This window comes from Aptenodytes patagonicus, unplaced genomic scaffold (genome assembly GCF_965638725.1).
Source record: "Aptenodytes patagonicus unplaced genomic scaffold, bAptPat1.pri.cur scaffold_43, whole genome shotgun sequence".
NCBI lineage: Eukaryota > Metazoa > Chordata > Aves > Sphenisciformes > Spheniscidae > Aptenodytes > Aptenodytes patagonicus.
Window position 1 is genome coordinate 885,809 of NW_027472001.1, and position 142,520 is coordinate 1,028,328.

The window sequence follows — 142,520 nt, forward strand, 5'->3', positions numbered from 1 at the left end:
GTTGGTTAACCTTTGCAAAAGCAGAAACAATAGTCTGGGGAAGTACCAACAGGAGTATTGTGGTTACCCAAGGCTGTTCAAGATACTGAAGAGCTATTGTAACAAGAGAGAAAACATCTACTCCACAGGAGAAAAAGGGGAAGGTGCCATTCTGTGTTTCTTCCACCGACTGGCTCTCGGAGGAGAAAAAGGACAAAGTGTAAGTAAGTGTTAATGGTCTCCATCAGATGGTTCCCAAAATACAGGGAAGGCATCAGTGCAGGGCCCACATACCAAATTAGGCTCAAGGCCACTGCTTTTATCGTCATTCTCCCAGGTAAAACACCGCCAAGTGCTACACAGCACAGCAAAGAAGGGAGCATGGCACGGATCAGATAACCGATGTCGGGAACAGGTAAGTCAACATCACGACCAGCAACTGTTAAACAGATGTAATCATTATAGGTTCCCTGCAATAGGCTCTGGTCAAATCTTTTGTTACTCCAGACCCTTTGAGCCCCACGTTGGCTTTAACTGCGGTAGGCAGCTGAGCACCACATAGCTGCTCAATCGCTTGCCAACCCGCAGTGGGATGGGGAGAGAATCGGAAGGGTAAAAGTGCAAAAACTTGTGACTTGAGATGAGGACAGTTTAATTAAAAGGGGGGGGGGGGGGGAGGGGCGGGGGGCGGGAAACAACAAAGAAAAACAAAACCAAGAAAAGTACGTGACGCAAAAAACCCCAGTTGCTCACCACCAACCAACTGATGCCCAGCCAGTTCCTGAGAAACAGCAGCCCCCCGCAAATATCCCCTCCCCACCCACCCCACCCCACCCCACCCCACCCCGATTTTATTGCTGAGCACAACATCATATGGTGTGGAATACCCCTTTGGTCAGCTGGGGTCAGCGGTCCCAGCTGTGTCCCCTCCCAACTTCTTGTGCACCCCCAGCCTGCCCGCTGGCGGGGCACTGGGAGAAGCAGAAAAGGCCTTGCTGCCGTCTAAGAACTGTTCAGCAGTAACTAACACGTCCCTGTGTTATTCACTGTTGTAATAACAAATCCAAAACATAGCACCGTACAAGCTGCCGTGAAGAACTTTAACTCTATCCCAGCTCAAACCAGCACACAGAGGCACCGTTACAATTAAAGACACACACACATTCAATTGCAGATACAGGCATAAACCCTATAGAATGACAGATACAGTTAGAGCCACAGACACCGTAACATGCACAACTGCAGGCACATGAACAGCCACACCAGTTATTACACGTACAGTTGCAGACACAATTACAGATAAGGATACAATTATATGTACAACTGCAGAGCCAAGTACAGTCACAGGCACAAGCACACATTCCATTACACCTACAACTACAGCTACCGCTTGTGACACCGTTACCAGTAGAGGTGCCGTTAAACAAACAGGTACTGCTCCACATGCAGTGTGTGAAGGTACACATACAGATACCAGTACGGACGCAGATACAGGTACAATTAGACATGCAGGTACCCATATAGATACCGTTACAGACACCGATACCAACAGAGGCAGAGACACCGATACTGATACCATGAGAGATACCACTGCCGATTCCATTGCAGATGCAGATGCCATTGGAGACGCCACGGCAGACACAGACGCCACTGCAGATGCAGTGTTGCAGAAACACGTAATATTTCAGATGCAACTGCAAATGGAGATGCCCTTGGAGAGACAGATGCCACTCCAGATACCCTTGCATACGCCGCTGCAGATGTTCACAAAACTGGAGGTGCAGAGAGCGTTGCAGATTCCCTTGCAGACAGAGGTAGCATTGCTGATGCCGATACCATTTCAGAGGAAGGTATCTCTGGGGATGCCGTTGCAGATGCAGATAACATTTAGGATGCCAATGCAGATGAAGATAACATTGCAGATGCTACTGCAGATGCAGTTAGCATGGCAGATGCAGCTACCAATGCAAATACCACAGCAGATGGAGACGCCAGTGCTCATGCAGATACGACTGCGCGTACAGAGACAATAGCGAATGCCAAAAAAGATGCAGAGATGGCTGGAGATGCAGATACCAGTACAGATGCAGATACAGGTACTCTCAGACATACAGGTACTCGTATAGATACCGTTACAGACACCGATACCAACAGAGGCAGAGACACCGATACCGAGACCTTTCATTGCATCTGAAATTGTATCTGCATCTGCCATCGTACCTTCAATGGCACCTGCATCTCCTATGGCATCTGCCACGGCATCTGCAGTAGCATCTGCATCTGAAATGGCATGTGCATGCCGTTCCTGACAATGATGAAGATGCAGACACCAAACCAATGCAATTGCAGATACAGACGCCATTTCAGACGCTGCAGCTGCAGATTCTGCTGCAGCTGCAGCTACCATTGGAGAAATCACTGCAGACGCCATTGCTGAGGCAAAGTCAGGTGCAGAGACCTTTGCAGATGCAGATATCTTTGCAGCTGCAGGCAGCGTTGCAGATGCAGAGGCCATTGCAGATTTCATTGACAATGCCATTGCAGATACACCCACGGACAGAATACCATTTGAAAGACACCCATTCAATTGCAGATACAATGCCAGGTGCAATGGCAGACGCAATGGCAGGTACAGACACAATACACCCACCATAAGAGAGACCAGTACAGTCACAGACAGAATTACACCTACAATTACAGACACAAGACGAGCCACAGACACGAGTACACGTTCCATTACACCTATAAATACAGACACTGATCTCATTCCTGATAGGGGTACCATTACAGAGGGAGGAGCCGTTACACACCCAGGTAGTGCTGCACATGCCATTGAAGACACAGGGAGTACTGGCACCAGCGCTGCTATCTGCAATGGCATCAGCATCTGCAACAGCATTGGCAATGTTATCCACAATGGTACCTGCCTCCGCAGTGATGGCTGCATTGGAGACCTGCAGCCAACAGTAGAGTTGCACACATAGCTTTCCAGACGCAGAAACCTTTGCAGATGGCATCGCAGGTTCAAATACCACTGCAGGCACCATTTCAGATGCCCGTACCACTCCTGATACCTTTGCAGATGCCATTGGCAAAGCAAGTCACACTGCAGCTGCAGGTACCACTGCAGTTGAAGAAACTGTTGCAGATGCCACTGCAGATACTGATCCCGTTACAGACATCGATAACATTACACATACCGATACAGAGACCAAGGCCTTTACAGATGCCATCACCGATACCGTGACAGATCCTGGTACCAGGACAGAGACAGCGATACCATTACAGACAGTCACACCCATACCGAGACCGTGACTGGTAGAGTGGTACCGTTAGAGAGAGCCTTGCTGAGGCTATTTCAGCCAGCGAGGGAATTTGGCTTGCCCTTGCTCATCCCCATGGGACAGCTCAGACTCCAGCCCAGCAACTTGGTTTGGTTAAAACAGATTTTGCCAAACTTAGGCAAGCGGTCACGGCTCATGGACTTGCTTTGGGTTTGGACTCCAGTGTCTGGTATTCGGAAGGCTTGCAAACATTTCTGAAGTTGTGCCATGCCCCTTCAGAGTCTGACCGTCTTGTTAGTGTAATTATCCCCGCCAAGTCACCTGTAACCAGCAGCCAGAGCTTGATGGGGTTAGTTAGCAGCTCAAGCAGAGTGAAGGGACAGAGCTCTCACATCGATTAACAGCAGTCAAGATCAAACTGGAATGTAATAATATTGCCTTCTTCCTGGGAGTCAGGCCCGTGCAAGGCGGGTCAGCATGTCCTACACCATTACTTCAAGGCTGGAAGCTGCAAGCCAGATCATTAATTTCCCTCCTCGCTTTGCGGAAAAGATCAACATTTTGGGGCTTGCAGCTGGGATTGGCTCACAGAGCACACAGCTTACAAAATTAAAGGAAGCAAATGGGCAGTATTTTGGACACTTCTCTGATGCCAGTAATAGCACAGTAGGATGCAGTAAGCATCAGTGAAGGCTGCTCATGTTTGGCTGCTGTGCTCACCTGTACTTTTGCATCAGGAGAAAGCAGCACAAGCGTCAGTATGTCAAGGAGCAAAGAGCTGGTGTTTCCATGAGTGTCCAAGCAGTTGGGTGGTGTAAAAGCCAGTTCTTCGCTGGCCGAGGAGGGAGGCAAGGATGCTTAGCATAGAATTACCAAGGGAATTTACTCTTTAATATTTTAGCGATGTGCATAGCAGTGCCCCAGCCTAATGCATGGGGGACCCCAATACGGAAGAAAGCAGGGTTTACAGATGTTACAGTACAGTTGTGTAGACCAATCCAATTACTTACGTGAAGGGGTGGGCTAATCAATTACTATTGCTCACATAATTGGTATGTACTTGTCCCGTGCAGGACCAGCACATGCTTGTCCCGTGCAGGTGGTGCAGACTTATGGTCAGTGGTGTGTTAATCTTCGTTGCTCTAAACCGATGTCCCACGCGGGCAGGGGGGGGTTCTCCTGGATTTGGGTCGGTTGCAGTTCTGGCTGTGGTTTCCTCCCCCTTCTTGGTGATCCTTCACATTTGCGCACAATTTCATAGAATCGTAGAATAGTTAGGGTTGGAAGGGACCTCTAAAGGTCATCTAGTCCAACCCCCCTGCCGCGGGCAGGGACATCTTCAACTAGATCAGGTTGCTCAGAGCCCCGTCCAACCTGACCTGGAATGTATTATTTATTCTAAAAAAGCATCATCTTCTGACGTACAGTACCCCTGTTGGTCCTGGTAACAGGGACGCCGGAAGGGGTGAGGCTGAGGTGAGTCCAGAGAAATCCAGGTGTCCAGTGAAGAGGCATCGTCAGTGAGAGAGCAGCTGGGACAAGTGGGCAGAGGCGAGGCGTCTGCGCTCACGTTCCTGTACAGCTGGGCGAGCTCTGCTGCAAAGGTCCACGGGGATGGGCTGGAGCTGTTGTTGAAAATCTCATTTTCTTGGGCAATCTCACCCTTTCTTGTTCCTTCTCCTGACTCTGCTTTGCCTTTATCATTAGCTCGATCGTCACTTTTCCAGGCAGAGTCAGTATCGGCTTGTCCCAGTGCTTCTTCATCTCTCTGGGTCCTTCTGGACAAAGGGGTTTCAGAAAAGACTACTCGTTGATAGCAATTAGGAGGCCAGTTAAAAAATGGTACAGCAGAAATCTCAGCAGAGTACTGCCAGCAGCTGCCTTGGCACTCCAGGATACTCTAACTGCAAATACTTCATTGCCAACTGCAGCAATAACTCACTCTGGGGAAAAGCCAACTCACGGGTCTCTCTTCCTCCGCCGTGAAATGACTATGCAAGACACCACTGTCCCAGGCAGCAGCACACCCAAGGCTGCTGCAGTCCCCGGGATATAGTACTTGCGCAGCTCTTCGTGATCAGCAGCCTCAGCCTTTTTCCCAGCATCCGCCCCTGGAGGAGGAGAAGAGGCAATGCCACACGTTACTGTGCTCTGCGCTACAGATAATCTCACAGGGTACTACTTCACATGCCCCGGAGAGTTTATTTGTCAGTGGTTGGTGCCTCTGGCTCTGGTGTCTTAGCACCTTAGAAGGATTGTTTAAACTTCTCGGGGAGAAGAGCCCGCATGCCAGTGAGCAGCTGCACCAGCGCTACCCCTGGCTGTTCCTCCGGGCTGCAGGCCAGGGCTGCGTGCTGGGGAGCTGCGGTTCATCCAAGGAGAGCACTGCAGGGACAGAGCAGAAATGCTCCTGTTCTCCCAAGCGGAAATCTCCCAAGCACTCCCCTCCAGGACGTCTCTGAGGCCGAAAGATGGGATCCAGCCCACGGGCTATTGCCTGGCTCCTGCGGTGCCGCTTGCTCGTCACCCCCAGCCCCGATGCACACGTTGGGGGAAGGCTGGCCCCGGGACAGCACGGCACAGGGCTGGGCTGTAGCCCTCAGATGGCCTCATTCCCAAAAGGGCAAAGTTCCCAGATTCCTAGGAACTGGGTGTGGTGGGAGGTGAGCAATCGCTAACCGCATCCAGAGAGGTCTACGACTGTCTCTCTGGCACGCTGCTGGCAATAACCTCCACACGCCAGAGACAACAGTCGTCCTCAGAGAGCAGCTCCTGGCTTCGCTGACAACACCTTCTCTGCACTAACACTTCCAGCTTTGGCTGCTGGCATGATGTGCAAGAGCGGGCTCCGGGGGAAGAGCCTGCAGGCACACAGCGATTCTGACTGGTGATACCGGGTGACCACGGGACAGCAATTACCTGGCGTGCCGGTTTCTTGCATTGCCTCTCTTTCTTCATCTGAGACTGGCACTGTGTGACTGCTTCCCTTCCGAAAGGCCTCCTTCTGCACGGTCTCACGGTCCGTCTCTTTAGAAAGAAAGCGGGACAGTTTAAGGAGAAGGAACCGTTCCTCAGCAGGAACACGATACCTTCAGGGGGCGATACTCTCCAAAGACAATAATAAAGCTTAAAAACAAAGCCTGGGTGCATCTAGTCCAAACAATGTGTCATTCATCGTGAAAAAATTAAGCACGTGACGCTTTCCACTTTACCAGTACAGACAGCAAAACCTGACCTGCTGGGAAACCAGGAAATTGCATGGGACCTTCCTGTTCACGTTACATGTAGTGCATTTTTGGCAAACTGCAAAATGATGCTAAATTACATCCTTCAAAGAGGATGGGAAAAAGCCGCAGCCAGTTCAGCTGGGGAAAGAGCCCTTCTGAGAAGCACATCCCACCCTGCCAACTCCATCACACAAGAAGGATTACAGACAGACACGGTGGACTGAACCCCAAGCTCTTGCAACCATCTTCCGGGCACTTTCACAAGCGGCAGTGAAGAGCCCACTGTCCCCAAAACAAGAAGAAAACCACAGCCAAGTTTTCTGAAATGTAATTAGAAACGGGGAGCTAAACCACCCAAGACTGAGTTAACCAAACGAACCACCCAAGGCCAGCCTCAAGCTGGGTGTCCAGCTCCGGCCCGCCCCTGAGCCCGAGGTGTCACCGAGAGTCCACAGACATCAAGGACAGCAACGAGGCCGGACCAGGCTGTGAAGCCTGGGCTGCTCTGATCCCAGCCGGGGTATCAATCCCGCCTGCAGCGCAGGCAAAGCCTGCCGGTCCCAGCCACTGAAATCTGCCTGCGCAGGCTCTCCACTGCCCAAGGGCCCTCTCCCCTCCAGCGACTGGCAGCGTGCTGGCCCTCTCATGCCTCGTGAGCAATTAGCTCCTCCGCAAGTCCCTCACGCACTCCGGGAGCACCACCAAGAGTCATACTCGTGCCACCACAGCTATCAGTCTGCAGGCTGAAAGTCCATCACAAACAGAAATGCCTGCAGAATCAGCATCTGCACCCGATTTCCAACATTAGGAAAGGGCAGCCAAGATTTCTGGGGATGTCATTCCTGCCTTCAACTTGCCCAGCTGCAAGCCGGGCTGTGCACGAGCTGAACACAAACGCAGCACACGCCGGTTCCGGACATCTGGAGACCAGCGTCTGCACAAAGCAGCTCTGACCAGTAATGCTACCACTGGGGCAGCAGCTGCCCCTGGCACTCAGCTTGAACCACAACTGGTAGCAGACGCTGTGCTGGACCATCTCTGGGGCTCACCAGCCCACTCCAGTTGTGAAATCGAGTGGCACTGCAGCCAGGCTCTGACTCATCCCTTCCTGCTGCGTAGGCTACAGCACGTCCACAAACGCATCTGAAACTTCAGCTTCCAAAGTCGTACGGTTAACAGCGTGAAACATACCAACCAGGGGCTGCTTTCTCCAAGTCTTTCAGGATTTCCTTTGGAACTTGAGATATCTTTTGGGAATACTTCCCTATAGGAGCTTTATACTTTCCTCTTCGAGGACATCAACAGAAAGTATGAGGGCAAATGTCACATGAACAAAATATTGAAAAGGAGTGCTTGTTCTGTGAAGTCAATAAAGACTGACTACTCGCTCTTGGGCTGCCAGCTGGGATCCAGCCCGGGATCCAGCCAAGGAGCTGGAAAAGCCCTCCCTGTGGCCACATCTGCAACCAAACACCCATGAGAAGTTAACATCACATGTTCTGATCTACACCGTCATGACTGAATAGCGGAACATAGACGGGGGTCACGTAATGACATGGCACACACATGCAGGCGTGTGACATTCTCACACCTGCAGAGGCGCCTGCCTGACATTTGGGCTTTGAGCTGGCAGCTCTCAAAGGAAGTAGAAAGCCACGACGTGCCACTCAGGAGCATCTTGCAAACATTTACCAGGTGCCTGCCGTGGCCACTAACCAGGCACGGAGCTGTCGGGAGAAAGGACTCCCTGGAGCTCGCACCAGCTCTAAGCTCAACCCCAACATGCCTGCTGGCTTCGCAGTCAGCACTGGAAGCAGCACAGGGGCGGAGCAGCTGGCAAAGACAGCTTCACAAGGCAGAGCCCCCTGGGGCACATCACTGAGCCTGACCCTTTCCCTCTCTGCTCTTCTGCGTGCCCGAGCATCAGCCAAGAAAGTAGTAAGTTAAATTTCACGTGAACAGAAAATTAAAACGTAAGTGCTCATTCGTTCAAGGGACTTACCTGTGGGATCGCCCTGAGGCTCACGGACAGGCTCAAGTTGAGAAGTCAAGTAGCCGTTGTCTACAGGGCCAGCTCTAATCAAGCAGAGATGGAAGACGTTTCCATTGCGTGTTGTGATCTACCTCTTCCTTAGTGACCTGCTGTGACTGGAAGCGGGGCAGGCAACAACACGGGACCCAGATGCAGGCTGAGATTTCCAAAGCTCAGAGGGGCCTTGTGACCTCTTGGCTGGGACCTGGCAGCTTTCAAACTACTGTCTCCAGGCCACGTGCAACACCCCTCAAGGACCAGACGGACAAACACAGGGCCTCTCAGGGCCTTCTTACCAGGAGACCTCTCACCCACACAACAGGAAGCCCACACTACAGCGGGAGCATGGAGCACCAGAGGAAAAAATGATCATTCACCACTCTTGTAGAGAAGAGCCTGCTGGCCACTGGAAGGCTGAACTATCACAACAAAAGATTAACAAATAAGAAACCAAGTATTAACAAATACAAAAGGCCAGTAACAAATGAAGACTGAATACTTACCTCCGGGATACCACCCGGGCTCAGGAACAGGATTCCACTGAGTGGCTTGATCAACAAGGACTGCAGGAACCAAACACACGTAATCAAACACAGGTGAGGAGAGTTTCCACTGCATGTTCTGATCTGCTTCTTCCTGAGTCACCTGCAGTGACTGGAAGGGGGTGAGGTAATGACATGGCACACATACCAAGGTGTTGGTTCCCACAGCTAAAAAGGAACATGGGTGACCTTTTCTCTGAGACCTAGCAGGTCTTCAGGCAAAGAAATATTCATGACTCATCTGGGCAACGCCCGCAAGGCACAAAAAGCTCTTGGAAGGCCTTAAGAGGATCTTAGGTAAAATTGCACATGAATAACCTATTGAAACATAAGTGTTTATTCCCTCAAGCAGACAGACATTGATAACTTACCTCTGGGACGCCCCCAAGGATCGCCTCCCCATAAGCAGGATCCAGCTGAGAAGCTCGATAAGCACTGCCAATGCCATCATCTGGAATCAAGCACAGATCAGAGAAGCTTCCATGCACACAGAGGAAGCCCACGCTAAAGAACTGGAGGAAAAAGCAATTGTCTACGCTTCTCGTGGACAAGAGCCCGTGAAAGGCTGCACCAGTGCTACCCCTGCGTGTTCCTGTGGGCCAGGGACCTGCAGTTCGTCCAAGGGGAGCAGGGCTGCAGGACTAGAGCAGAAACGCTCCTGTTTTCCCGAGCAGACATCATCTGAGCACGCCGCTCCGGGACGTCCCCGAGGCTGAAAGCCACAGGGACTCAGTGCCCAGGTCTCTCACCCCGCACCACTGCTCCCGGCCCCCTCGCCTGCCCGGAAAACACCCCCAAAGTGGCCGCAGACCCTCCACACCTCCCCGCGGGGTGTCTGCCCCCCCTGCCCGCACCATGGTGCCTGCCTGGCTTGCCTGGCCCAGCCCGGCTCAGCTGCTCTCCCGGACCCAGCCCTAGCCCTGGCCCCACTGCCACCCCGCTGAGGTGCGGTGGGTGCCACGCCGCACTGCTTGGGGCTGGGTGCTGTCCCCCTGCCCGCCTACCTGCTCCCTGTGCTCGTCTCAGAGCAGCCTGGGTGTCCTGGGCTTGCAGGGCCACCAGGAGGAGGAAGAGGAGGAGGCGGGTGAGGACCACGGCCCCCCAACTCTCACACCGTGCTGCTGCTGCTGCGGCCACGGGCTCTGAGACCTCACGGCCCCGTTGGGCCACGCCTTACGCCAGGCCTCCCCAGCGAACACCCGTTGCCAGCAAATTACTGAATCTGCACACTCCTGCATTTCCTTGTTCCATACGAGCGTGGAAGGAGCAGAAGTGGAAGAGGGTCGGCCTATTTTGGGAGGCAGCACTGCGTATGAGAGTGCACAGGAACTCAGGTCTTACTTCCCAGAAGTCAATCCATACCAAAAGCTCCGTAGGAAGATTGCATAAAAAAGCCAATTGCAAGGGCCTCTACTTGCTACTGTTTTTCTCAGACAGCACTCTAGGAAGAAACTAGCTTTTCCTGCTAGTTTTGCTACAGCTTCGTTACCTTGAAAGATGAAACTTCTTACTTCTGCTACTCCCAAACAGCCTCGCAGCCCAGCAAAACCATACTGCAGGGAGGAAACCTTCACCATGCAAAGATGGGCACGCCACGGGAATACGTTACTCTCAAAGAACAGACTCTTTCAACCACTCTTCCTCTTGCTTACCAAAGTTCTGACACTGTTAGAAAACAACAACAACAACAACAAAGCGGGGTTCTCATTCACATTTTATTGAGCCCGTTATATCAGCCATTCAACGGTAGGTCCAACTCCAGCCCGAAGCCCAGAATAAGAAATGCCATCTTGAAGTTTCTGGAAGAAGGAAGGGCTTTGAAGCGGCAAGACCAGAGAACATTCATGAAGGCACTGTCGTGCAGGTACGCATCCCTGATCACAGACCAACTGCACTGTTACCTGAGTAAGTGATGCGCTCAGCTAACTTGCAGCCAGTGACGTCTGGAAAAGTAGCGCACGGTCTCTTGTTCATTAGCGCCGAGCACGTTGGCTCAGGCCAACGTTGAGCTGCCCAGCAAGACCGACGGGAAGCACAACGGCACATGTGAATGCAAAGCCATCATGGAATCGGTGCTTGTGCCTTTGGCTCGCCACTACATGGCAATGGGCGATGCTGCCAGAGCCTTTTACTACCTTCTGGAGTGCGCGGCTGCCTACCTGCATGTCTCCAACAGCTACATGGTGAGTTGCCCTGCTTGCCAGGACCCACTGTGCACGGAGTCCTCTCAGTCGCCTGGCTCTGGGCAGGACAACTTCCCCGTTGCAAGAGGGCATGCCTTCGCGGGGCCTTGGAAGGGAAATGCTGGGTCAGACCCTGACTTCTTCCTCCGGTTTGCCTCTTCTGCGGCAAGAGACACAGGGCACTGTGCCCTTAGCACGAGGAGCATTAGCAGGGAGGCGGTCTGAAGGATCACTGGTGCCTGTGCTCTGAGTCAGGGTGACTGTGTTTGAGCGGGCATCACCAGGGAGAGAAGCAGGCTCTCTTAAGACAGATGCCAGAGGCAACGGGGGAGGACAAGGCTGGCCATGGGCTCTGCACCCACGCTCACCTGCTCTCTGTGTGCTTGCGCAAAGGCCCTCATGAAGCTGAACGAAGCGGAGGTCCTGAGGAGCTCGGTAGAGAAGAAAGTGAATGTGATAGCCCGCTTTGAAGAGGCCACCTTCTTCAGCCTCAAAGGGGAGGTAAAGAGACGGGGAGGTCTGGAGGGACCGCCTGGGGGACGCAGCTGGGTGCCTTCCCCAGTTGCAGTGGATATCCCTGGCATCTCCAGCCACTGGCAGATTCCTGCAGTCTCTTGGGCAACTACTCCATATCGGGATGATTCCCTTTTCCTGTGCAGGTCTGCTGTCATATGGGACGCCTGAAGCTGGCAAAGAAAATGATCAGGAAGGCGCTGAGCCTGCTCAAAAGGCAGTTTCCCCGGACCTCCGTTGGAGCCTTTGTCAAGCCGCAGCTGGAAAAGTTTCAGTGTGCCGCTTATGTTGCCAGAAGAGCATCCTCCCTTCCGCAGGAGGCCCGGTAAGAAGCAGAACTGAGAACCCGGGAAGGAAGAGCCATTTCCTACCTGGTCCCAGGCATCTGGGCCCAGACCTGCCTAGACTTGAGGCCACACCTAACCTGACACATAGGCCTTAGCAGGACCGAGGCGTTAAGGACCGATGTGCGGGTAAAACAGGCAACGACAGAGCCCCACGCTCCCTCCCCTCCCTGCGCAGTCATGGGAACAAAGCACGCCTTTTGGTAAAAAGCAGCTTGCAGCCGGGGATGTGGCTGCTGACACGTGTTGGCTGCGGCAGGGGGTTGGTGGTGACTGGGAAGAGAGCGCTGTAAAGAGGGAGTAGAGGCTGAAGAGGGGCAGGGGTCTGGAGGCAGGACCGGGACATGGGGAAGGAGCAGTAGGTGGAGGTGAGGTGTGAGAATCAGGAAGCTCAGGGGCCGATACCCCTTTTCCTGCTGGTTCCCGGCTTTGCTTGCCCCCCCCCCCCCCGGCGCTGTAGTGCCAACGTGCCCTCTCGAGCGGTCAGCTTCCCCCGGCAGCACTTCTTTGCCCCCTTCCGCTCTGGCAGCCCTCTCTCCATCAGCTCCCTTTCCTCCGAGGAGGTGTAACTGGCTTGTCCGCCGCCCTGCTTTCCCCCGGCCCTGTCCGATTTAGCACTGTACAGCTAGAGCCTCTGGGCCCAGCAGTTTCTCTTGTGTGGCAGGAGGAAGAGGCTAGCCTGGCTGCTGCGGCAGAGCTGCTGCCTTTCCTTACTGGAGCACCTCTTCAGCCTGGAGGGCACTTCCAGCGGACGGACGTTCTCCCGCCTGGCAGCGCGCATGAAGGCCAACACGGACAGGGCGGCAGACTCCTATCGGGCAGCAGACTCCCGCCACAGATAGACTTAAACCAGAAGGGTGGAGCTGAAGTCAGCTAATTACACATCTCCTCCATGATGACCTTTGTTGTTGGGCCTTTCTTTCTGAGGCGCGGAAAGAGACGCTGTCTTTCGTTGCTGTGGAGGGCTACTGTTGCTCCAGCAGTGATGGCCTTTGTTGTTGGGCCTTTCTTTCTGAGGCACGGAAAGAGACACTGTCTTTCGTTGCTGTGGAGGGCTACTGTTGCTCCAGCAGTGATGGCTACAGCTCTCTTGCAGGTCCCGGTGCGGACTCATGATTGAAGACGCTTCTGATTTTAGGTCACGTTAAAACCAGAAGCCCTCTCTGTTGCTCTTGTTCCTCACCACCCACGTACGGTCAGCCAGCGACTGCTGCTCCCTATCTTTCCCCAGCTAAAGGGGAGGAGAAACCTGTATAAAAAGGCAGGGGGTGACAGGAAAAGCCCCAGACGCCGAGGGGACTTGGGACAGCTATCGCCAAAGGTTTTGCCTTGTCTGAACCCGTCGGGGGACTGGAAACAACACGCCCTTCTGCCTAGCATTGCCCCCAAGTCAGCGTCTGCAGCAAAACTCTACAATTACGGTGTATAAGCAGCGCCGCAGACACTGGGGAACAATGTGGGGACACAGCACGCAGGCAGGTCATACATCCGCTCCTCCCTCCCGGCCAGCTGGCAGCACTCCTTCTAGTGGCAGAATTCCTCGGGCTCGTCCCCTCTGGCTGCCTACCAAGGGCTTGGGCAGGAGAAGGGTTTGCATCCGGAGGTTACCTTCCGCGCTTCGCACTGAGGCACCTGTAGGTTTGTGGCAGACCTCAAAATTGCGGGCATAGCTGCCGCTGTGCTCACTGAGATGGGCAGGAGCTCACTGGCGAATTGCAGCTCGGTTCGGGAACGGCAGGATGGCAGGGGCTTCATTCAAGGAGCTTCCAGTTGCCTGCAGGAGCTCTGCATATGCAGATTTTCCTCTGGCACCCTCCTTAGCACACAAGTTCCACGGCCACCACAGAAACATCGGGCATGCTGAGCTTACAGCTGTGCCACGCCTTCTGGCCCAGAAGCTTCCATTTCGTCACACAGGTGTTAAGCAGGACTGGGGTCCCTCTGGCTGCAGGTAACGGCCTCCCTGCTGCCAGCTGGGACCGTCAGTATGTGTGGCATCTACTACAGTGGCCAGTTATGCCTTCAGCTAGGAAGGCTGTGGCTGTGCCGCAAACAACTGCCTTCCTCCTTACGTTTCTGTCTTACAGAGTATGGAAATAGATGTCCAGCTGGCTGTTTGAACGGTGCAGGTTTTCACCGGCACTGGTGTGCACTGCTGGCCTCAGACTAGCTCCTTGCAAACTCCACCATCTTTTCCGTCCTTTCACAATGGTATATATATTGCAAACGGACACCTGCAAACGCCTGAGAGTAACATAAAGGCTTGGTGGAAAAGTAAAATAAAATGAAATAAAATAATCATATCTATTTGTCCATAGCCGCTTCTTCTTCTTCCTCCCTCTTTTTCCTCTCACCCATTCTTTCTTCTTTAATTTCTGCTCGGCTTCTGTTTCCAGCTACGCTGTGCCTGGTCTCTCTCTGAAGCCCACCCTTGCAAACCACCCACCTCAGAGCAGTTCTCAAATTTTTCCCATTGATCTTTGCCTGTCTCAGTAGCTGGAAGCAAAACAAACTCCAAAGCTTCTGTTAAACTCTGGGTGCGTGGCCGCATGGATGTGAAGAGACTGAAAGTTGGTACTGAGTCAAGCCAGAGCCGGGAGGAGCGTTCAGTCGAGATTTTTGCAGTGGGCTTGCAGAGGACGCAGACCCAGGTAGACGCGCTTCTGGATAGGCTCCCCCTTGACATCCAAGCCCTCGCACATGGGAAGCGAATCTTTGTAGGCCAGCTGTTATTCTTGTACGGTTTCGATCTAGCGGAGGCAGTGGGGCTTCCTGCCTTTGTGCTGGTGGTGGGTCCACCCCTCGCTGGTGCTGGGCAAAACAAAATCTGGAGGGGAGCAAGAGGTGGCGATGTTGTAATGGGCTCAGACTGGCAGCAGGCAGCTGTCTCTTCTCGAAATGAGCGGCTTAGCTTAACTGCAGTAACGGGCCGGCTGGATTATTGTGGTGATTCCACCTCATTTTGTTGTATCTTTGGGGGGGGAACAGTCCCCCAGGCTGAGCCCATGGCGTTGCCCCGTGCTCCAGGCCCTGTTCCAGGCCGTGAGGGCTCCCTGTGGCCGCAGCAATGGGACACTGTGGCCACGCCCCCCAGGGCGCAGCCCCGCCCTCAACCACCACCCATGGGGCATGCCCTGCTGCACACCTGTCTGTCACCTCGGGAGGGCGGGGCCCTGTGGGGGCTGCCCACAGGGGAGGGGGAGAGAGAGAGAGAGAGACTGCTCCGCCCTGCCCCACCCTGCTCAGTTTTGGCCAGCTGGGGCTCCAGCTTGGAGCCGACTGGAACTGGCTCTGTCCGACACGGGGGCAGCTCCTGGTGTCTTCTCATAGAAGCCAGCCCTGCACCCCCACCCTGCCCCCACCCGCTACCAAAACCTTGCTACGTAAACCCAAGACGCCAGGTTGCTGCAGATCACCTCCGCCTCAGCTACTTCCCTCAGATACTGGAGTCGTCCTCAGCAGTGCTCCACTTGACTCGGTAATTTGCATGACCTTCTTTGAAGGAATACCTTTCCTCTAGGCCAGAGTTTAAAAAACCTTTTTAACTACAGAAAATTATCCAGTATGAATATGAGGACTTAACTTTGACCAAAATGTGTTTCTTCCATTAGAACACGGTAATTGCTGACCAATTTGGCTGCTGCTTTTCCTGCATCTCGAGGTAGATCCCTTCGCTGGTACTTCTCCAGGAGCAGCTGACGCTGTGGTTTCATGACAGCCTTTCGCTGGCCGCTGTTCAGCGAACACTGCTGCTGCACGGACCTTCTCCGTGTGCCACTGGCTTGCTCCAGTGCGTGCTGCGCTGCTGGATGGGGCTGGGGAGCTGGAACTTTTAACTGGGGTTAAAACGCACCTGGCCCAAGCAGCGGTGTAGTTTTGGTAGCCAGCGTTACCCCTAGCCTGTGTGTTGCCTCCTGCAGCTCACGGCACTGCTGCAGAAATGCATGCGCTGGCAGGACGGGAGGAGAGGCAGGAGCAGGCAGACGGGGCTGCTTGTGCTCCTGGGAACTGCGAGTGCCCCGCGGAGAGGCAGGGAGCTGGTGCAGGGAGCCGGTCCATCTGGGAGGAGAGTGGGGAGGGTGGGAGCACGCAGGCGAGGGTGGGAGGAGGGTGGGGTGGGGGCAGTCTGGAGTGGGGACCCTGCATGCACCAGGGAAGCCGCATGGGGAATCCTCTCTGCCGAAACAGCACCGACGGGGGTCCCTGGCTCCTGTCAGCGGCAAACAAACCAGCAGGAATCGTGGTCCATTTGTTGCTGGGTGCGAAAGCAGGGAGGGAGCTCGGGAAGCATTTGTGTCAGAGACACACAAATTACATTTTCTGCAAATCTTTTTCAATTTTTCAGCGATCTGTGAGACTGAGAGGAAAGACGGTGGGTAGGAGGGGACGTGCTTAGTGACCTATCAAAAGAAGATAAAGAAAATACCTAAGTAAGGGTCAGCATAACTATTCTGAGTTTTGGGTGTTTAAATGTTGACCTGAACTTTTTGCGGCAACATCAGGCCTGTGTCTTGTAGGTAAAGCCTGAATGCAACCTTTTGCATCAGCCTTTACAGTGCCCAGTAACTGTTTTATTCCTGCACGAGCGCTGTGAACAGGACTTGCCGCTTACGTTGAAATGGTCATCTCTGTAGGTGGATGCTGCACGTGTTCATAGAGACGCTGGACAGACCAGAAGCTGTAATGCCAGTATAGAAGGGCAGCTTGGCACGAGGACCATGCTGTAGCTCTCACAACCAAGGAGATTTGTGTTTGTTATTGTCGTGCTAGAGGAATTTCCCAGGTTTGGCGTTTTGTGTGAAACTACAGGGATCCTCCAGTTTTTCAGGTCTGGTGAAATGATCGTACGTATCCAGGTGGCTGCCCGAGTGTGCAAATTTCAGTCCACGCTTACTAAATTGCTCGCCGACAATTAGCAAGCTGAGGGGGAGTGATGCAGCTCAGGCGGTGTTGGCTCTGTGCAAGAGTGTACAGCACCTGCAGAACCTGCACGTCCAAGCCTTAGGTGTAAACCCTGAGTAAGGGCAGAGGAGGGCAAAAAGGGTCTTCAGAGGCTGTAGTCATGATCAGTTTTCTTCCCAGGGGCTCTGGCACTTTACAGGCAGAAAATGGTCCCTGAATCTCCTCCTCCTGAAAGGTCTCTTATGCTCTGTACCTCCTGCTTTATTTTTGGATCTTTCTTACAAAAAAATTGGGGTTTTTTTGCTTTTATGTGTTCTTTTCCCCCTCATTTCATATCCCAGAGAATATGAAATGCCTCTGTTTTGGAGAAAAGCAAGCAGGTCCCTCTGGATGGCATCCCTTCCCTCAAGCGTATCAACAGCAGCACTCAGCTTTGGTGTCACCTGCAACCTGTCTGAGGGTGCACTCGATCCTACTATCCACGCCATCGATATTAAACCGTATTGGTCCCAGTATGGACCCTTGAAGGACACTGCTCCTTGCTGGTTTCCACTTGGGCACTGAGCCACTGACTGCTTTTCTTTTGTTAACCCTTTCCCTACCCATGAGGAGCTGGGGAGGCTGTTGGTAATGGGGTGGAACACAGGGAGCACCCACATTCCCTCCTGGGAGACCCCCAAACAGAAGGCCAGAACCGGCAACCGCAGAGAGACCTTAGCAGCCAACAGACAGAACGGACCGTGGTGCTGCCAGCGCTGCGGCTCCCACCGCACGGCCCCTAGGCCCTGCCAGCGCCCTGGCTGCTTCGGCCTTTTGTCCGTCCCGAAACCTTCTACCCCTAAGGCAGGGACTGACCCTGACCCCTGCAGCCTGGGGACTCTCTTGGGGGAAGGAGCGGAGGTGACCGCCGGCAATCGCTCCCGGCTCTTTTTCAGGCTAAGCCAAGCTATGCCAGCTGCGTGGGCAGGAGCAGCCCTTCCCTGCAGCCTGGGCACCCCAGGCACCCCAGCAGGTATGGCACCCCCAGCAGATATGGCCATCTCTCCCATTTCACCTCCTATAAGCGAGTCTCCTCCCTGATCTGCAACCCCATCCCGCCGGCACAGCAGCTTACCCCGTGGGGAGCACCCCGGCCACAAGCTCCCCACATGCCTGGTGCAGAGCCGGGGGACATCAGCGATCGGGGCCGACTCAGCGGGTGCCCCTGGAAGGTCACCCCAGCCCAGCATAGCTGCCACTCACCTGCGCAGGGCAACAGAGGGCTCCCTGTGGCTGCTTCTTCGATCCCTGGGTCTTCCGCATCCAGTGTATGAGCACCAACCAGCCTCCACTGGCCACCTCGGCCACGGCGCCGCTTCTCTGCCGGGTGCTGCCCTGTGGGGCAACAGGGGCTGCAGGGACCCCTCCCCCCCCGGCCTGGGCAGCCCCTGGGACCCCCCCAGGGCCAACCGCGACACCTCGCACCCTACAACCATCGGGGAGAGCGGTGGCCCCAGCCCCACCCTGGTGCTGCTGCTGTGCTTCTCTGGCTACCAGCACATGGAGACGCAGTTTGCACAGCTCAGCATCTCTGACACAGCCAACCCCGTGGGGGCACCCCCAGGCAGCAACATCCCCCTGGGCAGCGACATCCTCCTCAGCCACTGTGCTGCCCCCCACATCCAAGCCGTCGGGGACTGAGCAAGTGACATTGCCCTGCCTGAGGAGATGCTACTGGATTGTTCCTTGGTCAGCCAGGATGGTCCCAGCAGTGTCCACATGCCTGGGGACCCTGGTCGCACCGGCGGAGCCATCCCCCACTGGAACGTCGGCTCACTCTCACTGCCCACGGAGCTGCTCAGCCCCGACTACAGCATCCTCAAGACCACCAACGCAGTCCTGAGCCTGGAGCAGTTCACCACCATCAGGATGGGGCCCCAGGAGCTGTGGTGGGATGCAGGGATGTACCTGCCACCACTTCAGCCTGGCGTCTCCCAGCCTGGCATGTCAGAAAGCAGGGGGGAGAAGCAGAAGAGCACCTGGCCAAACCCACCCAGCAAGCACAGGGCTCTTGGCAGCCAGCACTGGCATGGGAGGGTGGGATTAGACCCACAGCAGGGATGAGATGGATATGGGGGTGTGGGTTGGAGGGAGGGTGTGTGAGTGTGTGTGTGGGGGGGGTGGTGTAGCGGGGGGGGAGGGTGTTATAATAGCTTTCATCACATATTTGCTCTTATTTTTTTCCATTAAAAGCCATTTCTCCAGAACCACTCCGTGCCTGGGGGGTGGGAGTGCAGGGGGCGCTGGGAAATGGCACCAAGAAGTGCAAAAGCACTGCTGAGCCACAGATCAGAGCTGGTGAGTCCTGAAGGGCACTGAGTCACCCACAGGACTGAGTTACTGCCATCGGGGCAGGCAATGGTGAGGGGTGACAGCCCTGTCCCCTCCCCCAGGGGAAGGAGCCCTTAGGCAGGGGAGCCAGGACAGATGGTCCCTGCAGGACTCACAGACACAGCCCCACACAGAAAGCAGCACTGAGCCCCTGGGACAAGGACAGACCTGGGGGGCCAGAAGCAGGACAGACACACACGCGACAACAAGGGCTGCAATGCCTTCATCTTGAACACGACCAGCATCCCCTCCCGTGGGAACAGGGCTCGGTGCAAAGTCCTTAAAAGCCTCAAGAAAATCATGCCCTTCCTCGAGTCCCACTGTGCTCAGCTCTGGAGCCCAGCTTTGCCTCACTGCCACAGCGAAATAACCCCAAATCACCCCAATAATGCTGAGGGAGGGAGCTGCAGGCCAGGCAGGGACCCTCCTCCCCTTGTCTGGCTGCACCTTGGGCAGCCGCAAGACCAGGAAGGGCAGAAAAAATAAAATTAAAAAAAAACACTGCACTGGCCAGAAAGTGCCTGGAAACTTCATCTCTCTTTAATGAGCATTCCCCATCCGAGCTCCGCAACCTGGGGCCAACGGCGCCTTTGGGAAGCGGCCTTACTTTTCCGTGTCTGGCTTGTAGAAGGTGCAGGGTGAGGTCCCCGTCGGTGGAGTCCCCCAGCGCCGGGGGTCGGGCAGCTGAGCGCCTTCCTTAGGGCAGTCCCAGTTACACCACTGGGGCGGTGGGAGATAGTCTGGACCCCGGGCAGTTGCAGTCCCATTTGTGTCAGCATGGCGCAGCTCACGGTGCTACTGCAGCTCAGCATCTCGCCTCGCATGCTGACCCACCCTGAACATCATCCTGGACCCAAAACTCATGTCCCCTGGTACAGCTGCACCGCCACTGCCTGCAGTTCTTGGGATTATTCTGCTCAAGAGAAGGAGGAAAACAAAAGAAAAGAAAAATCCCAGAACCCAAACTTCAGGACTGACCAAAAATTAGAGCATATTACTAAGGGTATTGTCCAAATGCCTCTTAAACACTGACAGGCTTGGGGCATCGATCACCTCTCCAGGAAGCCTGTTCCATTGCTTGACCACCCTATCAGTAAAGAAATGCTTCCTCATGTCAAGTCTGAACCTCCCCTGATGCAGCTTTGACCCATTCCCAGGCGTCCTGCCCCTGGATCCCAGGGAGAAGAGGTCAGCACCTCCCTCTCCACGTCCCCTCCTCAGGAAGCTGTAGAGAGCAATGAGGTCGCCCCTCAGCCTCCTTTTCTCCGAACTAGACAAAACCAGAGTCCTCAGCCGCTCCTCAGAGGACATGCCTTCCAGCCCTTCACCAGCTTTGTTGCCCTCCTCTGGACGCATTCGAGGACCTGAATGTCCTTCTTAAATGGTGGGGCACAATTACTACAGCTATAGCTAATTGTTTCAGCATGTGCTATGTCAGCATTCATTTGCCTTGCACGGCCCTTTGCAGAGAGGAAAGCATGGTCTTCAAATGCACTGGCTACCAGTTCATCTTCAAGCGTAACTCAAAGCATAGGTCTGAGCTCATAAATCCCATGTTGTTTGAAATCCTTGCTACTTAAAGACTGAGGGCTCTCACGGCAAGGGAATTCGTCTCCAGCCTCGCTCTGCCTGCTGATCTATCAGGTCCACCTTTGCACACATGCAAGGGCCTGTCTCGTCACACTCAGCTGGCATCAAAACGTTGAGATTCTTTAACTGAATAGACATAGTCTGGCAGCTCTCTGCACTCATTGCACCAGTTTTGCAAACTAACTACCATGTGTGTGCTAGAAGGTTGTTTTCCATCGTTTCTTTTTGTCGTGGTTTAACCCCAGTTGGCAACCAAGCACCACACAGCCGCTCACTCCCCCTTCCCCCCCCCCCAGTGGGATGGGGGAGAGAATCGGAAGAGCAAAAGTAAGAAAACTTGTGGGTTGAGATAAGAACAGTTTAATAATTGAAATAAAATAAAATAAAATAGAATAACAATAATAATAAATTGTAATGAAAAGGAAAACAACAAAAGACAGAGAGGAACAAAACCCAGGGAAAAAAAAAAAATCAAGTGATGCAACTGCTCACTGCCCGCCGACTGACACCCACCCCATCCCTGAGCAGCGATCGCTGCCCACCGGCCAAGCCCCCCCCAGTCCAGCCCCATACTGAGCATGACATCACATGGTATGGAATATCCCTTTGGCCAGTTTGGGTCAGCTGTCCTGGCTGTGCTGCAGCTCTCCCAGCTTCTTGTGCACCTCCTCGCTGGCAGGGCTTGTGGAGCTGAAAAGTCCTTGACTTAGTATAAGCACTGCTTAACAACAACTAAAACATCGGTGTGTTATCACATTATTCTCATGCTAAATCCAAAACCCAGCACTGTACCAGCTACTAGGAAGAAAATTAACTCTATCCCAGCCAAAACCAGGACAGTATCCACCCCTTATTCTATACCGTCTACATCATGCCCAGGTCCCCACACTTTCCAATACATTCCAATTAATCACCACCGCTTTTCCTGTCTTTTAATATATACACACTGATATCATTCCCTTGGTCTACGGGCCATCCCTCTAAAAGGTCTGTTGGGTTCGTTTAGTCTATGACTTTGGGTTCCATCTGTCATAACAGTCCTTCAGGGCAGGAGAGATGGTGTTGGATTGTTGCATCTTGACGTCAGTTCTGGTTCCTTCACCGCTGCACTTTGCTCGGTTTCATCAAAGTTCATTCTTCATTAAGCTGCATGATTCATACTGTAATACCATTGATATAGCATATAACAACTATAGTAGTAATGACATACCATATTACATAGCAATTAACATCATACAGCACAAATCATTGGCTATTCTCACCCAAAATCATGTGTACCCAAAATTGAAAACGTCCAGAGACTGCTCCCACACGAAAGGTGCCAGGACTGAAAGCTGTTGCTGGATGACTTCCATTTCGGAGCTGGTCTCTGGCAACGCTGAGAGGGAAGGTCGGCACCCTGAGGCGGCTGGCAAGCTCAGAGCCCCAGTGCTTGTGGGGCTGTGGAAGGGCTGCCAAGGGAAGGTGAGGGCCAGCAACAGCTTTCAGTCCTGGCACCTTTCATGTGGGAGCAGTTGCTGGACATTTTCAATTTCAGCTCTGTAAGTACAGAGGATAGAAACTGGGTTATATCAGGTTACATCACGAAGTATGAAATAACAGTGTCCCCTTGTGTACTAACCCTTGTTTTAGGTCAGCTTTTCATGCTTGGCCATAGTACTTTGCACAGACACTCTTAACTGTAGAACCATAGAAGAGCCCAGGTTGGAAGGGAGTTGGAAAGATCACCTGGTCCAAGCCCAGATGAAATGATCTGGCACCCTGTCCAGTAGCATCTTGAAAACCTCCAATGACGGGGACTCTACCGCATCCCTGGGGAGGGTGTTCCAGTGATTGGAATGATTGTTGTCATGGTAAAGTACTTCTTTCTTATCTTGAGATGAAACCTTTCCCGGTGCAACTTGTACCCATTCCCCCTTGTCTTCTCCATGCACTCCTCGTGAAGAGATGGGTATCTGTAACCTTGAAATAGTGCGAATTTTGGTATGGAAGCTCCTTAAGGACTTGCATGGTCAGGTCTTGTGTGGTTGATTCTTGTGTTTGTATTGTCGTTTGGGAAAATTCACGTTTCTGATGCTCGATCTGTTGGGATTGAGTTTATAGGGGCTGGTGGTTGTGTTCTGCCCTCTGCAGGCACCTTCAACCTTGCTGCAGGAACTTCTTTTTCTTTTCTTTTTTAAACCGAATATGCCTAAATTGGCCTCGCTACTGTGTACAGAAAGGAACATTTCTCATGTGTGAGTGTTTCAAATAAGGAAAGGTACACTGTATTCAAAGTACTGTTGCGCAAAAACTAGATATTACTGAGGGGGGAAGAAACACATTGTCTTGATTGCTGTTTGCCTGTGTTAGTTGGTGACTGCTCTCGTGCCAGAAGAAGAGAGCTGTGTTAACAGAAAAGCTTCTTTCACGTCCTGTCCGATAATGAGCAGTAACTTTTAGGGAGTAACTGCGGGTTGTTTTTTTGAATGGTTCATGTATGTACAAGACATGAATAATGTGCCACGTGTTTCAAAAACTTGATGACTGCCTATGACGATGTTCTTGTATGTCACTTGTGTTTCCCCTCCAGTGCCCAGAGAGGCAGCCCCTGATGATACCTGTGAATTAAAACTCACTGCAAAGCGAAATGCATTCAGTGTTTGGGGGTGTGCTCAGCCCTGTAGAACTGCAGACATTAGAATACAAGGTAAGGGGGTTGTCTTTAAATATTAGACTAGTAGACCCGAGAGCACGACTGCTCTGTCTTTTCCCGTGTTGGTCGTTTGGGAAGTCTGGGACAAAATTGAAAGGCAGACTCCTGTAGTTAAGGATCTCTTGAGGTGTTCTGGTTTTGCTTTGGGCATCACTTCTGTCACGTTGCCTGGGCCATGAGTATAAATGTGAATAGAGAGGCAAAGGAGGCCATGACCTAAATTTCCAGTTAAGGGTCCCATCAAATATGCTTCTGTTTCCGTTTCTAGGAATAGCTAGAAGGACAGAACAGTGTGCACCTCTTCTGAAAATGGGTAACACTCGATGGTTGTATTCAGTTGATGCTTAATTGCTTCCTGTGTAGGAAAACTGTACACCAGTTTAATCTTTTGTGTTTATGCAGAGCCTTGGTACTGTGACATTCAGAGAATGTCGTTTAAATGCAATTAATCTGTTTTACATGATAGCACGTTTTAATCCTGTTGCTAGAGTTAGCTGGAGTGAATTTGAGTTAGTTGCCTACTTTGAGTAGGAATGGTCATTGCAGAGAAGTATTCTCTCTGTTGAGAGTGTTTTGAGGAGCAGCTACTAAATTGTTGCAACTTTGAGCTCCTGAATCTGTGCTTTATTAGTAGTTCTGGCAGCTCTGAAAATCCAGCATACTTCCTTGCTTGGTCAGGGGAGAGTTGAAAGAGAACTGAGATAGCTGTGTGTTTACACGAGAAAAGTATGTTCTTGAATGTGAAAAACTAAAAACAGGAATGTAAAACTAATGACAGGAATGCAAACAGCTTTCCACTTTTGAATGTTCTTTCAGGACTAAGATGAGTTTATTTTGACTAGTTCTCTTTAAAAAAAACCCTCTGTCAAAGAAGTGAATACAGCATTTCACAAGGTGATGCTTATTCCGCAGCTTCTCCATGAAAAGAGCTGTTTGCCTTCTCTGTTTCAGCAAGAATAGTGTGTAATTGAGAGTGAGCATGGAGGCATTCCACGGGTGGCGTAAAACTTGTGAATGGAAATAGTTTACATTACTGGACGTAGTTTATTTCTTTACTTGCAGACTCCAAAGGAGATCTTTTTTGTATGATTACTTCTTTGAGTGGGACAGATGAGCATTAGGATTGGGGGGATGGAAAACAAAGGAGATGTTGTAGTGGGTGCCTACTACCGATCGCCCAGCCAGGATGTTAGCACTGATGAGTTATTCTATAGGCAATTAGGAGAAATTTCAGGATCGGTAGCCATTGGGAGATTTCAACTTCCCAGACATCAACTGGGAATATCATACTGCTGTGACGAGCAGGTCTTGGAAATTCTTAAAGTTTGTAAGAGAGAACTTATTGTCACAGGTACTCGGTGAGCCAACTAGGGAAGATGCTCTCCTAGACTTGCTATTTGTGAATAGAGAAGGACTCGTGGGGGATGTGATGGCAGGTGGCTGTCTTGGCCACAGTGATCATGAAATGGTTGAGTTTTAAATTTTCTGTGTAATGAGAAAAAAAGGACAGCAGAGTTGCTACCCTGGACTTCAGGAGAGCAAACTTTAAGCTATTCAGGGAGCTATTTAGCAGAGCACCCTGGGAATCTGCTGTTGAGGGCTCAGGAGTCGGCAAGTGCTGGTGTGTCTTTAAGAAGCACCTTTGAGAAGCACAGGAGCAGGCAATTCCACTGTGTGATAAGTCAAGCAAGCGGGGCAGAAGACCAGCTTGGCTGAACAGGGAACTCCTCGTGGAGCTCAAGAGGAAAAAGGGACTGTATGGGCTCTGGAAGCAAGGTCAGGCTTCGCAGGAAGAGGTCTAAAGAAAACATTGGAGCGATACTTGTTGAAGACAGCCATCTGACTAATAGGGATGAAGGTAAAGCAGAAGCATTCAATGCTTTTTTTCCCCTCAGTCTTTAATAATACTGACAGACCTTGGGCTGCTCAGTCCTCGGAGCCAGAGGACCACAACCATGGGAACAGTGACTTTCCATTTGTGGACACTGAAATTGTAAGGGCCCAGCTGTATCAGCTGAACATTCACAAGTCCATGGGGCCTGATGGGATTTATCCCAGAGTACTGAAGGAACTGGCGGATGGTATGGCAGGACCCCTCTCGATCATCTACCAAAGGTCTTGGGAGTCTGGTGAGGTGGCCGCTGACTGGAAACTAGTCAACATTATTCCAATCTACAAAAAGGACGTGAGGGAAGACCCAGGGAACTACAGACCTGTTAGTCTAACCTTAGTTCCCGGAAAAATTATGGAGAAGATCATAGTGGGTGCTATTGAAAGGCATTTAAAGAACAATGCAATCACCAGGCACAGTCAACATGGGTTCACAAAGGGAAAGTCCTGTTCAACCAATTTGATATCCTTCTATGATAAGGTCACCTGCCCAGTGGATGAAGGGAAGGCGGTGGATGTAGTTTTTCTGGATTTTAGTAAGGCTTTTGATACTGTCCCTCACAGCATCCTTCTGGACAAGTTGTCCAACTGTGGGATGAGCGGGTTCACGGTGCGCTGGGTGAAGAACTGGCTGAATGGCAGGCCTCAAAGGGCTGCAGTGAATGGGGCTACATCTGGCTGGCAACTGGTCACCAGCGGTGTTCCTCAGGGCTTAATCCTACGGCTAGTTCTGTTCAATATCTTTATCAATGATCTGGATGCAGGAGTTGAATGCACCATTAGCAAGACTGCTGTTGACTCTCTTGAGGGACAAAAGGCCTTGGTAGAGGGATCTAGGATCTAGATTGGAGAATTGGGCAAACGTCAATGGCGTGAAATTTAACAAGAACAAATGCTGGATTCTGCACCCAGGATGGAGTAACGCCAGGCACAAATATAAATCGGGAGAGGAGTGGCTGGAGAGCAGCCCTGCAGAAAGGAATAGGGGGGTGCTGTTTGGAAGCAGGCTCAACAGGAGCCAGCAGTGTGCCCTGGCAGCCAAGAGGGCAAACCACATCCTGGGGTGCATCAAACACAGCATCACCAGACGGTCGTGAGGTGATCATCCCACTGTATTCAGCGTTGGTGTGGCCTCACCTTGAGTGTTGTGTGCAGTTCTGGGCCCCACCATTTAAGAAGGGTGTGAATGTCCCTGAATGTGTCCAGAGGAGGGCAACAGAGCTGGTGAAAGGGCTGGAAGGAATGTCCTACGAGGAGCAGCTAAGGACTCTGGGCTTGTCTAATTTGGAAAAAAGGAGGCTGATGGGCAACCTCATCGCTCTCCACAGCTTCCTGAGGAGGGGACATGGAGAGGGACATACTGACCTCTTCTCCCTGGGATCCAGGGACAGGATGCCTGGGAATGGTTCAAAGCTGCATCAGGGGATGTTCCGACTTGACATTAGGAAACATTTCTTTACAGAGAGGGTCGTCAAACCCTGAAACAGGCTTTCTAGAGCGGTGGTCGATGCCCAGTGCCTGTCAGTGCTGAAAAGGCATTCAGAAAATGCCCTTAATAATATGCTTTAACTTCTGGCCAGCCCTGAAGTGGTCAGGCAGTTGGAACAGATGATCATTTTAAGTCCCTTCCAACTGAAATGCTCTATTCTATTCATAGAATCATAGAATCATAGAATAGTTTGGGTTGGAAAGGGCCCTCTAAAGGTCATCTAGTCCAACCCCCCTGCAATAAGCAGGGACATCTTCAACCAGATCAGGTTGCTCAGAGCCCCGTCCAACCTGACCTGGAATGTTTCCAGGGATGGGGCATCCACCACCTCTCTGGGCAACCTGTGCCAGTGTTTCACCACCCTCGGCGTAAACAATTTCTTCCATATATCTAGTCTGAATCTACCCTCTTTTAGTTTAAAACCATTACCCCTTGTCCTATCGCTACAGGCTCTACTAAAAAGTCTGTCCCTGTCTTTCTTATAAGCCCCCTTTAAGTACTGATCGGCTGCAATAAGGTCTCCCCAGAACCTTCTCTTCTCCAGGCTGAACAACCCCAACTCTCTCAGCCTGTCCTCATAGGAAAGGTGTTCCAGCCCCCTGAACATTTTTTGCGGCCCTCCTCTGGACCCGCTCCAACTCCATGTCTTTCCTGTGCTGAGGACTCCAGAGCTGGACGCAGTGCTCCAGGTGGGGTCTCACCAGAACCAAGTAGAGGGGCAGAATCCCCTCCCTCGACCTGCTGGCCACGCTGCTTTGGATGCAGCCCAGGATATGGTTGGCCTTCTGGGCTGCAACCACACATTGCCGGCTCATGTCCAGCTTTTCATCCCCCAAGTCCTTCTCCGCAGGGCTGTTCTCAATCCCTTCATCCCCCAGCCTGTATTGATACCGGGGGGTGCCCAGTTGATACTTGGAACAGGTTGCCCAAAGACATGTTGGATTCTCCATTGTTGGAAATGCTCGAGACTCAGGCTGACAGGGCCCTGGACAACCTAATTTCTGTCCATGCTTACAACAGCAGGTTAGGGCAGGTGAACTCCATAGGCCCCTTCTAAGAAGGACTGCTCTGCAAGTCTTTGTCTCTCTTGCCACTGGATGAGGTCTGAGCGTCCCTGGTTCCCTCTTAGCTTTTCCTCATCCAGGAAAGGCACTTTCTGGAGACTACAGCAGCACTGAGATGGTGTCTGCAGGCCACATCCAGGATGGGATGATGGGTGAGTCCATCTTCTGACTTCAAGGAGAGCAACTTGAGGAGCTGGTTACCCTCTGAGCAAAGGTAGTTACAAGGTCTGAGTCAGGGAGGCACAAGACTGGGCACAGGCATGCCTGCAACATAGCACAGCCAAACACCAAGGGCAACAGCTGGAGCTGAAAAGCAGTGCCTGACTGAGGAGCAGCCCCTAGTTGGGCCTTCTCAATGGGGCATGGCTGCATTATCAGAGCTGACCCTGGGTATAGGGTAACCTGACCCCATGGAGTGGGACTGGGCTCAGGACCCAGTCTGGGCTCTACTGGGCAGCAGACAAGTAAAGGGGATGCTTTCACGGCTCTGTTCATCTCCTGTAGATGGTACTGCCTACAGCAGCTCAGGCAAGTCAGACCTTGGAGGTATCAATTTCCTTTTGTCAGCTCTTAAGAGAGACCAGGCAACTCACTCTGTTGAAAATCAGTAACAGAATCTGAGAATGGTTGAGGTTGGACGGGACCTCCAGAGGTCATCTTGTCCAACCCCCCTGCTCAAGCAGGGCCACCTAGAGCCAGTTGCCCAGGACTGTGTCTAGTCGTGTTTTGAATATCTCCAAAGACAGACTTGACAACCTCTCTGGGCAGCTTGATGACTAGTGAAAGATGAGAAACAGGGTTTCTTCAGAGGGGAAAACCAGTGCCCCATCCAGTTGCTTTTTTCATGCTGTGGCATTAATGGAGCATGTCCAACAGCTTGGGGTGAGGAAGCCTTGTTTCCCATGGTCACAGTTATTCCCGGCACCATCCAGCTGAGAGGCTGAAGAAAGAGATCCCTCTGCTGTAAGGCTGGAAAAGTTTTCTCGGGGCGGGGGGGAAGAAATCCCATTCCCTCACATGACTCTTAAATGAAAGTGCATCATGTCAGATCTCAGCAAGGGCTGACTGCTCCCTAAGGGTTAGGGAGCCACGAGCTAAGGACAATAACATGGCTGGCATGGCAGGGAGCTCACCAGCAACGGCCCAGTCTGACTTTACCCCAGCAAGGTGGGTAGGCAGGCCTGGAGATGGCAGATGGTCAACTGAGGGTCAAGACACTGTACAACTTTGTGGTGATGAGGCAGAACTAAGGTCAAGCTGGGAGCAGATGTCAGCCAACCAGGATCAGGTCTAGTGAGGGTCAGAGGGAGCCCAGTGCTCATCAGGCAGGTCCACAGTGGCCAGGAAGGTCCAAGGTCTTGCTGGAAATTGCTCTGCAGGTCAGAGCATGGGCCAGCGGAGCCCATGACCAGGCACAGGGCTGGAGACCAGCATTCCTACAGCATCCCAGTCCAGGGCTGAAGGCCCAGGGCTGAGCTGAAATGAAGATTCAGAGGTCAGGGGTGTGGGTGGAGGACCCGGGGAAGGATGGTTGTGCTCATGTCCTGTCAGCTGCAGCACAGACATCTGTATCCATAGGGCCACCCTCTCCTGCCCTCCCAGCTGGTACAAAGGCAGAGGAGACCACCCCTCATGACATGCAAGAGCAGCTCCCAGGTAGGAGAGGTGGACCCCATCCAGAAGGACATCTCAGCAGCTCCACTGCCATCAGCCCTTGACATGGCAGGGCCCCATTCCTTGTGGAGACATTTGGGGGCCCTCTCCCTGCAGGGGACAGAGCCTGGTGCCCATGGGTGACTCATGCCACCTTACAGCCCAAGTCTCCATGGCCAGAGAAAAATGCCTTCTGGCTCTGCCTCATCCTCCCCACCAACCAGAGGAGAGGCTAGATGGACCAGCTCACACATTCAGGGATGTGCTGCTCTCTGAATCAAATAAAATGCAGTCATCTGTGAGAAGGGGAGGTGGATCCAAACTTCTGGGATTCTGCCCCGTGTCCTGTCCCTAACGAGCAAGCTCAGAGACGCCCCTGCCCATTGCCTTGCCTCAGTTTCCTTTTTCAGAGGAGCAGGCTGCAGGTCTAACCGGGAGGCTTTGGGGGAGGTCAGCCCTTACTTGCGATGTTGACACAGTTTCTACCAGTTGGGAGCCATCATCCCAGCAGGGAGCCAATTACATTCTGTTTACTAAGAGAAATCCCTAAGGAGGGCTGAGAGGCAGAAATAAACCTTTGCGAGATTGAGGTCTGCTATAACTCCTGTGCATGGGGATCTGGTTGGAGAAGGGATAGCTGCCTTGATGTGTTGACAGAATAAGTTTTGTTTCAAATCATGGCTGTTGTTTACTCCAATATATCTTTCCTTTGGCAGAGAGCAGAGATGTTCTGTCCTTCTTCCTCTTCATACCAGTGAAGTCCACCACAGCTCTGTTTAAACCAGATGCAGAAATGTGTCTCCTTTCTTGCAGGCCCATTCCCTGCGAGCATGAAAAGAAAGATAAACACTGTATGGAGGGAGTGGGACCATCAGACATCATCATTAGCAGCCACAGCAAAAGCATCTCTATCCGGTGGGCCACTCTCTCCTGCCTTTCAGTATCAGCTGAAAGATACTGCCAAGTATCAACTGGGCACCCCCCGGTATCAATACAGGCTGGGTGAGGAAGGGATTGAGAACAGCCCTGCGGAGAAGGACTTGGGGGTACTGGTGGATGAAAAGCTGGACAGGACAGGTAGAACAGCGCGCTCGGCCTGAGCAGAAGGACTTTCTCTGTGAACGCCAAAGTAGGAACTTTGCCTCACAGCAGCAATGTGAAGCAATTCACGGACATGGTCAGAAGCAAACTCTCGTCTAGGAAAACCTGTTCTTCACCTTTCCCCAGCCAGGGAGCACTTCACAGGACCATCTGTGCTGCCTGCTATAGCACAGAATCACTTGCTGTTCTCATTCAAAGTCCTTTCTAAAGGATCATTCACACATTCTTTCTAAAGCAAATGCGGATATGCTCTTTATTAAATGTCTCCCTCTTCAAATTGGGGCAAAAAAGAAGACCAAACTGTGACGGTGATGGAGAAAGGAGGACAGGATAATGGGACGTCACCATTGGGGTTCCTCCTGGTGGGAATGGGGAATGTTCCCACGGCCCAGGCGGCGCTCTTCCTCCTCTCACTCATCATCTACTTGGTGACCGTGGTTGGGAACATCCTCATCATTGTGCTGGTGGTGGCAGAGCAGCATCTGCACACCCCCATGTACTTCTTCCTGGGCAATCTCTCCTCCTTGGAGACCTTCTACAGCTCCGCTATCCTGCCCCGGCTGCTGGCCAGCTTCCTGACTGGGGAGAGGACCATCTCTGCTCATGGCTGTGTGGCTCAGTTCTATTTCTTTGCTGCTCTTGCAACTACCGAGTGTTACCTGCTGGCAGCCATGTCCTACAATTGGTACTTGGCCATATGCCAGCCCCTGCTCTACGCAAGCCTCATGACCTGGAAGGTCTGTCTACAGCTGGTGGCTGGGTCTTGGCTACTGGGATTGCTGGTCTCCACGGTACTTACGTCTCTCTTGCCCCAGTTACAGTTCTGCGGCCCCAGGACGATCAACCGCTTCTTCTGTGATTTTACCCCATTGCTGGAGCTTGCCTGCAGTGACACCAGCATGGCCACACTTGTTGCTTTCATATTTGGCTTCTTGGATGTGGTCTTCCCCTTCCTCTTCACCCTGGCCTCCTACGTGTGCATCATAGCTGCCATCCTGAGGATCCCATCCAACATGGGCAGGCAGAAGGCCTTCTCCACCTGCTCCTCTCACCTCACCATTGTCGCCGTTTTCTATGGCTCCCTCTTTGTTGTCTATGTCCTGCCCAGAACAGCCCCGCTGTGGCAGCTCAGCAAAGTGTTCTCCTTCTTCTACACCGTCCTCACGCCCCTGGTCAACCCCCTCATCTACAGCCTGAGGAACAGGGAGGTCAGGGAGGCCCTGAGGAAAGGACTCCGAAAAGCCCTGGCCTCCACCCAGACTTTGTAGTATGTATTAGACCATGGTGTAGAAGTGGTCCTCCTGTGAACTGCTGAGGATGAAGCGTGGGAAGGCATATAAGCTGCATACCAGGTACTCTCCAGGTCCCCGTGCCTTGTGGATGTTTGATGTTTGTGAGACAGAAAGGATGATGGAGGATCCAGTTCCTTAGAGATCTTTTTGTCTTGTTTAGAAGAGACTGTGGGGAAGTCCCTGCTTGCGTGTATCATGATCATGAATAAATTGTGTACTTGTCCATTGGATCTCTGCTTTTTCTGTGGAGATAAAAGAGGAATTGAGCTTGAAATGAGAGCTCTTTCCAAGTCCTAGCATTCTGGCGTTGTTTGAGTGTGGGTTTCTCTGGTGCTATTCATCTCTGACTTGAGCAAATCGAGGTGCGTGGGGACAAGGAACCAAACAGAGACATTGGGGAATGTGACGGCATCTGAAAGGGGTCTCGCTTCCCCACCGTGGTCAAAAGCACTCATGCCTCTGGGCAGGGCCATCCATGCCAGGTGGTCTGCGATTCATCCATGTGGTCAATGCTAACACAGGCCACAGTGTTAACTATGTTATGCTAACACGGGCAGTCTGCCTCCTTGGGTCGTCCAGTGCAATTGAAGAAGGCTCTCTGGCTGGCGTGTCCCCCTGGGGAGAGGAACCATCCCTCATGTCCAGCTCCTGCCAAGAGTCCTCCCCTCACTTCTATTGCAGCACCTGGAGTGACTCCTGGAGGAGGCGTACATGCCTGTGTTGGGGATGTCTGTCCATGAGAGTTCCTCAGCAGAGGGACCCTTTCCGACCCATGGTGACCTGGGAAGCAGAGTCACAAGAGACTTGCTATAGTCTTGCTTGGAGAGCCTGAGCTGAAACAGCTCTCCAAACTCCTCGTCCCAATGTCATTTCTTGCTCCATGTCTGCCCTTATGATGCAGCTAAGGGTGTCATTCTGGGCCTGATGGGCCCAAGTGGGTGGACCTCAACTCTCCTCCCTCCTCTGGCCAGGCCCAGTGAGAGGTATAGCCTTAGGGACCAGACGGCAGCGATGAGGAGCCATAACAAGAGATGGGAATTTTAGGCAAGGGAGGTGGGAAGGCATGGCCCTAGTTATGGCTGGGGTCTGAGAAAGCATTTCCAGAAAGAGTGCTGAACATCACTCCCTACACCCTTCCCTCTCTCCCCTGATGAATCAGGAAGCCCCAACTCCAGCTGCGCTCCTCTGGCTCCAGCTGCAGCTCTGCCCATTGTCCTTCGCCTCCGTGTGCAAAGGGTGGGGAAACCCCCATATGCCTCAGCACCTTCAGCCCTCGGATGAGCAAACTTCCCTTCTCATGCCTCCTTTCTTGCTTGAAAGACCTTAAACAGTCTCTGCTCCAGAGCCCAGGGAAGTGGTGGGCTTTGGTGTCTGGTTCCTCACTGGTGTCAACTCCTTTTGCTGAGTGGGCATTAGAGACCTGTGGGTCACTCATTTGGGCATGGCTGTTTGCTGTCCAAGAAGGTCACACTATGGGGATTACAGCAGTACCGAGCTTGTGTCTTCTGGGGAAATTTAAGATGCAAGGAGGAGAAAGCCCAAGCTCCAGCTCCACAAAGGAGGTGCTGGGGATCATCTGGCCAAGAATTCCCCATGACAGAGGAATTCCTTCCAACTGACCCTGGTGGAGGGATCCCCATGGAGATTTCCTACACTCCTGGGGTGCCTGAATACCCAAAGAAAGTCCTTTCTGCTCCGCTCCCTGCCCTCCTGGATGACCTGCCATGGCTGGGGCCGTGCTGATCGCAGTGCTTGCAGGGACTCCTCAGAAACAGTGTTCCCCTGTCCTGCCCGGCTTACCCAGAGGGGCCATGGTGCTCCTGCCAGTTTGGGGTGATGGGGCCAGACTGCAGTGGGCAGGGAGAAAAATCAGGATGCTGCAGTTCAGGTGGGCTGTCCTGGCCTCATGAGGGAGGGTTTTCTCCAAGCACCAAGAGCCTGGGCCCCCCCAGCCTTCCATGCACAAGGACTGGCTGGGGACCCCCCCCACTCCCACGGCGGTGGAGTGGCACAAAGGGACAGTGCAGCCTGGCCATGTCCCAGGGGACCACGGCCACAGGAGTGGGGCTGTGTTGGCATGGGCCTTCTTGGGGCACTGTGCCACCATGGGAGCTGGTCCTCACCTCCTGGCCAGTGTCACACACTTCCCTCCAGCTCACCCAGTGCATGGTCCTCTCCCAGGAGTGGGGCAGGAGGGAACTGCTTGGTGGGGGGGGGGGTATGACACAAACCTCCCCCACAGGCATGTCTTTTCAAGGACTCCATACTGTAGGGACCTCTCTCCCCATGCTCTGGGCTTCTTGATCCTTTGCTTTCTTGCAGAAGATGCAACTAAACCAGTCGCTATGGTTAGGGTCCCTCTGATCACCCTTGATACCATTTCCAAAGATGTGAAGGACAGGAGGGTGATGGGGAGTAGTTAGCATGGATTCATGGAGGGGAAATCATGCTTAACCAGCCTGATAGACTTCTAGGGTGAGAAGAGTAGCTTGATGGATGAGGGTAGGGCAGCGGATGTTGTTTACCTCAACTTTAGCAAGGCTTTTGACACTGTCTCCTGTAACATCCTCCTAGACAATCTGATGAAGAACAGGGCTAGGTAAGTGGACAGCGAGGTGGATAGAAAACTGGCTGAAGAGCTGGGCCCAGAGGGCCGTGATCAGCAGCACCAAGTCCAGCTGGAGGCTAGTCATCGGGCCAGGCACAACCCCAGTGGTGTGCCCCAGGGGTTGGTACTGGGGCCAGAACTGTTAAACCTCCTCAGTAATGACCTGGAGGATGGGACAGAGCCACCCTCAATGGTGCGCTGGGGTTCAAGGTACAACAGGTACAGCAGGTACAACAGGCACCAGTTACAGAGCTGGGAGGAGTGGCTGATATACCAGAGGGTCATGCTACCATCCAGAGAGACCTGGACAGGCTGGAGAAATGGAACCTCATGTCGTTCAACAAGGAGAAGTCAAAGTCCTGCACCTAGGGAGGAACAACCCCAGGCAGCCGTACACGCTGGAGACTGACCAGCTGGAAAGCAGCTTTGCAGGAAAAGACCTGGGGGTCCTGGTAGACAACAGCTTGACCATGAGCCAGCGATGTGCCATCATGGCAAAGAAGGACAACAGCATCCTGGGCTGCCTTTGGCAGAGGACTGGCAGCAGGTCAAGGGAGGTGATCCTGCCCATCTGCTCAGCCCTGGTGAGGCCACATCTGCAGTGCTGTGTCCAGTTCTGGGCTCTCCAGTACAAGGAAGACATGGACATACTGGCGTGAGTCCAGCAAAGAGCCACAAAGATCATGAAGGGTTTGGAGCCTCCTTCATATGAAGAGAGGCTGAGAAAGCTGGGACTGCTCAGCCTGGAAAAGAGAAGGCTCAGGGGGGATCCTATTAATGTTCATAAACATACGACGGGAGGATGCAAAGAAGACAGAGCGGTGCCCGGTGACAGGACAAGGGTATCCCAGATGCCACTGCAAGAAAGCCAGAGGAGTTCTGTGTGCTCTTGCCACGCTCCAGCTTCACTTGGAGCCAATTCAGAGCACCTGAAATGATTCTCAGGGCTTGTATTTAGGCATCTAAGTCACCCTTCTGTTTCGTGATGAGATTTAATTGAGGCCTAGAAGTGCCTGTTTCATTTTAATGCTGATAAGGAGATTGTGGGGTGACCAGTTCAGAGACACACATCTATACAGTTATGAATAAATAGGTGGATGGGTTTATACTGAAGTCTGTGGCGACATTTTCTGGACCCTCTTAAAGCAGGTCCCCAGATCCCCAGCTGGAAGGTCAGGAGAGGGAGCTTCTTCCCTATTAATGTAGGAAACCTCTGTGGTACACCAAACCTCAGTGGACATGGAAGTTGATTTAATTTTCATGAACTTTCTAAGAGAATTCTTCCCACTCTGACTCTTGTAAGCACTGATCCACAAGCACTAAGATGTGTGTGACCAAGCAGAGTTAAAGGGACATGAAAAACAGGCATCTGGATTACAAGGACTGGTCAAGAAACTTACTGTGGAGAATTGGGCACATACTGTGGGAAGGGCTCACATACTGTTAGGTGATGTGATAAAAAGCTTGGTCTCCACGCACACAAAGGACCACAGAGGAACAATGGCAAGCGGGGAAACTCAAATAATATCCTGAGCCTAATGCTCCAAGGGCTCTCACAGGAGAGTGACCAGCCCACCATCGCCGCCGTTTTCTATGGCTCCCTCTTTGTTGTCTATGTCCTGCCCAGAACAGCCCCGCTGCGGCAGCTCAGCAAAGTGGTGAGGTGTGACGTTCCTGTTACTGAGGGCTAAAATGAGGGCTAAGCCCACCCCTGCCCTAGTTCCTTCCCCCTTGGAGGATCAGGCTTCCCTCTCTAGCCCTCCTTCCCTGCAGGAAAGCTTTTACCCATTTCCACCCGAGCCCCAAGCAGGGCTGGGATGTGGTGCCGTGGATCAGGTGCCCCACAGATCTCTTCCAGAGCTCTTGGGTCACCGATGGACAGGCACTGAAGGAACCTCCCTAGTGAAACTTTGGAGAGGGCAAACCAGGGCTCTGTAACTGACCACAGGGAGACAAAATTATCCTGGGTCTCCTGCGAAGAGCAAGCTCCTTGTGGAATACTGGATGGGGCTTGGGGGACCATGCAGAACTTCTGGGGCGTGTGAAGACAATTGTGGGAGTGTGCAAAGCTCATGCTAGTTGTTCAAGGGAAGGGCCAAAGGCAGGGATCTGGCTGAGTCAGAGAGGAGCAAGGGAAAATGGAGAAGAGGTGTGATGAAAGGGAGCAGCCCAACATCAAAAAGCTGCTGGTTTGTTTTGGGGTGTTTGCCCAATACTCTCTAACCAGGTTCTTTTAGATATTCCATGCACAGGGATTGTAGTGTTTAATATCAAATTTACTTTTTTGAAGATAGTTGTTGTTACATGGGATTTCTGTACATCACAGAGTGATGTACTGAAACCACAACGCAGATGTAAGTTACACTTAGCAAAACATAGCAATTGCAATGCATAGTTTAACCACAATTCCAATGGGATGCCCGTTACCGACCTCCATGCTATGCCCACTGTCATGACGCTGGGCATCCCCCATCGCCAGGAAGGAATACATGGGCTGAAGCCAGCTCAAGCCCATTGTTCTCTCTGAAATATTTTTTTAGTTGTTTAGTTTTTACACTCTGTGTTGGGCTGAGCCACATATTCACTCCCCTCATGCTGTTCCGGCGAACTCTGGGAGACACATTTACAGCAGCAGTTGATCCACTCAACCAACGTAACTGCTTATCTAAAACAAAGGCCATCTTCTGGTCCTCTTTGTGTTGAGATAAAGTCAGCTTCTTTGCAACAGTAAGATTGGTTTCCACTTTTGCTAACCGAATCAGTTCATATATATTATCATATATCAGTTAATACATATTATCATATATAACTTTTACTTCTCTTTCTTCTAAGTATTTTTCAGTTTCAGACAGACGTTGAGCAACCTCAGTGTTTTGCTTGAGAAAGTTGTCTAGTTGATGCAAGGCCACGCCAAGTGCTACCAATGTTTTAAATGGTGCAAAGGAAGACATCTTCTGTCCAGTCAGATGAGAAGTTAACCAGCAAGTCTGCTTAATGATTTGGTCAAAAACATATGCCACGTTACAATGGCAAATGCCCAAAATCTACATCATCTTCAAAGTGAATCGTACTGAAGGTGGACACACAAACATCTAAAACTGTTGTCACATACTCATGTCTCATTACCATACATACGTTGCCAGATGCAGGTATTAGGCGAGTGTTTCCCACTGCATGATTCTGGAGCTTTAGGCATGGCAAGGCAGGTCCATCCTCGACTTGATAGCCAGGTGGTGCAACATTTACTAATTTCACAGTTAGTATTTGTAAGGGACGAGGCCCACGTGGCTGTGCTGTAAGCACAGATAATGCCCCAGGGAAAGCTCCAGAAGCCAGCCACGGGAAGGGGCCCGGTGTCACTCTCCTTCACTGACTAATGTCTCAACCACTCCTGGAGCTGGGGTGAGAGAAGACTCTAGAAACCTTGGGCTGGAGCAAATAAATAGGGGCGCACGTGAGCCCCCTGGGGGCACTCTCTGCACCGACACCCCCCGTTGGCAGGTCCGACGCTGGATCCAGGATTGGTGATTTCTTTCTCTCTCTCTACCTCTCTCCTGCTTCCCAGCTCTCTTTCTCTTTCTCTCTCCTCCTCCTTCTTGCTCTCTGCTTTTGACGTTGCTAAGTAATACAAGGCCTACCTCAACCCCTCACAAAGCTGCTTAGCTTGTGTTATATATTAAGACATAGAGGGTTGATGCTTATAGAAGTGTTCGTGCCATTAAAGTTGGAGTTTGTTTTTGGACCTTGAGTGTTATTTCACCTTAATCCACGCCGAGGGGATTTGCGGATCTTGGTCACTCTCCCCTTCCTGCAGGTGGGGCGTGACAGTATTACAATGCAAACTATCTCCTGCCACTGTAGGTACCCATTTCACTCTATTGTCAAAACCACGTGCAGCTCTCGTACAGTGTTTTTACAAACAGTTAAATTTAGATTAACCTTAGAACTCGGGTTAGTGTAACATTATTGCCTACTATCAGTCCTTGACCTCGTGCTATTACAGATGGCATTCCTCCTGTAAATGTAGTTCTAAAGATGGGTTGCGACTTATCTTGGGGGTTGGACTCAATGATCATTATGGGTCACTTCCAGCTCGACATATTCTATGATCTTTCTGGTGAATGGAGTTCAATCCAGTTGGCGGCCGGTCACGAGTGGTGTTCCCCAGGGCTCAGTTTTGGGGCTGCTCTTGTTCAATATCTTTATCAATGGTCTGGATGAGGGGATCGAGTGCACCCTCAGTCAGTTTGCAGACGACACCAAGTTGGGCGGGAGTGTTGATCTGCTCGAGGGTAGGAAGGCTCTGCAGAGGGACCTGGACAGGCTGGATGGATGGGCCCAGGCCAACTGTATGAGGTTCAACAAGGCCAAGTGCCGGGTCCTGCACTTCGGCCACAACAACCCCATGCAGCGCTACAGGCTTGGGGAAGAGTGGCTGGAAAGCTGCCTGGCGGAAAAGGACCTGGGGGTGCTGGTCGACAGCCGGCCGAACATGAGCCGGCAGTGTGCCCAGGCGGCCAAGAAGGCCAATGGCATCCTGGCCTGTATCAGAAATGGTGTGGCCAGCAGGAGTAGGGAAGTGATCGTGCCCCTGTACTCAGCACTGGTGAGGCCACACCTTGAACACTGTGTTCAGTTTTGGGCCCCTCACTACAAGAAGGACGTTGAGGTGCTGGAGCGTGTCCAGAGAAGGGCAACGAGGCTGGTGAAGGGTCTGGAGCACAAGTCTGATGAGGAGCGGCTGAAGGAACTGGGGTTGTTCAGCCTGGAGAAGAGGAGGCTGAGGGGAGACCTCATCGCTCTCTACAACTACCTGAAAGGAGGTTGTAGCGAGGGGGGGGTCGGTCTCTTCTCCCAAGTAACAAGCGATAGGACGAGAGGAAATGGCCTCAAGTTGCGCCAGGGGAGGTTTAGATTGGATGTGAGGAAAAATTTCTTTACTGAAAGAGTGGTTAAACATTGGAACAGGCTGCCCAGGGAAGTGGTGGAGTCCCCATCCCTGGAGGTATTTAAAAGACGAGTAGATGAGGCACTTAGGGACATGGTTTAGTGGGTGGTGGTGTTGGGTCGATGGTTGGACTCAATGATCTTAGAGGTCTTTTCCAACCTCAATGATTCTATGATTCTATCTTCAATATCTGAGTTGTCCCATGGGCAACACAGAAAGGCAGAACCTGTTAGAGACAGGTTTTGGGCATATGTTCCAGTTATCGGTGCTCCCACAGTGATAAGGAAACACATTTTCCTGTAAGAAAAGACACCTAGGTCTTGGACATAATCCGAGCCTCAGTTACGGTTAACTTACTCCCCTTAGTGCCTAGAGCATTCCATGCTCCTCCTCCTTCGTAAAACAACAGTCACCCAGATCAATCCCTGAGCTGGGTGTTTAACCACCACCTCATCTCCAGGACTTCGACAGGGGTTCATTCCTTATACCGCTAATTATTTCTACTCTTGGGAGGGTGTATTTCCAGCCTTCCCAGTGTTCGCTTTAAGGGACCAATACGATCTCCTTGTCAAGTTTCTCAGAGTCATTTACCTTGCTTGAGATCGGTAAGTATCTGTTGTCCTTTTCACCTGTACTGCACCACTGTGTGACAAAAATGGATATGTTCTTAGACTGACCTATATCATAAATATTTTTCCAATGTGGTTTCCCCCATATGTCTCTTCCATTTACTCACCGGTTGGTTTTCATCCAATTTTTCATTGTTTTTTCACCCATTTTTCACTGGGGGGCACCTGCTCATACGGTGTATGAGTCTATGTATAGACACAAGTGGCTTCTTGCTCCAGGGCCATCTCCACCGCTCTGAGCTCTGCCAGAGCCATCGATTACTTCTGTGAAAGCTTCCCTGGTCTCTGCGAGTTATCGGGGAGGAGGGTGGCTGGGAGTACTCCACAGGCATCCCAATTCACTCTACGCTCTCCCATAGCTTTCCATATTCATCCCATCACTTGTCACTCGGTGATGTATAGACAAAGCCTGTCGCTGTACCGTAGTCTCTTGCGCTACACCTAGGGGTAGCAGCTTACTAGTTAAAATCAGTTTTAAAATAGGAATAGGCACACATAATTTATCTTTCTTGAGTTAATGGCTCGATAGTTGGTAGCCCTTCGTATGCCGCTAGTAGCACTTTCTAAAATGGAGCGTAGGTCCTCTAGGAGCCTTGCCAGGATTTAGAGACAAAGGTAATAGGGGAATCCTTTCTACCTTGCACGTCTTGCTGCCATCCCCTTTGATATCCCTTATCACCTATGCCTATATGTAGTGTAAATGGGTGTGTAGGGTGATTGGGTCCCACTGAGCGTAGGGTGGATGGGCCCCATAGAGTGTAGGGTGGATGGGCCCCATAGAGTGTAGGGTGGTTGGGTCCCATAGAGTGTAGGGTGGATGGGCCCCATAGAGTGTAGGGTGGTTGGGTCCCATAGAGTGTAGGGTGGTTGGGTCCCATAGAGTGGTAAGTTTCATCTTTTAAAGCAGTTGATGCTTCATGATTTTTCTGATCTCAGTTCCATACTGTGGTTTTCTTCTTTTCTGTTTTCTTCTTTTCTGTTTTCTTCTTTTATTTCTTCTTCTTTTACTTCTTCTTTTTCTCTTTTCTTCTTTTCTTCTTTTTCTGTGCCGGATGGCAGAGTTTTCCATCCTCCTGTCCATCAGGTACCTAAAAATGTAACCTCTTGACTTGGTCCTTGCCATGTTGAGTCAGGAATGTTAATGTTTAATTCCTGCAAATGCTGGACAACAACATTCATACTTCGGCCAACCGTGTCCTCATCTGGTCCCCTGATCAGAGTATCATCCACATCTTGTAAAATTGTCACTTTGGGTGGGAGGATGATTGATCCTACCTCTTTAGCCAACATGGCATGAGCAACGGGGCGGCTATTAATCACCTTGCGGTAGGCGATGAAAGGTGTACTGCATTCCATCCCAACTTTTGCTCTTGTATTGGGATCACAAAGAATAGATCTTTTATATCTAACACGTAGCTGGCACATTCATTTATTGCATTAATTGTATCTACCATGCTAAGAGCAGCAGCTGTTAGAGGGTCAGTGACTTTATTTAAAGCCCTATAGCCATGTGCCGCGTCCCATCTGGTTTTTTAACAGGCCGTATGGGGCTGTTATATGATGAATACGGTTTTATTTTCCCCTATAATACCCAAATTATTATTCTAATTGTTTGATTAATTCTGTTAAAGTTTTTATGGCAGGAGCAGTTTATTGGTTTACTATTAGACAAGAAGGCTATATGAAATATGGATTTACATCCACTACTGCGAATTATAAACCTCGCCCTAACTATGTATTGTGCCTTAAGACATGAGTTAACGATCATACAAAGTCACCACGATTAGCAGGACATGAAAGACTGACGCATCCAGAGCATGAAGACAAACCTCTCCCGTTTCTTCAGCGCCGCAAAATTTCACTAAGCTTGACAATAATTATTTCGCAGCCTTTTTTGAGGTTTCTCACTTAATACGAATGACAAAAAGCCACGTGCCGGTGGGGAAACCCTTCTTCTGTCCTGCAGCGGTAAAAATCGGCATGGAAAAGGAGTCGGCGAGCGCAGCCAACGATGCTCGTCCTCCCTTTGCATCCCCGTAGCCGCGTGAGGCCAGCCGTTAAACCCAGTATCAGGGGAAACGGAACTTCAACCTGGTATCAGGGGAAACTGAGCTTAAAACCAGAGCTTCAAATAGCTGCACTGGAAACTGTTAAGCCGAGATTTTTTTTTTTTAAAAAAAAGCAGCGTATGTGACCCCATTGCTCTAAAACATGCTTAGTTAAAAAAAACCCCAACTCTTCTTTTTTTTTTTTTTTTTTTTTGAGAGGAAAAAGATTTTCTGGACTGTTAATAAAGAAAGTAATTTTTTTTTGGAGATACTATTTCATCTTTATCTCGGCTTTCTTTAAATTTCTGTTTAAAATGTACATAATATATTGGTGCAGATGTGCACGTGTATAAATAAATACATATACATCGGGGGGCGGGGAGCCCAACAATATTTTAGGGATCGAAAAAGGATGGAGACCACCCCCCGGGGGGGATGACGTCACGGCTCCCTTGACCACGACCGGCGCCCACCTTCCCCGTGACGTCACCCCTCCTCCCCCGCGCGTGCGCAGTGCGGCGGCACCGCCCCCCACCCCACCCCACACCTCCCCCCCCCCCCCGGCGCGGCGCGGAGGATGCGGGGTCGCAGGTGGGTGCGGGGCGGGGGGGGGGGAGGGGAGGGGGTCCGAGGTGCGGCGGGGGGGAAGGGGGGGGTGCGTGCAATGCGCGGTGCATGGGCGTGCGCGCGCGGGAGAGGGGATTTTGGGGTGCAGGTGGGGGGGGTGCACGCGGCGGAGGGTGCAAGGGGCATTGCTGTTGCGTGCAGCCGGGGGGGGGGGGAGGGGTGTTGGAGCGCAGCACGGGGATTGCACGGAGGTGCGGGCACCCCCAGGGGCGCGTGCACGGGGGGGGGGGTGGTGGGGTGCATCGGGGGCGCGCCGCCGTGGTGCATTGTGGGTAATGCATGCATTGCGGGGTGCGGGGGGGGGGGTGCGCTGGCGTGCAGGCACGGGGGAGGGATTTTGGGGGTGCATCGTGGTGCAAGCTCCGGGGTAGGTCTGGGGGCGCGTGCATGGGGGGGGCTCGCGCCGCAGCGGTGCATTGTGGGGGGGTGCCCGCATCGAGGGGTGCATCGGCCGTTGCGTTCATGTGCAGGAAGGGGGGGTGGGTGTGAGGATTTTGGGGGTGCAGCCCGGAGGGGCGTTGGGGTGCGGGCGCCTCGGTGCATTATGGGGGGTGCCCGTATTGGGGGGGCGCTGCCTGCCCCGGGGGCGCTCCGCTGCGCATCAGTATCCGTGCAAGGGTGGTGCATTGTGGGATGCGCACGCGCCGCGGGGGGGGCGGGGGGGGCACGGGGCAGAGGCAGGTGCTTTGGGGGCATTTTGGGATATTTGAGGGGGGTGCAAGCACGCGGGTGCATGCTCGGGGGGTGCATGGGTGTGTGTATGCACAGAGCTGCATGTAGGGGGGTGCGTGCAGGCAAGGGGGTGCAGCGTGCGCAGCGCGTGCATGTGCAGGTGTGTGCATGCAACTGGGGAGCTCGCGTTTGGGGGTGCCCGGAGGGGGTTGTATGTGAATGGTGCAGGCATGTTGGGATACATGGTGCATGCACGGTGTGCGTGTATGGGGATGCATGCATGCACAGCGGTGCATGCGTGCACGGGGTGCATACTTGCACAGTGCGCGTGGGGGGTGCATGCATCCACAGGGGCACATGCGTGTGGAGGTGCACATGTGTGCAGTGTGCGCTTGCACCCCTGTGCATGAATGCAGCGTGTGTGCACCGTGCATGCACGCGCCTTCCTCTGCACACACCCCTTGCACATGTGCACTCCCACGTGTGGGGCCCTGTGTGTGTGCGCTCTGCATGCATGCGTAGGGCTGCACATCTGCAGAGGTGCAGGCAGGCACAGGGTGCGTACCTGCAGAGTGCGTAGGTGCAGGGTGCATCGTGCACGGTGTATGTGTATGCGCACCCCTGTGTGTGCACGCACCCCTTGCACACATGCACCATGACATGCGAGCAGCATATGTGTGCACCGTGCATGCCTTTACCCTCAAGTGCACACACACAGGGGTGTACATGCACCCCGTACAGATGTGGGGGTGCATGCATGCACGGGGGTGCATGCATGCACAGGGGTGCATGTGCGCACAGGGTGCGTGCTTGCAGACCTGTGGAGGTTCATGCACACCCAGTGCTGCATGCATGTGGGGGTGCACGCGTGCACAGTGGGCATGCAGACATGCTGCACATGGGTGCAGGTGCACCTGTGCACAGGCAGTACTCAAAGCCCCAGTCTGGCCAGGTTTTCCCCCAAAAGCTGCGGCGTGTTTCTGCTCTCCTCCCCCTCTCCAGGGGAGGCATGACTGGGGCTGGGTGAGTGGGTTGGGGTAGTGGCACCTTTACTGGGCTATTACTGGCTTACTACTAGGTTACTACTTGCTTCCTATGAGGCTAGTGCTAAGATACTACTGGGATACTCTCAGTAACCTTGTGAGGAGTAGTGAGATACTATCGAGACACAGCTGAGATACTCTCAGGATACTACTAGGATGCTACTAAGATGCTCTCAGGACTTTACTAAGATGCTGTCGGGATGCTCTGCAGGCAGTACTAAGGCACTCTCAGGGCGGCACTAGGATACTGTCAGGATACTATGTGGATGCTACTAGGATACTGCGAGAATGCTACTAAGGTACTGTCAGGGCACTACCGGGATGCTGTCAGGACACTACTGAGATATTTCCAGCATCTTCCCAGGGTTGGTGCTGAGATACTATTATGAAGGTACCACTGGGGCAGCGCTAACACACCATCAGGGTACTCTGAGGATACTACGATAGATACGGTTAAGATGCTTTCAGCATAGTAACATGGCACTAAGATGATATCTGGATATTACATGGCACTACCAAAATACTATCAGGACACTACTAAGATAATAGCTGTATACCATTACAACACTATTAGGATCCTATCAGGACACTGCTCATATACTACTGTGATACTATCAGGGCGCTCTTAGGACGTAACTAGGATGCTATTGGGATGCTCCTGACATAGTATCAGGATACTACTACCTGTGCTAGTACAACATCAGAGCAATGCTGAGCTATTCAATAGCTGCTACTAGGATACTCTCAGTGTAGCACAAAGGTACTATCAGGATGCTGCTAAGATATTATCAGGATACTGTTGATACTCCAAAAGATACCACTGAGATACTTTCACAATACTATTGAGGCACTGCCAAGATACTACAGGGCCACTACTAGGATACTACTAAGACAGTATCAGGGTACTACTATGATAATATCAGGATATTATCACAGCGCTGCTAAGGTGCTATCAGGACAGTACTCATTTCTTAGTAGGGTGCTGTCAGGATGGTAGTAGGATATCAGTAAGGATACTTCTGAGATACTACAAGGGCACTAGAAAAGGTAGTGGTAAGATACTTGTGGGATACTGTCAGGGCAACACTCAAAGTTTTGGGATGCTGTCTGCACATTACTGATACTAGTATGATACTTTCAGGCCACTACTAAGATATTGATATAGTATAAGGATACTACTAAGATACTACCAGTTCAGTAAAAAAGGTAGTGTTACGATACTTTTTATATGCTATCAGGGTAGCACTAAGATACTTTTGGGCCACTATCAACACTTTGTGGCTACTAGTAAAGTACTACTAGTATAGTGTCAGGATATCATCATGTTTCTATGAAGACAGTACTAAGATGCTGTTGGGATACTACTAGGATACTACAGAGATACTGTTGGTGGCGTAATAGCCCTGGCAGTAGGGTTTCAGCCAGCACGGCGGCAGCAAAGGGAACGGGGAGCCCTGTGTTGTAACCTGTGAGTAGCCTGGTGCCTCACGGGCACCCTCTCCCCGCAGCTAAGGCGGCGCGTCGGCGTTGAGGAGGATGGAGGCGCCCCTGGTAAGCCTGGAGGAGGAGTTCGAGGAGGGGCCTGGGGACGATGGGGGGACCCCGCAACGCACTGCGGACCCGGCGCTGGCCGAGCTGGAGAGCTTCTCGGCTGAGATGATGAGCTTCAAGTCGATGGAGGACCTGGTGCAGGAATTCGATGAGAAGCTCACTGTCTGCTTCCGCAACTACGATGCTGCCACCGAGGGTCTGGCCCCCGTGCGGGGGCATCTCCAGGCGCAGGAGGAGGAGGAGCGCCTCCAGGATGAGGAGTGAGTAAGGCCCCCCCTACTCCCGGGGACACGTGCCTCGCACACCTGCAAAATCCACCCCCCCACAATGCAAGCTGTCTCCCTGCATTGCAGCGTGGTCATGCAACACAGCAAAGTAGTGGTGTAGTAACCTGTTAGTAAGCCCCCTCACGGCCTGTGCGCCTCCTTGCACCCTTGCGAGACTTCCCTGACCAGCTCCCTGCATTGTGGCACGATCATACAACATGTCAGGAATAGCGCTGTAGTATCCTATGAGTAAGGACTCCCTCGGGGTCTGCATGCCGCCTTGCATGCTAGCAAGGTACACCCCACATGCAACTCAGCCCCCTGCATCACGACGTAGTCATGCAGCAGTGTGGAGTAGCTGCGAAGTGTCCTATGAGTAGCTGTGTAGGATCCTTGGAGTAGCTGTGTAGGATCCTATGAGTAGGCCACCCTTGGGCCCGCATGCTTCCTTGCATGGTCATGAGATACACCCCGTCCCACGGCATGCAGACCAGCCTACCCCATTGCAGTGTGGTTGTGTAGCACATCAGAATAGCAGTGTAGTATCTTATGAGTAAAGCCCCTCTGGAGCCTACTGCACCTCCTTGCATGCTTGCAAGATCTCCACCACGTGCAAATCAGCCCCCTGCGCTGTGGTGTGATCACGCAGCACCTTGGAGTAGCTGTGTAGGATCCTTGGAGTAGCTGTGTAGCATCCTTGGAGTAGCTGTGTAGCATCCTATCAGGAGGCACAGCGGGGTGCCCCATGTCGCATTGCAGCGAGTCACGGCAGGCTCAGTCTATGTAAGGAGAGCCCCGGGGCGGGTGAGTGTAAACCTTGAGTTAGGTGTGAGTAGACCTTAGCCTCCTGCTTGCAACGTGCAAGCTCTGCACCAAGCCAGGGGGCAGCCAATTTGGGGCAAAATCCCCCCAGCCCTGCCACAATATAGTGGCATTTGCATTAAAATCTAAATTTTCATTAAAACCCTTTTTTTTGCTGCAAAATGCCATTTTTTTGCCAAATTTGTGTGGGTTTATTTCAGCGATGTTTATACGTTAACGCCTTTCTAATGGCTTTTTCTGTGTGTAATTGGGTTTACTCCCCAGGCTGCAATTCCTAATACTCATTTTTCACCATGCAAAGCGGTTGTTTTCAACCCAAAGGCCCCCAAACCTGTTTTGTTTTGTTTTTGGTTTTTTCCCACCAAAATCCACTGAGGCTGAATTGCTTTTCGTAATTGGCCAAATTGATGGTTTTTCAGAGAAAAACGCATTTTGTCCAGGTGCCGGGAGCGCCGCGCTGTCGCCGGCAGCCGGCTCGCAGCGCCGCTTTGTGCTGCTCATTGTGTCTTTTTGGGTCAGTTTGGGCAAAACAGGGCTTTTTTTTTTCCCTCCCTTTTGAATGAGCCCTGTGTGCACGGGCGGGGGATGGGCTGGGGCCTTAAAGGCGCTGTATTTCCCTAATCATTAACCAATTCTTGCCATAATTAACCCAGAAATCTGCTGCTGCTGCTTGCCTGACCCTGCAGGGTGCTGGCCCTTTAAGAGCGGGAAAAAAACCAAGTCGCAGGGGATAATAATTTTTTCCTTATTTGCTGCGTTTCCGTTAGAAATAGCAATATAGGGTTTGACATGCACATTTTTGTGCGTTGATTTGTGAAATATGTGATTTAGGGTGGAATTAAGATCAGCTGAGGAGGGAGAGGAGATAAATACCCAAAAATGAGCGGTTTGGGGGCGGGGGGGGGGGGGGGGCAGGCGGTTTGGGGGTGATTTAGGGGGAATTGGGATGTGCGTGGCCGTGGCGCCGTGTCGGACTAAAAACACCATTTGTGGTGGGAAAATGGGCGGGTTTGCCTTAATTGGGGAGGAATTTTCCAATCTCTTTTTGTGCCTTTTTTCCCCATTTTTGACCTTTCTCCAAATGTCGCCACTTTTCAGTTCTTTCCTTTCTCCCCCTTTTCTCCCTTTTTCTCCACTTTTCCACCTTTTTCCCTTTTCCCTATTTTTCCCCTCATTCCTCCTTTTTCCTTACATTTTCTCTTTTTCCCCATTTCCCCCTTTTTCCCCTATTTTTGCCTTTTTCCCTCTTTTACCCCTTTTCCTCCTTCCCCTATTCCCCATCTTTCCCTTTCTCCCCCTTTTTCCCTTCTTTCCCACTTTTCCCCCTTTTTCCTTCTTTCCCCCCTTTAGAATTTTTTCTTCCATTTCCCCTCTTTTACCCCCATTTTCCCTTCCTTCACTTTTCCCCATTTTTCCCCCTTTTGCCCTTTTCCCCCATCTTCTTTACCCCTTTTTTCTCTTTTCTCCTCTTCTGTTTTCCCTTTTTCCCCCTTTTCCCCTCTTTTCCCCCCTTTTTCCCCTTTTTTCCCTTTCCCCCTTTTTCCCTTTTTTCTCTTTTCTCCCTTTTCCCCTTTTTCCCTCTTTTCCCCCCTTTTTCCCCTTTTTTCCCTTTCCCCCTTTTTCCCCTTTTTTCTCTTTTCTCCCTTTTCCCTTTTTTCCTCTTTTCCCCCCTTTTTCCCTCTTTTTCCCCCTTTTTCCTTATTTTCACCTTTTTTCACCTTTTTTTCACATTCTTTTACTTTTTTCCCTTTTTTAACCACCCTTTTTCCCCCTTTTTTCCACCTTTCTCCTCCTTTTCCCACCTTTTTTTCCCCTGTTCCCCCTCCCCCATGCACCTTTTTGGGGGTGAAATTGGACAAAATTGGTCCAGCCCTGTAGGGGAGAATCGGGCACCCCTGGTTGTGGCACAGAGGAGGGGGGTTTAGGGGGGTTCAGGGCAGTTTTGGGGTGTTCTGGTGCATTTTGGGGTATCAGGGCCATGCTTTGGGGTGGTTTGGGGCAGTTTTGGGGTTGTTTCCTGGTGTTTTAGGGCTGTGTTTTGGGGCAGCATTTCAGGGTATTTTGGGAGGTTGGGGGGGGGGGTGTCAGGGCATCACAGCTGGTTTTGGGGGTATTTCAGAGCAGTTTTGGGGTGTTTCAGGGCTGTTTCAAGGTCACAATTTGGGGTGTTTCAAGGTGGCATTTTGGGGTGCTGTGACAGCGTTTTGGGGCATTTCGGCATGTTCCAGGGCAGCATTTTGGGGAGTTTTGAGGCATTTTGGGCATTGCAGAAGTGTTTTGGGGTGTTGGGCAATTGGGGGACGTTCTGGAGCATCACAGTGGCATTTTAGGGTATTTCTTTGGGGTATCAGGGCAGCTTTTTGAGGCATTTTAGGGTGTTTCTGGGCAATGTTTCAGGACAGCATTTTGGCGTCTTTCCCAGTGGCATTTTGGGGTGTTTTGGGGTGTCAGGGCAGTATTTTGGAGTGTTTGAGGGCTTTTTGGGGTGGTGGCTTTTGGGACAGCATTTTGAGATGTTTCGGGGTGTTCTGGGGCAGCATTTTGGGACATTATGGAGCATTTTGGGGCAGTGTTTCAGGAAAGCATTTTAGGGTATTTCTGGGTGTTCAGAGGTGGCATTTTGGGATGTTTTGGGGCACTTTAGGATATTTGGGTTTTTTTGGGGGGTGGTTTGGAGCATTTCAGGGTGGCATTTTGGAGCATTGTGGCTTTTGGGGCCATTTTTAGGTGTTTCAGGGTGGCATTTTGGGGCATTTCAGGGCATTTTGGAGCTTTGGGACCTTTAGAGGCATTTTGGGGTGTTGCAGAAGAACATTTTGGGACATTTTGGGGTATCCCAGGGCAGTGTTTTGAGGTGTTTTGGGGCCTTTCAGAGAGTCCTGGGGCTTTGGGGCAGTGCTTTAGGATGGCATTTTGGGGTGTTTCTGGGGCTTTGGGGGGCATTTCAGAATGTTTTGGGGCATTTCAGGACATCATGGTGATGATTTGGGGTGGCATTTTGGAGCATTTCAGGGTGGTCTTTTGGGACATCTGGGGACATTTTGGGACATTGCAGTGACCTTTTTGGGGGTATTTTGATGGCAATGTTTGGGGGCATGTCAAATGCTGGGGCAGCATTTTGGGGTACTTTGGGGTATTTCAGGGCAGTATTTCATGATGATATTTTGAGAAGCTTTGGAGTCTTTTAGGGCATCATTTGGGGTTTTCTAGGGCAGCATTTGCGGTCTTCTAGGACATCATTTGGGGTGTTTCGGGATGTTTCAGGCATCTCAGTGGTGTTTTGGGATTTTGGGGGGGGGCATTTCAAGGTGTTCCAGGGCTGCATTTTGGGGTGTTTTGAGGCATTTTGGCATGCTGTTTTGGGACGGCTTTCTGGGAGGCAACATTTTGGGATCGCCGCTCACCACCCACCTACCTGCAGGGTCTGGGATGCTCTCACCGATGGCTTCGCCCCCCGGGGCTCCCCCCGGCCCTGGCTGCTCCCCGGGGCTGAGGCCCCCAACGGCACCGACCCCCAGGTACGGCTGTGGCCCCCCCCCCCTTGGCTCCCCCAAACTCCCCTGTCCCTGCATGACCCCCTGGTGATGCTTGACAGCTGTCAATCAGCCCCAAGGCTCAGCGACCATCAGGACACTGCAAACTACCCAAAAATGGTATTTTTGGGGTGCCGCAGCACCAACACAGTGGGTGTCCACATTTTAGGAGGAAAACACACTAAACCAGGCAAAATTAAGTGTTTGGTTTGGCAATCTGGTCTTTGCTAATTTGCCTCTACACCAGGGATGAGGTGGTGCATTTTTTGGGGTAGAAAATAGTGTTTTCTTCATTGTAGTGAGTTCATGCTGTGAATAGCTGCATTTGGGGTTGTGGGAGGGCTGCAAAGATACCCCAAAATCCACTGAATTTAACCCATTTGGATGTTACGCAACCTGATGCTAAAGGGGGAGGAGAAGGTAAATTTCTTGGGTTATTTTCTGCTAAAAAGGTGAAATAGCCTGTGAAAGGTGGTAAAAAAGAAGATGCCTCCCCATCCAACATCTCCATCCAACATCTCCATCCATCACCTCCCCATCCAGTGTTATCCTCCGACATCCCCCCATCTAATGTCCCCATCCAGTGTCTCCATCTGACCTCTTCCCCATTCCGCTTCACCATCCATCGTCTCCCCATCCAACATCCCCAGCATCTCCATCCAGCATCTCCAACACCTCACCATCCAATGTCACTGTCCAATATATTAATTAAAACATCTCTCCATCCATCTCCATCCAACGTACCTGTACTTCTCCCTGTCCAACTTCCCAGTCCAATGTCTCCATCCAACGACTCCCCATCCAACATCTCTATCCATCTCCTTGCAACACCTCCCCATCCAACGCTTCCCTGTCCATCATCTCCCTCTCCAACGTCTCCAGCATCCCCATCCGGCGTCCTTGTGCAAAGTCCCTATCCAAAGTCCCATCCAACATCCCTGTCCAACATTTCCCCATCCAACATCTCCATCTATCTCTATCCAGTGTCCCTGTCCAACATCCTTCCATCCAATGTTCCCATCCAATGTCTCCACCCAAGATCCCCATCCAGTGTCTCCACCCAATGCCCTCATCCAGTGTCTCCCCATCCAATGTCTCCCTGTCCAACGTCCCCATCCATGTCTCCATCCAATGTCTCCCCATGCAAACCCCCCCGTGCAGCATGCCCCCCTGAGCTGTGGTTCCCTGGTGGCTCTCCCTGTGCCAGGGCCGGGGCCATGTCTGTGTCCATGCTGGGGCCATGCCTGTGCCGGGCCGTGCCTGCGGTGCCACCAAGGCCGCCCAGCCTGTGTCTCCTGCAGCTCTGCGAGAAGGAGGAGGAGGAGGAGGAGCTCACTGAGAGGAGTGAGCAAGACTCGGGCATCAACGAGGAGCCGCTGCTGACAGCTGAGCAGGTACCCCTGGCACGTGGGCACCCGATTGCCAGCGTGTCCCCCAAAAGCCAGGCTTTAGCCCCCCAGCATGGCCTCAGCCCACCCCAGTGCCACGGCCATGTGCTGAAAGCGCAAAAAAAGGCCAAATACCATCATCTTGGGATGTGGGGTGCAGGGCGTGGGATGCAGACTTGGATGTAGACGGAGGTGCAGGTTGTGGGTGCCGTTGTGGGATTTGGGTGCAGATGGGAGCATGGGTGCGGGTGCCGGATGCAAATGGGTGGCATGGGATGAAGGATGAAAACATGGGGGGCAGAGGCGGGGGGCAGACGTGGGATGCAGGATGCAGGTGCCAGTTGCAGGGGGTGGATGCTGGATAGAGGGTGCAGATGCAGGTGCAAGTACAGGATCCAAGATGCAGGTGGAGGATGCGGGGTGAAGGGAGCAGGATGCACACATAGGTGCAGGGCGCAGATTTGGATGTGGATGCAGGTCCGGGGTGTGAGTACCCATGGGGGTGTGTGAATGTGGGATGTGGGATTTGGATGGAGATGGGAATGTGGGAGGCAGATGCAGGGTGCAGATTGAGGACGCAGGGTACAGATGGATGCAGGTGCAGGATGAAGGGAGCAGGTTGCAGATGGAGGACGAAGGGGAGGATGGAGGATGCGGGATGCCGATACAGATGGAGGATGCAGGTGCAGGATGAAGGGAGCAGGTTGCAGATGGAGGACGAAGGGGAGGATGGAGGATGCGGGATGCCGATACAGATGGAGGATGCAGGTGCAGGATGAAGGGAGCAGGTTGCAGATGTGGGTGCAGGACACGGATGCAGTGTGCAGGCGCAGATGCAGGATGTAGCTGTAGGCTGCAGGGTGTAGATGGAGGTAGGATGCAGGTGCAGATGGAGGACAGTGATGCCCTGCAGGTCATCGAGGAGCTGGAGGAGCTGATGCAGAGTTCGCCCGACCCTGAGGCTGACCCTGAGGGTGATGAGGACGAGGAGGAGGAAGAGGAGGAAACAGAGGCCGATGCTGAAGGCGAAGGTGGTGGCGGGGGCACGGAGCCCATCCTTCTGCGCGAGCTGCGTGCTTTCTCCCCTGCCTTGAACAACAACTGCTCCCACGAAGGTACGGCCAGCAAAATCTGGGCCAGTCACTTTTTGGGTGCAATTCCAACCAAATGGGACAATTGAGTCTCTCCAGGCTTCAGGGCTGGCTTGCTCCAGTGTTTACACGCTGTTTGGCCAGGAGGGGGCTCTTGGCAAAAAATTAAGCCCATGTGGGTCTTGCTTTTAGTATTGCTTTAAATGCACCTGGGGTTTCGCCAGGAGTGCCATGCGTTTTGCAAAACGCCTCGTGCACGGCCTGTTGCACTCAACACATTTTGCTAAATGTGTTGCGCCTCTCCCTAAAGCACTCGGCGTTTTGCAAAACGCACTGTGCCGTTCGTTAAATGTACTGTGCCTTGCGCTGACGGTGTCGTGCACTGTCCTTTGTCCCTGCGCGCTGAGCCTTTTGCTACACTTGCCATGCGTTTTGCAAAAATGCCTGGTGTGCTCTGCGTTTTGCTGTTTGCATCCCGCATTTCAGGAAATGCGCTCTCTTGCCAGCACCGTGCCTGTGACTGAATGCGCCGGGCGCGTCACTGAGCCGTGCGTGGTGCGTGTTCCTGACTGCACTGTGCATTTTGCTGCGTGTTTCACTCCCCTGAATGCACCAATTGCCACTGCATGCACTGTGCAGCAGGCATTCTCCTGATTGCACCATGCATTTTCCTAAATCCGTGGAAAATATGGTGGTGCTTTTCACTAACCGCATTATGCGTTTCCCCAAGAGCACCATGCATGCTGCCAAGTGCGCCATGCGGCATGCATTTAACTGATTGCACAGTGCAGCATGCGGTGCATTTCTCTACATGCACTCTGCGTGCCACTAAATGCACCATACATACACTTTTCACTAACGGCATGGTGCATGTCACTAATGGCCCCAGGCATCTTGCTAATTGCTCTGCGCCTTCCCCTAATTGCGCAGTGCATTTTATTTGTTGCACCATGCATGTCACTGATTGCACCAGGCAATTCCGTAATTGCTCTGGGCATGTCATTTATGACGCCGGGCATTTCAGTAATTGCACGATGTATTTATTGATGGGCGGTTCAGTAAATGCGCCGTGCAGCTCATTAATCATGTGGAGAATTTTAACAGTTTCAGCGTGCATTTCACTAATTGCACTGTGCATTTCACTGATTGCCCCGGGAATTTCACTAGATGTAGTGTGTGTTCACTTGCGCCATGCATGTCACTAATTGCACAGGCATATCACTAATTCCCCTGGACATGCCAGTAATTTGCATTGTGCATATCACTAATTGCACTAGGCCCGTTACTAATTGCATCAGGTGTTTCACTCATGCAGTATGCATTCCGCTGATCGCTCCAGGCACGTCACTAATTATATCAGGCATCTTACTGATTGCACCAGGAATGACACTAACTGCACCAGACACGTCACTAATTGCACTGTGCATTTTACTAATTGCACTGGGCATGCCACTGATTGCACCGGGCATTTCCCTAGTCGCACTGTGCATTGCACTTACTGCGCTGGGCGTTTCACCAATTGCAGCGGGCAGCACGCTAATTGCCCCCGTTGTCTCTAATAATTGCAGTGTGCATCTCACTAATTATGTAATGCAATTTTGCAAACTTCAGTGTGCATTTCCCTAACTGTACTGTGCATGTCACTAGTTGCACCAGGCGTTTCATTTATTGCACCGTACATTTCGCTAATTGCACCAGGCATCCCACTAATCGCCCCCAGCACCTTAATGATCGTGCTGTGTGTCTCGCTAGTTGCATAAGGCTTTTTGCAGACTTCACTGTGCATTACAGTAATTGCACTGGGCATCCCGCTAATTGCACCAGGCATTTCCCTAGTCTCAGCGTGCATTGCACTTACTGCACTGGTGCCTCACCAGTTGCACCGGGCAGCCCACTGACCACCCTGTGCATCTTAGTAATTGCAGCCCGCATCGCACTAATTGCACGAAGCATTTTGCAAACTTCAGAGTGCATTTTCCTAATCGCACCATGCACGTCAGTGATTGCACCGGGCTTTTGAGTAATTGCTCCAGACATGTCCCTAGTTGCACCAGGCATTTCATTTATTGCACTGTGCATTGCACTTATTGCACCTGGCAGCCCACCACTTGCACCACGCAGCCCAGTAATCGCCCCGTGCGTCTTAATAGTTGCAGTGTGCATCTCACTAATTTCATGAAGCATTTTGCAAACTTAAGCGTGCATTTCCCTAATTGCACCGGGCATTTCAGCAGTTGCTCCAGGCATGTCACTGGTTGCGCTGTGTATTTCACTAGCTGCACCAGACATTTTGTTTATTGCACTGTGCATTGCATGTATTGCACCGGGCATTTCATTTATTGTACTGTGCATTGCACTTGTTGCAACGGGCGTTTCATTTATTGCACTGTCCATTGCACGTGTTGCACCGGGCATTTCATTTATTGCACTGTGCATTGCACTTGTTGCACTGGGCATTTTGTTTATTGCACTGTGCATTGCAGTTATTGCACCAGGCATTTCGTTTATTGCACTGTGCATTGCACGTGTTGCACCAGGCATTTTGTTTATTGCACTGTCCGTTGCACTTATTGCACCGGGCATTTCATTTATTGCACTGTCCATTGCACGTGTTGCAACGGGCGTTTCATTTATTGCACTGTCCATTGCACTTGTTGCACTGGGCATTTTGTTTATTGCACTGTGCATTGCAGTTATTGCACCAGGCATTTCGTTTATTGCACTGTGCATTGCACGTGTTGCACCAGGCATTTTGTTTATTGCACTGTCCGTTGCACTTATTGCACCGGGCATTTCATTTATTGCACTGTCCATTGCACGTGTTGCAACGGGCGTTTCATTTATTGCACTGTCCATTGCACTTATTGCACCGGGCGTTTCACCAATTGCACCGGGCAGCCCACTAATCGCCCCAGGCATCTTAATAATTGCACCATGCACATCTCTAACGGCACGGTGCCTCTCCCTGTCGGCACGTGCCCATCTCTAACCGCGACGCCCGGGCGGCAGGGCTGGGGCGGCTGTCGGCGCGGGAGCTGGCGGCGGCGGCCGGGCGCGCGGAGGCGGCAAGCCGGGCGCTGTCGGCGGAGCTGGTGGCGCAGTTGGCGCGGCGGGACGAGCTGGCGTTCGAGAAGGAGGTGAAGACGGCGTTCATCGGAGCGCTGCTGGCGGTGCAAGGGGAGCAACGGGAGGCCGCCCGTCGCCGTCGCCGTGACAGGGGGCTGAGCCTGCAAGGGGGGCGTCCCGAGCGCGGGAACCACATGCCCCGGAAGGTGGGGGACACCGTGGCCGCGGGGACAGGGGATGGGGGCATTTGGGACGGGGGGAGGGGAGATGGGGATATGGGGTACATGGGGACATGGGGGGACTTGGGAAGGGACGGGGGGACATGGGACGACGGGATGTGGGGATAGGGGATGGGTGATGGGACGGGGCGGAGGGACATGGGACAGGGGGACACGGGGCAGGGGGATGAGGGATGGGGGAACATGGGACGGGGATGCGGGGACAGGGGATGGGTGACGGGATCGGGCAGGGGGACACGGGGCAGGGGGATGAGGGATGGGGGATGCGGAGACAGGAGAAGAGATGGGGCAAGGGGACAGGGGGACATGGGACATGGGGACAGGAGGATGGGGGGACATGGGTTTGGGTGGATGGGGAACAGGGGGACATGGGGACAGAGGGAGGGGGGGATGTGGGAGAGGGGAATGGGGTTGGACGTGGATGGGAGTCAGGGAGCCAGGGGGACATTGGTGCCAAGGGAGGTGCCATGGGTGATGTCTGTGTCCCCGGGAGGTGACAGGGTGACACGTGTGTCCCCAGCGCTTCAGCATGGAGGGCATCTCCAGCATCCTGCACTCTGGCCTGCGCCAGACCTTCGGCCCCGCCGCCAACGAGAAGCAGGTGCCCTTTTCCCCCCCCAAAATTGCCCCTTTTCCCCTTTTTCCCCCCCAAATTGCCCAAATCTGTCCCCTTTCACAGATCCCCCCACCCCATTCCCCTGCACCCCCCAAACCCCTTTTAAAATATTTTTTAATTTTACAATCCCACTCCGTCCCCTACATCCCGCTAATCCATCTTGCAAAAATCACCATTTTTCACCCCAAAAAAGCCTCCCTAAGCAGGGGTTCATGTTTGGGTGGGTTTTGCGGCATGCAATTAATCCAGTAGCCCCAAAGTACCTGCAAATTAAATGCAATTGCAGGAAAATCGCAGACATACTCTCTTTTTGCACCAATTTGGGGTGATTTGTCTCAAGGTGGTGCAAAAAATAGGCAGTTTTGTGCCATCTGGGTGGTTTTTGGGGTGGTGGGTTGTTTTTTTTTTTTTGCAGTACCTGAACACGGTGATTCCCTACGAGAAAAAGGGGTCGCCACCCTCCGTCGAGGACCTGCAGATGCTCACCAACAGTGAGTATTCATTCAAGCTGCCGTTCTGGGGCAGAATCAGCTGTTTTGCATGACTGCGGTGTGGCGTATTTGGGGCGTAAATGCACATTTTGCATTGCTGCAGCAGCTGCGATTTGGGTGCATCATTGCAATGCAGCCAGTTTGGGGTGCAATCCCCTTTTTTTCTGCATCGTCGCAGCACGGGCAATTAGAGGTGCAGTCGCCCACGTTGCATCATTGCAACAAAGCCCATTTTGAGGGGGGAAGACCCATTTTGCAGCACGGCAGCACAGCTGATTTGGGGTGCGATCACCCATTTTGCATCACCGCAGCACAGCTGATTTGCAGCAAACCCCCCCCCCCCCCATTTTTGCACCATACACCAGTGCCGATCTGGGGGTAAAACACCTGTTCTGCATTGCCACAGACTGGCTGGTTGGGGGTGAAAGTGCTTGTTTTGGATGCTCTTAGGCCTGGTGCATTGTAGGAAACTCTGGCAGTGCCTCTGTGGTGACTGTGGGGCTGGTTTTGGGTGGAAAAGGGACATTTGAGGGGCTGTGGGCCTGGGCTCACGGCTCCGTTCTCCCTTGCAGTCCTGTTTGCTATGAAGGAGGGGAATGAGAAGGTGCCCACGCTGCTCACGGACTACATCCTCAAAGGTATCTGCTCGCCTCGTGCATCCCCCGTGCACCCCTCATGCATCCTTCATGCAGCTCCTGTGCAGCCCTTGTGCCTCTGTGCATCCACCATGGATCCCCTTCTGCATCCTCGTGCATCCTTTCAGCATCCTTGTGCATCTCCCTGGCATCTTGTGTGCATCCTTCATGCATCTCCATGCATGCCTTATGCATCTCCGGTGCCTCCTTCGTGCATCCTCTGTGAATCCCAGGTACATCTCCTGTGCATCCCTCATGCATCCTTCATGCATCTCCCGTGAATCCTTTCTGCATCCTTGTGCATCTCCCTTGTATCCTTTGTGCATCCCTTGCCCATCCCTCATGCAACTCCATGCATGCCTTATGCATCTCCGGTGCATCCTTCGTGCATCCTCTGTGAATCCCAGGTACATCTCCTGTGCATCCCTCATGCATCCTTTGTGCAGGTCTCATGCATCCTCACGCACCTTCGTGGATCCCTGTGCCTGCACTTGCCTTGCAACGTTACGTGGCCCGTCTGCTTCCTTCATGCAGCCTCATGAACCCCTGTGCACCCCCTTTCACCCCTCATGCACCATCGTGCATCCCTCATGCATCCCCATTCATCCTCCATGCATCTCCTGGGCACCCCTCATGCATCACCCGAGCATCCTTGTGCATTCCTGTGCATCTCCCACACAGCTCTTGTGCGTCTCTTGTGCAGCCTCCTGCATCCTTGTGCGTCCCTCATGCACCCTTCCTGCACCAATCTTGTGCATTCCTCGTGCATCCCTTTCACGTTCCTCCTGCATCCTCTGTGCATCCCATTTGCAGCCACTGGGCAGCCTCATGCAGCACTCATGCATGCTTGTGCATCCTTGTGCGCCCACATGCCCTCATACATGCTCATGCATCCTTTCTGCATGCTTATGTGTGCACGCTCATGCACCCTTGTGCACCCCCATGCATCCCCATGCACACTCATGTATCCTCATGCAACCCCCATGCAGGCTTATGCATCATTGTGCACCCTTGCACACCCTTGTATATATCCCAGTGCATGCTTGTGCATCCTTGTGCATCCCAGTGCAAGCCTGGGCATTGTGTGTGCTCATGCATCCTCATGCATCCTCGTGCATCCGCGTGCACACTCATGCATCATCGTGCATCCTCATGCATCCCCATGCACACTTGCTCATCCTCGTGCATCCCCGTGCACCCTTGTGCATCCCCATGCATTCGTGCATCATCGTGCATCCCCGTGCACTCGTGCATCCTCGTGCATCCCCATGCATTCGTGCATCATCGTGCATCCCCGTTCACCCTTGTGCATCCCCATGCATTCGTGCATCGTTGTGCATCCTCATGCATTCCTGTGCACACTCGTGCATCCTCGTGCATCCCCGTTCACCCTTGTGCATCCCCATGCATTCGTGCATCATCGTGCATCCTCATGCATTCCTGTGCACAGTTGCGCATCCCCATGCACACTCGTGCATCATCGTGCATCCTCGTGCATCCCCATGCACCCTTGTGCCTCCCTGTGCATTCGTGCATCATTGTGCATCCCCCGCGCACGCTCGTGCATCATCGTGCATCCTCGTGCATCCCCATGCACCCTTGTGCCTCCCTGTGCATTCGTGCATCATCGTGCATCCTCATGCATCCCCCGCGCACGCTCGTGCATCATCGTGCTCCCATGTGCAACCCCATACATCCCTGGTGCACCCTCGTGTGCGCCGGTGCACACCCATGACCTCTCTCTTTGCAGTGCTCTGCCCAACCTGATGAGGCGCCGCCCTCGCGTCCCCCCCACCCCGGCGCCCCCCGAAAACGGGGTCAAACCCGAGGAAAATGGGTCGCCCGTGGCCCCCCGCCCCCCCCTGCACTCCCCCCACCTTTGCACAGCTGGGAAATAAATAATTCGTTTCATTAATTAAGCAGCCGGCCTCCGGAGTCTTCATCCCCCGCTTGCGACGTTGTTTTGCAACTTTTCGATAGAAAAATGCACTTTTTTGGCAGAAAATACCGCCAAGGAAATTCTGCTGTGATGCTCATGAATATTCAGTGCTTTATAAAATATGCAGATTTCTGGCTAATGAGCTGCTGGGTGCTCAGCCGGCTGCAGCGCCGCAGGCAGCTGCCGCGACTGCAGCAGCAAAATTCAGCTGTGAATTCCATTTTGAGGGGATTTTTCCCATTTTTTGCTTTTCCGCAGCCCCATTTTCTGCTAAAATTTGTGCAAAATTCACCTTTTTTTCCCCCAGAAAATCAACCCATTAATTAGCAATGGGTCATTGGGGGGGGGGGGGGGCTTCCATTTTGGGGAGAATTGCTCAGTTTTGGGGTTTGTCACTCATTTGGAGGGACAGTCCCTAATTTGGGGGTCATTGCTCATTTTTGGAGAGTGTCATCCATTTGGGGGGCAAATTCAGTCATTTTGGGGGAGGTCACTTATTTTGGGGAGATTTACTCATTTTTGGGAGCATCACTTGCTTTTGGGGAGAGACATTCATTTTTGGGAGGATCGCTGGTTTGGGAGAGCATCATTTTGGGGGAACATCACTCATTTTGGGGAGTATTGCTCATTTGGGGGGAGAATCGCCCATTTGGGGGAAACATTTTGGGGAACATCATGGTTTTGAGAAGATCAATCATTTTTGGGGCACCGCTCCAAAAAATTACTCATTTTGGAGGAGAGACACTAATTTTGGGGACCATTGCTCATATTTGGAGGGCATCCCTCATTTTGGGGAATATCATTATTTGGGGAAATACCACTTTTGGGGGGAAAAACTTCAATTTTGGGGAGCATCTCGAGCATCTCTCATTTTCGGGGAGCATAACATTTTGGGGCAGCATCACCCATTTTGGGGTGGGTCACTCCTTTTTGGGGAGCATCACTCATTTTTGGAGAACATAACTCATTTTGGGGTGAGCATCACTCATTTTGGGGGAGAATCACTAATCTGGGGGGGGGGGGTTTGCCCCTCTTGGGTAACATCATTCCTTTTTAGGGAGCGTCCCTCATTTTTGGAGAATATAACTCATTTTGGGGTGAGCATGACTCATTTTAGGGGGGTGTGTAACATTTTGGGGGTGTATCACTCATTTTGGAAGAGCATCATTTTGGGGTAAAATCACATTGGAGCTCATTTGGGGGGGGCATCACTTTTGGAAGAATAAATCCTATTTGCGCCGCATCACTCAATTGCGGATTTGGGTCAATTCACCCATTTTGGGACTGCTTTGCCTATTTGAGGGGAGTTTTGCCCATTTTGGGGGGTTATTCACCCATTTTGGGGGCTTCTCCGCTCGCAGGAAGAAGCTGCCAATAAAATACAGCTGCGAAACCTCATCTCGTAGCACTTTATAATAAATGGCCATGAATTAATACTAAATTACAATGAATTCTTTATGAAATTACAGATTACATTCACGCCAGATCAGTATCGAAAAATAGGCTTTTCTGCCCATTGCATCACTCGGTTTTTTTTTTTCCCCCCGGCTGCTCGTTTTGTTTTTTTTTCTCAACTCTTCAAGAGCCAAAAAAAATGACAAAACCGGCAAAAAGCCGCAAAAAAAAAAAAAAAAGATCCTTCTTACAGAAACCTGCATTTACAGGAGGAACCTGCAGAAGAAAATTCCTTTATTATTTTTGCCCCGCATCACCCGGGTTTGCTTTTGCATTTCCCCCACACCACATTTTAAGGTGAAATTCGCCCTTTTGCTAGCATTTAAAAAAAAAACACCCCAAAATACGTTGGTTTTTTGCAGAGCCGCCCTCCCCCATGGCTCGTCTGGGGTAAAACCACCATTTTCCCACGCGGGTGGACAATATCAAGGAGAAACCATCTTTCCAGCAACAATATTGAATTTCCTTCCACCTGGGCAAATCCTGGGGGTCACCATTCAATTTTGGGTGAAAATCTGTACTTTTTAAACCCTTTTTTTCCCTCATTTTTTCCTGACTCGGTGCCAAAACGCCCTGGGAAAGTCGCTCCCGGCAGCCTTTGCCCCAACTCTGCGTCCAGTCTCGGCCCTTAAGGACGAGGATGGGGTGGGGTTTTTTTCCAGATTTGACGGGTTTTTAGCACATAAATTAAAGGATTTGGGGGAATTTCCTCCCTTTTCCAGAAAGTTGCATCCGGAGTCACCAAACGGCCACAGCATCGAGGCCAAAACAGGGAGGTTTGGGCAATCCGGTGGGTCAAGAGTGCCAAACCCTCCTCAGATCCGACCTGAAGCAGAATTTGCACTCGCCGATTTTTTTTTTTCCCCCCACGTGCCAATATTTATGCCTGTGAATCATCTTTTTGGGGGAAGAACCCAAAAAGCATCAGTCTTGGGGTTGGGATGGGTTTTTTTTCACCAAGAAATCCAAGTGATGGACGCGGTGGCCCGCGGTGAAAACCTGGTGTCGCCCAACAGCATCCAAGCATCGCATGGGGAAAAACAGCTTCCCCTAAAAACGCTTTTTCTTACCAAAAACGAAGGGAAGGGGAAAATAAAAATAAAACCTGAAAAAAAAATTAATCTGGCCACAATATGTGCCTTGTAAACATGTGTCCTTCACTTCCACACGCCGGCATGGTGGTCCCCGTGCTCCCGTGGGCAGCCGGGGCATCTGCCAGCGCCTCCAATTTGCTTTTTTCTCACCAATTTTGTTTTTTGTTCTTGCCGGGTTTTTTTGGCATTTTTGCGGGAGTTTTGTTTCCGGTGCCGTCAATGATTTGGGGAGGGCGCAGGAGGAGCTATTCCAGCGAGTCACTGTGGTCCAAGCCGAGGTCGGCGCTGGGCGCCGCTGGGAGGCCACCAGGCTCTTCCTCCAGCTCTTCCTCCTCTTCTTCCTCCTCCTCCATCTCGTCCTCATCCTCCTCGTCCTCCTCCTCTTCCTCGGTGCCGTCGAGGGAGTCGTCGTGGGCCGCCAGCATGGCCTGCTGCATGGCCATGGTGGCCGTGGCTGACGAGAGGGGTTGCAGGTTGTCCATGCTGAGCGAGCCTGAAATTAAAAAAAAAAAAAAATAGAAATAAGGACTCCCCAGCTAATATAAAAAGGACAAAAAAGTGCATAAGCCGAGAATAACCCAAGTGAAAAGCTGTACCTAGACAGAGCACCCTGTAGGGTGTCCCACCTGCCCCAGCCACCACCCGAAGTCCAACCCTTAATTTTTTTAGCTAATGTATCTTCATTAAATTACAAGAAACCTTCATTTCTCAGCAAGTAGATGCCCAAATTGGTTAGGCAGATCTTCTCTTCATCCTCTCTTAATTTCCACCTTCCCTTCTCTTCATCTTCTCTCTTCTCATCTTGTCTGCTCCATGCTCATCTCTGCTCTCTTCACCTTCTCTTCATCTTCTCTACTCCTCTTCTTCATTTTCATCATCTGTTCTCTCTTCATCTTCTTGCTTCCCATCTTGTCTCATCTGTCTTCTCATCTCATCTTCATCTTTTCAACTTCTTTCGTTTTGTCTCCTCTCCTCTCCCCATCTCCCCCTTTATCCCCTCCCCAGCACCTCAGGAGATATCCCAAGTGATGCCCCAGAGCGGGTGATCCTTGAGGGCTGTTCCTGTGCTGAGGAGATGGCACTGCCCCACTGCCAGCACCTTTGTGATGGCCAACTGGAAGGATCTTCTTGCATGAGCCACTTCTTCAACATGTTTTTCCCCACAGGGTGATAAAGGGCTCTAGAAATCCTTAATTGCCAATTAAGGCCATAATTTAATGCATGGCCACTCCATCCGGGAAGGGCAGAAGCCATCAGGGTTTGTCCTTACCATCAGGATTTGTCCCCGAATTGCCACCCTGCTGCTGCAGAACCCCAGCGGCGATGGAGTTGGGCCAGAACCGCTGGGTGGGCCGGTGCTGAGACTTGATTTTCTTGGCTTTGGGGGCTGGGTCCGGGTTGCTGGCGTCGAGCATTGGCTGCAGGATGCGCCGCCGGGCATTTATGAACCTTTCCAGGGAAAACGGAGACCATTCGAGTAAATAAGAGTCATTACATCAGTTTTGAGTTAGAACAATGAACATTATAACAATTTAATGAGGTGCAATGTAAAACCCTTTTGAAAGTGGCTGCATGGTCCAAAAAGCTGGGCTTTTACCCTGTTTTATTTCTGTGGCCTGTTACACCGTTGCATTAATTTTTCCAGCCGAGTTGGAGGCTGCTACATACTGGGTTGGCCAGGAGAGGGCACTGAGACATCACAAACGAACGCCATCGAGTAAACACACCCAAGCCCGTCTCCCAGAAATCATCCCTAACCGCCCGAGTTACCCCCCCCCCCAAAAAAGCATTATATAGCACGAAAATAGCGTGAAAAAAATTTCTAAAGCCAGCAAGGTGACTGCACGGGCCACCGCTGCGCTCACCAGTTGTTGACTTGCAAGAGGGTGAGGTTGGTTTGGGCAGCGATTTGCCTCTTCTCGTCCTCTGTGGGGTAGGGGTGCTGGGAAAAAAAAAAGAGAGGTGGGGCAGCAAAATGACATCCCTGTGTGCAAAACGGCAGCCCCGAGTGAAAAAAAAATGAAACACACCCACACCCCCACACCCCCACCCATTTTTTTTCATTTTCCCACCCCAAATTTGGTGGCTTCTTGCATTTGCAAGATGTAGGGCCTAAGGGTGGCATCCAAGAGCATCATGGTTTCCTCGGTGTCCTTAGGGCTTTTCCAAGGCTTTCCATCCAAGGCTTTTCCTTGAAGGAAAATACTATTTTTTTTTAGTATTAGCGATTTTCTAATAATGGTTGTTGGTAAAGGTGGGATTTGGGCTTCAAAACCCACTGTCACCCATAACGCTCCTTCTCAGGTGCATCAATAAACCACCCTGAAACATCTGCCATAGGCTACCAGCACTCAAAGCTTCAACAACTCCCTCCCAACTGTGCTAAAATCCTCCTTTCCAACCCCAAAAAGGAAATTATTATCAAACCAGCCCCATGTGTCATTTTTCGGAGCCCCAAGCCAGCGCCAGTGTTGATTCAAATGACTTGTTTTCCAGCTGTTTGCCCCCAAAACAGTGTGATTTCCTTGACAAAACCACCCAAAGTCATGCTGGAGACCCCCATCCCACCGGGGCCTCAGGGATGCCAAAGTGGTTAAAAATGGCTCTTTTTTGGCAAAAGTATCTCCATTTTTGGCATATTATTTCCAGGATTCCTTTCTCCTCCTGGTGTTACAAAACTCCCAAACCCAATAAAACGATGAGCATCAAAGCTATTAGGTTAAAAACCACATCATTTATGCTGCCAGATGGAGAAATCTCATGGGGAATCCCAAGCATCTTCTGACCATGAGGACCAGGCTGAGAGCAAAGGTCCAACCGTCCAGTAGAAGCACAATTTCTTTTAGTTTTTCAATGCAGTCTTGGAAGTTTCAAACCATGGGGCTCTCCTAGCACCTGGCAGAAAACTGTCTTCTAAATCCTTTTTCTGCTTGCAAATCTGCAGCCCAGCCCTCCAAAAGCACGGGAGATGCATGACGCAGCTTGGGATGGTGGCCCAACACAACGATGTTCTTGTCCTCAATGCAATAAATCAAAAAATCTCCCATTTAAAAAAGGCTGGAAAGTTCCCAACCAGCTGCTGCTCCATGTCCTGGGTCATGTTTTGCCCCAGGTTGCTCCTTGGAGCTGTTATTTTCCATCTTGCTGCTACCTTGGGCACCTCCCACCTTCCTGGAGACCCTCACGCAACTCTTCGCCACCAGCTTCTGAGGGATTTCTTGGCCGAATTATGCAGGGAAAAGGGGCTTTTTTTAGCTTTCCGCCCTTCTTCCAGCTCCGCTGATGGGAGAGCAATCTCCTTGCATGAAAATATCCTGGTTGCATCCTCTGAGCTCCTTCCATCTACCTACATCTCCATCCCCCAAAATGGGGCAATTTTGCAATTCTGCATTTCGACTGCTTGCTGATGTGCCACAACCATACCTGTGGGGCAGCTTTCACACCCCGGCTTGCTGGAAAACGGTATTTTGGAGCTGTTAACTGGAAAAAAACGCTCCATCACCCATCCGCTATAATTTGTGGAAGTCCCCCCTCCGGTTTTCTTTGCTTCTTCATGCATTAAGGGAGTATTTTTGCCACCTGCAGTGAAAACGGTCATCCCCAAAATACTCCCAAAATAAAACCAAAGCCACTTTGTGCCTCTGAATATAAATTCAGACAAACCACCACCTCGATTTGTTCGGTTTTGGGGGTTTTTGCCTTTTTTTCCCAGCTTTGCAGGGTGTTTTGGTGGCTGCGGTGCTCACCATGAGATGCTGGAAGAGCCATGAGCGCATGATGTTGGTGGCATGTTTGGGCAGGACGCCTCGCTTGTTCTTGGACTTCTTGTCCTCACCGTCGAGGAGGGAGGTGAGATCCAGGTTCACCTGCCGGGGGAGAAGAACAGGGAGAGAATTGGCTGAAAACGGCAATGGGCAACCCGAAAACTGAGCAAAACCAACACAAAAAATGAGCAAAACCAACACAAAAAATGAGCAAAACCAACACAAAATGGGAGTGGGGCGAGTGCAAAAAACATGAACTCATAGGGAGCATCCAAAATCCATTTTTTCAAAAAAAAAAATTTGCATTAAATCCTCATTTTCCCCCAGGATCTCTATTTAATATCTCTGGTTTTTTGCCAATGCTTTGCAAAGGGCAATGGGCTTTTTCTCCCTGCGGTGGCACCGACACAGCTGGGGACTGTGGTGCCGATGCTACGACCTTTTTCGATGTGCAATTAAGGGGGAAAACCCTTTTACCTTAAAAAAACAAACAAACAAACAAACAAAAACCCCCAAAAAGTTACTTTCTAAACCTGAGGTTAAAACCCTGCCACTCATTAACCCCTTGAAAACCTGCGTTCCTCACCCAGCTGATTTCCCACCACGAGGAGAAACGTGCCCGTTGAGTGAAAATTTGTGCTTTTTTCCCCTCCAAAAAGTAAAAAATAAACATCTTGCTGCAAGAGAAGTTTTAATGAGGTTGCGGGAACCGAACTGAAATCTCAGCGCTTGAGTTAAAAAGGGATTTTTTATTTTTTTTTTTTCCCCCAGCTCTTCATCAAAACACTTCTCCTGGATGAATTAAACATCAGGCCAGCAGGTCCCTGCGATTCCCCTGGGCGCCGGCAGAATAAATCATGCTGGCGGCGCGAGAAGAGCATCCGGAGGTGCTTGTCTGGGGCTCTCCCCCTGCCCCAATATTCCCTGCGCGCGTGTTTTTCGCACCACGGAGGGTTTTCCTGCAAGATTCAAGCCCGCGATGGAGAGGTATTAAAGAAAGAAGGAAAAAAAAGAAGCATTGCACAGGCAATAAAACCTGCCAGGGAGGTGCCACCCATTTCCCAAATGCCATTTATTTTTTTCTTTAAGGGGCTCCTGCAATTAAATTGGGGCGTTTCAGAAAAAAATTTTGCACGGGGGGGATTTTTGCTGACCTGCCCCCGGGAAGCAGCGTAGCAGAAATCGATGGGGTTTTGCCCAAATTCCTGGGGAATGGAGGTTTGGAAGAGATCACAGGCAACACAGCCAATGGGGATAGCAAGTTGTCCTTATAAATCCATTTCTACCCCAAACTGTCAACTTACTGCACGGATGCAGCCACGCGGGGAAACACCACATAGTTAACTGCAATTACAAAAAAGCAGCAAAACCAGAGCAAATGGCTAAAAAATACCCCAAAATCCTTACAGCAAGGAAAAAAATGAGTCATTCCCATGAGTGCTGTGATTGCCGTACTGGACAGGCGATGCCGGTGATCCCAGATCCATAATATAATAGCAACAGTATGTATCATATCATATCATATCATATCATATCATATCATATCATATCCTATACAATACGATCCGATCCTATACTATACTATAATATACCGTAATATAGTTAATATAATATAGTATATATTATTTATTATAATATAATGTAGCAATAATATAAGCATTTCTATAATTTGTTAGGTCGTTGCTATAATTTGTTAGGTACCTCAAAGGCGCCCAGCAGATGGATTTAATCAACGTTTCTTGCTAATTAAAAATTTAGGATACTCCAAGGGTTGAATTTATGGAGAAACTGGAGTTTTTGCTTGCTGCGGCAGTGCAAAATATGGCGTAAAATGGAAATTTGAGGTGGGAAGGTCTTACCTGGGCGTTGGGGATCTGCAGGGCACCGGGGGCGATGGCTTGGGCAAGGACCTGGCCCTGCGACGTCACCATCGTCACGGGCTGGTACAAGGCTCCACCTATGGAAAAAAAAGGCTCGTGGGGGTACCAAACCCCCAAATTTCTCCCCCCACCCCGCCAGCTTCCCCCGGGGTCCCTACCTGGCACAGCGGGTGAGCCACTGCCGGCGCTCATGGCCAAGTTGCCCGGCGGTAGCGCGGCCGCCGGCACCACGATGCCCGGCGGCGGGTTGGAGGCGGGCGGCAGGGCCACGGGTGAGCTCTGCAGCATCTCCTGCGAAAAGAAATATTAAAAACATGAATTTTAACATGCGGCGGGAGCATGCAAGGTTTTAATTTCCCCCCCCCCCCCTCCAATAAATATGCCCCATTGCCTTTTCTTTTTCTCTAGGTGGTTCAAGAGGCAAAACTGCAGAAAAAGGGGTTTTTCAGTTTGTTGCAATTGCAAAAAAAGATGGAAAAATAAGGATTTACGCTTTGCAAAGCTCCCACTTAGCATCTTCCCCAAACTCGTCCTCTTTGTGCAGCCACTATTTCCCATACGGAAAAAGGAGAAAAAAAAGAAAAAGATAGAGAAGTAGGAATTTCTTCGATCTTCTTCTTCTTTCCATAAATTTCTATTTTCTTGGTGTTTTGACTGGAACTGGATGATGCAGCATTTGCTAAAACCCAGGCAAGCACCACGGGTTCCCCGTGTCAGAATAATAGTAAAATAATGAAATTAATAATAATATAACCCAATTTGATATCATCCCTTGCAGTTTTAAACTAACTTCTTGCAAAAATGGGCATTTTTTTAGCCACGAGCTGTAATCTTATTATCAACCCCATCTCTGGAGAGCAGCTCTTGCATGTGAGAAGCAATTGGAAAAAGCCCAAATTGAATGATTATCTGCGTATTTAATGCAACATTTTGGGAAGGGAAGGCTGCTGAAATTGAGGATACAGGGGAATACAGGGCGATGTACCACGACCTCCCAGATGGGCAGGGTTTTTGTGCGTTATGCCCATAATATTTAGAAAAATCACCATTTCAAAATAAGCCCAAGATGACGATATATCTCTAATTCGCCCAGCTGTAATGGAAATAAAACTGCACTCATTTCTCGCAATAAAAATATTTTTTTCCCCTTTTCCTACCCATTTTCCCGTTCTGCATCACTTTCCTCATGTCCGGCTGGTTCTCAACTGTTGAACAAAATGCCAACAAAGGGGATTTTTTTTCACCTTTTTATTCAATTTCCCTTAATTTTGATGCATTTCTTCAAGAAACCTATATCTTGGCTTAAGAAAAGAGGATTTCTCTGGACTAGCGACATGCAACGACACTGGAAAAGGTGACCACGCAAACACGGTCGGGCCGGAAAAAGCCATAGCTCCTCTTTTCCTTGCAATAAAACTATAGATATGGTAATTTGAACACACAAATCAATTAATTTTACATCAAGAGATGATGCGAGCCCATCGTTCAGCGGGGAATTAGGGTACCCTTGTGTCCACGTCAATGCATTTCCCATTGCTGAGGGGAAAAAAATGTCATTTTTGGTCCTTTTCTTTTTTATTTTCCCCATTACATTCATGCTTCTATCAGCTTTTTCCCCATCAGTCACCACTGATTTGCCTGTGCAATGGTTCTGAATAAACTCTGATTTCCCTGCATGCTTTTGCTATTAAAATCCCTTGCTGCATTTTCCTCTCCCATGATGCCAAGCCCAAAATGTTGCAACCGACGCCTCTGCCACATGTTATTTTTGTCCTCTCCATTGACGATCTGAATATTATTTATCTGGCTATTTTGCTGCAATTGCTGTGAATTTTTGCTTCGCCTCCCAGACATTCCTTTTCATAGCTAAATTAATAAAAAAATGCAAATACGACCATAAAATACTTGTACTCTTTTTTAATATCCCTTCCCCATCTCCAGCCTTTTGGGGGAAATGGGTTTCAATTTGAAAAATGAGGATTTCCCAGCATACGGAAAGCAAAAACCGGTTGCTTTTGCATGCACTTGGACTTGGCTTTTGCTAAGCGTCTGGCCAACAAACACAGTGGAAATATTCATATAAAACCAAATGTGGTTCTTGGAGAACCTCAAAAAGCAGTCAGGTACGGCCAGGGGTGACCAGAGATTTGGACCAGCCTGAAGACCTCCAGCTTTCCTCTCCTGCCTTGTTTTTCCATGATTCCTCAAAAGAAGGGCATCCAGAAGACCGTTTTTGGAAGTGCACTGGGAAGAAATAATTTGGGATATCGGAAAATGGGAACAAGAAACTGCCGTTTCCAGATATAGTGGTCAAAGCCATTTTCAACAGAATTTTATGATGACAAAAATTGCATTTTTTTGGTGGCGTAGAGGAAAACTGTCCCAAAACACCAGCTGAGTGGTGTCCAAAAAGGCAGAATATTGGTAATTATTAGAAAAAGATACGGAAGAAATTCATGGTTCTGCAACATCACTGTGAAACCAGGGTACCCAATGAAAGTGGAGGCTCTGCCTTAAAATAAATACAGATATCTCCAAGAAGATTTAAAAAATATATTTTTGCATACTAATTGCCTTGGATCGCAAATGCCAGCCAAATTGTATTACGCTTGTGATTTTGCTGCAAAACTGTTTTATATTTTAGGACTCAAAGAAGTTGAAATGTTTCCGGCAATTTTGAAACTTGAGTGTAAAAAATGTATCACTAGGTGTCTCTGCAGATCCACATCTTGGCACTGACCTTCCGCGGCTCTATGGCAAAACACGATTTCTCCGAATTAAAAGTCACTTTAATGAAGAAAAAGACCTGGTACGTATTGCGTCGCACAAAAAAAAAAAACTCTTATCTCGCAATAAGGCAAGTGTCAAAGACCAAGTGCCCAAGTGTGAATAAGTGCCAAAATTCAGCGCTACTTGGGCTGATGTCCTTCCCCTTGCGCTTTATGATACAGCAATTTATTTTTGGGTGGCACGCATGCGTAAAAATTGCTGTCTTATCCTAACTTTGTGAAATTTATTTGTGCTTGAGTAAAGCTGGGAAAAATTGGGGTTAGCTGGAGAAGAAAGAAACCTGCGAGTTTGCTGAGAAAGAGTTGGCCAAACTCAAACTCGTGTAAGAAGATTCGTAGAGCCCCTTCGTGGATGGATGAATTGGATTTAATCCAATTTAAATGTCCCTGGCAGTGCTGTGGTTCCCAGTATGATTGGCTTTGCGGTGGTTTTTTTTTTCCTGCAAGTGGAGTCAACTGGAGAGCAGCGAGGACCACTTCGATGTCGAAGGAAAGGTGAACTGGTTTACTGTTAAGTGTTGGCTTCCCCCGCCTCCCCATGCAACAAGCACCTCCCCTCTCCTCTCCTTGTCTGAAAAACTTGAAAAATATTCATTAAACGAAGGGAGGGAGTTAAAAAGGGTCCGATGAGGACTCAAGGGAAAGGAATGAAGCCAAGTGGAAAACAACCAAGAAAAATGGAAGATTGCTTGGTGGATTTGCAGGCCAAAGAGGCTAAAACTCCTCCGCAAAACAAAGTAGAGCACAAAATGAGAAGGCGTTGGAGAAAACAGGGTAGGAAAATGTCTACAAGGTACTGACGGTTCAAGGACGGCTCACCACACAGGAAAAAACCCTAACTTTTCATCCAAACTTGGCCAACACCAGGAGTCATCTCCAGACTTGGTGACACGAGATTTCAGCAACAGTGGAAACGCCTCCGTTTGCCCAATTTTCCCATCATGCACCTGTCAGGTTCTCGCTCACCTCCAGGCATTTTTGCATTTCCAGAAATTCTTGCATTTTTCATCTTAGAAAGTACAAATAACACCAAGCCAAGGGCCATCCTTTTTGAATACACCAGGGAAATCCAACCGCGATTCTCCCGCGATGACATTTTGACAGCTCTGGCCATTGTCTTCTCAGTTTTGATTGACATCCTTGTTATTGCATATCCTTTTTTTTTTTTTAAGCAGGCTGTCCCATGGTAAAAAACTTTGCAAAAAAATGGAAATATCTTGCTTTCATGACCAACCTGGTGTATCTGCTCATAAAATGATCAATGCCCCTCCCATACCCTGAGAAAACCTATTTTCTGAGAAACCTTGTTCATCGATACTAATCACATTTCCATTATTTAGAATTTTTTTAAAAATTCCTAAATTAGTGGCCCCTTAGCTGTTTTACCTGCCCCCAGCATGAGATTAATAGTATGATAATTAGCGAAATCATCCCACTTGCTGTTTTTTAAACACTGATCCCGTGATTCTTCAGCTCTCTGGAGCATCCCCAGCTCTTGAAACTCAACTGATGGATATAGAGTATTTCCACCCTTTTTTTTAAGCCTTACCTATGCAAATTCAAATATACTCAATGAGTCAAAGCACTCAGGCACTTGACATTGCTTAGCTGGATAATTAGAAAAAATTTGCCATTGTATCGTCATCCTCATCCAAGGACCAGCTGAGATGGTGGCTCCTTCTGGTCTATCACTGTGAATATTTTGGCTCCCGTTGCCTGCTGAAAAATCCCTTCGTCGCTGTGCCAGCATTTCCCCTCCAGTTGGGTCTTTCCTGGGTGTGTTCCCATTTATTTAGCAACTGCCTCCAAATCCTCACTTGAATTTCTCAACTTGAGAGTCTTGCCCGGAAGGGAAACATCAGCAGCTCCGGGTTTGCAGGAATCAGAGGCGCTTGGTACCTCTCCATGGGCCTGATTATTTTCCAAAGACTTGTGCTAATTTTCTGATACAATCCCCACCTCTTTGTGAAGCACTAAATCCTCATTACTTTTCCTGACCGATGCATTCTAATTAGATCAACACTTTAAAAAAAAAAAAAAAAAGGGAAAGAGGGAAAAAAAAAAAAAATCACAATAGCCACAGGACGGCTTTCCATCTCATTAACTCCCTCACTTATTATTTTCATGAAAATTACTGATAAAAAACGTGCATCTCCATTTGCTGGGACCGGGAGCTTCGTCGGCTCATATCTAACATCTCTCTCATCACCGGGATGCGAGCTGTTGCCATGGCGACGCACAATAATAGAAACTAATAAATTACAAACGAGATGCTCGTTGAGCAATTATTGTTCTCTTTTATGCAAGTGTCTTGCTAATTTTGATCATAAGGAATGCTACCATAAAGCAGCGAAGGGATAATAAGTCCATTTCTAGAGATTATTAGAAAATAGAGAGAGGCCGGGTTTTTTTTAGATCAATGATTAAGTGGTTTGGTGCTTTCAGGAAACCCAAATAAGAAATAAAACTTTTTTGGGGGCTTTTCCCTCCCCACGCTGAGGGAAGAAAGTGGCCACAAGCGTCATGTTGGAAGCTTCAAACTCTGCAGCACTTGGAGCTGAGCTGCTAAAATCGCATTTTTTTTCCTTTCCACCACCCTAAAAATGCCCTGAAAAGCCCTAAAAAAGCCACCACCACCTGCCTCCTTTCGGGGGATAGCTCCAAGAGCTGCCTGGGGACACCCTGGCTTATTTTGAGTTGGCTGCAGTTTTTTCTGGTGGGATTGTGCAACCCCAAATTTCATTTTCCCCAAAAAAAATCCAGTATCTGAGAGAGGGAAATCCGTAAGGGACATACAACGTTGCATCAAGGAAGTTTTTTGGGATGCAACCAGCCAACATTTATTCCCTGCACTGCAAATGCACATGAAAACCCCAACCCATGGGCAACTTTTTTTCCAAATATTAAGTTAAAATCCCTTATTTTGCCCCAAAAGCCACCAAGGTGCAGCTTGGTTTGGCCATTTCAATTGATATTTCTGCAATTCTTGGGCATCTCCTTGTACTTTCCCATTGTGCTTGAGGCACCAAATGTTTCCTTCTCCCAGCTAAAACCCAAATTACACAGAAAAAGAAGTCAAGGTGGGAATGTTGATCATGCTGGGGGAGAACTGCAAGATGTACCAGGGCAAAAAAGGAGCAGCGAAGCCATAAAGGGTTATCTGAGACCCAAAAATCTGTTCAGCTGCCTTGAAACAAAGACAAGAACAGGGAGAGGAGGAAGTGGTAGAGAAAATCATGGTGTTTCTGTCCCTCCCGCCAACAAATAGTATTTTTTCATGAAAAAATGCAAATTTCTTGTCCATTTGGCCATGTGCTTGCACGGCTTCTGCAATTCCTTCCCCCCACATTTCACTGCTGCAACATGAGTTTAGGAGAAGCCCTCATCTCTCCCTTTTGCTGAGACACAAACATTGGGGTTGCAGCTCTGCCAACCCCATGAAAAGAAAGGCCATGGGAAAAACATTAAAAAAAAGAAAAAAAATCACCGCAGCATCATTTATTGCACCATATGAGCAAGATATGGGCTATTTTAAATTATTTTCCTCAGCTGGGGATGGGTTTTGATGCATTTCCAGGAGGCCACAAGAGCTGTAGAGCAACCCCCCAACGTCATTGGCCCAACATGCCCATTGGCCAACGTGCAATGATGATGATTACCGGTGATTTTTAAGGCGTTACCTGGGGGTGGAGGCTGATGGAGGAGGGGTTGGGGGAGTAGGGCCCCCCCAGGTCGTTCCTGAGTAGGTTGTCGCTGTGCATCTTGGTTTTGAGGCAGGTGATGTAGCGGTTGCAAAAGTCCTTGCACAACTCGTTGACCTTCTCCAGCTCCAGGAGGTGGATGCGCAGCACCTGGATCGCCTTCACCATCTACGCAAGGACACAATGGCAGAGTTAAAATCATTTTTTTCCTCAACGCATCAGAAAAAACCCCCAAAAAACCAACATTCTCACCCAAAATGTAACCTGGAACCGATCCCTACAGCAGAATTAAACGCATTTCCTTTCTCAACACACCAAAGAAAGCCAAGAATTCAATATTCTTGCCCAAAACCCATCCCAGAGCCCATCCCTCTGCACCTCCACACTTCTTTTCTCTCCCCATCAGTCATATCTCTGAAATCCCAAGAAGCCAAAATTCACAAAAATTACCGTTGCCTTCATGGGAATTGCTCCGTGTGCCCCAAAAAAGTCCAAGCCAAAGCCCTGGTTGTCGAAAAGTGTTTGGTTATTCTCTGGAGGCCACTTCTTCTAACAAGATTATGGGGCTGCAACTCTGCCATAAGCTGTTACCGGTGCAAAGCCTGGGCCTCATTAAAACGTACCCCATAAACGTTAAAAAATTTACACATAAAACATTCCTCTCGCCAAGCTGAAACCTTAAGTTTTACAGCCGCTGTTTGAAATCTTGCATAATATATAAAATTTCAGCTATTCACTCCGGGGCAATAAATCCAGTTTTATGTAACAAAGCGTCTTTGCATTTCAAAGGGTGTTTTTAACTTGCAAATTTTAGTGGTCATCTTTACAAACTGCGAGTCACCACGGTTGGGAAACATCCCGAAAAATCCAGGGCCAAACTCGGGTGGCGGCTCAACGACGGAGAAAGCGAATTTTTGTTTGGCAAACAACGACGATGATGGGTTGTAGCTGGAAAAATTCTCTTTCTTTGCTTTTTTTTGGCTTTTTTGTTTTTTTTTTTCCCCTCCTCCGCAGTTGGTGTAGGCAAAGCGCAAGGTGGAGGCGTCGGCGCCCTGGCTCTCCACATCCTCCCAGGGCTCAATGGCCATGAAAGTCAATATTCAAGGGCAAAGGCAAGAAGACCTGACACATATATGTATAAAAAATAAATCTCTCAATTATCTCAGCTCATTTGCTTAGGGTCTCATTTTATGTCCCTGCTCCGCTGCGCCGTATATCTGTCCGGATAAAGAGTTACAGTCCAACGGCGTACGTGCGCGGGGTTGTAAAAAATACAGATGCTGAATTAATTGACTGTGTGGCACTCGGCAGCTGATTGAGTTGATAATGGTGAGATCTGACCTTTTTCTAATTTCTAATTATGTGCATCTCGGCGGTGAGGAATACATGACTCTTATTCTAATGATAGCTAATGCTGCTGGCCTTTTCATCCCTGCTTTGCCATCACCAATTTCTGGGGAATCGGTGGCGTTAAAAAAAAAAAACACAACAAAAAATAACCAATAAAAAAGGACAATGCAAAAAGGGAAAAAGTGTCAGCTCAGGAACAGGTGGAAATGTTGAGTTTTGAGCACCGCAAGACTTCTTCAACCGAAATTCCCTCCAGTTGGCGCCTCCCACCAACAGGAACGGTCCTTCTTCAGCATCACATTAACCATCTCTTCTGTCTTGATGGAGGCCAACCACACTGAGCAACCTGGATGGCTTTTGGAGAAGTTCTGGGCATTGGGTAGAATAGATACATACAGATACGTCCTAAAAATAGGGCAAAAGTACATATATATATATGAATATGAATATATCCAGTGCTGCAAGATCATACGTGGGATCAATGCAACTGCCCATGGCCAAATTCCACCTCAGCAGAAAGAGTTGCTCCAAAACATGCCCAAAAACCGTGATTGGTGCGGGTTTTTTTAAGAAACCACCAAAAAAACCCAGTGAAAATGGCCTCTGTGGACGCATCTCCTGCACTGACCATTTGCTGGAGATGTTTCACCTTGACATGTGTAGGAATAGGTTTTCCTGCCCCAAAATTTTAGATTTTTTTTTTTTAGCTTCAGCTGGCTTCATCTCTCTCCTCTTGCTAGATCATTGCACCCATTTCTACGTAATTTAATGTGATGGGGGTTTTTTTGGTGCACCTCAACATTTGATGCATGTTCAGTCCCAAAACTGAAATAATCCAAAACATTGCTTTTTTTGGTTGCTCGTCCCAGAGCGATTTCCGTTCTTGGCCATAAGACATTGCAAAATGGGTTTAGTAATCTGCAAACAGGGCTTTGCATGGCCTGTAATTTTTTTGGAGGGCTTTCCACAGACTCCTAAGCCACTCTTGATTTAGGGATGTCGCAAAACTCTCCTCCATGAGCTGAAAAGATGCGGGATTTTAATCCATCTTGAAACTGTTTCTTGCATTTTTAGGAAAGCAGTAGTGTTTGCACTTGGACGAGCATTGCTCCTTTTTCTTCCCTTCGTGACAGGTTGTTGGACAAACTCACCTCCTTGATATCTCCAATATTTGGAAAAAGCTGCCTGTGAATTGCCTGATTTTGCTTCTTTTCTGGGATGGAAATCCCTCTGCGACACATCCCAGGGGACACTCCATCCCTCGGGGAAGCTGTTTTGCTCTTTGCATCATCAGAAGTGGGTGAAATTGCCTCTTTTGACCTTAAAAATCTGCTTGCGGAGCGCTGGGAGGGTGCACCAGGATGGTGCCATGGACCTGTTCACCCACACGCTTGCCATGGGGACCACATGTAGAGGCTTCCTGGACAAAATAATGGGATTTGAGGATGTTTCCTGAGGTCCCTGCAAGAGAAAAGCTCCACCCCAAGCAGAGTCTTCTGAGGCACCTTCCAGCAGCAATGGGTACGGTAGGAAATTTGGGTTGCTATGACAGGGAAGCCACCAAAAACAGTCCAAAGTGTCCCAAACCATTGATATGCATCACCCTTTTTGGAAAAAGCTCTTATTTTGCCTTGTTTCTAGGACAAGAGCTGGCCATCACACTTGAAACAAGATGGTGGCAGACAAGAACGCAGATGCTATTGCATGTTGCACCGAAGAGCAGTAATTCCTGCAGAGATTGCAAGTTTGGGGGCACAAAACAGCCATCAGTCTTGGCTGTTCCCAGGAAATGCGTTGACCCCATGGCGTTTGTGTGGGCAAACTAGCCAAAAATTGGACAGGGGTTTGTTCCTACAGGCAATCTTATGGAAAAGGTCTCAGAGGTCCTGGAGAAGGTCTCACAAGGTCTGTGGAGAACATTGCCAAGATGGCCAACACTACAAACTGAGCTCCAAGACATTGCCCAAGGTGGTAGGTCTCCATAATTCGTTCCTCATCCCCTACTGTCTCCCCACCCCCCAAAAACCATCTGTCAAGCCCCGGATGCCTCTACCAGGTTGTCCAGCTCGGGGTCATCGCTGAAGAAGGGCTTGTGCTCCTGCTCCTGCTGGTGGACGAAGTTCTCGATGTCAACGTCAAAGCTGGCCGAGGTGATGCACTCGGAACCCTGCGTCGCCTGCTCGCACTTCTCAAAGAGCAGAGTCAGCAGCGGGAACAGCGGGTGCCTGCAGAGGACAAAGGAGACCCCCCCATAACACCCACTGTTTCAGGTCCCATGTCCATTTTTACCCCACACATCCATTCCCTCCCAGCTTGCAAGAGCCTGGTGATGCAAACCTCACTCCCAAGCCAATGCTGGAAGTGCTCCCTCTAGACCTTTTCCAACCACAAAAAAAAGCTTAAAAATTGCAAAATTCACCATCTTCTCCACCAGGAGATGACCTCTCCCAACGTCTTGGTGCTTTCCATCATTGCACCGAAGCTGGCATTTCCAAAATGTTTTGCCATGGGCAAAAAGGTTTAGCTTCGGGGTGGTTGTCTTGGAGTCATCTGCTGTCCTTGTGGCTTTGCATTTTGGGGATCAACATCAGCACCCGCTCATCGATGGTAGTATTTTACCCCAAAATGTCTCTCTTGGTTGGAGACACCAGATGGGGATGAGCTGATATTTCTACGTGCCTGCAGCACCCTTATGGACCGACCTTGCCATGGGTTGCTCCTCCACCAGGAGGTCTCTTTGCACCTCTGTCAAGCACATCCATGTCCGTCCACGAAGACGGGTCAAATCCCACTTCTTTCTTACCACAAGATGATTCTTAGAAAACAAAGATTTGCAATTCTTCTTGCAAATCCACGATTCGCTCTAAGGATTAGAAAACAGGCTTGCAATTCTTGCAAATCCACAATCTGCTCTAATGATGATGCCTAAATCGATCCAGTATGAAATGCAAAAATACATACAGCACCAAAGCACGTGGAGAAGAAGGGGATGAAGACCATGAGCTAGCGCAACCCTCAATGAGCCTCTCCAGCTGTGCAAATTGGGAAAAAAAAAAAAAAGAAAGTATTTACGGAGTCTTTCAGGGGAGAAATGCAAAACGCTGTTCCAGGGATGGTCTCCCCCAGCACCCCAGTTATCCCAGCACAATGGGATTTGCTCCACCACTTCATCTCCAAAAGATGGCCCAAAAGATGATTATGAATCACTTCCCGCTGGTCTTTTCCGAGCCGGAGTCAGGCGAAGGGGTTAAACCCCTTGGCTAAGTCTTCATTTGCAGCCGCTAATACCGCAGCATATTATAGTTTAATCTGTCCTGATCCCGGTTTAATGCAAGATTCATCGAGGCTGGAGCGGCGAACGGAGGGGGGGGGGGGGAAATAATTTCATAATTTCGGCAGCCCCGCCGGGGCTTAGCTGAGGGATATGAAAGGCAAATTCCAGGCGGCGGGCTGAATTATTGGGACTTATGAACCGGCGGCTCAGCGGCAGGTGCCCGCTGCCATTTCCAGAGCCGCTCCATCAATTAGGAGCAAAGGCACGGAATTACCCCAAGGATGTTTTGGGGGGTTTTTTTGGGCGGGGGGGGTGGGTTGCAGCCTCTGAACAATTTGTAGCCCCTTTGCTTTGAGGGGTTGCATGTACTGAGGGGGGGGGGGGGGTTAAGGCCGTTGCCGGCATCATCCTGCACTGCTCAGTATTAATAATTGGGGCAGTGCTGCCCCTGACCCCCGTGAATGTCTTGGAGCGCTGGCAGGGAGGAGGAGGGGGGGTGGCACGTGGCTGAGGGGAGGATGGTTTGCTTTTTATATGGGAATAAAATGAAATGAAATGAAATGAAATAAAATAATAAAATAAAATGAAATAAAGTAAAATAGACTAAAATAGGGCAGACTAAAATAAAATAAATAAATAAATAAATAAAAATTAAAAAACCAAAATAAAATAACATAAAGTAAAATAACAAAATAAAGCAAAACAAGGGGGAGGTGCAAAACCCCCAAGGGTGGGTTAAGGGAGAGCACCGAGGCTCCTAGTCAAGCGCAGTGTCGAGGAGCAGTGAAATTTGGGGTTCTGCCATGAGCTGTACGCTGAATTGTTGTTGCATTTTTTTTTTTTTCCCCTTTTGCATGCAAAAAAAAATATGCCGTTTTTCTCTGTTTCCAGCCTTCCTGTGGCCACAACAGGCAGGTGAAGGGAACGGCCACCATGGGGCTTTGCAGGTGGAGGCAGTGGCATGAAAATTGAGAGCTAGAGCCCATCCTTGCTATGAAATTGGAGGGGGGGGGGGAATAGATGGATATCCAGGATGCGGGGGGAAACAGGAGGATTTTCCCCACCGTGGGTGTTACGGAGGTGGAAAATCACCCCCACGGCACAAGGAAGAGTTTGGGGGTTGAAAAAAATCTGATTCTGCTGAATATGGTTTTGCCAAACCCCCTTTTTTTTTTCCCAGGGAATCCTCCAAATAAAAGGGCTGAACCAGCCCTGACATTTTCCTGCAGGAGAGAGGTCGTTCGCAGCCACTAATAAAAAGGATTCGACACAGGCTAATAAAGAGAAATGAATTCCTCTAATGGCCTAATTTCGCACCTTCAGCAGGGCTCTGCCCGCGAGCCGGCGGCACCGTGGGCACATCACAACATGCATTTTTATTTTATTTTTTTCTTTAACCCAGCTCCAATATACGCCTGTCCTCCCTCCGAAGAAAAAACCAGAAAATAAAATTAATGCAAAGAAATCCGTCCGCTTCCCACTTGGAAAAATCCAGTTTGCGGTGCTGGGGTGGTTTAGGCATCGGTTCCCGCAGGAACATCATCTTTACTGGTGCAAGATCTGTCGGGAAGTCCCAGCCCCACTGTTGCATAAAGCGAATAAAATACTTTAGCTGGGAAAAAATTGCAGCAGAGAAGTGATGCTGCTGGACCAGCCCCTGCGAAGATGCTCCCACGCCAAGCAGGGAGGGGGAGGATTAATTTTTTCCCCTTTTTTTCTATTTTTTTAATGGGTGATAAACCTCCCACTAGAGCATAAAACCCGGCGGGGTGACTTGTCCAGTGCTTTTGATATTTCCCGGCGCATTTTTCCCGGCGATTTCCCTCCAGGTTGATCAACCGACACTTACAGCCGCTGCCTTCTGCCTTGGCGCGATTGTTGAAAATGAACAAAAATCCATCGTTTCGGGTGGAGGGTACAGCCCTGGGAGGGCTAAACCCCCCTCCCCGTGTGCATTCGATAGCTAACGACAGATACACACACTGTATAGGTGAATATTCAGATTTTGCATGCAGCAGAAAAGGGCTCGTTGGGTGTGTTTTTAGAGATAAAAATATATTTGGGGGTAGTTTTGGCTGGTACCCAAAAATAAGCATCCAGGTTTGGGCGACCGAGTCCACGCGTGGGACCAGCCAACAATTTTTGCCCCACTTTTCTGGGTGGGAAATACCTTCAAAAAGGTATTTCTGGCATCTTTTTGACCTTCAAATGAAGGCTGTAAAAACTCCAGAGGGTTTTTTGCTTTTTTGTTATCCCACAAACGCTGCAAAAATCCATGCAGAAGTGCAAAGAAAAGGCGGGCTTTTTTCTTGAATGGCCTCCTTTGCCTTGAGAAAATTATATTTCCATCATTGGAAAAAATCTTGAGACCCGCTTTGAATAATCCTTTACGTTTTCCTGGAAAACCAGTGGGTTTATTCCATGCCTTCATCCGCCTTTCCACACCTTTCGGACTCATAATATTTCAATATTTGGAGTCAAAATATTTTAATTCCTTCACTTCCGAGGTGCAATTTTTTGGTTTACAAGCCCCCACGGCCCTGGCCATTAATGGGGGGGTTAATCCTTAATCTTAAACCTTAATCCTAATTATATTACAATCTTATACATTACTGTTACATCATTACTGTATACATTGTAATATTGTAAATAATTACATATCACTTACATAATTATATATTTCTTCTATAATTATACTATTTACATAATTATAGTGTTACTTACTCCAATTATACGATAATATTACTGCATATATTACAATATTATATATTATTATCTCCAAAGAGACAAAAAAGGGGACCGAAGGGACTCATCCATCCCGCGCCCGTTGCGGCTCGCACCCCGTATGGGACGCATGAACTGCGCATTTCAGGTTAATACGTGACTTTACTCCTTCTGGGTGCTTTTTTGGCCCCAAATCGCACGGTTTCGCTAAAATAAAAAAAGGCTAATTTGGGCTTTCTGGGGGGGGGGGTGTGAAGATTTTGCGGGGGGCGGTGTGTGTGCTGCAAAACCAGGTCCGCGAAGGAGCTCTGCCACCATGCGCTATTATCGATAGTTATTATTGCTAAAAAAGGAGCTAATTGCTAATCCCCCCATTCCTGTGTGTTAATTAATGCATTTGAATAATAGCGGCTTAATAAAGCATTTTAATAATGAATGCATCAACGAATCGATGCATTAACCAACGCATTAATTAATGCCTCGCCGAAGCGACGCTTTAACAATGCATTAATGAAATAATGCATTAATTAATGCATTAATCGATTAATGCACACTGCTCTTGGCTTGCATCACCTGTAGACAGCTCGCTTGTCGGCCTCCAGCTGTGCCTGGGGGTCGCCGGCCGCGGCGGGTACTGGCGCGTTGGTGGCCGCCGCCGGCGTGGCGAGATGCACGGGCTGTGCCTTGGTGGGCTGCTGGGCTGTGGCCGTCATCTGGGGGGGGGGGGGGGGGGGGGATAAAGAAGAGGAGAAAAGGAAGAAAAGAAAACAAAAACAGGGTTTATTGCACTTTTCCGCCCAGTTTTGCAGCCTCCTGCACTGACTTGTTAAAATTTAGGAGGAGGCAGCCCCATGATGGGGCTCTGAGCGGGACGGTTTGGGGCGGGGGTGACAACACATTTGCATTTCACCTAATCCTGGAAGCAGCAGGATTGGGTTTTTCCCACTTTTTCCACTTTTTACTCGGGGAAAATACAGGAAAAAAAATCCCGACATCCTTATTGCACCACCAGCAAAGCAAAGGCGGGGGGGGTAATTTCTTAAGGGAGGCTTTGCAGAAGTCCTAGATTAAATCAGCTGCAACGCTCGTCTCCTGCTTGCCGCGATTTTTTTTTTCAAAGCAGGTATTATTGTCTAGACACACAGGCACTTTTAAACTTCCTTCCAAAATTACGCGAGCCTCTTCCAACTCGCCAAGCCCAGGCATGAATCATTTTTGCACTGCGAGAAGCCAGCCAAAAAAAAGGAGAAAAATAAAAAAAATCAGCCTTTATTTTCACCCGTGCCCAAATCGCCCGTCTTTAGCCCCGATGCTGTCCCAGATCGCCGACGCAATGGGAATCGCAACGCGCCGGGGCTGGAAATCTGCAGGCAAAATTATGTCTGCTATGTGATAAATCATTCTGCTAACTAACGTTTTGCTTTTTTAAAAACTGCCATTATTTTAGTTAAATGTATGTATTTAAGACGTGAGCTGCGTGTGTGCCAGCGCACACGCAAATCACTGCGCATCCTGCCAGCATCACCCCCAAAACCGCCACCCCCACGTGTACAGGATTGCACGTATTTAGGGGCAATTTCCACTTAAAATTAACAATTGCATTAAAGAAATCTGAATTATTTGCTGCCGGGCTGCAGACGGGTCCGACGTACGCCACACGATGCATCGCTTCATCTTCACAAGATTCGGTTTAAAAAAAAAAAAAAAAAAAAAAAAAAATTCAGAGAGAATTTTAACCGATTTGGGTGCAAATGCATCAGCAACCCCCCCAAATCCGGTGGTTTTAGCGCAAAGTCTCAGTGGAAAATTAACGCAAAGTGGGTGTTTCGCCTGCTTCGGTGTCGAAATGTTGTAAAAAAAATCAGCATTTGCCTGTTTTCACCAGTAAATCTTCAATCCTCCCTTGAGCTGGGTAGCAAAAGGAAGTCTCTTGCTAATTATATATATAATTTATTTATTTGTCTAATATACTTATATATTCATTTCTGTGTTTAGTTATATATAAATAAAATAGCTATATATATTATTTATTTGTCTAATATACATTTCTGTATTTATATAGAAATATTTTTATATTTTATTTGTCTAATATACTTCTATATTTATTTCTGTGATTATTTATATATAAATAAAATGTTTTCATACACACACACACACACAGAGATATATAAAAATACATATGTCTATGCCCACAGTCTTCTCCAGCCAAACTCACCCTTATACTCAGGTTCTTGGCATGAAAAAAGCAGATTTCTCGCCTCCCTTAAAAGCTGCGTAAACCCGAGCTGGGCCAAAACCGCGGCCCCTTTTGCTTTTAAAATGTTTGACTTTAATATCTCCTGCCTGACATTTTGCTGCCGATACAGCGCCTTTTTTTTTTTTTTTTTTTTTTTTTTTAATCTCCTTTATTGTTCATAACTCCAAAGTTTGGCTCCTGCACCTGTAAATTCACCCGGCGCTGTTTAATTTCTAACTCTCCCAACCCAGAGTCTGATTTCCGTCCCTCTTCTCTTCCCCGGTGCTAAATAAATTAGTGAAAATTTGGGGTTCGCTTCCCATTCCTATCCCAGCAGTTTGGATTTCTCTCCCCCCCCCCCCCCATTTTCTATCTAAACCCAAAATGCAAGCAGATTTTGGGATGCTCCAGCCATGCCACTGAGTATCTCCCCATCCTCTTTCTCTTTTTCCCTTTTTTTCTCCCTATTATCTCCCTTGAAAATTATTTTTTTGGGGGGGGAACATGATGCCCTCCCCCCTTTTTTCCATTTTTTTTTTCCCCTCGTCACACTCATTTACCAGGATGCCGAAGCCCTTTTCGCATCCTGCCCCGAAATCCTGCCAAGTTGGCTGTTTCCAGCCAAGTCTGCAACTAATTGGGCTATTACCCAAAAAAAAGCCTCCTCTGCGGCTGTTTCGAAGCCATTACCTCACCTTGGACTAAAGAAAATAATAAAAAATAAATAAAAATAATCCCAAGTCGGCGGAAAAAGAGGCGAGAGGATGCTCGGATGCGAGTATTTGCGCCCCGACGGGGATGCTGGGCAGGGAGGAAGGCAAAAATGCAGCCAAAAATGGCTTTATGGGGAGCAGGTGGGGATGGGAAAGGGGGAAAGAGGCAGCAGGTTTCTGGCTCAGGAGCACGAGCGTCTCGGCAGTGGGAAAAGGGGGGGGAAACGGTCTGGATTTGGGTATGAAAGTCGCAGGTGTTGGAAAAAAATGCAGGGGGGGATTTTTTTTTTAAATATTTTTTTTTTCCCCAGAAAATGGCCGAAAACAGTTGCAGGAGGGGGAAAAAAAAATCTAAAAAGAAAAAGGAAAAAAAAAAAAAAGGTAAAAAAAAGTACAAAAAATTACGTTAAAAAATGTAAAAAAAAAGTTTAAAAGGTTAAAAAATATGTAAAATAAATGTAAAATTATGTAAAAATGTCAAAAAATATGTTAAAAATATGTTTTAAAATATGTCAAAAATGTAAAAAAATAAAAAATTGAAAAAAGTTTTGAAAAAAGTTTAAAAAATTGTAAAAAAACAAAAAAAAGTCAAACAATCCCCATGTTTTTGCAAGACTCCTGGTTAAAGCAGAGATTTCTGAGGTGCCGCTTGCTCGACGATTATATTCCTTTTTATATTATATTTCTGGTTTTTTTCATTTCTTTGGGAAGAAAATCCTTTGCCGGAGTTAGCGGCTGCTCACCAGGCAACGTGGGGGCTTCCCGCAGGTTTAAATGTGATAATCCCTCTTGCTTTAGGTTTTTTTTTGAAGACCATGGCCAAATATGTCAACTCTGGAGAGCAACCACAGTGAAGGTCTTCAGGGCAAGAAAATCTCCTGAATCAGCAATATTTACCCTATTCCTTAGCGTTTCCCAGTGAAATTTCTTGCTGCCATCACACGTGCTGAAAACAGTGGTTCTGAGCCCAAAAACATGCTGAGGACATCAGGAGTTGGGGGGGTTTCATTGATCCTGCTTAAAAATCAATATCTCCACCCAATTTTTAATCTGAGACTTTTTTTTAAAATATTTTTATAATTAAAAATTTATATTTTTATAATTTTCCAATTTTGTCCCTGATGTAACCACTTAAAAAGCACTTTTTGGGGGGGGCAAAGCTGCTTTTATCGCTTTCTGTGCTGAAAATGCTGAAAAATCAACATATCCACCCAATTTTAATAATTTTTAAAAATATATTTATATAATAAGTAAATAAATAGATAAAATTTTGTATTTTTTTATTTTTCCATTTTTGTCCCTGATGTAACCACCTAAAAAACACTTGGGGGGGGTGGGGGGGGCAAAGCTGCTTTCATCGCTTTTGGTGCTGAAAACGCCTATTTTTGAAACAACCTCTTTTTGCTAACTTTGACGATGAAATGGCTGAAGACTTTCTTTAAATTTATTATGGAAAACATATGGACTTTTATGCAGACTCTAATTTTCAACAGGTAATGTCGCTCGGCGAGCGCGATCACGCTCGGTACAAATGATGCTCCGTATCACACCCCTTTAGCAGAACCAGGTGATTATTAAAGCATTTTTTTTCCTCCAAAAGGCAGCTTTTCCAATCATTTCTGCTTCATTTTTGCACATTTCCGACAGTAAGGGTGATCGCTTGCACAGCCTCTGCAGTAAAATATTAATGCAGAGCTCCCCCAAACCCCTTTTCTAGCACTTTTCTCCCCAAAATGGTCCCCTTGATGATGAGTAGCTGGTTGTAGCTCTAATAATTGATTTTTTTTTATTTATCACTGCCCCTCCCCATCTCTTCCCTGTCTTTGGGGAGAGGAATTTGCTTTTCCAAGCCTTAAAAATCCCAAATTTTCAGGTGAAAAGCTCACAGCAGTCACAGCGTTGAGTCAAAAAAAAGCAACTCTTGGCTGCAGCTTTTCCTCCAAACCCACTAAACTGAAGGAAAAATGCTTGAGCAACCCCCTCGATAGGGACAAAAAGGAGGGTTTGGGTCAACGATGCCCCTGAGGGTCCCCAAAATTCAGTGTATTAAAATGGGGGGCAGATAAGGGACAGGGACGGGGCAGGTAGGGGGGACGTCTCCGTAGGATGCTGCGGAAAATCTCAGCTATTTTAAAAGTCCCTTAAATTGCCCATTAGGACTAAAACGGCGTCGCGGCTCCCCGCTGCGTAAGCGAGAAAGGCGACATGTTTCGACGTGGGGGAAAAAAAAAAAAATTGGGAAAAAAACCCCTCTCGGAGCAGAGCAGTGAAGCGAGCAAATGATGACACAGAAGTTGAAGGAGCCATAAAAACCCCACCGAGGTGTCGTTTGCAAGAAGTGACCTTTTCCCACCGAAGGAGACGAGTGGAAAGGAGACCCGGGTGGCTTCAGGGGGGGTGTAAAAGTCAATTTATTTATTTTGGCTTGCAGAGAACAGGCCTGATTTTTTTTTTTTTTTCCTGGGATTTCCTGAGATTTTTCTGCTTTTGCAGCCGAGATATTCAGCAAATGGGGGAAAAACTCAAAATTTCCCACATGAACCCCCCCAAAAAACCTGCTCTGAACGTGGAGACGGTTCAGCGCTCAATCTGGATCATCCCCATTCAGTCATTGTAGCCGGGAAAGTGGAAACGTGATGTGGATTGGCCCCCCCCCCAAAAATCTCGGGATGGGCTGCAAGGTGCGGGACCGTCTGCGAAATCCAACCTCAACCCCCAGGTCCAGCCCATTGGGGTGCTCCAGTAGAGTTTCTCTTGGACAAACTCCTCTTCTTATAATAACTCCGTAACGATGCTCGGAAAAGTTATTCGACCCCTTAGAGCAACATTGTAGATGAAGTCTTTTTTTCCCCCCGCCACGGGTTGCCAAAAAACACCGTAAAAATAAATCAAAAGGCCATTCCTGCAGCTAAACCTGTCCCGGTTTAGCCAGACGTTTCATCTTTCCAGCTTATTAACCTGCTGGCTGCAAACGCGCCACTCTGTCGGCTTTCCAAGAATACCCCGTGACCCCAAAATAAGCCAGAAAGGGGGAAAAAAAACCCCATACTTTGACCCAAAACCCTTCAGTCCTGCAGATTGTGTCAAGAGGGGTTTTAATTTTTGCCAGTCTCTGAAATGAACATTTTGGGGTGAACTACTTTGTAATGGTCATTATTTAGGAAGGCAGGGTAATTAATGCAGGAGTTGGGAGTCACGAGGTGTCTGGAAGGAGCCCATGGGTGCTGGGGGACACTCACCTGCGGGGTGTCTTGGTAGGGAGGAGGGGGCACCGTCTGGGTGGCCATCATCGTCAGAGCCGGTGCCGGGGAGACATGGTGCATCCTGGGTGGGAGTCACATCGAGAACCTGCGGGCGGAAGAAATGCTGATGGATTAAGGGGGATCTCCCCCCAAAAAATCCCACAGAAAGAAAAAAAAAAAGGGGGACAGAAAGGAGAGGGGACGTTCTTCACACAAGCACCCTGGCACAGCGCTCCACAACTCAGTCCCTGGAAGAAACCCAAGATGGTTTGGTGACCCTTATCATAATTTGATGATTATTTGAGATTTGTGATTTCGGATAAAGAATGCATCGGGGCAAAGTGAAGAGGGTCACTGGCAAGGAGATCTTCCCTGGAGAGCAGCCAGGCAAGGGCAGAGCTCTTGGAGATGATGGCTGCCATCGGTGAACTTCATTATGAACCCTGGTGCACCCAGGGCATTTTCTTTCCACCCCTTACGCCTATAACCACAGTACCTAAATGGGGATTTCCATCCCCTTTCCAGTTATTCCTACATTTTGGAAGCAGGAAGACAAGTCATAAATGCAAAACTTTCCATTTTCTGAAATTATACACTTAAAAAAAAACCCCAATGGTGTGTCTCTCTGCCTTTGGCCACCATGGAGTCACATCCTAAAGCACTGCATGCTCGAACCAGAAGGGACATTGCATGTATCCGATGTTGAGTTGACCGACATAGTTGACTCCTCCATTGAGTTGACCAACCCAGTTGACTCCTATGCTGCACTGACCAACCCAGTTGACTCCTCCATTGAGTTGACCGACCCCATGGTGATTGAATGCACAGAAATGAGGAAAGAGGGTTCAAACCCTTGCTTGATTTCAACCAGGGAGCAAACCCTGATTTTGCACATCCCATACGGACTTCTTTGAACCCAGGGAGGCAGTCTGAGACATGCCACCCTCAACCTCCCTTGAAGTTGCTCTGCTTTCTGTAAATGCATAGTTATTTGGGGGGAAAACAGACTTTTTTTTTTTTGGTATCTTCAGGTCCCAAGGAGATGGGGAAAAAAGAGGAGCACCAGGAAGAGGCAAATTTGTAGAGGAGCTCTTGGCTGGATGCTGTCCCCAAGGATAGACCTGGTGGCAGATGTAACCAAAAAGCAATTCCTGGCCCCAAAATGCCTCCTCTCCTCTCACTGCAGCTGTGTGGTCGCTTCAGAAGAAAAGCCAATAATCTTGCTTAAATCCTCAAAAAAATCCCTGTCCTGAGTCCTCTCGGAGGCTCTGAGCCCTGTATTGAGCCAACTCACAAAGCCACCTGGCAAAGTCTCCCCAGAGCCTCCAAAAGTGCATTTCTCTCTGCAGGGACTCATTTTTGTAAGAGATTACATCTCTTGAAGGGTTTGCCCCGTTGCGATGCCCATCGTTGCATTGGGTTCCCTGTTGGCTTCTCATCTGGAGAGGACCTGCCGCGCTGTCCCGTGGAAAGCAGAACTGCAAAAAGTTATGCACAGTCCTCTGATATAGTGAAGGCACCTGCCAAAAAATAGCACCAGCGTTGGTTTTGCCATGAAATGGTGACATGCAGGAAGAAACGCTCTCACACAAGGCAGAGGAGCAGGGATACCGATGAGCTCATTAAAAACCGAGGCACATTCGGGGTCTTTGGATCAGTCTCCACAGTTTTTGGGGGAAGATCCTCAATATTCTGGTCTTGTCCATGAGGTCGACAGTTGTTTGGGGGAAGATTCACAATATTCTGGTCTTCTCCATGAGGCTTCGGGCTTTACAGGCACCACCAGGCACCAAGAGAACAAATGCACTGAGCCCACGTGGAAAGCCAAGTGCTGTCTGCATGGGATGAGCGTCAACCACTCTGACTATTTTGCATGAATAAATTAATTTATTTTTTTCACTTTGCACTAGTATGGATGACCCGTGAATTGAGTATTAAGAGAGCACACCCAAAATCCCGTGCATTGGTAAGGCAGACTGGGATCCTTGCATGGCACAGACCTCTTGCAGCGAGAAGGATATTGCATTTATGGGATTAAAACGATGCTTTTCATCTTTTTTCCCCAACAGCAAAATAGCGGGAGGCAAAACTATTTGCTCCTGAGTGAACTGGCGGCTTAAAATCTTCGGTGCCCGATGTCAAAACTCGGCTCGCGGCTGCAGGCACCTCCTCGAGGGGTAACACCAAGGGGAAATCTCCCCACCAGAAATAGCTGCAGCTGGAGAAAAGCAGAATTCAGCACCGTGACAGTCTAGACATCTCGGTGGGAAGCTAAAAAAAATGCAAGATTGCTATTTTGGCAAAAAAAACCCCCGCTTGGCATCTATTGTTCATGCCAGGAGCAAACCTACCCCTAGCGCACGGCGATTTATTGTGGGGTGCAAGCTTTTCGGCCAAATATATTCCCAGAAGGTGGCAGTCCGGAGCCCAATTTAATTGCCAAATATCATCTAACCTGCTAAAATCAAGCCATTCATTAAGGCTTTATGGGCGTTGATTTGTTTGGAGAATAGGACTTACAGCCAAATGTAAAAAAAAAAAAAAAAAAAAAAAAAAAAGGATAAAAATGAGAGACAGCTGTTGCCGATAGCGGTATATTTATCTTGGGGGAAAGAAATGCACTCAGGCGCCGTAAATATCCGGGGAAGCGCCTGGCGCCCGCGGGAAAAGCGGGTGTTTCACGCGGGAGCCCCCGGCCATGAATCTTGGGATAACGGTGCAAAGCTGTCAGCCCCGTGGATTTATCGGCAGCCAAACACAGGGAAGGGTCGAAAGCTGCTATTCTATGCATTAATCCTTTCTTATTTTTTATATTTTTTATTTTATGCGTTAATCCTCTTTCCCCCCCCCCCCCCCCACCTCTTAAATCAATTTAGCTGCGTGAGCTCTTGACCACAGGCATCCAGATGACGAAAGGAGCAGAGCATCGTCAAACCCCTGCCCGACCCCTTGCAGATCAGCTCGAGGCAATGACCAAATCTTGGGCGAAGAGTGAATTTTGGGGGACTGGGGGTTGAGGAAGGCAGGAATTGCAGCCAACTCCCGGGGCATTTGCACAGAGGAAAGAAATGGCGAGCAATAAAACCCATAAAGGCTCTTTCATTTCCGGAAGCAGCAGTACTTTAGGTTTTGGCAGCGACCTGAGATCAAAGTATCCTAAATTTCCTTATGAAATAAAATTATTTCAGCTATCGCTGAAATATTGCCATTAACTTGGAAATGTATTTCCCAAAGAGCTTGCGTCTGCCTAAAGGAGTCGCAGATTTATAAGCTGCTTTTTTGCCAGCAATATATTACGTCCTCTTTCAAATAAAAATAATTAAAGACTAAGTTGAGAAGTTGATTTTTTTTTTTCAGCGTGGTCACTGATGCCTTAAAACATTTAAAAAATCGAAGTATTGCAGACAGTTGTCCACCACCAGCCAGGTGAATATGACCTCCCTGATTAATAAAACAGACGTAAAACCATATTAGAAGTAGAGCTGGGTGCAAAAAAAAAAAAAAAAATCACATTGTTGGACTCCACGTTATCGTTTTCAGCGGATAATGTTAATATTAGCTTTGCAAGGTGCAACTCTTGTTTCCAAATCAATGGGAAAATGGGGATCGTTTTTTCTAGCTCATTCAGCAGCTTCTCCCCCACAGCAAAACATGCAATTGATAACGGAGGATTCAATGTGAGAAATCAGAAAATCAGCTTTTCAGGCATTTCCTCTTCTCTACCCAAAGTTTCAATATTATTAGAGATACTTGAGGATGTGTTTCCAGCCACGGGAAGGTATTTTTCTGTATTAAGGGAAGATTGCCTTTTCTAAAGGGTAAATTTTTTTATATTTTTTTTTAAGATTTGCAATGACGCCGCGTTAGTCACACTCCCTCCGCAGCAGGCTGCAAGTTTTTTATGCCACCGTCTTCACGGAGGGCTTGTGCACGCTGAAGTTTATGATATATGCATTCATTATACGCATATATCTAAGTTAAAATGAAGAAATATAGCTGAGGGGGAAGGGAGAGGCACCTCCAGAGGACGATACATCTCGCTTTAAACTGCCAGCGAGGACAGGTTCACCCTCGGTGGGTGATGCCGACTCTCCACTGGCCATAAAGTGAATCGAGAGCTACCCTCTCGCTCTTGAACCTCTCATTTCTATCTGCCAACCTTCACCCTTTTTGCTTGTTTTTACCAAAATTCACCCGTTGCCCTGAAAGATGAACACCAGGTTTTCAGAAGCTATTAAAGGAACCCCCTTATGCCACCCTGAGCTCATGAAAAATAAACCGAATGCTATTAAATGGTCGAAAATGGAGAAGAATCTCATTTTTCAAGACATCACCCATTCTTGGTCATTCTTCACATTCAAGGTTGCTTCCAAGCGGGTTCGCGTGATGCCTCATCTGAGGATATCAGGAGCGTTTGTGCAAGAAATACCACTGCGCCACCAAATATTTTTAATTTTTTTAGGAATATTTGGCAGCCAAATTTCCTCTATCCAAACCCAGGAGGGTTTTTGCACTGGGGGCATCCTTTGCTCTCGGCCAAGACGCTGGTTCCCTAAATGCTGGCCTTCGTACCCCTGCCAGTATCCAGTTATCAAGTTATTTCCCAATAAAAAAGGACAAATTGAGTCTGTGCTTCTGCTACAACCGCGGGCTAAAGCAGATGGAGATCTGATTTTTCTGCAGGATAAATCCCAGACTATAGAGCAAACCCCTTTTCTATTTTTCTCCTAAAAAAGCTCTTCATCAATGTATAAGCACTGGGGTAAAAGGGAGAGGGAAACGCCATGTCGGACAATGCCAAAAAGCTCTTGCCAAGCACCGGTTTGGTTTGTCACTGGATGGGACATCTCCCCTGGGTGAGGGGGAAAACAGCATTTATTTATTTAATATTTGCAAATCCACCTCCCAACTCCAGCTCCATAGACAGGGGGGGAGCTTCTACAGTGAATTTCCGATGAGAACAACAATTACCACTAAATATTTCTCTCCTCTCTGAAGATACCCATCCCTACAAGGCTCCAGGGATATCTCTGCAACATAAACATGAGAATAAAACCTGCAAGAGCCAGTCAGAGCTTTAGTAGACAAGGTTAATGTACCTTGAACGGCAGCATTAAACAACTTTGTTCTTTTTTTTTTTAAGTGGAGAGCTGAGATACCTACATACATTTTAAAGTGTTATTTTTATAGAGGGAGACCATTAAAGCACCTTCCAAAACAAACTGGCACAGGGAAACATCAAAGAGACTTCTTCAAAGTAACCTGAAAATACTTGCATTTTGTGCCACCCAGCCCCCAGCCCAGCAAAAGTTCCCAAAAGAGCAAATTGTGAATTTTTTCGGAGGGCAAATCGAAAAGCTTTGAAGTGAAACGTAGCTGAGGAACCCCAAAAATGCTCAAACTTCCTCTTGCCGGACACGAATTGTCCAGGAAAAGTTTCTGATTGCCTTGAGAGTGCTTGGGAAAAAATAGGAAGTGGATTAATTTTCCAACAGTTCTTTGCTGCGAGCAATTAACTGTGAATAATTTATGATCAAAATCTTGCCCGACGCTTTCAAACCTTGCCTTGCACACTTTGTTTTCCATCGCAACCTGCTAATCCCATGAGAGAGGAATCGCTGAGCACCCACATTTCCATCATGCAAACACCAAATCCCAATCCCACGCCAGTCCTGCAATGGGAAGGTCCCATCCCCGAGGTCTCAGCCAGGTTCAGAGGAGCTTCTTGGAGGACAAAGAAGACGACGGGAATAAAGGCGATGAATTTTGGAGAGGTGGGCTGGAAGAAGAGGCTTAAGTATGGGTCTGAGATGAACCATGGGAAAATGGGAGATGTGTGGGGTTTTGTGCTGCTTCTGTGCCACCAGCAAAGCTGACGTCAGAGCTGTTGCTTCGTGGATGGGCAGCCGAGAAGGAACGCGCTCAAAAACAGTCTTGCTCAGCAAAAATGTAACCATCAGCCACATTTTTCCATCCCAAACTGACAACTGCAGCCCTTCACCAAGTTCTCAGCCAGCACAAGTACTGCAAAGTGCAAATCAGACCAACGCCGGTGCAACCACAACGTAGACGCATGCCAACGATTCCAGCAAAGATCCCACCCACAAACTATGCCATGACTTTTTGCAACTGTCGCTGCAGCCCATGAACGCCCCATGAGCAACGATGCAATTTTTAATAATGCCTTTTTGGGATGTTTATTCTGCAGATCAAAGCCCGCAGGCTTCATGCAAATCTCCCAACACCCGCACAAGTAATTGTGCCGAGTAAACACGAATGGAAATCTGCTTTTTGCTGGGCTTGCAGAAATTGGGCTAAAACCAGCAGACCTAACCCAACTGGAGAAACACGGGCGAGACGTGCACGGGAGCGTGCAAAGATTTCCCCACCCATGGGAAAGCCCCGAAAACAGAGCAATGCCGCAGCACACCTAATAAAACTCCCTCCTCCCTTAAATCTGCCTCGTTTCTTGCTATATCCTGCTAACACGCTTGCAAATTTTCCCTTCGGGAGAGGGAAAGAAATCCCTCTGGAGCCGGCTGTTTTCCTCTTTCCCATATGGCAGATAAATCAGAGCTCCCGACTCGCCGAGTTTCCGCTTCACATCCCTCTCTTGCAGCTCTCTGGCTTCTCCAGGTCTTACCTCCCCCCCCCCCCCGAATTTCCTTTTAAAATGCAAAATTCCCAATAAGAAATGACTCTACAAACCAGAAGATAAAAATAAGGTTTTCCTTGAGGCATGCCAGGCTTCCCGGTATCGGCAGAGAGTTGTCCCCGTCCAAGCCCTGAGCCAAGGCACCAAAGATTGCGATGTGAGCCGCCAGATTAATTGCCTCAATTTAAACATCTTTCGTTTGCCCATTCAAAAGCAATTTTTTTGCCATATTTCCAGCCTCAATGACAAAAGAGGGGTTTGAGATGTGATGTGGCGATTTATACAAGCTGCAGCTAGCTAGGGAGTTACAAATAGTTTTGAACTCCTTTAATTACACTTTATTACACTGTCTTCTCCATTCACTCTGAATGGTAGACCCTAAGAGATGTTCAGCCTGGTCTGAACTCAACACAGTGAGGAAATTGGGGACAAAAAAGGACTGGAAAGTGTTTACGGTGTGAGACAGATGTGCCAAATGTTTTTGCAACTTTTTTCTGCACAGTGACAAAAGGTACAACCTGGCCTCGGAGGTGCATCTCTGTGGACGTACGGGCTTCAGGAGGAGGAAACCTGAAATGGTTTTGTGCCCGGAAAATGGGGGGACCCACGTACAAGGTGGAAAAGGCCAAGGGAACCGAGTTATTTCTCAGAAGACTTCTTCAGGATAGGCCATTTCTATCATTAACCACTTAGAGCAATGCCAGCTGTTCCAGAAGGTGATTTGGTGGACGCGTCTTTCCATGCCTTTAGTGGGATGTGTCTGGACCACGTTGGCACAGTTTGCTGAATAGGTTGGGTTTGGTCTTGATGGAGATGCTTCTCAGGCCAGGTTGCACTTGTGTCCTCCACGGACTCAGTTTCCTCCAAGGGGAACAGCCCAATGTGCCCAAAGTACATCGCAGGGCACCGAGCCCTCCCATGCAAGCTCCGGGCAGCTCACATCAAAATCCTGATTGGAAAGAGGGCATCAAGGCAGGGAGGATCTCCCCAAAAAGAGGTCCTTGTGGCGACCCCCAAGTCCCCACAAACCCACCACAGAAGTCATTTCAAAGTGAACCCAACCTGTACCTTTATTAGAAAGGGGGCAAAACCGGACTAATAAGAAATTCAGCTGCTTCATCACATCCTTAATCCTGGGGTTTTTTTGGCCAAGGGAAGGTCACCGGCAAGAATCAGGGCTGAAAGGGCAGCCTGGGGGAAATAATCCTGCCATTATTGGCTGCTGTTTATTAAAAGGGACTTTCAGAGGAGGCAAGACTCAAAAGAAAAGACTCAAAGAAAAGGTGCTCTGCTGCGCCATGGGCCGAATGAAGCTTTTGGGTTTTCCCCTGAGGTGCCCCCACCCTAAATATCACTGGTTTAGGAAGAAATCAGGCACTTTTTCAGGATATTTGTACAAATTGAAGGCAGCACCTCCATTTGCAGTGACCAAAGATTTCTCTTTGCTCTTTTACGAGGAAAGTTGCAGCCAACGGGGTTTTATTTATTTTGTCACCTGCCGGGTGCCTACAGTTTTGGCACAGATCAAGCACATTTGTCACTCTGTCAAGCCCTAATTTTAGCGATCAGGGTTGACTAAAGGACTGCGAGACCCTTGGTTTCATGAACATCTTATTTTAAGCTCCACGTTTCAGTTATTTTTAGTTGGTGACCATTTCTCCACATCCTACTGATGTGCCAAAATTTTGCAGTGATAACAGCCCATATTTCAGGGTATTTTTACAAAAACATGTCTGTGTTTTCCTCCAGGTTGGCTATGGCTTGTAGGGCTCTTAACAACATGTTATCAACACTTGAGCTTTAAATCAAGACTCTCTGCACAGCCCGATTTCTAAAAAACAAAAGAAAACACAGCAAAAAAGTGTGTTTTTGCTAAACACACAGCTCACTGCATTTAGGGAAGGGGTGATATAATTTGGGTGTACCAGAAAAGAGCAGAAATTCCCCCAAATAAAGCCCCACCGAGGTCATGACTCACCACATCCCACTCAATTAATATATATAATTACACCATTAATATATATAATTGCCTAATTAATATAAAGCAAAGCAGCCTTACCGTTTGGGGGGTGCTCGGGGAGCCGCTGCCCTGCAAGCGTCCTCCCGCCGCCCCGAAAACAAGATTTTCTGGGTAGGGATCACAACCTGGGAAAGCAAAGGATGAAATATTTGAATATTGAGAGAAAATGGTGAAACGAGAAGGCGAAATATTAAGCAGGGGATGAAGCTTTCTGCACTAGGGAAGGTCTTTCGGCGGCGTCAGCAAAGCCGTGGTGGGCAAGTCCGCTCTTAATGCACTTTTTTTTGCAGGATAGTGGGGAAAATAGGAGGAATCAAGGAAAAGTTAGGTGGGAATATCCCCTTGGAGGTGAAAGCAGGGCTCATGGCTGAGCTAGATCAGACCCCCCGGGTTTTGCCCGGGCAGGGTTGAACATCCCCAAGGAAGGACAAAGAACAAATCAGATTTTTTAGAGGTCGAACCGAGATGTGTCCAGAAAACGAAGGCGTGCTCGTTGCCGGTCTATCCGCAAAGGATGAGGGGCGACGCAGTCCCGTCCCGTCCTTTTCGGCTCCTGGAGGGTGGCGAATCCCCGGCACGGGATCTCACTGAGGGTTAGCGGTACAATCCGGGTCTGAAAAGGAGAAAAAAGGGAAAAAGCAATGAAACCGCACCGCCGTTGGCCGTGCCCCCATTTCGCGCTGGCTGTCGCCATCCCCCTGGTTAATTATAATCTTCACTTGAGTGTAAATGTGCTTTTACACTCTGGCTCAGAGGGCGCAAACTAGGGAAGAGCCATTAACTCAAAAACAGGGGAGCTCCCAGCTGTTATTCAATAAGCAAAAGTCCACACAGGTGTTAGAGATGATGCTGCATCTACCAAGGATCTGGCCCTTACGGGTGCTGAGGTTGGGATTTCTAGTCCCACCTAAGCAGATCCAGTGGAAAAATGAAGATGGGCTGAGCAAGGAGCAGCACAGCCACGGGGGTGTTTCGAGTTTGACTGCAAAAAAAGGAATAAAAGAGATAAAATTCCCCAGATCTCTGAATATACACCATCTCTGGCGAGCCCCTCAGATCTCCAATATATGTCTGATAAATGTCCTGCGATATACATCACCTCCAGATATTACCTCTATGTTAGGTGATAAACGTGACCCGAGATCTCCGATATATGTCTGATATATCTACCTTGATATATATCACCTGGTAGAGAGCTCCTCAGATCTCCAATATTTGTCTGATATATGTCCCTTGATACACATAATCTCTGTCGAGCTCCCCAGATCTTCAGTATACATCTGATATATCTATCCTGATATAAATCACCTCTAGAGAGCTCCTTGCCAATATACATCTGACATACACATCTCTGATATATGTCACCTGACTGGAGCTCCTCAAACGTCCATTATATATCTGATACATCTAGCATGATGTACATCACCTCTAGGGAGCTCCTCAGATCTCCGATATATATCTGATACCTGTCCCTTGATACACATCACCTCTAGAGAGCTCCTCAGATCTTCAGTATACATCTGATATATCTACTTTGATATACATAACCTGGTACAGAGCTTCTCAGATTGCTGATATATGTCTAGTGTATATACATATATACACACCTTGATCTGCTGAGCTGCTCAGATTCGAATGTACATCTGATATATGCACCTCTAAATACGCGCCACCTCCAGAGAGCTCCTCAGATCCCCAAGGCACATCTGATATATCTACCATGATTCACACCACCTCCAGAGAGCTCCTCAGACCTCCGAGGCACACCTGGGGGATGCGTTTCTGCTATACGTCACCTGCAGAGAGCTATGCCTTGCGTGGTGAGGCCCTACGGGAGATCCATGAGAACTGTTTGCCCTGGTTTTAATTCCATCCCAAACCCCTTGCAGTAACAACACTCGCATTTTTGTGCCCTCACAGCCTGTATCCATCATCGCAGCCAGGAGTATGGGTCCAAAAGGCAGAGGTATAGGGGGAAGCTTGCATAGGAAGTGCCATTTCTGGAAACCTGGACATCACCAAGGCCATTGCCCGAGGAGAGATATGGAAGCAACTGGGTGATTTCAGGGCAAAACGAGGCAGAAACCCCCAAACACGGAAAACTTGGTGAAAGGGGTGAAAGGTCAAGATGCCCCTTGACTTCTCGGGCAAGCGTAGGTCCTGCTGAGAGGTTTAGAGACCTAATCTGGGCTACGCTAAATGCTCAGAAGGGGCTTGAGTCCAAAACTCTTCCACCGCAACAGCAGCTGAAATATCACTAAGGATATTTATGATCAAGAACAAAAAAACCCTACGGGCTTGTGCCTTGGAGGAGCATGCATGGGCTGATGCCAAATACACATCGAGGACCCGGGACTTGATCTGCATTGGATTTCTCCTGACAACGCTATGAAAAGCTCACGTTTTGCAGCAATCCGTCGTCCCTATAAAGACTTTTTTCCCTCCTGCGGGAGAGACTTTTGTCATCTGGGCTCACCGTGTGAACAAAACATGAGGACTGGAGGAAAAGGAGCAGATAAATAAGGCTCTGGCAGTGCTAAAAGAGCTCTGGTAGACTGATTTTCATCCTTGGAGTGGATCAGGGCTGAGGTCTTGGCTGCTGCATGCATGTGGGACAAAAATAGGGGCTTGTGCAGCTCCTGCACAAAAGATGCCATTTTTGTCCCCATCGTGAAGAGCACCAAGAGCCAACCCCACCAGGGACATTTCCCTGAACACCCTTGCAGAGGGAGATAAGTCTTTTTGAGCCGGCGCACGCTTTTAGTGACTTCAAAAGGCGTCCTTTGAAGTTCAGCGGAGGCCTTTGAAGTCCTCCCGACGCAAAAGGGAACGGAGGAAACGCCTCCTTCAAGATGCTCCACCGCGGGCGATGCAAACCAGCAAGATACATGGTGTCCTGGGCACTCCAGGTTGCATGGAGCAGCTGCCAGAGGGTCATAAATGAGACAACATTAATGACAAGCCGTGAATCCCCCAAAATGCCCTAATCAATCCCCAAAAACGCCCTAAATCCTGATCTGCTCGACCTGAATAACATCCAACGGCGGAGATGGGAACCCAGCATCCCGGGACCTCAGCCCGTACCCAGGTTGCAAAAAGCCAAGGCCATCCCCGTTAATAAAGATTTAATTAAGTGTAAGGGAATGCTAATAAAGCTGACGTTTAGCAAAACAAAATCCAGAATTTTTGCAAAAAGTCTAGGATTTTAAAGCAAGAAGGCTTTTCCCAGCGTGTCACCTTGTTTCCAATGTGAGCAGATCATGATGCTTCCAACCTCATCATATCAATGCCGTTCAATTGTGACTATAATTTTTTAATAAATTTAATGCCAGCTCCTCTGACCTAAGTGGAAACAATGAATGGTGAAATCCCTAATAACCCTGCTGGTTTTTGCTGAATTATTTTTACACCCCACACTACGGCCGGCAGTCCATCGCAGGCTGTACTGGCCCCAAACTCTACACCCATGGGGAAAACCGAAGAAACCCTGTATGCGTGAAAAATAGTATAAAGGCAGAAATCAAAGTTCAAATTTCAGTGTAACCCTTTAAGGAGCTCCAAGGGGCGATCACGACTCTCCAAGCGCTTTGGCAACACCTGCTGCCATCTGCAATGAGGAACATTGCAAAAACCCCTTTGATTTACTGGGTTTTTTTCCCCTCACGGTGCAATTTCTGCAGCACCTCCAGCCTCTGAGCAAGGGCTGGGGCTGCAAGGTGGGGATGCTTGAAGGTGCAAAGACCAATATGGTATTTTCATCCTTCCACCTCCCCAGTCCCGCAAGTTAAACCTGGCGAAGCACTAGCCCCATCCTCAGAGAGAGTGAAAAGATTTAAGATGTGCCCATACACACGTAATTATTTCTGCATTTCTGCAGAAGCAAAGCCGTTTCGCCGCAAAACAGGGTCCGAGAGAGACGAGTCCATCAGTGGAGCCCCGCTACAGGCGATTTGCATTATCCAGAGGGGGCACGTATAGAAATGTCGGACACCCCCACCCCCGGACGCGCACATGTGCGCACATCTGGGCCCGGGGAACAAAAGCTGCCTCCCTACGCCACACCAATAAATAATGGAAAGTCAAAGTGCCCCGGAGAAGCGGCACCATACTGTTCGGCCTCAGGCGAGACGGAGGAAAATTCGGTACCCATGAGGTCTGGAACAGTGGGATTAATAACACATCAATTTTAATGCAGGGTGGGGGGGGGTTCCCTTTTCCTTTTTTTTTTTTTTCTGCTTCACAAACAGCAAAGTGAATGTTTGAGCATCTCGGCGGGGGGTTAATGAGGACTCTGATTAGTTATTCAGATTTGCCGATGCTGCCTCTATCCATCCTCGGATGGGGGAATAACAGGAAAGGGTTTGCAGAAAAAGCTCTTAAAGACGACCTGCTTGGCTTTCGCAGCACAGGCGGATGCAGGTTTGGGGGGGCTCATGCTGCATGGGTCCCCAAAACCGAAATCCTAGTGCCAGCTTTGGGGTGGAAAAGCACATTTTTCCTTCATTTGAGGGGGATACGAAAAGCTGCTTCTTGCTGGGCTACGCTGATTCCTATAAAGGCTCGAGGGAAAATATTTGGATTTGGGGTTTTTTTCACATGAAAAACAAATTCTTGGGTGCTTAAATGAAATTTGTGTGTAATTACGGTCAGAGGTACATGACCAAAAAAGATGGATGCATGGACGCATGGAATAACGGATGCAAGGATGAACAGATGCATGGATGCGTGGATGCAAGGATGCACAGATGCAAAGATGCATGGATGAACAGATACATGGATGCGCGGATGCATGGATGAACACATACGAGGATGCAAGGATGCACGGATGCAAGGATGGCGGGAAGGATGGACCATCCCGTAAGCCACCGCTGGGCTGCAAAAATGCAACATATTCCACTGTCGCAGTATTTTACACAGCATCACATAAAAGTCTAATAGAGTGCTTTACGTCCTTGAGCAAACGCAAGGAGCTCACCTCTTTGCTCCTTGGCCCAGAAATATTTTAAGCAAGGTTGAGCTCACCCACCGCTGGAGTGTTTTGGGGTTTCTTTCCAGATTTAGGCTTTTGTTCTTCACCTGCATCAAAAAAAAGGCAACCTGAGAAAATAGATGGCAGGTACCCGAAACGACGCTGCAAAAAGGCTTAAAGGATGGAGCCAGAGTGGTGTTTTGTGGTACTGCAAAGGGGGCTCGTCAAAAAACTTAGGCATTATTTTAGGATTCACTTTAGGATTCATTATTTCTTCGTCACGAAGAAATATTTTAAGGATGGACGGGGTGGTGACAGCACTCTCACAACGGTGAATTCATCCCAGCGATGAACGTCAGCGCTTTATTTCTAGCTGGGTCTAGAGACCCACTTGGCTCTTGCTTTGAGCATCACTCAACTTAGCGTTCCATGGGGGTTTTTTGGGGCATAAACTCCCTGGTATTCGCGTCATTCCCCACAGCGCCTGCCAGGATCTCAAAAGAAAGACAAACTGGAGTTATCCATCTGATTTTGCAAACACCGGGGCTCTCCATCCCAGGCAGGCTCTTTTCCCTGGGACCGCCTCCATATGCTTCGTCTCTGTTTTAAACGGCGCGTTAATTGTTCTGAATTAACAGCTCCAGCTGGAGGAGCAAACAAGCAATTTGCAACCTTAAGATAACGCCCAACTTATCTCAAGTGATTTAAGTTGGATTTTTTTTGAGGGGAAATCTCGCCTTTCTGGTTGCGAATGCACCGCTCAGAGCTTGGCTAAAATCTCATCACCAAGAGGATTAATGCACCCATTTAGCAGAAGTGGCTATTAGCCCATAGCCACAGGAGGAGGTGGGATGGTAGGAAAAAAAGAAGAAATAAGAAATCTCCACATTTGGCTTTACTTTAGAGACAGGAGAAATATAATCCATCCTCTTCACTGCTGGGCAACCCAATGATTGCAGTAGGGCTCATGAATATTTTCTCCCCAACACACTTTTTCTTTGTATTACATTTACATTTTGTTTCAGAATATTCACGCTCTCAAAAAAGAAAAAGAAAGAAATCTTTCAATCTTTATCCCTTTGCCCTCTTTCATCTCTTTTTCCCTTTTCTTTTTTCATTTGCTGCTAGATAGAGGAGGTGAGAAATAAAGACCACGACGATTATTTGTTTACAAGTCTGGATCTTCAACAGGGATAGATTTTTTTTTTAAATTGGCATTTTCACCACGTTAAATCCTTTCTAATATCGCTCAGGGTGTGGGATTCAAGAAGCAAAGTCCATCCCCATCTCCCCACCCTGTCATGCCTGGTTTCGAGAGGAACAAACGGTGCTGGCAGTGAAAAGGACTCTACAGAAATGTTATTTCTCCTATGGGAATGCATAACTGCTTTGGAAATGCAAGAAAAGCTGTCTACAAGCTGTCTACAACCAAGTGTCTGCTGCCAGATCAAGCGGAAACTCCTCTTGCTACCCCAGCCAAGGTTGAGTTGGGAGTCAACGTCCATCGAGCCCCAACGGCTTTCCAAGAGCATCAAGGTTGGGTCCCATCAGATGACCAGTGCTGTGGATGGAGTCATGGTCCTCCAACACGGTCTGTTGCTGAAGTCGGGACAGGTCGTCTCCATTTTACAGGGAAAAAGGGGTTTAATTGTGTCCTGAAGACACCAAGAAGGGACACAAAGGCAATCCTCAGTATGGATGCTGCATCGGAACGCAACGATGCATCCTTCTGCAATGGCAGGAGGTACCTCCAAAATACAGACCCAACGTCCAAGGCCATGGGCAACGCTGCTGGGACTTGAGCAGCCTCGGATGCCTGGATCCCCGGAGCCGAGCCATGCTACCTGATGACCTCCTGGCTCACGTATAAAGTAACAGGAGAAGCAATAAATCACTTTGGCACCTTCCCTGGGCATGGCAGCCCTCGATAAAAGACCAAAATTCAAGGGAGGCAGCCTGACACCACACTATTCCCAGCGCACCCTGTTACACAGATTAATCCTTCTTGATGGAGAATTACAATTAGGGCTCCGTCTTAAGGAGGTATCAGCAATCAGATATCTTATCAAATGCCACCTCAATTATTCAAATAATCCCTGGCTCTTAGATTTAGGCGCTGTTTAGGGAAAGCGGTCCGATTAATGTGCTGACACTTCCCCATCACGTCCGACATCCTCAACTTCATGTCTGATTACGGAATTTGCATTCAATTTAATTTTTTCCATCTGGAGTAAATGAATAATCCGAGTACCTACCCCAGCCTTAATTACATTTGTTAAATTAAAAACCCAGGATGTGAGAAATTTAAATGCATGTAGCTCCGCGGCCAGACAAACCTGCACGTTCAACCTGCTGCAGCCCTGCCATCTCCTGCTCCAATTTCTTTTCCTTCCCCACAGCCATGCATCAAAGAAATTACAACTAGAAAACAAAAATTCTTTCTAAACGATGAAACAATAGATGATCTTTTGACATTTCCAGCTCTGTTTGCAGGGGAATGAGATAAAATGTAATAAATTCATATACTTCTGTGTGTTTCTTGGCTCCAGCAGCTAAAATTTCCATCTCTTTATGCAGGAGTCCTGGGGAGCAGAAATCCTTGATAATGCCAAACAATTCGACACTTTATTTTCTCTTTACTCTGCACCACGCAAAACACAGGCTTCAAGCTGCCAGCTGCTGGGAGTGAAACCAGATGCCACATCCCTTTTCCATATGGAAACAGAAATCACCCCGTCTGGGGGCGCGCCTGCTCCCCTCGGTCGCAGCCCTCCGTGACTCCGAGGTTGCTACCGGCATGCGGCAAAGCCTCTCCCCAACAGCAAAAAAAAATCATCGCAATGGTGCAATTGTAATTTTCTACACTCGACCTGGTTCAGGCCAGATCCTGGTACCATCAGCCCCGGAGAACGGCAGGGAAGATTTGCCCCAAGACACCAAATTTCCTAATTTTAAAATAAAGAGGTAAACAGTGGGGTGGAAATAAAACCACTGAACTTGGCTTTTTTTTTTAAATAGTTTTGCAGAAGCTTGCTAAATTCCCCATCTTTTGGAGAAGATGAAACTTAAAAGGCTGGAATTAATAGGTGGACTCAAGATGGTGGTGAGAAAAGTGTCTGAATAATTAAAGAATAATTAAACATAAACGGAAGATAAAGCATTCCAGCTCTGGCCATTTTAGGAACAATACTCCATATATCACGTGATGGGAAATGTCAAATAAATATATTTGGGTGTTGATCTAGATGTCAGTGACAATGAAAACGTTCAGGAAAGTCTGTTCTTCGCAATCCCAAAGACTGAATTAAATAACTTACGTGTGAGTGAGTGCAATGGTAATAATCGCCCTCAGTTTGGGGCTTGCAAGACCGGTAATAAAACATGGCTAAAAATACCCAGGAAAGCCACGCTCGGGTAAAGTGAGACAGGTGAGAGCAGAGCCAGAAATAGCTTTTCCCTTTGCTCCCAGCGTGCTCACAGCTCAAGCGACATTTCTGCGCTCCAGGGAAGCTGGATTTGACTCCCCACCCCCCAAAAAAATCCCCTCAGAGGGGCGTAACAGAGCGTCCTCCCCCCCAGGCACAGCGGCAGGATTTGGTCATCAGAGAAATCCCCTCCAGCAGGCAGCTCGGATGCCATCTGATGGACGTTGCGGTTCCTCATCCTTTCTGGCTTTCTTCTGCTTTGTGTTAACAGTTATGGTGCCGGAGGAGAAAACATCATGTTTTAGCAATGAGGTCCCCAGTGAGGCTGTTTAAAAATTAATTAGTGCCATGCAACATACTAGCGATGAATAGTAATTTTAGCTTTTGTACCTACTTCAGCACCTTCTACACCGCCTTTATTCCAGCTTTTCTAGGGTTCTCCCAGCCAACCAGGACCTAATATGGAGGGTACCCAAGAAATCGTTGCCCGCGTCTCCTGGAAATACCTCACTCAACACCGAACACCCCTACCATGTGTTTTCTGTGGAGCTTTTAAATAAGTTAAAGTCATGGTTGCTGAGCTGGCCAGAAGGTAGGAACCTGCTCTGCTCGTGGAGCGGGTTCCCATCATCTCAAAACTGCAGTCATCTAAGGGCACGAGCTTGGCTAGACACCTCATGGCTCCTATGCAAGGTGGGTGTTGTGGTATGGAGGAGGCTGTGGGTCCTGGCTTCGTCCAGGATGGAGGACGGAGATCCTCCATGGGTGGAGATCCTCCAACCCTGAGGATGGAGAACCTTCAGGGATGGAGATCTCCCAACTATGAGGATGGAGAAGCTCTGAGGATGGAGATCCCCCATAACCAAGGAGGGAGATCTGCCAACCCCGAGGATGAAGATCTGCCCCCCAGCCCCAAGGAAGGAGATCCCCATAACCCAAAGACGGAGACCCCTTAACTCTGAAGGTGAAGATGTCCCAGCCTCCAGGATGGAACTCCACAAAACACAAGGATGGAGATCCTCCTAGTGTCAAGGATGGGAATCCCCCCAACCACAAGGATAGGGATCCCCCCAACCCTCAGGATGTAGATCCCCAAAACCCAAGGACCCTCATAACCCTAAGGCTGGAGATTCCCCAAACTCCAGGGACAGAGATCCCCCAACCTAAGAATGGAGACCTTCCAAGGAGAGACATCCCCTCCAGCCACGAGGATGAAGATCCCCCCAAAACCCAAGGATGGAGACCCCCCCCTTCCCCCATCCCAAGGAGGGCGATCACCCCCTGGGCCCTCACTGGCTGCATCCCTCACCCCACACTGCACTGGGCAGGACCTGGGGGCATCACCCTGGTCTGGTGATGGCCATCCACCCAAACTGCAACCCCAAATGAGCCACTATCCCGTTCCCTTGGGCAGCAAGCAAAGCAGCGGGGACCGGGGAGCCTCGCCGCGTCGGCCGCCTTCAGGTGGATGACGAAGCCAAGGGGAATTTGCAGGGACATCTGGAATATATTCATTTTATGGCATGTTTCATATCACAGACAGGTACTTTGAAGCAGTTAAGTAGTAGCAGGGCGGCACGTCCCCATGGGTGGGCTGCGGTTTGCGCTTTCAGCCCGAGCCGCCCTGGCATGACAAAGGGGCTGGGGAGACGGAGCTGACGTTTTCCAAACACAGCTTTGTGCCTCTGGGGGCAAATACAAAAAGAAATTAAAACCCAAAAGGCAAAAAAAAAAACCCCAAAAAACCAAAAAACCCACAACCAACCCGCACATCGAAGTGAAGTTGATCCCCATATCAGGCTATTAACAGTCCCATCACAAATTGTAAATGACTCAGATAAATTAAATGGCTTAGCAGCTGCGAGGAAAGGCCCTTCTGAAGATTCATTTGTTTTGCGGAAAAGAAATTAGTCGGGAATTTGAAATCTTTTCCAGCAGCTTGACGCAGACGCCCTGCCAAAGCCCACATGTTGCTGCTCGCGCAGCCCCAGGATGCAGCCGGCCCCCGAAAGGAAAAGTCCTCTGCGAGCATCCGAAAGCGGGGGGATGCAGGCGTGCTCCCGTTAGCGCGCCGCTAACGAGGCTGCGCCTCCTCCCAGCAAACCTATTAAAAGCCTCAAGCGATGATGAGGCCTGAAAACAGGAAGATTTGACCCAAAAAACCCCCGCAGTGAGGGAAAGCCAGCGACCGAGCTGCAATTAAAAAAAAAAAGGGGGACAGTATAGTGGGGATGGCTCAGAGCAGGGCAAGAAGTTGGGGCTGCACCCCTGGGTGCAGTGAGGTGCAGTGATTCAGCCCCCAAATACAGTGAGCCGCAGTGATTCACCCCCAAATACAGTGAGCTGCAGTGATTCGCCCCAGATGCAGGGAATTGCAGTGATTTACCCCCAGAAGGAGCGAGCCGCAGCGATTTACCCCCAAAAACAGGGAACTGCGGTGATTCAACCCGAGGTGCAGTGAGCCGCAATGATTTACCCCCAAAAGCAGGGAACTGCAGGGATCTACCCCCAGATGCAATGATTTAGCCCCAGGAGCAGTGAACTGCAGTGATTCAACCCCAGGCGCAGTGAGCTGCAGTGATTTACACCAGATGCAATGAGATGCAATGATGTACCCCAGGCGCAGTGAGCTGCAGCCATTTACCCCCAAAAGCAGTGAACTGCAGCGATTTAAACCCAGGCGCAGTGAGACGCAGTGATTTACCCCCAAAAGCAGGGAACTGCAGCGATTTAACCCCAGGTGCCGTGAACTGCAGTGATTTTCCCCCCAAAAGCAGTGAGCCACTGTGATTTACCCCCAGAAGCAGTAAGGTGCAATGATTTACCCCCCGGGTGCAGTGAGCCGCAGCGATTTACCCCAGGGTGCAGCACATGGCAGTGATTCACCTGATGGCTCCCCACAAAGGATGACAATCCCCAAACCTCCCCACTTTCCTCATGCTTCCAGGCAGGGCAACACCGGGGCCAAGCTGCGCTCACCGCGGACGCCCTTTCTCTGATGTTAACACGTGAAATTAATGTGTTAAACCTCCCCGCGTTCAGAGGCTTCCCCGGCAAAGTCCTGCTCCCCATCCACGTCCCTTTCAGCTCATGCAAAATTGAGGTTTTTTTCACGTTCAGACGCTATTTTGCAGGCAGAAGCGTCGCAAAACCCCTTTTAGTGGAAGTTCAGAGGTATGAAAGATGCAAAGCGCCCCTAAATTATTCACATGGTGTTTCAGTTGAAGCCCCACGATGGGATGAAGGGAAGGATCTGGTGACAGAGCCACGACCCTGGGATGTCTCCTGGATGGAACAACCCTTCTGGTATTTACTGGGGAGAAGGGAATGGGGGAGAGGATAAAATAAAAGGGCTTCCTCCACCCAGAAAAGGGCCGGAGATAAGGAAACGCAAGGAGCACCCGTTTTTCAGGTGCATCCAACCAGAGCGACCCAGTTGCATTTGCCGTTTGGCAACACTGAAGCTTTTCAAAACTTTTACAGGACCAGAGGAACAAAATTAAAGTGAGGCACGGGGAGAGAAATTGCAAACCAAGAAACCCCACCACGGCAAGAAGGGATAGAAGCAACCCAAAAAAAAAAAAAAAGGTGAAAAATGAATAAGAAACTCAGAAGTTATTTTGCATTTCAAATACAGGCGGTTTTCAAAAAGGAAAAACCCTGCAAAATCTTTTTTCTTCCAGTTTTTCCTCTCTGTTTTGCTTCTTTCTGTTTCATTCAGCATCCAGGTGCTCCCGAGCTGGGATTTCCATTTCTCTGCCTCGTACTTGGGGCAAAACCCCAACAACCCAGTGCAAAAAAAACCCCAACAAACCCCGAAAGTAGGACACCAAGCCCTGCTCAATCTAAACTCAGCTTGATGCTCACTAATTACCCAGTAATAGTATTTATATGCTGCTGGCACGCTCGGAAATGCAGCTCCTAATAACCGAGGTCTGCATCAATATTAATGTCCCGGCTTGACTCTCGATACCCGGGGACCAACGGGAGACAAAGAAACATCACAGCGAAGCGAAGGAGGGAAGAAAATGAAATAAAAAAATTATTTTTTCCGTGTTTGGCAGGAAGGGAGCGCTTGAGATCAAATGATGGGATCCCCCCTTGGCATGCATCAGCAATAAAAATAAATCAAAATTGTAAGTTCCCAACTCTGGGGCATAAATCTTCCAGCAGAAGAAAATTTTTCACCATCCGTAAGCCCTTCCCCAAACTTTGAGTTTCCCCATAGGTAGGAGAAGGCTGGAAAAACTCTTCTTTTCTTCTTATGGGAATGGATTTCTAAAATTCGGGACTTTCCCCTTACCTGAGTTACTCCAAGACGATCGGCTTCAAATATTCATCCCTGTAAACTTCAGTCCGCTTTTGGTTGCTCATGCAAAACCCCAGGCTTTGGGTTGGCTCAGCAAGAAATGCCACTTGAAACGAGCTCCTGAAAAGCATTTTTTTTTCCAGCAATGCTTCAACCCTTATGGAAAGAGGGAGCACCCCCCCCCCAAATTCACCACTATTATATTGCACGTGAATATACACACGAATATTTGCAGAAACGTGGCTACGCAGGGCACGGTACGGGTTGCAAATGTGCCCCGGCGCCACTCTGTAATTCGATTAAAAACCTCTTTTCTTAATAATTTCTACGCAGAGACACTTGGCACGCTGGGAGCTTTTAGGCAGAGTTTAAACGGAGTTAATAAACTATTAATACCCTGCAGTAAGGCTGTGACAGATTTGAGCTGCATGTGCTCTGCACGCCTCGGTACAAGGTGTTATTACCGATGTCCGCGCTCAGTGCACATCAAAAAAAATCACGGAGGTCTTCAATGAAAAAGGCAGTTCCAGGAAATTCAATGTTTCTCGGGGAAGGATGCGTGTTTTCAGGATTTCTTCCATCAAAATGAAATCTGGTAATTTGAGAGTAAGCATGGACGTGGCGTTTACCCCGTGGAGCGTTGGGTGTGGTGTTAACCTGCATTGTTGACCTGTTAATTAGTGTTGATCCATGCTTGTTAGTTATTAATATTCAAAGAAAATTAATGAAAGCCATAAAGTTCATGTCCAGAAACTCAACATTAGGATGTTCCCAGATCATCGTCTTTCGGTACTTTCACTTCCATGGAAGTTGAGAATTTTCCTATTGTTAGTCAAATTCCAAGCGAGAAAAAGGCAAATTCTGGAAAGATCTTGAAAATAGATGTTATGCTTCCCCAACAAACCATGGTCATGAAGCATTTACTGACACGAATTTATTTGAGCAGTTATCAAACAACGGCAACAAGTAACGCGTTGACCCTTCAGAGAAGATCCAACCCTGCATTGATGACTACAACAGCAACGAGTAACGCGTTGACCCTTCAGAGAAGATCCAACCCTGCGTTGATGACTACAACAGCAACGAGTAACGCATTGACCCTACAGAGAAGATCCAACCCTGCGTTGATGACTACAACGGCAACGAGTAACGCATTGACCCTACAGAGAAGATCCAACCCTGCGTTGATGACTACAACGGCAACGAGTAACGCATTGACCCTACAGAGAAGATCCAACCCTACGTTGATGACTACAACGGCAACAAGTAACGCGTTGACCCTTCAGAGAAGAGCCAACCCTGCGCTGAACGCAGGGTTCTACGTAACGCTGTTACGTAGAAGCAGGACTCAAGCCAACTGCCTGAAGACTGCCATAAAAATCAAACGCCGCTATAAAGTGACTTCAGATATTGCAAGAAATCCCCAGAAAGAGACTATTTATAACCTCGTTTGGCAATTTGGGCTGGAAACAGCACTCTGCAGTTGTAGGCTTGGCCATCAATTCTGGTCGAACTCGAGAAGATCTTTCTAAGGAGCCATCGAGTGACCCACTGGAAACCGTAATTTTTCATACAGAAATTTTCCCGAAGCTTAAATCACCTCTTTATTAAATATCTCTTAGTTCTAACTTGTGGAAAGAGGCCACGAGGTCTATTCCAAGAGGAGCTGCCCATGAGGATTAGTCAGAGAGTAGAAACGAGCTTTCTTAAGGAAAAAAGTGCAGATTTCCACTCAAGAGATGCTGATGATCGGCACCACTGGAGGACCCAAAACCAAACCCCCAAAAAAGGGGGTTTCTGTGTTTCTTTGTTGGGGTGATGGAAGAACTTTCTTGCAACCTTGTTCCAACTTCCAGGTGCACATCACCTTTTGGGCATTCAGAAATGCCATTTCTCCAACCAAAACCATGTCAACCCACGAGAAGACCCTTTCCCACCTCCTCCAGCCTCGCCCCAACCCTTCCATCAGCACCAGAGAAAACATCCAAATCACCGTGACTTGCAAATCCCTCCCTGCCTTTCCCCCTCCTGATCGCTGCTTTCCCCCAAGGAACCTCCAAGATGCCCAAAACCTGCCCAAAAACATGATCTACCAAAAAAATACCCAAAATCAAATGAGAAATCGAGCCAATTAATGAATTGGGAACCGATGCAAGTCAACACGCTGCACGATCAACTTGCCGTATGGCCGCCGGCGCCGGACATGGCTGGTTTATTGGTGCTTGATGTTGGCCCCCATTTTATTTACCACGAAACGGGAGCTGCAAGGAGTGGGGTAAATAAAAGTAAAAGCGATTTTGAGGGTCACTGTAGCTTTTCGGCTCTCCGTTGAGATATTATTGGCTGATCTCCTACACAGCTGCTCCCCGCTGAATAGGCGCATCCCACCTCCAGTGCCGTTGGCCATCAACCAACATGGGAATAAATACAAGTTTGGGGGGTTTTTTTCAGCTGATGCGACTTATTTAGGGATTTTTTTTTTTTTTTTGGAGGAATACGCGGCGATTTATCCAATATTGCAGTTAAATGGAAAAAAAAGCACTGCTGTCTCATCTCCACCAAAGCGGGCAGCTGGAGGGGGTCCAGCACGGTGACCACCGTCCCACAGTAAAGTGGGTCGAGACTATTTAATACCAAAACTGGAGGGAAATGTTTGATTTCTTCAGCAATAAATGCTCCTTTTTCCAAAGCGCTAGTTCAGAACAGAGAAAAACATTAAGTTTTGAAATGCCTCAATGAAATTTAATTTTTGGTTTGAATCAACAGCTTCACTCGGTGCCATTTTAATGCTATTTTAAGTTGAAATGTCAATTGGAAACTAGCATTTAAAAATGTCAAAACATTTCACGTCTGCAGAAGGAGCTGATAGTTTTTTGCTTCCATGTGTCCAAACAGAAAATGCTTTTGGAATTTTACCGTGAAAAAAAAAAAAAATTAAAAAAAAATCAATATTTTGACTTCTTGGAATGAAAACAAAGTTAAAATATAATATTTCCTCCAGGATGCAAACAGTATTTTCTGACAAGCTGTAATCACCAAAAAGTAATCTGAACCAAATGTTTGTTACCACGGTCTGTTATAGCTACACGGGAAGAGAAGAGAAACAGGGATTTTTGTTATTGTAGGCTCTCTGAACCCTTTTTTTGCCAGTTATTTCCATATTTTCACAGCTTTTCTCTCTTATTATATCCCAACAGGATAAAAATTAGGGCGTGGGAAGCCCCTTCCACCATCCAGAACCATTTCCAACACACTGATTTTCCTTACTAGTGGGGAAAAAGCCTGGAAAAAAAGACGTTTTTTCTCCTCTAGAAGAGGCAACATTTGATTTTGGGGGGATTTCCACTGTATTTTGCATTAATGACACCCTCTCACCCCCATCAGTTTGGGAGATTTGGGGGGGGGGGGAAACGGCACCGGGAGTTTTTTCCCCCGCGCTTGCGCCGGCTGCAGGGAGCACTTGCACGGAGGGGGTGTTTTCTATCCAATATAAATGTAATTTTCCAGTGATCTCACCTTTTAAATTCCTGCCTTGGCCAGGCGTTGCCAAAAAAAAAAAAAATTAAAAAAATGGGGGTGGGGGGGAGAAGAGAAGCAATCCAGGCCGGTTGCAGTGTTAAAAAAAAGAGTTTTACTGATTTTTCTTATTCCAGGAGCAGGGTGTAAAAATGCAGCATTGCAAAATGGGATGGAAACCAGCGGTTTTGGAGCTGGGCTGTAGAGCAAGTTTTTCATCCCAAAGCTCGCAGCTCCATCATCCTCGATGGAGCGGCTCGGCCGCCCTCCATCACCTTTGCATCTCCCCCAAATTTCTCTTTTTCCTCTTTTTTTTTTTTTTCTTCCCTGAGCCTGGGCTACAGCCCCGCGCAGGGAATAAGCGCAATTATCTCGTCTCGCCACATTTTTCCAGCCCTGCCTGAGGTTTAATTAAAGCCAAGTGAAAAACACAGAGGAGAAGCGCTTCGTTCCGATATCGCCCCATTGCATGCGGCGGGGAGGGGGCAAAAAAATAGGGGGGGGGGGGAAGGAAAAAAATAAAACCTTTATCGTAGACTTTTTAATTTAGCAAACCTTCCTGCCTATTGCTCCTTTATCCTATTTCCTTTAAAAAAAAAATATATATATATATATGGGTATGCATGCGCACATGAGTATATATGCGCGCATATATATATGTACACTAGGATACACACGCGCCCTCTCTATATAAAAAATATATATATAAGCGTACCCTAATCCCCTGTAATCTCCTTGAATTTCACCTAAACCACCCTCCTCGCAGGTGACCTTTCCACAAAAGGCTGTTTCTATGCCAACAGCATTGTTTGAGTAAGGCGAGAGAAAAAAATACGGCACAATAATCTTTAATTTTTGCTTAATTCGGTGTTTTCACCGATGGCCAGGAGCCGGTTGATGCTAGAACCCCTCCCCGTCATGGCAAAAAATTAATATTAAAAATTAATTAATATATATGGTGTTTGAATACTGGGGAGAGTGCAGTGCCCTCAACCCAATTTAGATTTCGCCCAAATTCCCGGCATCATTTTTGGGTGAAATTCCCCTCATTTTGGGGTTTAGGAGCAAAATCCTATAGTTTTAAGGTCCTTTTCACCTTAAAATCTGCATTTCTATCTCCTTCCCAACCTTGCCCTGCAAACGCAACCCGCGAGCATCGGTTCCTACCAAAAAGTCCAAATATGTAAAACTCTGAAAATCCCAAATTTTTTCCATTTTCACTGATTTTTAGGGAATTCCAGCAAGGAGCTTGTCTCCAATGGAAAAAAAATAAAATTACAATAAATTGGAGGCCTGAGCTCTGAAAAATTTGGAGAAATTGTTAAAAAAATAATAGGCATCACGCCGGCGAGTAACTCCGGGTAATAAGGTGCTGATGAGGTTTGGTGGAGTAAAAGCAGCCCAATATAAATAATTTTCCGCGGATAAAAGCTGTTTGGGGTCTGGATAATTTTATTCCATTGAAAATTTGGGATATTTTCCCTCGCTTTCTTGAGTTCCTTCAGTTCCAACTCAGCCCATAAAGCCGCATCCCAAACTGGAGCATTTAAAAATGAGACAGAGAAGGAAAAATGAGATTTTTTCCAGCACAAATTATCTGGTTTACTTTGTTTCTGGGGGGTTTTGGTGTGTTTTAGAGAGTGGCACAAGGACCCGCGGCCCGTTGGGTTGCAGCATCCCGAAAACTGCCTTTTTTTTGCTCGTTGCAAGAGGGACATCGCCCAAATCCCTGCATATTATTTTTTTATTGGCAGGTGGGGATGTATTTTTATTTTTCTTCTGATCTGACCCCAACACCTTCGCGGGTCTCAGGAGGGAAGATATTTCCTGACGGCTCCATCTCGCAAGGCGCCAAACCAAGAGGATAAAAATACTGGTTGCCATGGGAACATAAACTCCAGAGTTTGAAAATACCAGAATTAAACCTTGCACTAATTTTTGGTCCTTACACCCCCGCTTTTGCATCCGCGTTTTGGTGGGTTTGGGGGTTTTGGAGCAAAAACCTGAATTTCAAGCAACCCAACCAGGGTTTAACATCCTTACAGATGTTTTCCCACAGCTGGATGCAACCCGAAACCAGAAAGAAATTGATACAGAATTTTTTAAAATTAAAAATAAGGATTAATCCCAGCTTGCGGAATCGCCTCTCGCCATCCGGCCTCGGAGCCATTGCTCTGCATCAGCCCCACAGATGCGTCCCGGCGCCGGGGCAAGGAGCTGAGCATCCAGGGCTAACAGATATAATACGAATTTTTGCGCATCATCCGGAAAAACGGCTCTCCAGGCTTCATTTTATTTGCTCAAAATACACCGCAATCACTTAACAAATATTAAATTATAATAATAAGGCCCCCGCGCTAACAATGCTCGGCCGGAGCATCCCCTTTTCCGGCGGCATCAATAGCTTCCAACAGGCTCCGAGCAACTTTTGGAGTTGGTGTCTGCAAAACTGCTCAGCCTGAGCAGGGAAAAAACCACGCTCAAAGGAAAAGAGATCATTTTTTACTTCGTAATAAGCAACAAATTTGGGATCACAAGCGAGGGGATAGGCAGCTGGTCACGTAAGAAAAGCTGAACGGTAATAAAAGGATTATGAATTAAAAGGGGGCAGGGGTAATCCTGTGTGCAAAGAAAGATTCCCATCATTAAACCTGAGTTTCCAACGGCAAAACAGAAGAGGGAATTCATTCCTCGCGTCAGAAAAAAACACGGAGTTACTGGAACTAATTTGCTGGCGACGGCAATAAATCGACTCTACGCTGGCACCTGAGGAACTCGGCGAGTCGTGACGGTTTTGTGACGCAGTGCAATGCAACGCGTCTGCAGGTTTTGCCGCGCAACGGGTTCGAAGTTTTCGCAGCGCAATGCCAACGCCACGCAACGTGCTTGCAGCTTTTCCAAGGCGGCGCGCTTGCTGGTTTTGCAATGCAACGTGCTTGCAGGCTTTGGCAACTCTGCAACGCGCTGCGTGCTTGCACGTTTGCAGCTTCCCAGGGCAACGTGTATTTGCCTTTTTTTGCAGCTTTGCAATGCAACGCCCATTCGCTTTCGACTTTGCAGTGCAAGGCCTGTTGCACGTTTGCAGCTTCCCAGGGCAACGTGTATTTGCCTTTTTTTGCAGCTTTGCAATGCAACGCCCATTCGCTTTCGACTTTGCAGTGCAAGGCCTGTTGCACGTTTGCAGCTTCCCAGGGCAACGTGTATTTGCCTTTTTTTGCAGCTTTGCAATGCAACGCCCATTCGCTTTCGACTTTGCAGTGCAAGGCCTGTTGCACGTTTGCAGCTTCCCAGGGCAACGTGTATTTGCCTTTTTTTGCAGCTTTGCAATGCAACGCCCATTCGCTTTCGACTTTGCAGTGCAAGGCCTGTTGGCTTTGGGGTTTTTTCGCAACTTTGCCCGGACCTTCGCAACTTTGCGTCGCTCCAGACACTTGCGCTGGAAGTGCTGAATTGCTTCGACTGTCTCCAAAACGTGGGTTAAGTTTCCTGCAAAATTCAGGCCGAGGCTTTTGAAACCACCCCCAATCCCGGCTGCAAAACTCCAGGTGACAGAGACAACGCGGCACCCTGTTGTTTCCACAAATGACTATTTCCACTCTCTTTTTTTTTCCCAAAATAGGGGGGTTCCGCGTAATTTAATTTCTCTTGAGCAACCAGGCCACGATCCTGCTGCATTTTGAGGGGAAAAAGCTCATTGGGGCATTTGTGGATGTTAGTGGGACGCTCCACCGGGCGCAGAAGCAACTGCAGGAATTCACTTACCCAGGTGATGCTTTCCTTTTCCAGCAATATTCCCCCCCCAAAAAAACGATTTGGGCGAGAAACGAGCCTCTGTGCCCAAAAAGGGTGTTTTTCACCCCAAATTCCTAGCTGGGAGAGGAGGCTTGGCTGCTTGCACGCCTCTGCAACAAAAAAAAAAAAAGCAAGGAAAAGCAAAAGAAAAGCAAGCAAAAAAAGGAAAAGCAAAAAAAAGGCAAGGAAAAGCCAAAAAAGCAAGGAAAAGCAAAAAAAAGGCAAGGAAAAGCAAAAAAAAGGCAAGGAAAAGCAAAAAGGCAGCAAGAAAAAGCCAAAAAAGCAAGGAAAAGCCAAAAAAAGGCAAGGAAAAGCCAAAAAAAGGCAAGGAAAAGCCAAAAAAGCAAGGAAAAGCAAAAAAAAAGCAAGCAAAAAGCAAGCTTGTTGGAGCAGTTTGGGGGAAAAAAAGGTTGAAATCAGCTTCGCTGAGCTGCTTTCCCGTCGCCCCATAATCCCTCGCTGTCCCCCAGTGGGCTTGTGCAAACAGCATCCGAACGGCGAGCGGCCGGGCTCCGGCCACGCTCCTCCGAGCTGGGATTTTAAATAAATAAGTTAAATCTGCTGCAGGCGAGGGGCAGGGAGAGAGGTTGTACCCGGGGGTCCCCGTACCGGCAGGGAATCTGCACTTTGGGGATGCTGAGAAGCAGATTTGGGGGGATCTGTTGCTCCCCCGCATCCGAAAATATGATTTTCCGGGTAGCACGGGAATGGGAAACTCTGTTTTCGAAGCCAAAGCGAGCGTTGCGAATGGATTGTATGTGGTGTATGGTATATTCAGAATTAATTTGCCTTCTTTTTAGTAATGCAGATGGAAAATTCAAGGCCTGGGTACGGCAGAGAGAGAGGGGAGAGGCCACAAGGTCACCTAATTGCATTATATATTATATATTATATATTATATATTATATATTATATATTATATATTTATTATATACTATATACTATGTATTATGTGTTTGTGTTATATGTGTTATGTTATAATATATGGGAATAATATATAAAGTATTAGTTATTATTCCAATAATTATATACTAATCCCATATATTATATATATGCTATGCTACGATATTGTAATATATAGGGGAACAATAAATTATTTATTCCCTATTATTCCCATATACGGGAATATATATAATATAATGGGAATAAGACAGAATGTATTAGATATAATCTGTATTTTAATATATGTTTATATATATCATATATGTGTATTTCTATGTGGGAGCTTCGTTATTTTTCTTGGATGTTTGAGGGAGAAAAAGGTCTTTTCAGAGCGGTACATGACGAGAGACGGAGGCAGCACGCCGGGACCCATGAGGTTACTGCGGGATGGGGGCAAAGAGCTGCAGAAAGCAGATTTGGGGGGAGTACGGCCCTTGCACGACAGGTGAAGGACGATGCCAACGGCCATTTGCAACCCCTGGCACCAAAACCACCTTTTTTTTCCCCCCCAAAAAAAACCCCCACTGCATCATTCCAGGGATGCTTTCGGTGCTCCAAAATAATTCAGATACTCACGATGGGGAAAAAAAAGGAGATTTTTCCATATTGACCGCCATCCTCGCGAAACGAAGCCGAAATTTGGTGCCTCTTCTCACCCCGAGTTTTTACCTGGACCTGTTTTGCAGCCCTCCCCTAATAAAAACCAAGCCAATAAAGTGAAGATGAAAATATATTCATTAAGATTGATAACGCTCATTAAAACTGGCTGTGTAGGAAAGCATGACTCCGCTTCGGAGAAGTAAGGGGGAAAAATGCAAATTCTTCTGCATGAAAAGAGGAGATCTCCCTAATCGCCCCAATCAAACGCCGGCACAATTATCTGTGGCCAACCCAACGGGTTAAAATTATCCTCTTCATCTCCGGACACAGTAAGGAGCCGAAAAATGTTTCATTTTAATAAAAATGAAATCTGGACCCTGCAGAAACCAGCTTCACTAATGACGTGTTTACACAGAAAAAGACAATTTCTATTTAATGGTGATTACTAGCGAGAAGAAATTAAACTTCCTGGAGTATATGGGTTAGAGATAATGGGAAGAAAAGAAAGTTATTGAGGGTGTGTAAATCAGGAGAGCTGCATATGGGGGGCTATATCCGCACGTGCTGCTCGCTAGGAGCACACTTCCCTGCCTCGCCAGGCTTGTGCAGGAGCCTTAGCATGCAAAAAACATATATATTTTGCTACGAGGACTTTTGTGCATATGCGTGCGTTTTGCATACACGCACACAGGTATGTGTATGCACGTGCAAACGTGCAAATGCGCGTGCAGACTTGCAAATGGACACGGCACACGCAAGCACGCACAGGCACGTTCGATCATGCAGATGCAAATGCACGTGCAAACATGCACGCGCAAATGCAAACATGCGTGCAAACATGCACACGCCCAAACATGGACACGCGAACGTGAAAATGCACATGCGAACACAAAAATGCACATGCGAACGTGAAAATGCACATGCGAACGTGAAAATGCACATGCAAATGCACATGCAAACATGAAAATGCACATGCAAACATGAAAATGCACATGCAAATGCACATGCAAACATGAAAATGCACATGCGAACGTGAAAATGCACATGCAAATGCACATGCAAACATGAAAATGCACATGCAAACATGAAAATGCACATGCAAATGCACATGCAAACATGAAAATGCACATGCGAACGTGAAAATGCACATGCAAATGCACATGCAAACATGAAAATGCACATGCGAACATGAAAATGCACATGCAAACATGAAAATGCACATGCAAATGCTCATGCAAACATGTGCACACACATGCAAACGCACGTGCAAACATGCAAACACGCAAGCAAGCATGCCCATGCCAACACGCACGTGCAAACACGCAAACAGGCAAATGCACGTGCAAGCACGCACACATGCACATGCACAAATGCACATGCAAACATGCAAACATGCAAATGCATGCATACGCGCAGGAGTCCTCGTAGCAAAATATATACGGCTTTTGCATGCTAAACTCGCCAGGTCCCGCGAGTGATGCTCCCAGATGTCTGGGGTGGGTTTTTCACGCCCGCGTCAGGAGAAAAAAGTGCAAAATAGGGTTTGATTGTGGAAATTCAGGGTTTTGGCTTGCCAGGTTACCTGTGCTGATCCTTCCTATTCGTATTTTTTTTAATTATTCTTTTTTTCCCAGCATGAATTTTTTTTTTCCCCCCCAAAAAAAGCCAAGCCGAGACGAGGTCTTTTCGCAACCGGCTCCTGCAAAGGATGAAGTTTTCGGGTTCCTCTTTGTGCCAAGGCCATTCCCATCCCGCGCCGACCTGTGCAAACCCATCCTGGGGCAAAAATCCTTTCGCCGTCGGGCTTTAATGTCTGCTCTTTTGTAAAGCGGAGCAAACATCTGCAGAACAAGCCCAGATGTGAGTCGTTCCTCCCCGCCCCCCCCCCCCCCCCCCAATTCAGGAATTTCAGCTCCAAGGCACATCATAAGGCAGCGTCTGGGATGGTTTAATAATAGTAAAATTAAAATTGTTACGGAAGCATAATGAAGAATGCGCTTGCAAGGAGGTTTGCAAAAAAAAAACCAACCCAGAAAGCCTGAGCTGAAGTCTCTGGGGAACTGTTGGTTCAGAGGAACGGTAAACAACGCGCAGAAATGCAACTTAATTATCTTTACAACCGGAGTACGCAACCGGCTGCTGCAGCTTTCGAGGGATGCAGGAGCGGAGAGGTGTGTGCATCCCTGCGCTGAAGCCCGAGCATCCCCAAAGCAGCGAGAAAAAGGCTATTTTGCAGAGTTCAGCTTGAATTTTAAGTAAATTAGTAAGTGTGGCAGCTCTGTCGTGGCGCTGGGAATGCTCATCCTGATTTCTCACTCACCTGGGCAAAATGCAGCTCGTCGGTAATTTTTTTTGCTCGTTTTTGTTATCTCATTAGGGCAAGAAAAGCAAATGCTTGGCTGGAACTTGGGCAGGTCTCACCGCACACGCGACCGCCATCCCCCTCCCGGAATTAAGACCAGCCGGGGATTTGCCACCCATCACTCGCCAGAACGATCTACCGTGAAAACTTGCTGGAAAAAAAAAAATGGGAATGGGCAGTAAAAATGCCTAAATTCAGCTCTTTACCCGACGCTCTAGAAACACCAGATATGGACTGAGTTTCTTCTGAAGCGCAAGCCCCTCCACTTCATTTTTTGCATCAGCTAAAGCTAAAATATCCAGCCAAAACTAGATCAAAAGCAGGAAGATGCCACGCCGCGGCGGATTTGGGGAGGGAAAGCGCTCGGTTTTTGCAAGGACTTGGTTTGTGCAAGAGCTGCTCAGAGGCTGCCGGGTGCAGCGGTCTGCGCCGGCCCCATCGCAGCCGTCGGGAACGTATTTATATATAAGTATTTATATATTTACATATATAAGCTGGAAATCGTGTTAAATTTAAACCGAGGATGCCGGTGGGGATGCTGGCTAGGAGCAAAGCAAGGTTTAAAATCCAAGCATGGGGACCGGCTTGGATTAAACCAAGGATGCTGGCGAGGATCAAGCCAGGGATGCTAGTTAGGACTGAACCAGGGACGGTAGATAAACTCAGACCGAAGGTGCTGGTTAGGGCCAAAGAAAAGAGGCTCCGTAGAACTGAACCGAGGGCATCAGCTAAAATCCAAGCAGGAACGCTGGCTAGGACCAAAGCAAGGATGCTGGGTAGGATTAACCCCAGGACGCTAGAATCATGCCATGGGTGCCGGCGCTTATCAAACCCAGGCTGCTTAGCTAAATACAAACTGATGCTTGCGAGGGTCAAAGCAAGGATGCTGGCTAAGATCGCACCCAGGACGCTACCCAGAAGGAAACTGAAAATGATGGCTAGGATCGACGTAAGCTAGAATCAAAGCAACGATGCTGGCTAGGATTCAGCTGAGGATTGCTAGTTAAAATCAAACCGAGGATGCCGGTGAAAATCAAACCGAGGATGCTGGTTAAAATCAAACCGAGGATGCCGGTTAAAATCAAACCGAGGATGCCGGTTAAAATCAAACCGAGGATGCTGTCTAAAATCAAACCGAGGAGCTGGCTGGGACTGAACCAAGGACCCTAGCTAAACTCAAACCGAAGATCTGGCTAGGACCAATGCGAGGATATCGGCTAGGACCGAACCACGGACGCTAGCTGAAATCAAGCCAGGGATGCTGGCTAGGCTCGAACCAAGGCCACGAGCTAAAAGCAAACGGAAGATGTTGGCCAGGACCAAAGCAGAGACGCTGGCTAAAAGCAAAGCTCGGCGACTCTCCATTTTGATCCAACTTTTTTAAAAAATGCTGATTTTTACATCTCCCCAGCCTGCCAGCAGCCCGGCGAGGCTCAGCGCCATTCCGCAGCCCCTCCGGCGAGGCGGCGATAGGTTTTTTTATTAACCCGACTGAACTAGCTGGGAAAAACAGAGACGCTTTCTGGCACAGTTTGGATCCCAAAAGGTCCGTCCTGCTCCTGGCTCCGGAGCTAAGGGCAGCCTCGGGCTGTCTGCATTCCGCTGCCTGCGTGGTACAGGCATGCCTGTAAGTCGGTTCAACTCCCCAAAACCCCACGGGCTATTCCTTCCCGTGGCGTGTTTTTTTTCTGAAAAAAAATCATTTGCTGCTGCCGTTTAACTCATCGCACAGCCCCGGCACACCAATTCGGCGATATTTCGGTCAAAAGGTGCTTTTTATCCCAAATTTCTTGCAAAACACATGCTGCTTCCAGCAGCTTCCAGGCTTCCAGCAACCCCAAATCAACCAAATCCCCCCGCAGTATCTGTATTTAGTTCTTGAGCTCATAAGAAAACCTCAAGATTTGGGGTTTTTGGGGATTGGGGCTTTTTTGACACCTGTTTGCATTGGTAAATCAGCTGTCCCAAGTGCAGAGTAATTCAGTCCAGCCATGTCCTTTACCCACCCTCCAAAAAAAAAAAATCCTCATGCTTTGAAATTCAATTAACTGCTTTTTTTCCCCTGTATTTTTTAAGAACAGGTGATTTTTCCCAGAAACATCTGATTTTTCATCACTCCCTTGGGACACTTGAGCTAGATTTAACCCAGAAGTAACTCCAGGACAGAGAAAGCTGCGAAAAAATGGTGTTTTCCCTGCGAATCTAATAGCGATGCAACAGCTGGAGGAAAAAACCAGTCCCCGACCACACGCCCAAATTACACCCAGTTTCCAAACGGGACAGAAAATAATTCCTCTGCTGAGCTCTGAAGCCAACAAAGCCGCTTTACAACATTTTTCTGCCCCGGGATGAAGATAAATTAAACCCCGGGTGTCGCTAAAGCCCCGTTCAACATTGCATCCTAAAAAAATATTAATTGCAAAATGGTTTTATAATTATTTTAACAGGGAAGCGGCTCCAGTACGACGAGATGTGATGCTCTGCAACCACACCGGGCTTTTTTTTTTTGTTTTCCATGCATTTGAGTGCCGTCACGTCGCGATCCAGGGCCAGGGAGGTTTGGACGCGCAGTTATACGAGCTCTGTGCTTAATGACGGGCGTCTAATTAAGGTCGGGGAGCTCTGGCTTCGTCAGGAGACCCTGCGTCAAGTCTGCCCTGGGTTTTTTTGGAGGCGAGCATCCCTGGCCGTCTGGTCGCTCATCCCAGCAAGGTCACGTCTGCGATAATTATTTCGGCTCATCGGGTTGCACCATCCTTGCACCATCAGGGCTGCTTTTTGCTGAAATAATCCCAAATAACATCCTGAATTGTTCTGCCGATCGAGCTGGTGTTTGTGTTCCCAAAGAAGGAAAAGCATGTGGAAAAACACGGATGCTCTTAAATTCCTTGGAAATAAGGAGGGCTGAAAGCTTGGAGGGATGCAGCCCCCAAGCACGGATGCTAAACAGGATGAGGATGAGGATGTTTGTAAAGTAAGGATGAAGGCAACGGCGTGCATCCGTCCCGGCCGGTTGCTGGCTGGCGAGAAGCCCCGAAAGGACAGGGCGAAAATTAGCAAGAGCCATCAACTTAACGAAGTGGAGGCCTGGTGTCATCCCAGCGCTGGGTTAATGGAGCTCTGCAGCAGCAGCTGGCGGCCGCCTTCACGAAAAATGCAGGATTTTGCCCCAAATCAGACGCTAAAACACACTTTCGGCGCGAGGCGAGGATGCAAACGGTTGCATGCCATCGCGGCCGGTTGCTGGTCATTGCTTTTCCCCCTCCTGGGTGCACAAACTCCTGCAAAATCTATTTAAGGGACGGCTTTTTGCAGAGGGAGGGCTGAATTTGCACCGCGTCTCGGATGCTTCAGCATCGGCCGGCGCAAACTGCCACCACTGCCATTGCCCGAAATTTTGCCGTCCCGATTTGAGAGGTTTTTCTGCTTTCTAAACCTAAAATTGCAGCCCTGGATGGTTAAAGGCAATCTACGGTCCCCCCCCAAAAATGCTGCCATCGTGAGTCACCCCAATTTTGCAGAGCTGTACGGGACCTATATGCGTTTTCCAAAGGTTGTGTGCCTAAAAAATGCCATTTTTTCTAGGAAAAATCCCACCGCACGTACCTTGCTGGAAGGTAAGGCTTGAAGGTCAGTTAGTTTCTTAAAAAGATAAATTTTGCAGAGGGGTTTTTTTTTTTAATGCATTTTCTCTCTTAGAGGGAATAAGGGCGAGCGGCCCCGGGCTGGGGACAGCACGTGGGCATTTCCCACGGCTCCCTGAAGGACGCACGGTTCAATATTTCCATTATTATGCGGAAAGATAAATACATTTACAACGAGAAACCCTTGTTCCTACGGCAAAAATTATTATTTTAATTTTTTTTTTTTTTTAATGGGGCACAGGCAGTTTTTGAGGGAGACGCTTCACCTGCGCAAGACGGAGCTAAAGGAAACCACGGGATGCGGGATGCGACGGTCGGCAAAGGATGTGGTGCCGTCCGAGCGGCTCTCGGAGTCATTTTAAATTAAAAAAAAAAAAGGGATTTTCCTGAGATGTTGCAAGATTTGCTCCCCCGCTTTGGTGGGCAAATCCGCATTCCAGCAGTTTAACACCCCGAAGAGCTGAAGCTCTCCGGCGCGATGAATATGCCAACGGCAGCATCCCGGCGCCGTACGGGCCGGTGGGAGCCCCCGCGCTGCCCTTCCCGCCCGGGCGCTGACCCCCAGTAAATCTGCCACCCCCCGCAAGAGCCATACCCGCCCTTCCACTTCGTATCTGTATGAAATATATATGTGCCTTCATCCGCGTTACCCAATTATATCCATCCCACATAAATTACTGGATTATTATACACGCACTACTTAACGTATGTTAGAGATATACACGTCTTCACCAACATTACCCAATTATGTCCATCCAATATATATTATTCGATTATTATACATATATTAGATATATGTATCAGATAGATATGTCTTCATCCACGTTATCCGATTAAATCCATCCAATATATATATTATTGGATTATCATATATATTACATGGATATAACTGGATAATGTGGATGAAGACATACATATAATGTCTATACATATAACCATCCTAGATATATATATATATAGAGAGAGAGGGTATATGGGGGGAGGATATATATAGAGAGGTTATATTAAAAAAAAATAAGTATAATATATACCAGATTGATATATTGGATATATTATACTATATATATTCAACGGATATATTATATGGATATAATCATATGGATATGATATTATATGGATATAATATATCCAATGGATACATATACTATATCCAATGGATGGATATAATGTCATATATCAAATATATCCAGTATATATCTCATATATATATATTCTATCCAATATACATATCCAACAGAATAGATCCAATGCATGGATATAATGTAATATACGCAATATATCCAATATATATACACATTATATCCAACATATCCATCCAATATCATAGATCCAACGGATGGATATAATGTAATATATCCAGTATATATCCAGTATATATATCCCACCTTCTGTAAGCATTAACCCTTTCTGCTGCCGTTTTTCATCTCCTTTATCAAACTACCGCACTTTTCTCAAAAAAAAACCCCGTCTTCTCAAGTTTTTTGGCTTTTTCCCCTCCACCGCGATGGCGGTAATTCGATTTTTTCTATGATTGCTACGATTAAAGCATTTTCCCCTCCGGTTTGGGGTGCCCCCTGCTTCAAAAAATAGCTATTTTTTGCAGATTGAGCCGGCATGACGCTTATGAAAGCGATATGGCCATTTCAACCCAGGTTTTACCCGTTTTTAGACGTCTACCCAAATACCCGATAATTCTGGTGGTGGGTCTGGCTCTGAGTATTTCACCTAACTGAGCATTTTGCTTTTTCGAAGGGTTTTCCACGAGCGTCCAGCTGAGTTTTACTTTGCTGTGAAGCCCCACGCCTGTGCTAACGACGTCCGCGTCGGGGCGCTTTGGCCCTGAGCATCACACTACGGCCGAGGGTTCGATTCTGCCTTTTTTTGCAAAAAAAATAAAGTCCTGCTGGGAATGTGATTCACTTTTTTGCCCCCCCCCCCCCCAAAAAAAAAAATCCCTGAGCCGTGGCGCCCGACTCCGTGTGGTACCAGGATGGATCCCAGCTCCATCCCAGCACCTGGACCACATCCGCATCCAGCGAAAGGAGGGAAAACGCAGAGGAAGGATTGCGAAAATGGGAAAAAAATAAATAAAAAAAAAAAGTTTTTATAAATAAAAACAACGCTGAAATAGTGTCTGCTTGAGGAGCAAAAATAACACCCAGTGAGCCTTCAGATTTCAACCAAAACCCAAAAAGCTTTGCCTCCACCCCTGGCCGCTGGGCAGATACGTTTGGTAGCAGAAATGGGTATTTTATAGCAATAAATAGATTATATATCTATATACAGAGAGCAATATAATTATTGCTGTTATAAATAATCTATGCTATACAATATATAGCAATATAATCATTATTAGCAATATATCGCTATATATCAAGCGTTATATAGCGATATAATATATTGCTTATATCAAGCAATATATTATATATTTCTATATATAATGTAGTTTTTTAATTCTTTATGAATGTATTCATGTAGTATATTAATATATTATTATATGTTATATTATATAGCAATGTTATTATATTGCTATATATCATGTATTTCTATAATATAGAAATAGATATATTTATAGCAAAAAATACAGTATATCGCTATATATATAGCAAAAAGAAAGGGGGGGGAAAGCCAGCTTTTGCAAGCCGGCAGGAATTTAGATAAAAATAATTTTTAAACCCCCCCCCCCCCAAAACCCAAAAAAGGTTCAAGCCTGGCTATGGGGAAAACCCGCACACACCTTGACGATGCTGCAAATTTAATGGTCATTAACACCCACCCAACACCAAAAACACACCCAAACCCCTTTATGCCGGAGAAAGTTATCCCGATAAAATAAAAGAAGCTGTTTAAATATCTCCCCCCCCCCTTTTTTTTTCCTCCCCTTTTTTTTTTTTTTGCCCACAGAGCTGGAGCTGGGAATCCATTAGCCTTTAATGAAGTGAAACCCTCATCTTGCCGGAGCCACCTCATTTAGCGCAATTGTTTCGCAGCCATTACGGAAAGACAATTACAAGGAAGCGGCGAGAGTAATTGGAAATGCTGGCGGGAGTTGGGCGAAATGATAATAAATAAAAATATTCCCCCTAATAAGCTTGCCAGGAGGGGGGTGGGCTGGAGAAAATCAACATAATTAGAACTGAACCTCGGCGAGGAAAAACAGACAGCGGGGTGGCGAGCGCTCGGCACGGAGAAGGGGAAAAGTGGAGAAAACTTCATTTTTTGCCCCCAAAACAGCAGGAAAAAAATACTTTTCCCACCCGCACGAAGCTATCGGGAGCAAAAAATGGTTGGAAAGGGGGATGCTGCCCACGGGGACGCAGGTGATGCTCCGCCGCTACCCGCCCCAGGATGGGTTTGCTCCTCCATCACCTGCTCCGGGTTGAAATTAAAGGGGGAAAAAAAAACAAACAAACTTTAAAATGAGATGGTTTTGCTCACGGGACGGCGTGCAGGAGCATCATCGGGTAACATGAGTTCCTCCGCAACAGAGGGGTTTTTTTTTTTGCATGCAAAATGCAATTATTTTAGCAAAAGGCTGTATTATTTTAATTGCCCTTAAGAATAAAAAAGCATTACGGGCAGGGATTTTGGGGGTATTTTGCTTGGCGGAGGAAGGAAAAAGGGTTAAATCACATTGAAAACCCCGCGCAGGCGGCCGTCAGCGGGTTCCCTCCTTGCTCCAAAAATCCCGGCTTTTTCCCCCAACATAAGCCCTGTGTCCTGTGCAAGCATCCAGGCTCGGTCCCCATCCTCATCCCACCCCGATGCTGCTTTAGCAGCTCCTCCAAAGCGGTTTGCAGCGAAAAAAGTCCTCTAAATTGGGGGTTTCCACCAAAAAAAGCCATTCAGGCAGGGGTTTGCAGCAAAGAAGTCCTTAAAACAGGGGTTTGCACCCAAAAAAGTCCTTCAAGCAGGGGCTTGCAGCAAAAAAAAGTCCTTAAAACAGGGGTTTGCAGCAAAAAAAGCCCTTCAAGCAGGGGTTTGCACTCAAAAAAGTCTTTCAAAAAGGGGCTTGCACCAAAAAAAGTCATTCAAAAAAGGGGCTGCATCAAAAAAGCCCTTCAAACAGTGGTTTGCACCCAAAAAATGTCCTTCAATCAGGGGTTTTGCACCAAAAAACCACTTTAAACAGGGGTTTGTTCCAAAAAAGCACTTAAAACAAGGGTCCACCGCAAATAAAGTCCTTCAAACAGGGGTTTTCACCTAAAAAAGACCTTCAAAAAGGTGTCTGCATCAAAGAAAGTCCTTCCAACGGGGGTTTTCACCCAAAAAGGCCATTCAAGCCGAAGTTTGCCCCCAAAAAAAGTCCTTTAAAGAGGGGTTTGTGCCAAAAAAGCCCCCCCCCAGCATCTTCCCTCTCTCCTTCCATTCTCCATACATGCGATATTTGCCCCAAAATTCATCCCTTGCAGCTGATCTCAGAATTTCGGAGGAGGGCTGGGTTAAATCCCCATCCCACCATATTTTCCCAAATAGAGGCGAAATACCGCCTAGGGAATTATATTTCTTATAATTCCTCTCCTGCCTGGAGTCTCTGCAATCCCGCTCGGGAGGGTGGGATGAGCCACCGATGCTGCGAGCATCCCAAGCCCTGACCGGGATGCTCCCAAATATAAAACACCCCCCAAAATAATAAAATACCCTGCCCCCCCCCCCCAAAAAAAAAACCCCAATAATAAAATACCCCAAAGAATAATAAAATACCCCCCAAAAGAATAAAATACCCCAAATTAATCATAATAGCTCCTGAAAATAATAAAATAGCCCCCCAAATAATAAAATATGCCAAATAAATAATAAAATACCCCCCCCCAAATAAAATACCCCAAATAAACAATAAAATACCCCCCCAAAATAAAAAAAAAACCCTCCCAAAAAAATAAAATATCCCAAATAAATAATAAAATACCCCCCAAAAATAATAAAATACCCCAAATCTCCAGCTCCAGCCCTCTGGAGCGAAGGCGACTTTCATTTAAAAACCACGCACGTTTTTTTCCTTGCCGTTTCCGAACTCCGTTAAGATCGTTATCACAGAATGAGACTGGAGATAAAACATTTTTATTTTCTTTTCTTTTCCTTACGGGGGGATTTTTTAGCGGCGCATCCCCCCCTCCCAGCTCCCATGGAAGTCAACTCATGTGAGAGTTAATGTTTCGTTAATATATATATATTTTTTTTTTTTTGTTAACACTTTTTTTTTTTTATTTTAATTTTCCATATTTCTCCTCGGTCGCCTCTTATTTCGCTCTCAAAGGGGTTATCGCAATTCTCCCGGTAACTTCTTTAGACTCACTGCCTTCCGTAAGCCACAGGTGCTCACGCCGCAATACTGCATTATTAAATAATATCAAATAATATTAAATATTAAATAATATCAAATAATATCAAACAATGTTAAAAGATGTTAAATAATACTAAATATTTTTTTATATTATTTGATATTATTTGATATTATTTAATATCCTGCAAAGCTGCATGCACAAATATTTGGGAACTGCAAAATGCCTCCGCTCCCGGGCTGGGATGCTGCGCCGGGTACCAGCGGGCAGAGTCCTGCCGGGAAGATGTTGGGCAAAGCTCTTGCAAATTGGGGGAAAACTGGGCTATTTTGGAGCTTTTTAGTTCACCGATGGTGGAGGAGGGAAGAGGGAGGCAGTCGTGGTGCTTGCTGGGAGCGCGTGTGCGAATGTGCGTGGGAATGTGCGTGGGAGCGCGCAGGGAGCGAGCGGGGAGCGTGCACGGGAACACGCACGGGAAGATGAACGGGAGCTGGAGGTGTGCAAAGAAGCGTGCATGTGAGCGCGCAGGGAGTGTGCAGGGAGCGTGCACGGGAACATGCATGGGAGGATGAACGGGAGCTGGAGGTGTGCAAGGAAGCGTGCAAGGGAGCACGCAGGGAGCGTGCAGGGGAACGTGCATGGGAGGATGAACGGGAGCTGGAGGTGTGCAAGGAAACGTGCATGGGAGTGTGCAGGGAGCGTGCGTGGGATAGTGCCAAGGAACACGCCTGGGAGCATACATGGAGCGTGCACGGGAGCTGGGAGCGTGCACAGAGTCTGCACGGGAGCTGGGAGCGTGCACGGAGCGTGCACGGGAGCTGGGAACGTGCACGGGAGCTGGGAGCGTGCACAGAGTCTGCACGGGAGCTGGGAGCGTGCACGGAGCGTGCACGGGAGCTGGGAACGTGCACGGGAGCTGGGAGCGTGCACAGAGTCTGCACGGGAGCTGGGAGCGTGCACGGAGTGTGCACGGGAGCTGGGAGCGTGCACGGGAGCTGGGAGCGTGCACAGAGTCTGCACGGGAGCTGGGAGCGTGCACGGAGCGTGCACGGGAGCTGGGAACGTGCACGGGACCGTGCACAGGAGCGCGCACAGGTAGCATGCGTGCAGGGAGCATGCACGGGAGACACTCCAAGCACGTAACTGCAGCCAGAAACGACACAAACAGAAAAAGGAACTTGTGGGAAATGTGCAAAAAGGCGATTTTCAGGGAAATTTCCGTTTTCTTCCTTCTGGGGGAGGAGCAAAAGCAAAAGCCACTTTCGATACAAAGGAGTAAAGAACTACAAGTTTGCTCTTTATTCTTATTTAAGCGCACGGCCGAGCGACCGCCGAATGCTCTCGCAGCCCCCAACTTTTTGGTGCCGAAATCTGAAATTTCACTGATCAGCACCCCCTTCCCTAGGGGGTCTCTAGGCGCCCACTCAAAATCCCGTCAAATTTGCCAGAATTGGGAAAATTCACGGTGTTACTGCACCCACCAACCAGCCGGCGGTGCTTCGCAGAGGACTTGGCGTCACTTCTGCACTTGTGGCGATGCCGCGGCAGCGAGCAGCCCCGTGAAATTGCTGTATTATTATAAATAATAATTTGATTCCGTGATTTTGTGGTGATTTGGGTGTGAAAACTTGGAGTGAATCGGCGCCGCTGCTGGTGGTGCGCTGGGCTATCAGCTCCAAGCAAGGTGCATGGGGACTGGTACAATGCGAAAAAGGCTGTGCAATAACATATATATATTAAAAAAATATATATATAATATATACAGAGTTATACTTATTATATATATAATATATAACTGCATATTTATTATATAATTATATATAATTACATATATTATCTATATTACCTATATTATCTATATTATGTGTTGACCTATATTATATATTATATATAATAAATATGTAGTTAATAGTTTATTATCGGTAATATAGATTATATAATACAGATACGTAGATAATATGGATTATATATTACCCGTATACCTATATTATCTATATATAATATATTGTTAATGTTATTAAATATTAACTATTTTATATTTATATAGTTTATTCCATATATACACACTATGTAATATAATTTTATATATTATCTCTATTACCTATATTATCTATATTATGTTACCTATATTATCTATTATACAGATAATAAGTATACAGAGTTAATAGAGTTAATATAGTTTATTATATATATATTATATATAAAATAATATATATACTATATATTATATATAGTTTATTATATATATTATATATGCTATATTCTATATAATGTAGATATATAGATAATATAGATTATATATTATCCCTATATCTATATTATCCATGTATTATATATGATGAATATACAGAGTTAATATAGTTTATTCTCTGTATATACACGCTATATAATATAGATGATCTAGATGACCCAGATAATATAGATAATGTAGATTATATAGATGATCGAGGTAATACAGATGAAGTCGATAATATAGGTAATACATTATACATCCAATTATATAATATATATGATAAATATACAGAGTTCATACAGTTCACTCTTCTTCGCTGGAGCTCCGGCTGAAGGGACAGTGATGTTCTCGCGCCGTCTCTCCGGCAAATGATTTAACGTAACGACGGGTGGTTAATTGGGTGCCCGTTAGCATAGGTGCAGCCAGCGCCGGAGCAGGGGAACGGCGATCAGCCGGGGGCTCAACGGGCGTCCGAGTCGGCGCTGGGAGGGTTCTCCCCGCAAGACGGCCGGGGGGAGGGCAGAGGGGTTCCCAAAACCCGCGCCCGGGGGGACGCCGGGGACGGCGCAGCCATGGGAGGCGGTGGAGAGGAGGGGGCTCGGGGGGGGGGGGCTTCCCCAGCGCAAGGCCATTGCGGGGCGGGATGATCCCCCCACCCCCCCCCGACTATTTTCCCCCCGGAAAAAACCCAACTCACGGCCAAAATCTCCCCAGCAACGCGCGCCCAACTCCCAATTTCCCACCGAGGCTGAAACGATCTTATTTCATGCGACCCCCACGAATGCATTTTTTTATACATTTTCATATACACACACACAAAATGCAAATATATATTAAAATATATATATTATATATGGGCAGAACTGCAGATATTCTATATTCTATATTCTATATTCTCTATTCTCTATTCTATATTCTATATTAATTATACATTATATATTATATGCATGATATGTATTTTATGCAAAACCCATGGTTCAGCCCACATTTTATAGAAAATATATGTATTTTGTGCAAAACCCACGGTTCAGCCCCTACTTGATAGAAAATAGATATTTTTTACGTCAAAACCCCACAGTTCAGCCCCTAAAGTCACCCAAAAAGCTGCAGAAAGACCCGAAACCTTTGCCATCCGCAGCAGGACATCCACAAGCAGGCAGCGCATCCCTCTCCCCCATCCAAATTTGCATTATTTAGACTCGTTTTAGGACAGGGCTGAGATTTATTTCCAGGGCCAGGATCTGGTACGCGAGCCATTTATAGGGATCATTTCTCATTTGACAGACATCTATAATAACAGTATCTGAGATATTTGAGATATAATACATCTCAATTCCATATTTCAGTTGAGATAGATTGAGAAATAATAATATTTGAGATATTTGAGAATACCTCATTTATAGGGATCTATTCTATTCCATTCTATTCTATTTAATCCAAAGCGAATTTGCTCGGAGATTCCCGCGGGGGCTGGCGGAAATAGGGATTTTTAGGAGGAAAACCAGCACTGGGACAGAGAGATGCACGACTTCAGATCGAACGGGGCTTTCCTGAATTTGCAAGAATTTCCTTCCTGAATTTCCTGAATTCGTTTTCCTGCATTTCCTGAATTCATTTTCCCGAATTTCCTGATTTTGTAGGATTTTGCTACCCTGGCGCTGCGGCTCTTTGGCAAAAATCCAATTTATTCTTAAATAAACCCGCCTTTCGCGGCAACACCCCAAAACCCCGATGACAAATTTGGGGGCTATTTTAGAGCCTCAGAACCCCACTCTGGTTTTTCCCAATCAATCAACCCCAGATAAGCCAAAACCCTCCGGAATTTGGTACTCTGCAACCAGAAATACAGGTATTTTTTTGATGCACGCGCATGCCGATGCGCAGCCACGCCGGAGCAAAAAGGATAAAAAAACTCCCCTATATTTTTGGGGGATGGAAAAGCTTTTTTAGGGTTGCAAAAACTAATGAATTTGCCAAGGCGATGTTTGCATCCCGCAATCCCCGTGGGGTTTTTTCGGTAGCCGAGTGGAAAGGTTTATTTAGCCGGCAGCGGCGATGGCTTCACAAACATTTCCCCCTATCCTGCAGGGAGAACCGCACCGACCGAAAGGAGATTTAATTAGCGAAAATCTCGTTAGGCAAACGAAATTATCCGTAAGACAATACTCCTCTGGACAGGGGGTATGATTAAACAAAGCCATTAATTGAGAAAGGCGCTCCAACAGTCATCTTGGCTCGAGGATGGGGGGGGTATTTTGGGGGGGGGGGGGGGGTGTTAATGGTAAGACCCCTCCGTGCTCACCGAAAAGCCCTTGAGCAGCTCATCAGCGCGCCTTGATTGCATCATGCAAATTGCAAGCCAGCACGCGCCGACCCGCCGTCAGTTTTTTAGTTTCATCGCCCCAAAAATTAGGACAAAAAGATGTAATTTGGAGGCGCACGCGCAGGAAACCCCACATTTAGGTGGGGGGGGGGGGGCAGATTGGTACCCACCAGGACTGTGTGCCCGCTGAGCACCGAGTGATGCAAATGCTATTTTTTTAAGTTATTTTAAGATATTTGGGCATTACTTCTAGCTCTTGCTCAAGGTTTTTTTTACCCTAAGGCTACGGGCGTGTTCACACTGGTCCCTAATGACGCCCGGGAGCGCCGTGGCATCCACGTGTCGTAACGCTAACAGCGTTCGTTTAGACAGCACGGCACTATAGGGAAAGCTAAAATAGCTGATAGCACAAGCTGCTGTACTTAATAATTCCCCGTGATTTAAAATCGGAGGTTATAACAACCGGCTGGAGAAGAGAAACTCCACTGTTCTTTTAACCTTTCGCTTTATTAGTATATTACGGAGCGACCTATAAAAAGCATCAATTCAGGGCAAGAGAAGTCTTCCCTCTTCCCGGAAGCGCTCCAGGATCCCTTAAAAAATGGGGGGAAAAAAGCAAAAACCTCATAAAATAGATACCCAGCAAACGCTCGGGGTTTTTTTTTTTATACATATATATTTCATATATATATATATATATGTACCTAGTTCAAGACGAATCGCTGGGGACCTCGCGCCCGCCGCCGCCCCGGCAGCATCCTCCGTCTCCAATTTTTAGCATCCCTAAAACGATGCTTCTTCCCCCCCCCCACCCCCCGCCATCGGTCCCCAGGTGACGCCTGGAGGAAAGACGCAATATCGCCGTCGCCACCCAAAAACTTGGGAAATTTGGAGGTTTTTTAGGCGCGGTGTGAAGACGAGCTCGCTGAAAACAACCCAGGGATGTGTCGGGTACCAGGGGGAGAGAGACGATGGAACGGGGCGACGATGGATGCTGGAGGAATGACCCACCCGATGCCGGTGGGAGCAGCAGGTAATTAAGAAATCCCAATTAAATCCCAATTAAATCCAGGCTGGCAGAGCCCTGTGACCGCACGAGAGGGTTTGCAAACACCCTTGTCAACAGCACCCTCTAATTTGGGGCATACCTGATCCCGTTTGGGCCAAAATCCTGGCAAGCCCTTGCACGGGGCGGCGCGCATCGGCTCCTCTGTAAACCGCTGCCGACGGCTTTTCCTGACCCCGATTTAAAAGGCAAAGAGGAAAAATCCCGGTTTTCCACGGGCGAGGCGGGCGGGATTTTTATTCCCCTCCTACATGACATTTTGGGGAGGAAACCCCATGCAATTCACCCCCACCCACCCCCCCACCCCCCCCGGGACCTTTCCCTCCCGCTGCTGCAGGCGTTAGCATCCCTGGTGGGATGCCCAGCCCGGCATCCCGTCCCCCACCGCATCCCCGAAAATCCCAGCCAGATCCCTCTTTGCTTCCAGGGGAGGAATAAAATACCCTCCCGAGGTACTGCAGGACAGATAAATTATAGGGAACCGCTGAGCCCCAAAGCACGGAGCAAATTCCCCATTATATATGGGGAATATACATAATATTCCCCTATATATATCTCTCTCTCTCCCCCCCAATATTCCCCAATATATATATAAATAATATATATAAATAAATATAAATATATATAAATATATATATTTTATATATATTTATATATAAAATATTTTTTATATATAAATATATATATATTAAAAATATATATATTGGGGAATATGTATATATATAAAAAATATATATACACACACACTATATATTGGGGAATATGTATATATATTATATATAATAAATATTATATATCTTTTTAATATATATTATATTCCCCAATATAGTCTCCTAATATATTCCCCAATATTACACACACACACACACAAAATATTTCCATATATATATATATATATGGGGAATATTATAGAATATTATATAATGTTCTTCAATATATATATGGGGGAATATTATATGATTCTATATTCCCAATATATTATATTCCCCAATACATTCCCTCAATATATTCCCCAATATTATATAAATATAAAATATATACTATATTCCCCAACATATATATATGGGTAATATATATACACATATATATTATATATATTATTTTATATATATATTATTATATATTATATCTATTATTACACAATATTCCAGATATATATATTGGGGAATATATAACATTCCCCAATCTATTCTCCCAATATATCCCCCGATATTATATATTAATTTTTATGTAGATATATAAAATACATTTAATATTCCTCAATGTATACGGGGACTATATACTCCCTGCTTCCCCGTACGAGGCGGGATAACCCTGCAATGAAGGAGGATGCCCAGCAAAGCAAGAAGCCACCAGCACCGGCTGTTTCTAAGCGATAATATTCCCAGTTTTTCCCCATCGCCCAGCAAGAAATGACACCCGGCGAGCACGAACCCCGGATTTCACCCCAAAAAAACTCCTTCCTCGCCCTTCGGCAGCGATGCGCAGAGCCGCAATGCGGTTTTTAATCTGATTTGATTTCTTTATTTTTTATTTTTTTTTTTTTTTAATTTTTATTTTTCATTTCGTTTTAATTGGGGGTGATGGAGAGGGAGCAAAAATTTAGGTGGTACCCAGGACCAGGAGGTGATGCTCCGGCTCCGCATCCCATCAAGGAGCAAGATGCTCGCGGGATGCGCTCGGAGCATCCTCTCCCTTCTTGCTCGTTTTGGTTTCGGCGCTTCCTCGCCCACCCGCGCCCTCCATCACACCCAACCCCGCAGCAAAAATCCCCCCGTTTCCCCTAAACGGCACGAAAACGCCCCGGTCCGCGCTGCCCTTAACTTAGAAGTGACTCAGCGGCTGCAATTAATGCAACTATATGAATTTTTTTGCAAGATCCACCAATTTTCCCACCTCTCGGGCTCAATTTGCTGTTGTCCGATTTCTGCCCCAAATTTGCGAAGAGTTTCGAGCAAAACCCACTGAATTATTTGCAGGTCAAAGGGGTTTATCCTTTGATGATGCTCGCAAGGTCCCACCCTTGGGACACGAAAAGCCATTGAAAAACGTGGTTTTATTTAAAACCTGGTTCCATCAGAAAATCAGCTTTTGCAGAAAACCTCTGTTTTGAATGAAAACCATCGACGGGCACCAGGCGCGGACGGGAGTTACGGGCCTCGGGCGTCAAACGTGCCGAGAAATTCATTTTCGGATGAGACGGGAGCGACCAGCTGGGCAGCGCGGGATGTTTTACGCTTGCAGAGAGGAGCCTTTCGGATGGCTTTTGGGAATTTTCATGCTAAAAGTGAGGTCGCAGCTCCGGGGGTCTTGAATTTGGGTGCCCTGCAAGGGTCTTCGCCGATTTGGGTGCCCCGTCAGGATCTTTTGCTAATTAGGGCGCCCTGCTGGGGTGTTTCATTTGGGTGCCCTGCGAGCATCTTTGCTGACCTGGGGACCACCCCGCAGCCTTCGCTAATTTGGGTGCCGTGCTAGGGTCTTTGCTAATTAGGGTGCCCTGCAAGGCTCTTTGCTGATTAGGGTGCCATGCAAAGGTCTTTGCTGATTAGGGTGCCCTGCAAGGCTCTTTGCTAATTAGGGTGCCCTGCAAGGCTCTTTGCTGATTAGGGTGCCATGCAAAGGTCTTTGCTAACCTGGGTGCCCCGTTGGGACTGTTGCTCATTTGGGTGCCCTGCTCAGGCCATTAATTTGGGTGCCCTGCAAGGATCTTTGCCGATCTGCGTGCCCTGCGAGCGTCTTCGCTAATTCGGGTGCCATCCCACGATCTGTGCCAATTCAGGTGCCACGCGAGGGTCGCGGCTTAATTTGGGTGCCCCGCGATGACCTTTGCCGGCTTGGGTGCCCCGCCGGGCTCTTTATTTCGGGTGGCCTGCAAGCCTCTCCGCTCATTAGGCTGCCCTGCAAGGGTCTTTGCTAATTTGGGTACCGTCCCACGGCCTTTGCTAATTTGGGTGCCCTGCTGAGGTCTTTCATTTGGGTGCCCTGCGAGCACCTTGGCTAACCCGGGTCGCGAGCAGCGCCGCAAGCCGCCAGCAGCAGGTGACGCAACGAGATGCTACGGAGGTGACATCCACTCCTGCCTCGGTCCTAACGCCTCCCCGGGCGAGCGCGGCGCTGGTCAGGATGCCGGCTGCGTCCCTCCCTTGGCCACGGGTATTTTGGGGTGCCGGTGGCTTCGCACCCCAAAAATCCCGCGAGGCGCGCGCGACGCACATCCTTGCGGGGGTACCTAGGCGGCTCCCGGGATGCCTCGCTGGCACCGGAGCATCCCGAAATCCCATCCGCCGCCCCCGTGCCGCGTTAACAGCTCCTATTTTGCTAATTGTACAAACCTAATGGGGGAAGGCGCTGGCGGGGGAAAAAAAAAAGGGTAATGGCCATCAGGCCAGCAATAAACCAAAATTAATGGTCCGTGGGAAGAAATCATGTCCACTTAATACCAGCTTTGAAACTCTAATAGAATAATGTAATACCGAGGGGGTTTTGCTCTATACGGGGGTCACTTACGGCGCCGTCCATCAGGCGCAGAGCAGGGCGCGCTCTGCCCGAGCCCCCGCCGCCCTCCGGAGCAGGAATGGTTCAGGAGATGAGCGGAGAGAGCAAGAGCAGCCTTCCACCGCCCGGGGAACCTGGCGGGCGAGCGGGAGGAGGGAGGGGCAACTCCCGCGGGAGGCGAGGGGGGAAGAGCCGCCAGCATCCCGCCGGGCCGGCCTCTGGAAGCGCAGCTTGGAGGCGGCCGGAGGGCAGCGCTGCTGGAAAATACCTCGCTGGGGGTGTGACCGAAGCTGGGGGGGTATTCTCTTTCTATTTTCTTTTTTTTTAATTATTATTTTCAATTTTCTTCCTTATTTTCTGTTTTCTTTTTTTCAATTTTCTTTTATTTTTTTCTTTAATTTTCCAATTTTCTTTTCCGTTTCATTTATTTTTCAAATTTCTTTTTTCTTTTTCTTTTCTTTTTTCTTTTTCATTTTTCCATTTTCCTTTTTTTTATTTTTCAATTTTCTTTTTTGTTTCTATTTTTTCTTTTTTCCAATTTTTTTCCTATTTATTATCTTTTTAACTTTCTTCTTTCTTTACCAATTTTCTTTTTTCTTCAATTTTCTTTTTTCTTCAATTTTCTTTTTCTTTTTACCTTTTTTCTTTTTATTTCTATTTTCTTTTTTTTCCCCCCAATTTTCCTTTTTTTAATTATCTTTTTTCTTTCTTTTCTTCTTTTTACCAATTTTCTTTTTTTCTTTTTATTTCCTCTTTACTTTCCTCTTGAGAAAGGACAACTCCACAACTCCCCTGCCACGTCGGAGGGAAAAAACCCACCCAAACCTCTAACACACCAGCATCCCCAGCAAGCCGGCAGCACCACGGCCACACTGCCCAGGGGTTCCCAATCCCTATTTTCACCGTCTCCCATCCAACCCTTTCCCCAGCCCTGCTTCTCCCCAGTAAAAATGTAATTATTTCAGGATTTTTGCTCACCCTGGGACAAAACCCCAAGTGTACGAATATCCCCCTCCCCAGCGGAGAGGGACAGGGAGGAGCTGCATCCCGAACTTTCCCTTCGGATTAAAAAAAAAAAACCCCGACGCGAAAAACTTTTGCCCGGGAAAGTTTGGGCGCGAGCGAAGCCCGTCATTCCAGGAAAACCGGGATTAAAAGTGGATGTGGAGCATTTATATGAAGTTGTGTAAATAGAGACGCTACAACCCGCCGGACGTCACCAGCGCTTTTAAAAATCTAAAATACGCGAGGGGGGAAATCGGTGTTTTCCACTGAAGCTACACCACCCCGGAGCCAAAAAACCAGTAAAAACCAGCAGTTTTTATTAATGCCCCAAATCGTACTGGCAACGCAAGGACGCCCTCTCCGACAGCATCCCAAAACCAGGCCGCGATCCCCATCTCCGGCTACGGGACGGCTCCCCTCCGATGATGCCAACCCCCGCCCACGGAGGCTCCAGAGCTTCTTCCTATGGAAAAATCCTGATTTTTTTTCCCCCTAAAAATGCCGGGGGGGGGGGGGGGGGGGGGGGGGGGGGGGATAATTATTAAAAAATGCTCCTGCTGTTGAGGAGCCACTCGGGGCCGGAGGAGGATGGGGATGATGGATCATTCCGGGTGGGACCAAGGATGCTCAGGGATGCTCCAGCTCCCTGTGCACGGCGGGGGGGGGGGCGGAAATAACCACCAAGCATGGATATACTCAATTCCCGGATTTTTCCCGCAAGGATCCAGGCTATCCATATGGAAAACTCAGCCGGGATCGCAGGCACAAGCTGTTTTCATCCCCCCCCGCCCCCCCAAAAGCAAAACGAGGAGCGAGCGGCCGCTCACCCAAATAAACCCGAGATCTAACCAAGGGATGCGCTGGACCGGCCGCGCGACACGACGCCGAGGCTCGTGTTGCAGGATCCGGCCTCGCCAAGAGATTGCAGGGCCGTGCCGTAAAGCGGCTATTTTAAGATGAGATACTGTTTCACCAACAATTTCCCTTGGTTTCATGTGACATCCACCCAGCATCCCTAAAATAAACGGGCGACCTCTCCCCCATCGTAAAGGGAATAGAAATATAAATGCTAAATATAATAACGCAGACGCCCAAATAATTTATATTAATGATTTTTCTTATTTTAGGTTCCTTATAAGAAGGAGAATAGAAGCATGCCAAGGGTGAAAACCGCTTTGGATTTCAGCAAATATTTAGAAATCTCGTTAATTAAAAGTACACGGAACTCAGAGATGCTGCTGCGATTTGGAGCTTGGGATCACAGAGGGATTTGGGGGATTTTTACCCTGATTTGGGGAGTTTTCCCATGGAAATTAAAAGAAAATAAATAAAAGTTATCGCTCTCCGGGCAGGATTGGTCCCCGCTGGCCGCGCGCTCGGGGTTTTCTTACCCAAAGCGGCGGCAAAGACGTGATGCTCCGTGTGCCAACATAGCAAAAATTGTTGGGAAAATTATTGTTCGCCGATTTTTTTTTTTCTTATTTGCCACCCGCAACGAGCCCAACGAGGATTTTTGCTGTTTGGGGCCAAAAATCTCTAATTTAGGATTGTCCCCATCCTCCCGCTCCCTGGAGTTGCTTATTATTATTATTATACTTTAAAATAAATTCATATTATACATATTATATTATACATTAAAAGAATTTCAGTAAAATTTCAATCTCTTGATTGAAAATTATCCTTTATCAGCTGGCAAAATTGTTTGCATCTCTCATGGGAGATGAACGTCACTTTTTGCAGCTAAAACTTGCTCGGCAGCAAGTCCTGAAGTTATTTTTTACTCTATTTCTGCAGCTCCGGGGACGTCACCTCTGCATTATTTACTTTCCTCGCTTGCAAACGGGACGTAAAGTTTGAAACTCGTGTTATAATCAAAAAAACCAGCACCAGGGCAAGGATTTTTCCAGGAATCTGAGCATCCGTGATGCTCGCGCGCTTGAATGCTCGCGGGAAGCGTGCCGGGAGCGCGCGCGTGTATCCGAGCAGTGTTTTTCCCTGGAAATCGCCGTCATACGGCGCGCTGGGATGTTTAACTGACATCGGAAAAGTTATTTTTATTTATGAGTATCTGACCGGGTCGATGGCCAGCTCGCAGCCTGCTCGCCAAGGATGCGACGATGATTTTCCTCCCCCAAAGCCGCGATGGGGAAGACAACACACGCCCAGCGCTCGCGCTGCTCTCCTGCTTGATAATCTCCTATTATAAATCAATCCATCGATAATTTGCTATTATAAACCAATCAGCCCACGATTTTCTATTATAAATCAATCAATCAATAGTTTTTTGTTATAAGTCAA

General features: G+C 48.4%; 4 protein-coding genes and 1 long non-coding RNA gene across 7 annotated transcripts; 3 read left to right on the plus strand and 2 right to left on the minus strand.

Annotated features, from left to right (window-relative positions):
• Nucleotides 1-10,760: 10,760 nt before the first annotated feature.
• Nucleotides 10,761-11,048, minus strand: LOC143173293 (uncharacterized). The gene is made up of 2 exons (XR_012997523.1): nucleotides 10,966-11,048; nucleotides 10,761-10,863 (listed from the first exon to the last, which is right to left on the minus strand). It is a non-coding gene; the product is annotated as an uncharacterized LOC143173293 (long non-coding RNA).
• A 79-nt stretch (nucleotides 11,049-11,127) lies between these two features.
• Nucleotides 11,128-12,359, plus strand: LOC143173271 (adenylate cyclase type 10-like). The gene is made up of 3 exons (XM_076363487.1): nucleotides 11,128-11,247; nucleotides 11,641-11,748; nucleotides 11,907-12,359. The coding sequence occupies exons 1-3, from the start codon at nucleotides 11,128-11,130 to the stop codon at nucleotides 12,087-12,089; spliced, it is 411 nt and encodes a 136-aa protein (XP_076219602.1). The 3' UTR covers nucleotides 12,090-12,359.
• Nucleotides 12,360-31,226: 18,867 nt separating this feature from the next.
• LOC143173272 (olfactory receptor 6B1-like) lies at nucleotides 31,227-32,126 on the plus strand. Its single transcript, XM_076363488.1, has one exon. The coding sequence runs from the start codon at nucleotides 31,227-31,229 to the stop codon at nucleotides 32,124-32,126; it is 900 nt and encodes a 299-aa protein (XP_076219603.1).
• A 10,808-nt stretch (nucleotides 32,127-42,934) lies between these two features.
• On the plus strand, nucleotides 42,935-60,342 carry FEZ1 (fasciculation and elongation protein zeta 1). Of its 2 annotated transcripts, XM_076363489.1 has the most exons (10): nucleotides 42,935-42,974; nucleotides 46,234-46,536; nucleotides 50,786-50,882; nucleotides 52,199-52,291; nucleotides 53,199-53,400; nucleotides 56,386-56,648; nucleotides 57,202-57,282; nucleotides 57,713-57,788; nucleotides 58,361-58,426; nucleotides 60,174-60,342. In XM_076363489.1, the coding sequence occupies exons 2-10, from the start codon at nucleotides 46,262-46,264 to the stop codon at nucleotides 60,188-60,190; spliced, it is 1,170 nt and encodes a 389-aa protein (XP_076219604.1). In that variant the 5' UTR covers nucleotides 42,935-42,974; nucleotides 46,234-46,261; the 3' UTR covers nucleotides 60,191-60,342. The 2 variants fall into 2 exon arrangements, with proteins under 2 accessions (XP_076219604.1, XP_076219605.1); XM_076363490.1 differs by lacking the exon at nucleotides 57,202-57,282.
• Nucleotides 60,343-61,757: 1,415 nt separating this feature from the next.
• On the minus strand, nucleotides 61,758-118,864 carry PKNOX2 (PBX/knotted 1 homeobox 2). Of its 2 annotated transcripts, none has more exons than XM_076363492.1 (13): nucleotides 118,789-118,864; nucleotides 97,721-97,872; nucleotides 97,299-97,384; nucleotides 88,582-88,690; nucleotides 82,967-83,106; nucleotides 78,449-78,620; nucleotides 75,025-75,213; nucleotides 68,714-68,846; nucleotides 68,535-68,632; nucleotides 66,658-66,777; nucleotides 64,777-64,853; nucleotides 64,182-64,360; nucleotides 61,758-63,404 (listed from the first exon to the last, which is right to left on the minus strand). In XM_076363492.1, the coding sequence occupies exons 4-13, from the start codon at nucleotides 88,663-88,665 to the stop codon at nucleotides 63,157-63,159; spliced, it is 1,440 nt and encodes a 479-aa protein (XP_076219607.1). In that variant the 5' UTR covers nucleotides 88,666-88,690; nucleotides 97,299-97,384; nucleotides 97,721-97,872; nucleotides 118,789-118,864; the 3' UTR covers nucleotides 61,758-63,156. The 2 variants fall into 2 exon arrangements, with proteins under 2 accessions (XP_076219607.1, XP_076219606.1); XM_076363491.1 differs by lacking the exon at nucleotides 118,789-118,864 and adding an exon at nucleotides 102,235-102,333.
• Between the last annotated feature and the right edge of the window lie 23,656 nt (nucleotides 118,865-142,520).

What these genes read in the sequence shown, in the direction of transcription:
- PKNOX2 (XM_076363492.1), bottom strand. Translation starts at nt 88,665, where the DNA reads ATGCACCATGTCTCCCCGGCACCGGCTCTGACGATGATGGCCACCCAG. An exon ending in ACCCCGAGCTGGACAACCTG is followed by an intron (nt 75,214 to 78,448) that starts GTAGAGGCATCC and finishes GTCCTTGCGTAG; the next exon opens with ATGGTGAAGGCGATCCAGGT. An exon ending in TTCGGGGACAAATCCTGATG is followed by an intron (nt 63,405 to 64,181) that starts GTAAGGACAAAC and finishes TTTTAATTTCAG; the next exon opens with GCTCGCTCAGCATGGACAAC.
- LOC143173271 (XM_076363487.1), top strand. Translation starts at nt 11,128, where the DNA reads ATGGAATCGGTGCTTGTGCCTTTGGCTCGCCACTACATGGCAATGGGC. An exon ending in ATGTCTCCAACAGCTACATG is followed by an intron (nt 11,248 to 11,640) that starts GTGAGTTGCCCT and finishes GCTTGCGCAAAG; the next exon opens with GCCCTCATGAAGCTGAACGA. An exon ending in TCTTCAGCCTCAAAGGGGAG is followed by an intron (nt 11,749 to 11,906) that starts GTAAAGAGACGG and finishes TTTCCTGTGCAG; the next exon opens with GTCTGCTGTCATATGGGACG.
- FEZ1 (XM_076363489.1), top strand. Translation starts at nt 46,262, where the DNA reads ATGGAGGCGCCCCTGGTAAGCCTGGAGGAGGAGTTCGAGGAGGGGCCT. An exon ending in GAGCGCCTCCAGGATGAGGA is followed by an intron (nt 46,537 to 50,785) that starts GTGAGTAAGGCC and finishes ACCTACCTGCAG; the next exon opens with GGTCTGGGATGCTCTCACCG. An exon ending in CCTGCAGATGCTCACCAACA is followed by an intron (nt 57,789 to 58,360) that starts GTGAGTATTCAT and finishes TCTCCCTTGCAG; the next exon opens with TCCTGTTTGCTATGAAGGAG.
- LOC143173272 (XM_076363488.1), top strand. Translation starts at nt 31,227, where the DNA reads ATGGGGAATGTTCCCACGGCCCAGGCGGCGCTCTTCCTCCTCTCACTC.